Here is a 144,179-nt window from a genome sequence, read left to right on the forward strand (position 1 = left end):
CTTCATAACACTTTGTACTTTGTCCTGCTCAAGAGATTTTTTCAAAGAAAAACAGATTTTACAACTGTTCCAAGTGCACCTTGTAGGAAGCCATTTGATTCTGATCTTTTCTTGTGCCATCTCAAAGACAGTGATGCCGCAAAGGGCTGGTGAACACTTCTTTGCATACAAAACTGTGTATCTGCTACACGTTAATAATGTTGTATGTCTCTCCTGACTCTTTCAGATGTTTCAGATCAGCTGAATGGTTCTCCTTGAAAGGAGGAACAGCTTCTTAGAGTGATCAATAATTGGATTATATCAAGAGTCAAAAAGGCATTACTATTACTTGCTGTTTAACTAAGGCTCACATAGCAATTAGTAACTGATTTATGAGAGGAGACATCAAACCTATTGCTTGCTGAAATCTAAGCATGTATCAAAGACACTTTCTGAATAAATGCAAGCTACACAGGTAAAAGCTTTAGGACAAGCAATTTGAGTCAGTAAAATATGAATATGCACAGTACAGTGACTAGTGTTTGGTGTTCTAACCTGATAATAGCATTCTTTATACAGTATCTGTGTATGCGATCTGGTTCCACATGTACCTGCATTAAAGAGTTACAACATGACTCTTAGATGTCTTGGCCAAAGGATAGTGAAAATTTCAGAAGGGTGAGCTATCTGATGGGCACCTTTGTTTATAAAATGTTATGAAAGCTATTTATGTTGCAATAAAACCAGATAGCATCTTTGGCACACAAAAGACTGCATATTGATGCTCCAAAAAGTAAAATTCTTCTATTGTAACCAAAACGATGATACAAGCTCTTAATAACAGATAAAAGAAAAATCATGATTCTTTGATAGCAAGAAGGTTTAGATCCTATGTGCTCACTGTCCAATAGATGACCTTTAATAAGGGCTGACATAGAGGGTTAGATGTTGAAAGCCACAGTGGCATGGCAAAGATCAGTGAAAGCTGGGAGTGGAATCACAGTAGGTCCTGAATCCATACTGAGATGTGTCAGCTGGCAAAGGTTATGTGGGTGCAAACCCCTCCCTAGATGTAATTTGAGCTGCAGTTCTTTCTGTCATCAAGTGATCAGCTACAAATATCCCTCAACTTAAGAAGCAAGCAATTTCTGTTCTGCGAGGCTTCAGATATTTCAAATACTCTGAAATATTTACTCAGTGCTCTGTCTCAGAAAAAAAATGGTAAAACTAAAAAAAAAAAAAAAAAAACTTAAAAAAAAAAGTGGTAAAACTAGAAAAGGATCATCAGTGTTTATCTACAAATAATCGTCTGGAAACTCAAAACAGTTTTTAATGAAGAAATTAACAGAAATTGGCATGGCAGAGAATGCTGCCCAGAGTTGCTCTGGGTTCAAACTGATGTGAACCAGGATAGCTGAAGGTACAGATGGAGAAACTATTGCCAGAGATTTGGAGAAACTATTGCCAGAGATTTGAAGAGCTAAGTGATTCCTTCTTGAAATGGAGACTCTCGCTGTCCCTCTTAAAATAAATCAGAGAGTAGAGAAGAGCAAAGATTAAAGTGTTCTTTTATGGGCTTCTGTGTTGAGGTTTCTACAACTGGATAAACTACTCTTCATCTGCATAGCATGCCTGCAGAGTGAGGTGGCTAAGAAAAGCTGTAAATATGGACATACGGTTAAGTGTTGCCAGAATGAATATTAACACTTTTTTATTTCTAGTTCACTTTTGCAAGAATAACTATGTTTACTTTCTGAGCAGAAAAACACATTACTTAATCAGAGGGAGCTAACTGAACAACAGTAGGGAACTAGAAATTAGCAATCTTAACAGTAAACAATGCAGAGGCAATTTATACATCACAGATCTGAAATATACAGAAAAGTACAGATTTATTTTGAATATTAACTTTGGAGGACACAGAAACGCTGTAAACATCCATAAGGAATGTGCTACCTAAGCTGCCTGCAGTCACAGCACCATCCTGGAACAAATTTGATAGCCACTGAATAACCAGGACAGAGTCACAGGGACATATTTTTTGTCTCCAAATCTACAAAGCTCATGACAACAAATTCATTTGCTGACATACTCAGTATGAATTAATTCAAGGATTGATAGCTTATACTTCCATCTCAGTTCTTCACATTTCTTTCTGTAAAATGCAGAATTCCTGAAGCTCTATTTCAGACAATCTGGCTGAAGAGACTTTGCTCTACATAGTTACACTGCCTCCAGCTGCCACCTGGAGTTACTACTGGCTCTTCTCTGCCTGGAGCAAGAGACACATTTCTCCTTGTATAGTTAGATACTGAAAAGCACACTGCAGATGGACTGAGTTTCCACCTATTGCTCCTTTTTCAAAACAGAAAAAAAAAAAAAAAAACCAACCAAAAACAAACAAACAAACAAAAAAACAGATATTCACTCCCATCCTAATTTATTTGCTGTTAGTAAAATACCTACTTTCTGACCAATTTCCAGCTTTGATTCTGGTCTCCAAGAAAATTCAAAAGAAAACGCAACAAACCAACCATAAAAAAACCTCAGCAAAACAAACAGTAAAAAAGCAAAACCAACCAACAAACCAACGCCAGCAACAACAGATTTAAACAATAACACTTTAGGCAAAGAGCATCCTCTCACTTCTCCACTCCATTTATGCTGCAAAATACAGTTCCACAGATTTTTTATTTTTATTTTTTAAATTGGAATGTTGAGACAGGTGAAGAGTTTTGCAGAACTGTGAGTCTCAGAAAGGTCAGATCTTTAGCTCGTTTAATTTATTTCATTCATACCTAGGTCTGAACTAGGCTCAGATGAAAATATAAATGCAACTGGATATGTGATGCTGACATTAATGTAAAGAACAAATACGGCATCCACCAAAGAACTTGCTATGCCTCCTCTTCATTTGTCAGGGAGGGAAGAAGGGCAGAGTTGAAATTATAGCTACTAATTCTTAGAGAAGTGTTTTATGGCAACACAGTTTCTCCTAGTGAGGTTGGACCACCAAGAAATCAAGAATGAAAGTAGTAGCAGGCTCACTCAGTCAAGGTCACAATCCTGAGAAATGAAGCTGTGGGTTCCCTTACTGAGACTGTCTCTCCATATGAATCACTGGTGCCATCTTTTTCCTGTACCTACTACTCAGACACATTCAAGGGCACCATTTCCCCTGTACTCCTTATGAACTCTCTGTCTTAATCAGGCATGTAAGTGCAGTCAAAAGGATATGGGACACACAGCTGTATCTCTATACCATTTCACACATAATCAGAAGCAACTTATTCTTGTACAGAGTCCAACACTTAAGACTAAATGAGGTATATCAAATATGCTCCCCCTGTGATTACTCAGTAATAGACAGAAATAAGATAAGATAATCTATCAGTCCTCTTTGTGGTAAATCAGTGGAGATGATGGTTGTGGTTTGGCACTGCTTTCAATGCTCCTTCGACATACTGCTGTTTCCATTCCACTCAGAGCTTAAGAACATCTCAAATGCAACAGTTGAATAAATGAGACCATCTTGCATTTACCAGCTACACCTGACTGCTGCTGGCAGCAGTTGAACAAAGTAATTGAAATTCTAAAGTCTGTATATAGCCCCAATCAGCTTGGTCCAACTCAGTTAAATCTCTTCGATCATAACTGAAGTGTAATTAAGGAGAAATCAGCATCACTTCTTTCACTACTGACATTGTTCAGCCAAGGGTTTATAGAAGTGTTCCTTTGCATCTGTTAGTTGACATGAGCTACGTAGACCTTACACATACTATATATCTCACAGAAGAGTCCATACAGGTCTTTACAAAGGAAATCAGTTGGGAATGCTCAAATCTGTGCTGGTAGGGCTAAACACACAGTAGCCAGAGTGAACTGAAGTTCACTGATAGGTCTATATTATTTGTGTAACATTTACAGGACTAGTCCAGGAAAACTGAATAGCATAGCAGTAGAAGAATCCCACAGCAATTAACATACATTAACTAATCTTACTGGCCCCTATTTTGTCCCATTGCTTGACCCATAACACTTCTTTCCCACAGATTTAAATCAATTTTGGATTTTATCATAAGTTCATGTAAAGTAAAAACAATTAAAAATCAAATTATCTGAGAAGTTCAGTGCCTTTCAATTTTAGGTAGCCAGTTCTTATCAAATTTAACTTAAATTTGGAATATTTTATTTTAGCATTTTCATTCTAGTAACCCAGCACAACAGCTACCCCAGCACAATTCAAAAGACAGGAAGTTCTTAAAACAACACATTCTGAAATTCTGGTTTTACTATGTCAGGAGTTAATAGGATGACTCTAAAAAGGAACACAACTTGTTTTCTGTCACAGAGGTCTTGAAGCTTCCTTTCCACTGAATAATAAATTCTACCTAAGTACATTCTGTGTGAGGTTCTGAATACTCTATGGACAAGACACGTGCACGTAGATAGGCAGGATCATGCTTTTCAGTTCTATGAAGAAAAAAAGGATGAGTTCTGAAACTTACATTAATCAAGTTGAGAAATCACAGTACAATCTTTATGCAGTTTTTAAGTTCACTACAGGCTTTATCATGAGTGAATTTCAAAATAGATCAACTTCCTTCATTCAAAGCTCGGAAGTTTTTCAAGCATAACACTGAATCAACTGAATAGTTGTAGCTTCCTAGGTCAAAGGTTTTAAAATTAATTTTTTTAAAACATTTATGACAGGTTACTGGGTTACATCAGACTTCAGGCACAGGGCATCCACCACCTCTCTGAACAAACTGTTCCAGTGTTGCACTACACTTACTGTAAAAAAAAAAAAAAAGAAAAAAAAAGAAAAAAAAGAATTCTTCCTTATGTCCAGTCTAAATCTTCCTTCTTTTAGTTTGAAACCATTTCCCCTTGCCCTATTACAACAGACCCTGCTGAAGAATTTGTCCCCTTCTTTCTCATAGCCCTCCTTTAGATGTAGAAAGGCTGCTGTCATGTCCCCCTGGAACCATCTCTTCTCTAAGCTGAACAGCCTCAGCTCTTTCAGCCTTTCTTCTTGGCAGATTTGTTCAATCTCTTGAATCATTTTTGAGGCTCTTCTCTGGATATGGTCTAACAGGTCCACACCTCTCCTGTACTGAGAACTCCACATCTGGGCACAGTACTCCAAGTGAGGTCTCACCAGCACAGAGCAGAGTGGCAGCATCAGCTTGCTTCCTTCACCCTGCTGGCCACACTTCTTTTGATGTAGTTCAGGATACAGTTGGCTTTCTGGGCTGTGAGAGCACATTGCGGGCTCACGTTCAGCTGCCATCCACCAGTATCCCCAAGCCCTCTTCAACAGATCTGTGTTCTATGCTTTCATCCCCCCATTTGTACTGCTGTGGGGGTTGCCGTAACTCAGTTGCAAGAACCCTGCACTTCACCTGGGCCCACTTCTGGAGCCTGTCTAGGTCTCTCTGAATGGCATCCCACCCCTTGGGCACGTCAGCCACACCATACAGCTTGGTGCCATTCACAGAATTACTGAAGGTGCACTCAATCCCACTGTGGATGTCATTCATGACGACATTATGAGCACTGGTTAAAGCACAGCCCCTGAGAGACACCAATTGTCACCAGCATCTATCTGGTCACAGAGCCATTAGCCACCACTCTCTGGGTGCAATCTTGCAACCTATTCCACATCCAAAGAACAGTGCACCCATCAATTCCAATTTGGATTGAAGGATGTTGTGGGGGTACCATGTCCAAGGTCTTATAGATGACATCAGTAGCTCTTTCTTTGTCCAGTGATGCAGTTATGCCATTATAAAAAGCCACAAGGTCAGTCAGGCAGGACCTGCCCCTGAAGCCACGCTCGTTATCCCGTATCAGCTTCTTCTATGCCATATACCTTAGCATAACTTTCAGGAGTACCAGCTCCAAGATACTCCCTGGCACAGAGGTGACGCTAGCAGGTTGGTACTTCTCTGAGTCAACTTTCCTATGCTTCTTATCAAATACATCAAATAAGCATATTCAATTTTGCATAAAAGAAATGGCATTTCACTGAAAAATACTCTTCGATTTATTCCTAATTCTGGCCTAATAGTAACAAAATACTTTTGTTTTTGTTATAGTTGTTTTTCCAAGCTTAATTATGAATTGTATGCATGGATAAACTTCAACTCACAGAGAAGCCACTCTGCTTTGATCTGCTAAATAAATTGTTCTTAGAAACTTCCTTATTTTCTTAATTCCTGTTTAAAAAAGAATACAATTTTATATATATATATATATATATATATATATATTCATGCATATATATATATAAAACATATAGTGTAAAGTTTGTAGTTCTCCGTGAAATAATTTTGCTGTTTGCTCCAAGGTGAAGCATTACATACTATTAACTTCTATCTATGGTGTAAATTAAGTAAATAAAATACATATTGGACAAGTGCAAATTAACATAGCAAACCTAAAAAAGAGCTTGCAATTTGAAATTTAGTCTTCAAGACAAAAGCAGCTGTTTGTTTTCAAGAGAAAATGGCACTCTGTAGAGGGTGTACAGGGACATGACATCACAGCACAAATCAGTAAATCAGAGAGCATCATGCTGCTGGCTTTCCAGAACTAGACTCATTTATTTTAATTCTCTGTAATAGTTCTGCAAATGGATACTTCTAATGCCTCAGTACTACTGACATCTACTATCAAATGATGCTGAAATTAAAATCTGCACTTTTTCCAATTTCCAAAGCCTATCTCAAGCAAAGCCTCCAGGTGCAGTAGGAAATCCTCCATCTCTATTAGCTTAAGACTGTAACAGCGTCCATATGGGGCAGTTCATTCACTCCTTGATACTTCCCTTTGTGCTCTCTGGCTGTCTTACTCCTTATTGTTACAAGGTGCCCTGACAACAAAGTAAAACTACATACAATTTTACAAAAAAGCATTTGAGATACAGAAAGTTTTGATCAGATAGCATGATAAACATAAGCTAAGGTTAAGTATAAAGCAGAATTTCAGCAAACTTACACATACCTACAGAAGAGTCTGGTTTCTTGCAGGAACTAGCAGCCATAATTTAAAAAAAAAAAAAAAAACAAACACACAAACAAAACACCAAAATCAACTAACCAAGGAAGAATAGAGTGAGTCTAAACTGCCACTTTAATGCTTACTTTGGCACATCCTCCTACTTTTCTTTTTGTTTTCTTTAGCCCCACAAGTCTAATAAATGCTTAACATATTCCTCATCTGCACCACATTTTTCCTAACAGCCCTGGCTTTACAACTGTTCCTTATCACAAGCACCTTCACCACTCCTCTCTTTATATGAACATACACAGATTCTGAGACACAGGCACCCCAGAGTTGTGTAGGGTCATAGCAACGTTTTCCGTTCCTTTCCCAATAAAGCTAGCCATTCTGCTTGCTGTTTTGTTACTGCAGCAGAGTATTAAAATGATTATATTTCCAGAGAAACACCTACAATACTAAGTTATCTTTTCTGAGTGGCAATAACTAATAAGAGCTCTTCATATATGGTTAAGATTATTGCCTTTTCACATGTTTATCATTTGCATTTATCAAAGTAAAATTTCATCCGCCACTTTAAAACCCAGCCATTCACTGTACCACTTCATGGCCCATTTCATTTTTACTAACTTGAATATTCAGCAAGTTCTCATTTTCCTATTCACTTTTTTCCCAAGTCACTTATGCCTATATTGAACAGCGCAGGTGCAGATTTCTGTTTTTCTCTCCATGATAAACCTTTTCTTCTTATAATAACTACTCACTTTTGCCCAATGCTTTTTCTTTTTCCAAGTATTTAAACAGTTATTATCCCACAACAACTTAATTTCTGGAGGAACATCTGGACCTAAGTCCGGAATATCAGTTACAAGAATCTGCTTCTCAGCTTCAATTGCCATTTACTTCCAGGTGCCTGAGGAGTTCTGCATGGCAATAAACCTACAAAACTACATCTCAGCATTTTCACAGTCCGTTTGGAAATGAACTGTTGGGCGTCCCAATCACCTCCAAGTGAGAGTGCAGAAACACAGAACACTGTGGTAGGCTAAGATACTGCTGGGATTCATCTGCTGGATATTCTCCCACATGCCCCAACATGCTTTTGTGATATGGTTCCCTACACAATATAGTAGTAGTTTCAACTTTGTTATATGGCCAGAGAAGAAGAGGAAGATATCCTATCACTTCCTATTTAATGAACATATGGATTATAGGTATGTCACTGGAAGAAATATTGAGCAAAGTCCAGGACAAGAACAAGATAGTTTCAAGTAAATGTTTATGTAAACATTGGCTATAAAGCCAAGTTTGGACCTCATCCCTGGAACATAAGACTCAAAGTCCTCTGTTAAGTTTTTCCTCAGCAACTTGAAGTTTACTGCAGCTCTCTGATGCAGAAGAGTCAACTTGTCACTTTCACTTTTAGGCATTTTAGGATGATCTTCACTGTCAGTACTGTAATAGTGTTCAACAATGTTCAAGGATTATGCTATTCTGCAGATTTCCAGCAACTTAGCCTATACCTTCTACCTATATTCCATTAAGAAAGGGAAATATTTTTAGTGGAAAATGAGATATTTCCAGCCAAAAATTTGCTCTCCAGCTGGCACACACAAAAATAACAAAATAGCATCTGACAGAACCACAGAATGGCCAGAGTTGGAAAGGACCTCAAGGATCGTGAATCTCTGACCCTCCTGCCACATGCAGGGCCAACCTCCCCATTTAATACTAGACCAGGGCCACATCCAAACCTTGAACACCTCCAGAGACGGGGCATCCACAACCTCTCTCCCTGGGCAGCCTGTTCCAGCACTTCACCACTCTCACAGTAAAGAGCTTCTCCCTGATATCCAACCTAAATCTTCCCTCCCTCAACTTAAAACCATTTCCCCTTGTCCTGCCGTTATCTACCCTTGTAAAGAGTTGATTCCCCTCTTACCTATAGGCTCCCTTTAGGGACTGAAAGGCTGCAATTAGGTCATCCCACAGCCTTCTTTTCTCCAGGCTGAACAAGCCTAGTTCCCTCAGCCTGTCTTTGTAGGGGAGATGCTCCAGTCCCCTGATCATCTTTGTGACCCTCCCCAACAGCTCCCTGTCTTTTTCGTACCGGGGGCTCCACACTTGGACACAGTACTCCAGATGAGCCTCACAAGAGCAGAGTAGAGGGGGACAATCACCTCCCCGTCCCTGCTGGCCACCCCTCTTTGATAGAGTCAGGGATACCACTTGCTTTCTGAGCTACGAGAGCACACTGCTGGCTCATGTTAAGCTTTTCATCCATCAGGACCCCCAGGTCCTTCCCTGCAGGGCTGACGTATGCTGTGAACTGCATATGAAGGAAAGGTATGTCACTGAATTCCTTCATGCAGAAAACATGCACCCATGGACATTCACTGATTCTTGCTGAACATTTACTGAGACCAAACAATGGATGTGAGGTGGTGGGTGGTTTATTTCAGTAGTGGTGACAGTGACATGAAAAACAAGTCTGGCATGAAGGCATTAGTTCATCACTGGTGAAAATGCACAGCTAACAGTGATGACTACATTGGGAAATAGTATTTCATAGCAGAGAGTTTGCTTTAACAAATAGTGTTATCATGTTTTTTGCATGTTGTCATTTCCACAGAATAAATAAAAGGAGTTACTTTCAGAGCAACCTAAGTTTAAAGGAATAATTTAAAGTTACAAATTATGCACGCAAACAAAATGACTTCCTTCTGGGAAGTTTTCCATCCAGTTCTTTTTCTTGTCTCTTTTCAAAGTAAATCTAAGTGCATCAGCAGTTTAGAATTAGACTAAAATATCATGAGAACTTTGTTAGCAATTTCTCAGTGAGACCTGCAAGGCTGAGGAGACTTCTTTATAAAGATGTCATGTTTACGCTGTAGATGAAATACAGCACTCTGTGTTTCATCTTTCACCTATGATCAGACATATTACTGTAGTTTAAACATCACAGTGGATCACTTAAGTGAATTGACATTTACTTGGAAAAAAAAAAAAACAAAAACAGAAGACTTACCATTCAGTTTCTGTTTATGAATAGTGCTGCAGTACTGTCAATGTATATTCTTTGTTTCCACATGTACCCCTCTCCCATAAGCGTAATGATAAGATCAATTCAAAACATTTTCTTATTTTCCATGAAATGAATAAAAGTTACAAAATATTGCACTTAAACAGCAATATAATGTTCAAGCACTTAGATTCATTAAGATCTTATTTTATAAGAGAGTACATAAGAAAAACAGAAGCTGGTCCTTTATGGCTGACTAATCACACACAAACAATCTAATTACAGTTACAAAGGAGCACATGCTAAAGCACAAAAGAATATGCACATGAAAGAAATATCCCAGGAAAAATTATGAAGTAAACCTTCAACCATCTCCAGTGAAATCAGTTGTGTATATATCAAAAGATGAAAGAGAGCACAAGCCTCTCTCAGCCCTATATTCCTGTATGAACTCCAATGGGCTTACACACTCTGGATACATAGGAAATATTAATTTCAACACAGTTGTGTATTCTCTTTGCAGCTGCTAAATAACCAAAAGATAAAACAACTGCAAGTCCACTAGACAGTCCTCTTTTTGTAGGACCCAGAACCACTTCTCCTGGTTCACTCCTTCTCCAATCAAGTGACATCTCACTGCTTTTCAGTCTTCCCCTTCCACCATGCAAGACAGTCTCCACCTTACACAGACCTGTACCCCTGTTTTCAGTACCACGTTGATAGCCCAGCCAGCCACTTCCTATGTACTTTCACCACTGAAGCATTTTCCCCAGGTTAAAAGACTCTTGTATGCTAATAGAACTCTGCCAACAAAATCTTGAAGAAAGCATGAAGAACATAATTCTTGAAAGAATTCAGGTTTGGCATGCAGTTTCACCTCCACTTGCTTGCTTGGGTTTTAATGCTCCCAAACTTCCATGTCAGAGTTCGAGAGGTGTATGAGCAAACAACAGGATGTTCTGAAAGGAAGTCAGAAAATCTTAAAAGTAATAAAACTGAGAAGCCACACTGAGATAAGGGGTGCCAGAACTGATGTTCTCCCAAATACAAAACCATCCCCACAGACAGCTGTGAATAAATACAACTAGCAACTTCTCACTTCAAGTTTAGATAAGTCTTGTGCTACTTCTACTGTTGCTGCCAGAAGTTACCCAGCCAACAAAAGAGATTGTGACAGAAACCTAATGCTTAAAGAGATTATAGATGAGGTATTTAACACGCATAGCACCTGGGATCTAGTTGAATGAGGAGTATATACTGCAGATGCTCAAGGGGATCTATTAGCAGCAATGTCCTGCAGTGAGAGTACCCAACATGGTAAAAAAAAAAATAATCGTTTATAATAAGGATATTGCCAAGAAAAAAATAAATCATTAATGTGTTCCTGCTGTGCTAGGAGTATTCATGACTTATGGAGAGACAGCAGTGGTAACTGGGAGGGAGGTAACTGCAGGAGGGAAACAAGGGATCCTTTTTACAAGATTGATGGTGTTATTTTACACCAACCAGGTATAGAGAGGGAGTAAAACCAATACGTGTAATGACAACTCACTAGAGATGTTATTTATGCTGTGCCAAAGGATTTCAGATGCTGAATTTAAATAACCAACCACCAAGGAAGTATGTAGTAAGAACAAGTCATTAGAAGACTTGAGACTTCTTGAGACTTAATTCATTTACCAGCCATATTGCCACTAAAAAATGCTTATTTTATAGAAGCAACAAAATTGGATAGGTGTTCGGTCTTTAAGAAGTTCTCTTAACCTCTAAATGATCAAGGGTAGAGTTCAGCTGGGGCTTAGCATATGAGCCAGAAAACTCAAGATTTTGAATGGCTCCTGCCTCACTGTCATTACTTGCCTAATATCTGATTAAGGGTGAGATTCCAGTCCTAGATTCAAAAAACACCACATCTCTGATGCTTTCATTAAAATGGTCAGACTCGATTTCAGAAATCTTTTTCCTGAATTTGGGAGTCAGGTCTCACATAAGTGAAAGAATTCCTATCAACACTAGTAAGCAGAACCTGAAAGGAAACTAACTTTACACATCAGCTTTTTCTTAAGTTATACACTTCCGGCAGTAAAAGCGTGCAATATGTAACCAACTTTATTCTAACACACTCTGTACTTCATTGGCTTACACTTTGGGATGTCTTTTGATAGTAGAGAGCTAATGACTTCCCAGCACTTACAGTGAAATTTTTCAGAAGCCTATCTACTTCACAGAGAACTACTTAACTTTGTTAATGTTTACCAAATGTTTCTGAATCTACTGAAGGAAAGCTTTAGATAAGGCAACAGTTTTGTTGTTCTTCAGCTCTGATAGCTTAACTTGGGATTTGCCTTGATGCTGAACAGAGCATGCAGCATAAAAATGTAAAGCTTCCAGCCTTAGGAAAGATTCAATCTTACTCCTTAAGCAAAAAAAAAAAAAAAAAAAAAAAAAAAGAAAGATGGTATTCATTATTGTTAACCATCAGATTCTAATACATGCAGTTAAAGAGTTTCCTTTCCCAGTGCTGAGAAACTAAACATTCTGATTTGACAGCATCTCTCAATAGCATCCTTTGAAAATGGTCCTGGGAGGGGCCATTTATTTATTCTGAAGCTCAGCATTTACATTAACAGGAAATATACCCCAAGATGATCCAATGATCCATTGTAAGTGACTAGCTATTAACAGGAAATTAAAAGCATTGCTTTATGCTTGCCAGTCTAAGGTTTAGGACTTCAGAGAAAGAGTGATTCTCTTTATGGAGGAATACGAAATTTCTCATTTCCCATTCCTCTTGAGATTTGTTTCCTTTTTTTCCAGTGCTCTAGTGTTGTTTTTCCTGTTCATCCATCCTTCCATGCCAAAATACATTAGCATTCCTTTGAGAAATTATAAAAATACTAAAAAGATCAACACTTTCAGCATACTCATTAACTAGTTCAATAACTCCGTTTTATTTCTCTCTCAGATTTTTATTCCCGGAGTACAGTAGACTAGCTATTGTCTTATACTTCCCTACCTGCTGCACCTAGAAAAGACAAAATACTGAGTAAAAATGAGTAGAATAGCTTTTGCAACCAGCATAATAATATAATAACACTTTTAATGATTTATGCAGCAAAGATGATCTAAAAAACCTAAATGCTTACTGGTTTACATAAATTTCTCTTAAAGAAAACAAATATTTCATGCTTTCTAACAGCAGTTGTTTGGAGTTTTGTTTGTTTGTTTGTTTTTAAACTTCTGCAGCTCCTGAACCTACGGGACTAGTAGGTTAATTCAGGCAGTTGCACATGATAGTTTCAAAACTTGGTGCTTCTGCTATATTACCCTTCTTATCTGCCTGCTAGTTATTAATGATATACCAATGTATCTAGTGCCTACTTTTGAATGCACCAATGTAGGACAGAGATGATAACTCTGATGGAAGCCCAATGAACAGCCCCAAAGCTTACTAAGGGACTAAAGCATCTTTGGTATGATAAGTGTCTGAAAAAGATGGGGCTGTTTAGCCTGCAGAAGCAGCTTAGACAGATTTTATCCATGTGGACATGATAGATTTGTTCACCATAAAGCTTCAAAGTTTCCTGCACCAGGGCTCCAGCACTGCTTGTGGCAATTAAAAGATAAATGTTTAGTGCAGTTTCACTGCTTCCAAAGTAGCATCTCTTCAACTTTTTTTTTTTTTTTGACTGATCTTTGTTTAAAACACTCTTCTACTCCAAAAAGTCCAAGATCTAAGTTCAGCTGTCCCGAGACAACAACTTCCATATGATAATTCAGCCATCAACAAAGCAAACTTTGTCTCAATACAATGTGTTCAGGAATTCCTGAGAGTTATGTTTGCAAAGTAACATCCTACAAAACCCATGGAAAGAGGCAAAATGGAAAGAGATTCAACTGAACAATGTAGATTAAGGAAAAAAAGAACAAAAAAACCCCTAAGCTTTCATTTTCTGTTTTCATTTTAGAGAAAATGTAAACATCTTACAGACAGCTGTATCTTTACTATATCACAGGAACTTGTGATTAGATGAAAACCTGTAGGCTAAGTGTTTTCTTTCATATAACACTTTTAAGTAGCCCACCTGTTTATAGCTGTGTTGGCAATAATATTTCTACAGACCATTTTCTCCCTCCATAATCTGAATGCATATTCAGGAAAATAAACAAGATTTTTGTTCATAAGCAGCAGCAGAATTCAGTCTTTAAAGTTGGAACAAAACTGTCAAGAAAATTTATCATTATATACAGAACTTACTTTGGATTCTCATCTACCCTTACTATCTAAAGCACAAACCAGGGAGAAAAATAATAGATATCCATGCAGTCCACCATTCTGTTCTCATCTGCTCTTGTTTTCATTTCTTAATGCTTTGGACCAGAAAACTGTCTGATAATATGTCTAATAAGTAAACAATTATTTATATTGTAACAGTTATGAGGCAAATGGCAACTCCAAATGGAAGATTCTGCAAAGAATATTGCATTTTAGTTTCAGAACTGCATCACAGGTATCACTAGAGAGACAAGAATATGAATGAAATTGCAAAATAGGAATAAGGAATAAGAAAAAACAGCTGTGGAAATAAGTATCCTCTCCACATATAATATTTTTTAATGTTATCTTACAATTCTTTTATGTATAGCAGTATCTGCTTGAGGCAGTGCAGAAGGGTGCAGATGACTATACTCCCAACATACCAGCTGTTGCTCTACAGTTAGATGCACTATTTTATGCCAGGAAGTAGTTAAGAAACCTCTGCACAGTTTTTTTTAAATAGGTGGCTCAATGGGATTCCATTGCCAGAAGCAGCATGAACAAATGTACTGTCTTGGATTATAATTACCAAATTATATTGCAGAAGCAGAAATTAAACCCACAGTCAAGAACAATAGGATGCAAAGGCAAAAATCCCACCCTGTGCAACAACCCTGCTGACTCTTAACCAAAATTAAATGGGCAGACATTGATTAAGCTGTTTGGATGTGGTAACCTCCCATGTCCACTGACCACATTTGATTTGGGGGAGTGGTCATCTTGGTGGAAATCTTGGAAATCTGATTAGTAGGAGATAGCTCAAAACTCTCCATGAAGTGTTTTGTTAGAATATTGCACAGCAGGGTTGGCTTATTTATCTCAGTCACACCCTGTTGGGATTGCAAATAAAGCAAGAGCAGTTACAGCTATAAGAATTTACCATATGACTACAATGTAGCAAAAGAATTAAATTTCTTTCAGTGGCAATGCTCGATTTGAATCACACGAACATCACCACAAGGGGGGAAAAAAACTATTGTATTCCCTATAGAACCATAGTACTCATGTTTTTCAACATGGCTACCAAACATGGGAATGTGCTCAGGGAAAGCCAAGTTATTGGTCTATTTGAATGTGACTATCTGGGAGTCTATTCATTGCATATTAAGATAGCCATCCATGTGTATGGAAACATTCACTCTGCAAAAAAATAAGGACTTTTGAATATACAAACTAGCATACTGATGTAAAACCATATGTCTTACAAGCACGTGTTTATTGCCCCAAAGTTTTACTAGGTTATGGATGAACTTCAACTCATTTTCTTCCAGGTGTTTTGGCTCAGTCTCTTTGAATAACATCACCTGTGCTCTTGCACTGTCAAATCTTAGGGCTTTCAGCACTCATATTTGAAAGACATTTAGACTAAAACAATACAAAAATATCTATATGAAAGGCTATTCTAATTGCTCACATCCTTTCACGCTCTGCACCCCTCTGCTTTGCCTTGAGCTACTGATTTGGTAGCTATTTCTAAACATCACCTACACTTTCACACATAAAATAAGATTTGAACTCAACACTGGGCAACGGGTTTCTTGGGGAGAAAAACTCTGATGCTGTTTACAGGGATACAATAGATCCCATAAACAGACAGAACAGCTGAGGGATCACAGTAAAAATAATTGTTTAATATAAACAAGTATTATCACAAAAAATAAGTTAAGTCTACTCCTCACGTTGTATTTCTTGTGTCAATCTTAGTTCACATGTTACTAACTTAATTAAGAAGTATAATTAAGTTTTAAACTATGTCATCAATCAATTCTGAGAAATCTAATTTTCTGTAACAATGGCTTTAGGAAACTGGTACCATATACACACAGAATAGCCATTAGCATATGTAAATGAAAAAACATGGAAAAGAAGATGAGACCTGTCCACAGCTCTGAAATTATTAATCTCCAAGACAAGATAAAAGAACACCTTCCCTGTGGGAGACACTGACTTACTTCTTCATGACAGTTATTTAATGTCAGTGTACTTTATTTATTACCTGAATAAGAGTTCCCCCTAACCTGATTATTTGTACCATGTTCTTTCTCATGTAATTATATGAGAATGAGAAGCTGAGCTGGCGTGTGAGGAAGCAAAGCACCTTCACCACCCACCAGTTCTCCTCATAAGGTTGGCTTCTCACCTAGACAGTTGGCAACAATTCCATGGCTGATACAAAGCTTTTCACCCGCAGACTGCTCAGCAAATGCTAATTGCACAGCTGGCTACTCTTCCCAAAAGGTATATAAGAAACTGAATAATAATCACTTATATTGCAGTGAGGTATTATCTTGAATATCTTCTCAGAACCATTGATATCTACTTGTCTGCCAGATTTGCTCAAAATTTGGTTAGCAAGACCCAGGAGTAGACAGAAACTAAAAGGCAGAAATACAACCTGCATACTTTTTATTCTTTTAAGAAATGGCTGAATGAATATAATTACATATACTCGTGGATGAAGTCAAGAATACAACCAAGAGATTTCATGCACTGAGGAGCATATCGCCGTATACAAATAAATCAGGTGTCAAGAAAGTTTTTATTTTACTTTGATTCAAAAATCAGAAAAATTATCGGAAAGTGCAGAGACAAAAGAATATTTGACTATTCTAGAATAATAAGAATATTCTAGCCCTGAAGCACTTCAGTTCTGTTATTACTTATCAGAAGATTTTAGCCCTGTTTTAAGACCCACTACTCCTGTACAGAACTTCTGACAAGTCACTACCATGGTTTTCAGGGAAAAAAATGCAGTTGCCTTATTGAAACATTATTACTCGCTTTAAACTAACTAACATGGAGAAATAAGAACAGCACATGTAGTTACACACATTCCTTATGAATCTGAAATATGTATTTAGACTAAGAGGAATTTTGTGTTAGTACCTTTCACCACATTTTTAATCAGCACTAAAGCCATAATTAGCGTCGTCTCATAAGTACAACACTTAGAAACAATAAACGGGGAACAAAACATCAGCATTTGCTGGGTAGCTAAATAGTTCTAATAGTGTTTGTGAAAGTATCATCACAGTGTGGTTTCATACTAATATGTTATACTAATACTAATATGTTTCCAAACACAAAACACCTGTACTTGCTCTATTGTACCTATAAATGGCACAATAGAATAACATTCTACCTTTAACTTAGTCAAGGAAAGCTACTTTGAAATCTATCACTAGTGGCTGAAAAGTCATCATTAAAGCTATTTTGTTGTTGTTGTTGTTTTAAAGACACTAGTAATGCTAAAACACAATGGAAAGCACAGCAATGGCAGCATAGTAGCAAAGTCCTAGGCTATAGCTAGTAAGGATGTGCTCAGCGCTGCAGACACAGAAACAAAGGAAAAACTCTGCTTACCTTTGGAAAGCCTCAAGCAAACAGGGATCTCCACCAAGATAATCATGTATCTACTGCCAACCCTTAAATGAGCTCTGGGAAGGGGTAGATCCTGGCTTCAGCCCTTCCAGTCACTCAGAAGCATTGCATGCACCTGAGCTTCCCCTGGGACGGCCCTGCCTTCCCACCAGGTGCTCAATCACTGCTTCAAGCCTTGACTTAGCATTTTTGCTACAACATCCTTCACAAGAAGCTACTTGCACTCAGAAACCTCACAGCATTTGGTGCCTTCTGTATTTCTATTTAGTCCTATTTAGAAAGAGCTTTTAAGAAATTGAAAACTTTGTTAAAGAGTGTTTTTCTTCTTCAAGGATAAGGTTCTGATGTGCTTAAATACTGACATCTAAGAATGCTATCAATATTAAAGAATGGTTTTCATATTTACAAAGTATTAAGACTTCTATTAAAGTTAATTTAGACTATGGCAACTTAGCACATTTTTGCTTTCTAGGAAAATAAATTGCATGCAGTGACTTCTTTGCCCACTTTAAACTATGTCTGGCTTAGAAATTCACAAAAAAAAAAAAGAGATATTCCTGTGCAAGTGATATAAAAGATCTTGTCTGACTGCTATACAAAAAAATGTCTTTAAACTGAATTGTAACCAAAAAACCCAAAGCTCTTTCACATCTCATACATATCTGTTTAAGGGGATTCATAGTCTTCAAGATTCTTTCAAATATCTCATTCTTTAAGTGATGGTAATATTTTTCTCCATAATTGCTTATATGGAAATAATATAAATACAAGGGTGACAGTGGGGAATGAGTTCATTCAGTTTGAGATGTATGGCAGCCTGATGAATCTCTAGTAAGAAGTACTTGGAAGAGAGGAAGAATTATTTCATGGCAGGATGCTACTGTAGCTCTGTAAGCACGATTAACATGAACTGGAAAGCTTTAAGAAGAATGTTTGTTCTTACATTTTCATAGAATTTTGGCCCAAAGCATCTCTTTGCTTGAGAAAATATAACAGATTTTGGCCTTGAGATATTCTGTTTGCAAGTATTCCTGGAGGCAACTAAGCTTTCCATCTGAAAGGTTCTTTTCTAAATTGTAACACAGAAATAAACATTTTAATAAGAGAAAAACCTAATCCTATCAATGACAGAAATGTAGCTTTTATTTTGTCATTGTACTGCTATGAGAAATGGCATGCTTCTAGCTCCTTGGTTTGTATTTTTGTTTTTGTTGTTCATTTTCTGGACTGTGTATTTGAAAAGCCCACAATATTAGAGCTTTCTAAAAAAAAAAAAAAAAAAAAAAAAGATGCTTTATCTTCCAGCACAAGTGGATCTCAATGTCTTTCAGCTGTTTCATCAATATACATATATTTTTAACGGCTTTAATGTTTATTCACCAAGCTTTTGTGGCACTTTTAAAATGAAAATTATCCTTAGAGCCACCACACAAATAACCACAAATGTCCATTCACACATGCATGTGTGTGCAGCTCTGTCTCTGTAGGCTCCTAATGGGGAATGTCTTCAGTTACATCCACTGTGCCAAACAGGAATGCTACTGGGTACTGGGTGATGTAGAGCCAGGGTCAGAGAGCATCTCTACATCCTGAATTGCTGCCAAAACACCCTTTACAACACCTGAAAAATGCACCTCTAAACAGTTTTGGCAATTGCTATTAGTCAATTGACTCAAATATTTAAAAAATGCCAAGAAAAAGAAAACCACAATATTCCCTGACAGAATATTAGTGAAAATCTACAAAACCTGTCTTCCGATTTATGATGGGATTTCTTAGAAACAAACATTTTGCATACATATTCCAGTACTTTGTCTTCATTTATGGATATATGTCTAGATAGCTATTACTATTCTGCAAGGTATATGAAAAAATCAATCAAATTTATAAATACTGCTAAAACTACTGAATTTGCACTTATACATTAAGCTCAAAGGAAATTGAAAGCAGTTGCTAGCATTCATTGAAAGATGTGAATTTTGCCTTGGAACAAGGCACAAGGTCTCATGTGAAACTTAATTACTGCACTTTTGCACAGCAACATTTTTCACAATTTCAAGTCACCAATATTCCACATCAGACTTACCATATCATGTTATCTATGTTTTTGGTTTTTTTTCCTAGACATAATACACAAAATGGAGATGCAGTCTTAACATTTAATCTAAAGATAACAACTTCAAAGTGAAATCACAGCTGAAAGAAATAGCCTCTGGATCAGAAGATCTACCACTTTTATTCCCAGTGGACAACATATCTGCAATATTTGAAATTTCATATTTTTCTAGAATATTAGCCATTATATCTAGTAATAACTGATAATTTTTACTAATATACTGAAAGGTCCAGAAACAATTATAGAAAACATTAAATAAGCTAATTTTTCAAAATCTAACAAATAAAGCCAAGCAAATAGTCAATTAATTTGAAATGAACTCTGTTCCAGAGCAAGATCAGATTAGAGAAAATCTAAACAAACTGGATATACACAAATCCATTGGACATACTGAGATACAGTCTCGTGCTGAGGGAGTTGGCCAATGTCTCAATTATCTTTGAGAGGTGGTGGCCATCAGGGGAGAGTTCTGAGGTTAGGAAGAATGCAAGTGTCTCTCTTGTCATTGGGAAGTGCAAGAAGGATGAACTGGCAACTGCAGGCCATTCAGCCTTCCCTTGATTCCTGAGAAGGTGATGAAACCTGCCATTCTGGAAACCATTTCGAAACTCATCAAGGACAACATGACCGAGCATAGTCAGTGGGGATTGGTGTCTACACAGCTATCTTCAGTCAAGCAAAATGAACATCATCTCAAGTGGCATAGCAACTAATCTCTGACTTCTGCAGCTGCCTCCACTTGAGCATTTTTCACTTCAAAGATAGCAAGGAAAGAAGAATGAACTGGTTCCACATTCCTATCTCTGTTCCACATTAAGAGTGGAAACTGAAATGCTGGATTAATACTTCCAGTGCTAATGATATAACTATTTTGTGACTCACAAAAGCTACAAAAAAGCATAATTTTCCTATGGAAAGCTCTGTATTTGCAGTGAGTTGATGGTATCAGTTGGCACATGTCACCAACGAAGAAAGCTATGTATTAAAATTTGGTGCCTACAATGTGACTACACCAAACACAAAATTGCATAACATTATGCAGTAAAAATTCTACATACATGTTTTAGGCAGATTAACAGTTTAAACCACAGGACAAAAAATAAATCTCCTCTATCTACCTATATCATTATATCATATGAGTATGTATATCATTATATATGTGAAAGGCAAACATATACATGCATATATGTGTGCTTCATATATATTTGTATACATAAGTCGTAAAGAACTACGCCAGACCATAAAGCACTGAAGGGAGGCTCAAAGAAGTGGAGATGAAACATAATATCAGGAAAATAAAAGAAAAATTCCTGAGGTTTAACTGTTTTCTAGTTTGCACAATAAATGGTGGAATATTCAAAACTGCTCTGACCTCTGTTAGGCAGAGAACAGGGAAACAGTGGGCAATTTATATAGTTGGCCAGAAAATAAAACGTTTTAAAATGTGCACATGGGTGACAAATAATATCTGACAATTCCTTCTCCAGCTTCCTCCCACCCCACTCCATGCCAAGTCCATTCTCGCTATTACCATGTCTACTTATTTAAGTGGATGAGTACACACATACACGCTAAAGAGATTAGATCACTGAAACAAGATGAGAAATCCCAGAAGCAAGCCATGGATGCTCTCCATTTATACATGAAAGACAACCCCTTGGGGAATCTAACATCTTTTCAATTGCAAAACATTTAATGGTTCAGAGAGGATGAGGATCTTAATCCTGCAAACATTTAAATGTGCTGCAGTGTAAGCTGTTAAATAGTCCAAAGAAGTCAAGTGTGTAAAGCTAAGCATATAATTTAGTTGCAAATTTAAGGTCTTAAAGCACTACAGAATGTAATGCTAAAAAAAATTTTAAAAAAAATATCCAGTCTGTGTTTTCTCCTTAGCAATACCACACAAAGCAGGAAAAGATGATCACAGCTTGAAAATCTTTTAGTAGAATTCCTGTAAAATCTAAGATTACATTCAGAAGGGACAACTGTCATAACCTTTATGTCCACCTTTATGGTGAAAATATGTTGATGGTGTAATGATTATCTTCAAATACAAAATGCTAAGGCTCCAGTTGAACAGCAGGACATTCATTCTTAGCACAGCAGCAAGGCAGGGAACAGAGGTAAGGGCATCACTAACAGTCATAGATCCGCTAAAGAGGAATTCCTAGTTTTATAAACCAGCAGATACATGCAATATATGTAGCCTTAATCTGTATAATTAAAGGGAAAAATGTTAGATAAGGACCAACTGATTATATTGCCTCGCCAGTGGGCTCAGAGACCGGATGTTTTAAAATCAGTAAGCCTGCTCTTAATGGGTTGTGGAGTTTGAAATGACCCCTCATCTTCAAAATACAGAAAAACTAGCTCCTATATACGAAGGGGCACATTGAGAAGAGAAGCCAAGGATGCTATCAAGCACTGAGTAGGAAAAAAAAGCTACAGAGGACATCCCCTACTAAAAAATGTGTCTTTCGTTCTAAGACTATTACACACAAGTCAAATTATCATCTCAGTGTCATTCTTCTTAACTAAGTTTCCATGTTCCAATGAATAAGTTTAAATTACTGTGTAGACAAAAATGAAGAGATCTTAAATGATCTGCTCCTTTATCATGTGTTTCTAGATACAATAGAAAGACAGGACGTTTTAATTATATTGATCACTTTAGCTCTATGTCCAGTTTTGAGCAAGTCACTTTAGGTTAATAAATAATCACATCAGATTTGCTTTCAGATGAAGTTAAGGAACAACACTGAGCAGGACAATTGTTCTTTATTTGAATGCAGAAGGCATCAATTAGGAATAGTCTTAGTGAGACAGAGTAGTTGTCTTTGAGATATATTCTATCTGTTGATCTGTACATTAAGATATAAATTGATTTTTTATATTCTGACAAGGTATTCATTAGCATTAATTCCCATCACATTTCAGGGCAGGCTACAAAACAAAATTTTCAGAGGTGTTTGAGAACTTTTGGAAGATAGGAGAATGTTTATTATCCATGTTTTACATTAGATTCTATTTTGCTTTTATATCTGTAACTGTATTTGAAATTCATGAGTAGACTCTGTGAAAGGAAAGAATTATGTGCAGAAGAAAACTAAGAACATCCAAGCAGGGCTTCAAGAAAACCCACTTAAATGTGAAGCCTTCTCTTCCTAATTACTGCAACTGTACAAAATCCTATTATTTCTGCCCTGAGTCCAGTTTCTATCAGCACAAAGCCATGTAGTTCAGTGGGACCAAATCAGTGGGACTGCTACAACATTGAGCATTTACCATTCTCCTTGAACTTTCTTCTCAGTTTCTTTTCTCAGCTTGCCTTCAGACACTGTGGTAATGTAATAGTATAATTTTGCTCTGCTTTTTCCAATTTTTCTGATATCTTTTATGATGATTTCATCTGACAGTTTCAGCCATGGCTTTCTGAGTGCATTCTCTATGACCATGGATATTCTCTGAGCCATATATTGAAGGGGCTGAAAATTGAAATGATAGCTTAACTGGAGATTATTAGTAATAATAGAATTACATAATTTTAGTTTTTCAGGCTCATAAAGAAGTATGTTTGGATTATAAACAGAAATAGAATGTTCTATTGCTGACTGTGACACAGTATTTTTGTATCTCCTTAAAATAAAGCAGCTCAAAGTTGTTCCAGCTGATGAATTGTGCTTAATGGAAAATCTGAGATACAGCAGGAAATAGGACTTTGTTTCACAAGCAGTTAGTCTTTCTACTACTGACAGAAAAGATACAGGTTCATGGTTTTGTTCTGTTCACCTGACAAAAACTGCAGATTTCTGTCAAAACCACATTTCTTCACCAGAAAAAGCATGAGCTGCTGACAAGTCCTCTGAACACTTTCAAGTCTGGAAGAATGCTGTATGCTACTTAGCAGATGAGGACGTGAAGTTGGTGGTTATGTCAAGGACATCCATATTGTAAATAAAAATATTACTGTTCCAGCAGTGACACTCACTTTCTTCCTCTTTATCAGTTACATATGCATTTACTTAATAAATAGTTTTACTTAAGTAATATACTGTTATTCCTAAATATAATTAGTTGACATACTGTTGTAAACTATTTGGTGCACTGTAAATATATAATCTATGGTCTATAAAGATAATATTTTCTTTATTGTAGAGGAGATAAATAGCCCCAGCAGGCTGGAATAATGTGTCTGCATAAGGGAAACAAAGAAGGAGGTAATTGCTGCTTACCAAATACAAATGATATCCTACCAAATGTAACAAGTTAATCAGGATTTCCCTTTGTCTTGACCATAGGTATAAAAACAGCAGCTCTGAAACCGGAGAGCTGATTCAGAAATGGTGCATTTTTAATTTGGAAAAAAAAAAAAGATGCTACAATGATGGGTTTTGGAGAAGGATTAAGGCAGAGATGAATGCTACAGACCATATAGAAGAGGCAGTTTGAGGGAAGTCTAATTAGATAGATTACAGTCTTGCTGTACATGGAGATACAAAGTAGGTTATTTTTTTTTAAGTAATCACCCGACTTTTATTCTCAGATCTACTTATTATGTATTTCAAAAATGATTAAAAATAGTTTATTAACAGTACTAAACATCTCAATACAGTAGTTATATTTTCTTTATCCTTACTCAGATCTTCATAATTCACTTCATTATCTCATGCAGTTCATATCAAAATTCTTAACCAAAGGTAGGATGATAAAGGAACAGAAACTTTAAATTACACATTAAAAGAGAAGAAAAATTAAAAATTACATAACCTTTACCACAGTTCCTTATAGTACCAATACAATGAGAATTAATCTCCCTACCAGAATCTCTTCCTATAGCTTTTCATTCTCAAACTTCCTGTTGCTTCTTATTGCTAGCTTCACAGCTTTGGGCTCTTTTGAATGTTAAATGCACGTTGCCAATTCAGATCTACAGACTTCAGCTGGTGAAACAGGTGTACAAAAAATTAAAGACATTGCCCTGAACATACCTACCAACAAGATGATCATGGAATAGAGTTTTAGTCCAGAGAAATCCACTGAACACTTAATAAACTTTCGATCTGCAGTAAAAGTAGAATTGTGATGTTCCACAGGAAAAGAACAGTATGAGAGACACAGAGAAAACAAACCAAAACCAGCACTAGGAGTAATGGTTGTAATTCCTTCAGCAGTAGGGAACTGGTAGCGACATTTAATTCTCTACTCTTCATTGTGCGTGGGTCAGAAAACACAACACATATGAATAAGGTATAAAGATGACAAACTGACAAACATGACAGAAAAAAAAAAGGGAGACCTGATGCTAGAGGCTTTGCAGCCCAGCAGGTGAAGGGTTCTCTTATCCTCAGATACAAAATTGTGCATACATTTTGGCATGATCTGACCGCTAGCACTAATTTCATCCTTAGACAAAGTCTGTACAAAGATTACAAATGTTGATCCCAAGATGCATTGGTTTGACTGGGGATTTTGTTAGTAGCTTTACTTTGTTTTTCTCCCTTCAGATTCAGAAAAATTTAACTGATTTAGAACTCCTTCTCTTCCCTTCCCCCTGTAATACTTCCTAGTGTGCCACATACACTTCAGTTCACAAAGAATAACCTAACTAGCAACATTACCTAGCACAGCTCTGTAAAGTAGTTTTTGAACATACTGTTTACTGCTACTTTGGTATGAAGTCTATGCCTTGTTCTTCTGTCAGTATATTTCTGTCAGTTCTAGTCATCCTTTTTTTTAAAGCATTTTAAAAACAATGGTGTTAACCTAAAAGTTCAGATAGCCAAATCATCAGACGGAAGTTAACAAAGCACCAGAGATTGCGTATCCAGTTTCTTTAAAAAACAGATGAAAAAAAAACAACAAAAAACTGTGCCAAGAAAGTCCCATCTGCATTCAATATCTTACTCCTATTAATAATAATAATAATAATAATTTTATCTTACAGACAGGAAATGTTATTGTGAGGCAGGGAGAAAACGTATACACTAACTAGAACAGCTCAGATGGTTTCTCAAAACACTTTTCAGAAAGCAGAATGTACTGTTTCGTTGAAAGTGAGATTTCTATGAGATATGCATAAATGTCATTATTAACATCTCCAGTCTTACATTTCAGATTGAGCCTTTAGGAGGTATTTCTTTTCTCCACAGTACAGGAAAGGCTTGACACAAGACACAAGCTAACAGCATAGCACCAAAAGCTGAGGAAACCTTACTTTCTTTCATGATCCTCAGCTGTGCACTCCTTCCTCAAGGCAGGAATCAGACCTTTTCATAACACAAAGTGAAAAATGTGCTCTCTCTGCTTTGGAGAACGCTTCTTTTCCTTGCCAAGCTAATAATGCTTTACTTATTTGTATATTCATTGTCATTAGTTAACCACCAAGTTAGCGAGTATCACTACCAATGGTGCCATATTGGTGTTTGGCCACAGCTAGAGCTGCCTGCTCTGTGACCTTCCTGTTGTATGACCAAATAAGCCACTTGTACAGACAAGGTGGAAACTAGGACAAGAAATTATATGCTCAGAAAGAAAGAAGAGAGCTTCTAACACTGCAGCTTGAGAGGCTTAGTTTCAAATCCCCCTTCTTCTTGAGAGATTTCACTAAAACACATTTTAGGGTTTGGAGAACCAAAGCCTTTGATACTAACAAATGTAATTGGAGAATTTGAGAAAAAAATTTCATTATTTGTTCATCATCATTCATGAATAGGTTATATAGTTCAAGAATAATTTTTCTCACTTGCGTTTTAGAAAAGCACATGATTTAATCACCAGTTTTATCCACTCATTTTTTATTCAACAAACATCAAATATAGTAGTGCAAAAATAAACACAATAAGTCAGTAAGATTACAAGTATGAAGAATGCAGTTACTTAAAAAAACAGTTCTTTGGTCACATTCACACAGTGCTTATGCTATACAGGCTAAAGAACTAATTCTACATTCTCTCTTTTTTTTTAAACTACAGCTTATTAGGTTGTATGCACACAAACACATCATGTGAGATAGAAAGAGAAGAAATAGTTAAAATTGTACCACACGTATGTGATCAACATAATTACATTACTCCTACAGTTCAGAATGGGTAAAACAAAGATTAATTCATTAATACTCCACCAAGTTCTCAGACTTCAAACTACTCAGTGCATTCTGAACAAATACAGCTGATAGACCTTTGAGTTAACTTTCAAGTCATTTTGTAAAAAGCAGCATAAAAGTACTTGAGAACCATAAAAGAGTAAGGGGCTGATTCAAAGGAAATTGAAGTTAATGGAAAGCCTACCACTGATTTTATTTGGCTCCCAGTAGCCTCTCTAAATACTGGAGACAGATTTCCCCTAATTTATATTAAACCTGATACTGCTTAATACAAATCAATTTACATTAGATTTTTATATTGAAGTTCTTTACTGCAAAAGTCAAATGTAGCATATGCAGGAGGTCAAATATGAAAGAGAATTAGGAGCTAAAACATACTGAATGCGTCATTACTTCTGAAAGCTAAACAGACTGTCAACACTGAGTACATTTACAGGGCAGATTTAAAAATCTCCTCTCCAATTTTTAAATGCATTAGAAAAACAAATGCAACCCGAAAGCCATGCATTTTTTAGGAAAAAAAAAAAAGAAAAAACAAACAAACAAACAGAAAAAGAAAGGAAACCAACAACAAAACACTCCAGTAGAATAAATATGAGCAGATTTAACCTCTTGCAAGGATGTAAAGTTCACTGCAGTATGATCAAGATAAATAAACACGTTTGATCCTTACTGACTCTCTGATACTTTTTGCTTGACGTGAAATATAGAAATAGGAGACAGAATCAAACATCTTGTTCTGAACTGGAACTGTCAGTTAATGTGTCATAGTGATTTTGGGGACATTCTTTTCAGAACTATTAGACCCCACTCTTAAACCAAATGAATCTTAGCTAAGTTAAAAGTCACACAACCCTCAATTTGAAGGGAAGTGTGGAATTTGACTTTAATGACAGAATTGATTAGATTAGACTAAGAATGTTAGCAATTTATTCTTTCTGGAAGGATAAGTTCACCTACCATTCATGTATATAAACTGGCCCAACTGAAAAAGAAATTATTTTTACAAACAGATAGAACGGAAAACATGAAAGGGCAAATGCAAGAAAACTGATCATTCTCTGATGTTTTGGATCTCGCCAGAACTGTGGGGTATCTCTCGCCATCTGCTCCTTACAGGAGGGATGTTATCTGCTGAAGGCAACTCCTTCCAAACATCCAGCATTTGTATTATTACTGAGACCCTTTGAAGCTTTGCAGGGAGATGTCTCCCAGCTTCCAACTTTATTTGGAGTTACTATCCATGTTCTGCCTCTGCACAGATAACAAACATGGCAACATAGGCTTAAAGGGCTTATTCAGATTTACTTTGCCTACCATAGCAGACAAGATTAACGGTACAGCACAGAGATTCATTTAGGACAGACTTCCATTCGTGCTCACAATTTGAAAGAAAAGGTTTATATTAAATTATATGCAGTCGGCAATTTTATCTTAAACTTAATGGGATTCACTTAATGGGATTCTTCCGTAATTGTTCACCTTTATTTACAAAACACCTCAAAGAACATGTAAGTGTCAGAGCAGGGCACTCCTCTGGCAAGACAACATCCACCCACTCAACTGCTGCCCTCAGCTCTCAGCTTTTGTCCTGCTCCTGAGCACCAGCATTCCTACTAACTTCTTGTTCTTCCACCTAGCCTACCACAAGCATTGCCTTTGTTCTACATGATCCTCTTATTTACTGGGTGTTTCTAAAAATAACATTCATGGTTTAGCCTGTAGTCAAATACTTTCAAAACTCACAGATGATTTTTCATTTCCAGCTCACAACTGAACATAAATTGGCAAATAGTGCTGATTGGTATTCCTAACACGTTTACCTAAAATGCTTAAGGCTAACGTAAATGCAAGTAGAGATAATACAATCTTGTTAAATACTGTATACGATGAGTATTTTGCATATTGGTGATGTAAGGTGCACAGTTAGCTCACACTAGCATGTTGCCAATAGAAGTGGCAGATATAGTAAGAAGTTGCTGTGCTGGTTGTATGAAGAGAAAGTCCATTTTTTCTTTCATGTTTTGTGAAGGTTCAGTTACATCTAAACACACACTGGAGCTGCACAGTCACTTACTTACACAGATAACCATTAAACCAGTCCAACCTAACTGCAATACCTAAGACTTAGTATAAGCAGAGCCACCTTTCTTCTTCTAATCTGAATTTTTAAACTTCTACAATGGCTCTGTTTGCAGCACTAAGTCCCTGCTCTTTGTCACCCAATACGTCCATTTTCTCCAGTTTCTCACCATCCCATTCTCTCTTTAATAAATCAGTCCTCTACCAGTGAAAGCACTTCTGCTCCAGCTTCATTCCAAGCAAAGTAAAGCTCATTCATAGATGGAACTGACGAGTCTATCTTAAATGAAATATGTATTTAAAAGCTTCAAGGAACAGACTTACATTGCTTAAAATGAGCTCTGGCGTAATTTTCAGAGCTAGTCTTACCTCTCTCTGTAATTACTCATACAATCCATTTTTGGAAAATGTGGCTTTGTGTCACAAAGTCTAAGTGCTCCTTCGCATCAATACTATTGCTGCCAACTTTGTGTTTTTAAAAAACTGTTAACTGTCTACAGTAGCGATGTTCTGGACTACATGCACATCAGCTTAAATTCTTTCTCCATTCTACAACTTTGTTTTGTCCATCCAAACATTCTGTTACTTAATAGTATGTTGCTACACTGTAACGTGACTTCATAGCTCATCTTGAGTGAAGGGTGTTTTCCATAGCACAAATGTTTTACACTGCTTTTGATATGCTTTAATGAAACAATGTAAACGTGTTACTGTCTAAAGCTTGTTGAAATTGCAGCCTGATGGAAAGATTTATACTGCTATAAGCCTGACTTAGAATTACTTTCTTTTTTTCTTTTTTTTTTCAGAAATTCACTGTTACTGGAACAACTCTGTCCCCGTGAGAGCCGAATACTATCTGGCAAGTTATCAGCTATTCCAACCCAATATGCTCTTGCTCTGCTGTTGCTGCAAGAGTCTGCAAGACTGATAGTGGCTGAGGGATCAGGCAGAGAAAAAACAGGCAGAAAAGATGAAAGGTTTCTTTACTCCAGCAGCCATTATTGCCACCTCTTTTGTCTCCTGTATGATCCATGACTAAAGGTGTTAATCCTTCCGTAAATACCACTCCATCATGATTAGCAGCGGTCAAAGAAGCAGCTCAGTGTTTAAACTTTGTCAAAGCTTCACAGTGTCTCTATTTTTAGTTCTCTACTTTGTAACTTGTTTGGTAAAATACCTCTTGCTTTCCTTTTGTCTTTTTTATAAATACACACTTGGAAAATTTCAGACAGATGCAGCCTTCTAGAATAAAAGTATATCATATTTGGTAGCAACCCAGAAAATCATCAAGATAAATATGAAAACTAACCATTAAAATTGCCTGAATGTTTAAGAAGAACATATTTGCCTCAGAGAGCTGACAGAAATGCAAGACAGAATTCAACGTTCAGACTTCACTAGCACTGCCTTTTAACCATTGCTCATTTCATGGGGCTTCTTCCAGAGCAGAGGATGGAGATGGCCCATCCCACAGTGCTGTACCTCTGTCCTTTTCCTGTCCCGGGGCCTTCTGAAGGGACACTGTTCTACAAAGGGTACCCATGCCTGCACCTGCTGGAGGCAGCCCTTGCCCAACACTTCTTGCAGAGTTTCAGTGGCTTGCAGTATGCTGTGGGTGTGCAGGGGCTTGGGTGTACTCCCCTGTGTCAATGTCATTTCTTTGAACGAGGTCCATGCCTTCCATTAGAGAGCAGTCAATCATGGGCTACAAAGATAGGGAAGATGGGGTTTGTTCAGCCCAGAGCAGAGGAGCTGAGGGAAGGCCTGACAGTGGCTGCAGCTCCTCACATGTAGTGGAGGGCAACGCTGAGCTTTGCTCTGTGTGACAGCAACAGGGCCCTAGGGAACGGCACGGAGGTGTGTCAGGTGAGGGGCAGCTGGGGTTAGGGAAAGGGTTTGCACCAGAGGGCAGTGGGCATGGAACAGGCTGCTCAGGGCTACAGCCCCAAGTGCCGGAGTTGAAGGACAGCATTCTGAGACCCTGAGTCTGAGAATGGGTGATTTTTGGATGGTCCCGTGTGGAGCCCAGAGTCGTACTCTGTGATCCTTGTCAGTCCTTCTCAGATTGGGATATTCTGTTATGCTATGATTCAAACAAGTGAAAGATCTCTACAGCCTGCTGTGTGCAAAATACTTCAGGGCCTGCACAGCCTGGAGATTAGCAAGAAAAATACCAAAAAACTTACCAAACCTTAAAAACTGAGCTCTCTGCCAGACATTTCCAAAGAGAAGCGTCTCCCAGCAAGCCTTGCAACTTGGCTGCTTGAAGCTATGGGCTTCATTCTGAGGTAATGGTTTCCATCCCAGGAGTTTGGAATTACGAAGGACCATTATGAAGTGCTCTTGGTGACCTAAGGAAATGGTCACAGCATAAAGAGCAAATAATTTGTAACTGGCTTGTTTCCAGCGTTTAACTGCACATTAGAAGACAGAACTATGCGTTGGAGGAGATGGAGACGCTGACCACGAGGCTCACAGAGCACAGCAGACCCAGCACAGCCCGGCCAGGGCCGGCATGGAGGCGGGCTGAGGGCCGGGCCCCCCGAGGACCCCCGAGGGAGGAGCCGCGTTAAGAAGGGGATGGGAGGCCGTGGCCTTCAGAGTCGCGACGGCAGCGGAGCGGGGAGCAGTGGGCGATGCCGGGGGGCGCCCGCCTGTGGCTGTGCGCGGCCGTGCTGGGCTGCCTGGCGGCGGCGAAGCCCCTCCGGAGAGGTAAGCGGGGCCGGGGGTACATGGCCAAGGGGGAGGGCCGGGTGGGCGGATGCTCCGCTCTGCTCAGCGCAGAGAGAGCAAAGAAATAAAACAGCCCTTACACGGTCTCCCCTCAGTGGCTCAGGTCCTCCCTCGGTGCTCGAGATACGTGCAGCGCGTTTCGCTGCAGTAGGCGTAACTTCATGAACTGACAAACAGCCTTGCCAGCCGTACCGGGTACCTGCGGGAGAACCTGCGGAGTGAGGCTGCCTGGGCTTTGGCTTTAGCTCTCCCATTCCCTCTGGTCCCTGTTCGCTTTTCTAGGAGTGCTGATAGTTCCTGTATATATTTTTAAATTGTTGTGCAGCTACTTACAAACTTTACAAAGCAGCCCCTGAAGTGTAGATGTGAACGGTGAAAAGTGTTCTGACACCCTTTCTGATAATGCTGTGTCAGTGTGTGCATGCTGATTGTTTCCTTCACCATTCCTTGAGCAGGAGTGTTTCTGTTCCCCTGCACTGCAATATTCTTCGTTGCTAAAATGTCTGTAATCATGCTTTTCTTACATTTCTCATCCAAACTAAGGGTTTGCTTGTGATGGTTATATTTATTTTTATATTTCACTTTAAAAATGTTATCCTAAATAAGTATTTCAGGATAACTTCTTTCAAAAAGTCACCTCATTTCTAATTGAATATTTTGTATTAAATGCACAAATGTGTTTGTTAGAAACAGCCTAAGCTCTAAAATTGCTGTGGGATGCAGATACACTACTTCCTTTGCAATCAGTAGTTGCAAAAGAATGGACACTCAGGATCAGAATGCACACAGAGAATCATAGAATTCCCTGAAATGGAAGAGAACATGAGAATCATTGAGTCTAACTCTTACTGGTTGTGTTTATTTGTTTATATCCTGGCCTTTGGAGAGCAGAGCATACAAACTGCACCTGAAGAGCTGTGCCATCAGTCCCTGTTTGGCAGCACTCCCTGGGTGCCAATGCCCTCGCACCAAAGAGCCCCTAAGAGTTCCCTAGCTCACGCCAAGCCTGAGAGCAGGTGGAAACCATATATCAGCCTTTCCCCCAGTGCTTTGTAGGTGGTCACAGAATAATAGAAAGGCTTGGGTTGGAAGGGATCTTGAAGATCACCCCGTTCCAACCCCCCTGCCACGGCCAGGTTTGCAACCTACCAGATCAGGCTGCCCAGGGCTATGTCCAGTCTGGCCTTGAACGCTGCCAGGACATTCACAATGTCCTGACATCCACAACTTCTCCAGACGGCTTGTGCCAGAGCCTCCCCACCTTCTGAGTTAAGAATTTCATCCTAACAACTAAAGTAAATCCCCCCGCTCATTTATAAGCCTCCCTCCAGTACTGTAAGTCCACAGTGAGGTTCCCCCCAGGGCCTTCTCCAAGCTAAATAAGCCCAGCTCCCTCAACCTTTCTTTGTAGGAAAGGTGCTCCAGTCCTCTGATTGTCTTAGTGTCCCTCCTCTGGGCCCACTCCAACAGTTCTGCATCCTTCTTGTGCTGGGGGCCGCAGGTCTGAATAAAGTACTCCAGAGGGGGGAGTACCTCATGAGGGCCGTCAATGATCTCCCTCTCCTTGCTGGCCGCCGCTCTTTTGTTGCAGCTCAGGATACAGTTGGACTTCCAGGCTGCAAGAGCACACTCCTGGCTCATGTCAATCTTTTTATCTACCAAGACCCTAAAGACCTGCCAATAACACTCAGCCAAGTGTCCTGCCTAAAAATTTAAATTTTGTGTCTGGACTGTGCTTAGAAGACAGTGGTCCAGAAACATTTGGCATTGGCACTTCAGAGATTTAATCTCTGTCTCTTGAAAATACTTGCATTGTAATCTATTCAGACAGATAACTGGAAAAGTCTACCAAATATGGAAAGCAACCAGAAAAATCTCAGAATAAGTCAGTGTAACATAGTGTGAAGTTTAGGACCAAACAGCAGGGATGCATTAACTAAAACAATACATCAGAGTTGAGGTTTTATTTACTGCTCAGGTTTTCATAACTCAGGAGTGGATTTAATAATCAGGTCTCCATCTTTCAATTGAGAACCAGCTCTCCTCCTAAGTGTCTGTGATATGAGTGGGTCTGTTCTACAGGGGTTACTTTCTCACAGCAAAAATAGCATTGTTATTTTTGTATTTATATGCCCATAAATACAAAGGTTGTACTTGCATCTGCTCTTGGTAGAGTTAGGTAGCATAACAGTTATACTTCAGATAGAAATATTTTAGTCTGTATTACTGATTACTGTATTACTGATGATGGCAATTATTTTCAGTTGTTTTGCAGAAAAGGAGGAAAAAGAAAAGGAAAAGGAATGAAGCAGTGCTAGACAACATGAAATTTCAAAAGAAATAGCTATGAAAATGCTAGCTAAAAAGGGAGAAAAATATATGAAGAGCTGTGTGACATTTTAAAGTGATGTGCATAATAATAAAAAATGTATAATTTGATCTTTAGTAAGATTTATAACCCTATTACAAGTGAGTACAGTCAGCTGTTTTAGAGATCTATCAAACGATGATCTAATTAAACTGCAGAGAAAAAAAATAAAGACTTGTCTCATGTCTCACTTGATTTATTGATGGAAGACATAAGAGATACTAATTGTTTCAGGAGTGTTTCAGTTACAGGAAAGAAAACTAATGAGAGTGCTGTATGGAAAGTAGAATTCCAGTAAAAAAATAGAAGACAGGAAGAAACTTTCGCCATGGTTCGTAAACTGCTTGAGCTGAAGCTTGCTTGGAAAAACACTTCAATAACACACATGACTGACCTTTGATTCTTCAAGGGCTTTTCTTCAAATTCCAGTGAGGGATAAATTCTCAATAAGGTCAACTTGTATGGACATGAATTGCCTACAGGCTATGACAAGCAACTCAGAAGCACAGTGGTGGCACAGTCAATCACATTGACTTCCATCTGCCCTTAGAGGGTAGAAGATAAAGCTATTGTTACCTGCTTGGGTAGCCTGAAGCCATATCAGATTAAATCTTTAGTCTTTGAAAGTCTATAGGAACCTCATGCTGTGCATGAAAGAAATGAGATCTGTTGTTTAGCTAGGGCATCTTCCACATTCAGAGGGGAATATTGTTCGATTTAGAAACTATCTTAAAATTGTAGTTTTCTGAACAGTGATATGAAACAATGCTCAATAATGCATCTGGTGCAATTTGAACCAGAATATTCTTCTAATCAGTGACACATTTACACCATGCAAAACATGGGACAAATATTAAAAACCCTGGGTGTGAGAACCTGAGGAATAGAGTAATAATATTCAAAATGTAATATTACACAGCTTTAATTACAGCTGAATTTTTTAAATTCATCCCTACTTTGACTTCCCAAACATAATTCTGAGCAAGAATGACCATTACCATTACATTACTTGCAAAAGTACCATTAGCTGGAACTTCTACTGTCACTATCTTTGGAAGGAGTAATCTGATTCCAAAGACTGATCTTACAAATTGTAGGGTGCAGTTTCATTTCTGAAAGAGCCTGCATTTTTTTTAGAAAATTGCTACAACTTCTACAGATTCTGATCCTTAATTTTACCTACCAGCAATTTTGAGGTTATTTTGAGGCCTTAAGTTCACTTAGATGCCCAAAAATCTGTTTATCAGTTGCATTTAGTGCATGCCAATCATGCACATTGACTTAAAATCTATGATTAAGTATCTATCAAATTCCATACTTACACCATAATCTGCTTTTATACATGCAAACTATATGTAACTGCAGCATCCATCCATTTGAGGGCATTCTTCATTTAGTACATAGGAACATTGTGAAGTGTTACCCTATTTGCAAAAGGAAGACCCTTGGACAGACCTTTCTCATCTTGAAGTAAGATTTTGTTCCTTATGTACCAAATGTGCCATTTTTCTTCAGGTTGTTAGGTGTCATAGCCAGTAAAATGGCAAAATCCAGAGAGAAAGTGTACACTTTTCAATTACAAATTAACATGCATATTTATTTTCCATTTATTGTCCATGTAAACAGGGGAATATTACTGTGTGATGAATTTATTAAATTTTAGAGTGTTAACATAGTTATTTGTTGTTGCTATTAAGTTTTCACTATGTTGCTCTGTAATAGTGATCTCGTAGTGATCCTATCTCCTTATTGTCTGATAAAAAAAACACCCTTACTATCTAACATATCTGTTAAGCTCTTCATTTTAATGCTCTTGCTTTACAGTTCTTGAATGCCATCCTGGTGGACATCAGATCCTGCAGAGCCCTTACCGAAGTGTAGATTTTGATTCATCCCACCTCCAGCAGTCAGCTATTCAGGATTTAATATGTGACCATTCCCTAGCACCAGGATGGTATCGCTTTATGATTTTTGATAAGCCTGCTGAGATGCCAACCAAGTGTGTGGAGGTATTATTGCACCTTGTTTGTTTATGAAGAATGTACATGTTTTTCATAAGAATAATTACAATTATGGAGACTAATGTGAAAAAATGTCTCTGAATGAGACTGTATTAAAATGTGTTAATCAGGCAATGAAGTTTGTGTGTTGAAAAATGTTACACTGAATGGAGTACGGCAAAGAACTCATGTATCTTTTAAAGCACTCAGAAACTGTTGTTTTAGTTCCTTCTAAAGGTGTCTCAGTGCAACATAGGAGGGATGTCCCATTTTAAAGCTGCAGCTGTGTGATGGGCAGTCTGCTCCTGAACCTACATGTGAGCATAGAAGACATATCCCAGTAATTATCTGGGTTTTAAAGTGATCATTCTAGAAGGAGGAGATTACTCCTAAAATGACTTCAACTAAGCTAAGCTAGTAACTAAGCTAAGCTAACTGACTAGTTTCCATGTCATCTGCGAGTCCACTGAGATTCAAGAACTACTTAGAACATGTAGTACTCTAGACTTCTGATGCTTCATTTTGGAATTATTTCAACATCTTTTTAACAGTTACATTTGAAGAAGATATATCTTTGTAGCTTCCTATATGAAAACATTTCATTATTTTAAAAAAGTGTCACTGTGTCATCAGGATGTATTATCTATGATCCCGTGATTGTATACTGAATTGAAATTGCTTGGGCTCAGTCTCTTTAAAACAAACAAACAACAAACAAACAAACAAAAATCTTTTAAAAGAAATGCAAAACAGTTAAAAGTACGAAAAGTACATTGAGTGCAGGACGTTATTGAAGAGGCTGCTATTATGTGGGCTGTTACACTGAAAAACCTTGAGCAAAGTGTATTTCCTGAAGGACTTCTTCAGTTAGATTTAATAGGAACAAATTAACTTAATAGTAGTATGTCTCTCAAAACAGACATTTCTTCACAGAGAATCAGGATGATAAAGCAGGGAAAAAAAGTCTGTTTCTCAGAACACAGGGTAGTCCAGCAAGATAGCCACTCAGATAACCTAGAGGAGTTTAAAAAATCTCACCCGGTCTCTCTGTGCTTAGTAAATATGCAGTCAAAAATGGTTGCCATCCATATATAGAAGAGTCCAGGTAATTACGGTTGGCAAGAGATTGATTCAAATATTATTCAGCAAATGAAATTCATGCCCTGATATCTACTCTTCTTTAACTGTTGGGAAAAACAAGGCCATTATTTTGAAATAATCAAAATCAAAGCATTAAAATTGAACTTAAAATGGATATCTTGTTTAGGAAATTTCCTTCTTGTATGTGTTTTATAACTATACTTAATCCTTGTCAAAGGTTCTGGCTTTGCTTAAACAATGCATTATCCTTCTCATGGATTCTGTTTGCTCAGTAGAGGACTCAGAGGACTGATAGAGGACTCAGGCACACTAGATGTCCAACTTTGGCTTGCCCGAGTTGCATTTTGTGAAGAGGAGTTATCTTAGGCCACAAATAAAATATGTAATATAGTTAATGTATATAACTAATAGAACCTCGTTTTTAAAAATATGTTTTTAGCCAAATCATAAGAAAAGCAACAAAAATATAGAACAAGTAGATTGGACACAAATAGGCTCAGGAGTAAGAAAAAAGTGTACTTCTGAGGTGAATAATTGCTAAGTGAGCATGCAGTTGTATTTAGATTTCAGACCAAGAAGTGTAAAGACAACATGGTCTAAGACCAGGTTTTACTGTCTGGACTGTTTCGAGCTACATGGCAGCTTCCCTAATCTGAAGACCTCACATAGCCACAGTGATGTCAAGAGGATGGAGGGCTATTCCACAGCACTCTTCACACTTTAACAAAAAAACACTGAGCAAGACTTTTGTATGGGAGAGAGGGAGCACCAGCTCTCCTTCATCACCTGTTGTGTTGGCATCTGAATCAGATCAACAGTCCTTGTGGAGTCCTCTGCTTCATAAACATAAACGGATTTACGGTTGCAGAAGTTGTGGTGGCTCCTGGTTAAGTTCTTCAGGCACTAAATTGTATTTTGCATATAGAAAGAGATTTCATGATACTCATATGAGCACTTAAGTCTCTTTTATGTGTATTTCTGTTCAGATTTGAGGATGTAAAAAAGCAAGCTCTCAGTTACACCATCTGAACTTTGCTAGAAGCTAGTGCAGGAATATGAGGATTAAGTATAAATGTACATTAATTATTTTCTGACATTTTTTCTCTGGTGTTTCAGATGAATCACTGTGGTACTCAAGCCCCTGTCTGGTTGTCTCTGAAGGAGTCAGAATCCATGCCTCGACCTGGTGAGATCAAGCAGCTCACAGCCTGTGCAACATGGAAGTTTTTCTTCAGCATGTCCAAAGACTGCTGCCTTTTTCGAATCCCTGTCAGTGTGAGGAACTGTGGAGATTTCTTTGTTTACTTACTACAACCCACACAAGGATGCATGGGTTATTGTGCAGAAGGTGAGAAAGTATGTACTCAGACGCATTTAAGAGCATATGTTTATTAGTAAATGTGGTTTTCAACTGAATATCAGCATAACTATTTCTTTCATTCTAATCTTCTTAAACAGAAGTCTGATACGTATTCAGATGTCTAACATATCACCAGATGTTTTCTGGTGTTTTGTCATTTTATAGTTATTCAAAAATAGCTGAAAATAACATAAAAGCAAGTAAGTGATGTTTCTGTGAAAATGTGGTATTTTGTAAGATATTTTGCTGATTATGTCTGGCAATAGTTACACGTACTAAAATTTTCTGCACTCTTAATTTTGATGTGATAGAACAATGTGTGAATTCACACTACATCCGTGTAATTTTCAGTTGATGCTCAATTATAGTTCAGAGCCCCCAAAATAAGGATCTATTTTTTTTCTTTTTCCATGTAGTCAGATGGGGATGTAAGACACATCTAGAAGTCAAAATTTAGACTGCCTACATTGGCACTCACATAGTGTGTATCGTCATTACTGAATGTCTCTGGTATTATGTGTAAGCATACATTTTCTTTAATAAACTGATGAAAAAATATATATATACATCATTATACATATATACATGTTTATTTTTATTAAGAATATTTTTCTTTCTCTAATTCTTCTAAAGAAGTTATAGATATTGTTAGTGACAAGTCTGTGTAGTAAGAGATTTTTATCAGTTCCTGTAACACACTGTCAGTGAAAATACTTGCAATACCTTTATGCACAATATATTGTCCTGCTCTAAGTCATGCTCTCTATTACCAACTGCTTGCAAAATCTTAATAGCAAAACTGCTGGTGTTTTTTATGGTGCTTTATGACCCATCATTATCCCTTTGGGATCAATTGTTAAGTAATTCTCTGAGAGGTTATTGGCAGAAGAAAGAAAGAAAAAAAAGCCAGAAATAAGACATTTCAGAATGCAAGTGGCTGAAGCCATAAAGAAATCTTGCAGTATGTGACTTTGCATTTGCTTTCGGTGATGCGTTCATGAAAAGAAAGAGAATAAAAATGATAGGCACCAGGCTAGCAAATTTTTACTGCTTGAAGACAAAACAGGGAAGAAAAAAAACTGAGTTGGCTCTGGTGACTTCTCTCAACTCTGAAGCCCTTTGTTTAGGATGATATTTTTCACATTTTGTATTTTTGTGCTGCTCTTTATATCTAGGTTACCATATGTAATGTATTTCCTCTTTAATGCTGGATAGCTGTGTACACTTGATGCAGATTTTCAAGCAGTCATTCCTGTGCAATACCAAAACATGGAACACCAAAATATGCTTTAAATTCTTTTCAGTGAACAAGATTTTCAGTTTTGCTGCTTTTAACTTAAATTCCTTTTATTCCTGTTCAAAATATATTGATATTTTCATGTTTAATCAAAGTTCCACTGGTGGTTGTTGTTTTGTTTTTTTTCCTCCTAAGTAGGTCTGCAATGATTTTGACTGTCCATGGTTACAGTTAATAAATAAGTATTTAGATGTGGGTTCTAAAAGAGAAAGTATGCATTTGAAAGAATAGCTTAATTTCTTTTTATTCATTAGTAACATTTCTAGGTATCTGCTGCTTATATCTGCATTAAAGATGTAGAAGTGGTAAAACGTTCTGTACTCTTGCTCTTAGATACAGTCACTCAACTTGTATTTTCTGCCTTATGGTTTTGTAGTGACTGCTACTGTAATTGTATATGAATCAGATCACAACATTTTTTCTGCTCTGGTAGATTATACTTTCATTAGTGTCTTTTAATATTTGATGTTTATTTTTCTTACTGTTTTTTTTTTAATTTTTTTTTTTTTTTTTTTTTTTTTTTTTTTAGCATGGGGCAATATTTTAAGAGCACTGGTATAGTTAAGTGTGTAAATATGTGGGTTAGGAACAGTTTATAGTTGTTGTAGATGCAAAACCACAGGCCTGTGATCCCAAGGAGATAGAAATTCGAGGCATCTGCAGCAGTAGGTATTTTCTTTTGACTTATTTTCTTTTAAAGATTTTTGTTTGCATCCATGACCCAGAAACATCAACTTTTAGTTATATGTTGTCTTTAATAAAAAAGAAGTCCATGTTATCAACTTGGTCTAATGTAAAATGCACAATTTGGAGATAGCAGAACTGCAATTGCAAAAGTAGTTTATCAGCTGAATGTTCAGAATAATTACCCAAAATTTTAAAAATAATTTAGGTCGCTTTGATTTGCAGATAAATTTTGCAGATAAACTCCTGATGAATCACGGTGTTGTTTATTCTTTTCCTTCTTGCATAGCCCATTCTATTTTCTTCTTTGTAAGCAGAGAAAATATTTTTGTATGTCAGCCAAATTCCTTTGGTTGTTTCCTTAGCTCTCTTCTATCTGTTAAAACAATTCATTGCAATTAATTCCCTCAGTATTTTTTCCTCGTCAGCACCTTTGTATGGTCTAGAAAGTAATCCATTTTACTCATTTTAATCATGAATGTAGTATACATGTTTTCTCTGATTCACTATACGACTACTTAAGATTTCCATACATCAAGAGAGGTAAATATTATTATAAGGATTTTAATTGATAAAGTATATGTAAATGTTGCCTTATCCAATGTTTTTTCTTTTTGCATAGAATAAAAAGCACAAAAGACATTTTTGTTTGACTAGGTGAGGTGGCTCCTTCAACGTCTCCATCTGTATCACCACCACTACCAGCCATTCCTGAGGTTGCAGCAGAGTTGATCAAAGGGAGTATTTACCTAAGGTGTACCTTTGGCATTCCTTTTGCAAACAGCTCAGTTGGATTCATTGTGACTTGGTCAAGACTTTCTCCTGAAGGCATCAAAGAAGAACTGAAACATGAGAGAACAGTTCATACGTTCTCACTCTTAGAGTTAGATGGGACAAGAGTCAGACTTGGAGAAAGAGTATGTTAAAAATTACTATAATCTCTTATAGCTGCTTTGTCTAAAGACTTATGATTCATAAATGCTCAGCAGATACTAACAATTGCTAGAGATGGAGTGCCAGCATTTTGCTGTATGATTTCTCTTGGCAGAAATGTACTGCCTCTAGTTTTTATTTACATCAACACTGCCCCTACAAATGTGGAAATGTCACAGAATATATCAGTAATTATCACTACTATTAATGTTTTGAGACTGTCTCAGTACACTATACCATGCCTCCAACAGATGTTTATTCAAGTTGAATCGTTTTTACTTTCTACTAGAATTTTGCTTGATATTGTGAATTAAAAGGATTTGGAATGTAACAATCTTAAGAGAGTGGCAAAGTGAGTTGTGGGAAACTGTGCTGTTGATTCAGCGGATAGATTGCTTAGAATCAATAATGAGCCACTGCTTGATGACTTTGTGTCAAGGATCAGATATAAATATTTTGATACCCACCATCAAAAGCACCAGTATAAGTAACCGCATTAGTTAATTTCAAATTTCATGGGTAGCAGAATGAATATCTATGTTCACCTGGTAACTTTTTGAAAAGCTAAAGCATCATCACATCTCAAAAAAGGATACGGCAAAACAAACAAAACAAATAAAAACGGCATCTAAAACAGTATTTAGCAGCACAGTGCTGGGTCAGTAGAGGGAAATCACAATAAACTTATCCCATAAAAGATAATTCAGGCCCATAACACTGGGAAGAAATGGCAGTGAGAAGAGAGGAAGGGGCAATGATTGTTTTGTGTAATCTATGATCAAATGGGTATTCAACAAAATTAAAAGGCAACAAACATAGAATTGACAAAAAGAACTAAAAAAAATAAAGTGTAGAATGCATGTCCACAATATATCATGATGTGCAGAAATATTCCAGAGGCGATTAGTTAAATGTGTGGAAATTTAGATGCTTGTTAAATGTGATGATTTGTATGCCAGGAGGAGATCTTGGAATATTTTGTCTCATTCAGTCAATTAAACAGCACCATTGACAGTTGGTAACTTTGGATGCAGACAGAAGCTTAGGCTTAACAAGTTCATCAAGCTGACATCATGGCTGAGTTTCATATTCACTTCTTACCAAAAATATATTGTACTGTGTTGATTTTTTCTACAGGTCTACTGTAGCAGTTCTGCTTTCTTCATGGAGAAGCCAAGCATACATAGCAGTCCAGTTGAGAGCAAGGAATTTTTTGCTGGCATTGAGGTCATTTGAAAACAATGTTTTACTTTTTTGTAGTGGGAGTCTTTCTGAGTATCAGTTCAGCAGATATGTAGCAATTCATGCATTTTCTTTGGGTATGCTAGAAAATTTATATGAGTGGATAATTTGAACATTTATGTAATTATTGTATGTTCCGCTCTGATAATACCATGTAGGATGCTGAACAAAAGCAAGTGAATCATAATAGCCACAGTAGAAGTAGATAGAGAGTCCTCTAACTGTAAGGCACTCACAATATAATTATCAAGTTAACAAAGCATGTTGTTAGCAGTAGTGAACTCAGATTGGTCAAGTAGTGGAAGAAACAAACATGTTTCTGTGTTTCCCTTGAGGTACAGGAAGACTGAATCAGCATCTTATGCAAGCTATAACAACCCAGTAAACACTTTGATCTCCACCAGCTAAAGTAGACTCCAGTACATCCTCTGTAATTGTAAACTATCCAGGGCCATGGCTCAGACTTGAGCTCTGACTTGCTTTTGACCACTTAGCTGCTCTCTTGCACAATTTTAGACTATGCCAACTGTTTCTCCCAGAATATGGCTGACAGAGATCAGGGTCTGTTCCCATCTGGCCACGGGGATGTGGGAAGGGTCAGACCAACCTGCTTTGGGCTTAGACTAGGATGCTGGGAAAAATTTATAGCATGTAGGCATGAGCTATGCCATGCCAATTGGTTAAAGGTGAAGAAGAAGTCCAAAAGGAAACTACCATAGATTTAGTTGTAGGTACCACTTTGTTTATTGGCCAGGAATGGGACTCTGCACACACATATTGTGAAAATTTCCATTGACTTGAGTGAAGAATTACCTCTCATAAAGCTAAGTGCATGCTTATGTTTCTGCAGATTCAGGGTCCAGATTAATCTCTTGTCAGTGGAAGTCATTTTATAGCACGTAGTATAAAATATGAATGCATTATTTTCCTTTTTATGTGAAGCTCCTAGGTAGCTTTTTTTTTGCATACAATATGACAAATTACCTATATGCTGGTTTCCAGAAGCTACCCAAAGAATGCATTTTTATGGTGTTAACGTACTTGCTAATCCCTTTCTTACTAGCTTTACCTCATCCTAGCCTGTTATTGGCACTCTTTACACACTCTTTTTATAGTGTCCTCATCTTCTCCCAGTACGCAAATGCACTTCAGACCATCTAGATAACAAGTAGAGTGGGCCATGCACCACACCATTCAGTGTATTTAGTTTTTTGTACTTTACTCCTTCCTGATCAGTAGGGGTGCTGTAGTTCACAAATGATGTTTGCATTTTAAGTATATTTTTTTCTGTGCTAGATACATCCAGAAGCGTATGATATATCAGAAGATGGCAAGGAATACAGACTATCAATAGAAAGCAGAATCCCTGTTCCTTGTCCCGAATTTAACCAGGTTGAAAGTGACTGCAGAATATCACTAAGATTGAATACTATTGATGAAGGCAAGTATTATCCTGATTCTGTGTGTGTGTTGCATTTTGTATGCTTATTGTGTTTTTCTAAATATTCCCTCTGATTTGCCTCTTTGGAGAATCTGGTGTATTATAAAATACTTTCTAAATTATTAAAATACTCAAAGGCCGTATGTACTGCTGTTGAAGGTATGGAAGAATATGTCCATCATCCATTTTTTATTTTTTTTTATGTACTGTGTTTTAAGTATTGTATACAGTCACGAAGTACTCAGGTTTTAGTCTTTCTTTGTCTGTAGTGCTTTGCTATGCCCAAGTCGCATGAACATGAAGTCGTGTGAACATCAAGGGGATCCTTGCCTATTCAGGCAGGCATTTTTGTCCCATCTGCAGGACTTCCACGACTTTCATTTGGCTACCAATGTAGAAAATTAAAATAATTTTCTTGGATGTGTGTAGGGAGAGGGTTTTCCATGATCATAGTTGAGGAAAATGCTCACTTCCATTTGTGGAAAAAAAAAAAACACACTTTTTGTGTACATCACTTTGTACATAAGTTAGCATTTATATTAACAGCAATATACAAAATGTGTCTTGATTAGATGAAAACTCATTAATGATGTGTTTTCATTAAAACAGGTAAAGAACAACTAGGTTTAAACTTGGCTCTTTCTTCTTGTCATGTGGATCTTCTCCAGAAACCCTGTAGAAATGGAATCTGTAGTCAAGCAATAATTTACTTCACTGCTGTGACAGACTTTATGCAGGACGGAGACAGAATTACCAGAATTGCAGTCGAACCAATATCCAGTGAGAATTTCCTGTGGAATGGCTATGTCCCAGAAAGCACAAAGGTTGAAAATCTAAGTGTTAAGATCTGTAAAACCAACAAGCCAGGAATGTGGCTGATCTAAACTGAGTTTCTAGTTCAGTTGTGACATGCTGATTTACACCAAGATTTTGAAGTAGTCAATTTTAATTGGTTTATTTCCATTAAAACATTGCCTTTTCATTTGGATTAAGTTTCTTACATTTGAATATTAACATAACTACTTAGAAATAATATAACCTGCTTATTATGAAATAAATCAAGAACATAAATAATGTGCCTAAGTCTAACCTAATATGATTTTCTATGCATTTTTTTGTTTTGAAGATTACTGTAAAGGATCTACCAACTGCCTACTGCTACTCATTTACTGACCCTCATATAATAACGTTTGATGGAAGGTAATCACTTGATTGAAGCTTTAAATTTCAAGGGTTGCTGTTGTTTGTTTTTTTAATCTATGCTAGTGATGCAAGCTGTAGTTCTCTACAGTTCAGTTGTGCTATGTATTTCACACTCTTTCTTGGATAATAGGATAAACATGCTCCAGCTGGTTAAAGCTTGTTAGTCATATTTATAGTATTTATGTTTGAAAATACAAGTTTTAGGTGGTGACAAGTAAGTAGACTATTACCCTTTCTAGAAGAATATACCAAGAGAAAAATAACAGCTGTAGAATCTGAATGTGAAAGATGAAAATATTATTAAATATGATCAGTGATAAACGGTTGAATAGACAAAACTATTTTAATGCAGAACTATTTCCAGTCTTCAGCATAGCTCCCATATTTCTGGTGTACCTATCTGAATCCCTGTAAGGATCAAGTTGCTAAAAGCTATCTTCTGTCAGTATGACATTGTGATGAGTTCATTAATGTCACTGACAGCAATTTATTCGCTTCTGTCACTTGCAGCTCACTAAACCTTCTTTCCAAAGTGAAGACAGCTTCCTTAGCCACAGCTGGCATGGTTTTCGTATGTTTCTGTCTTTCTAATTGTTTCTAAATCATGGAAGAGTTCAAAACAAATACAAGTTCCACACATGGGACTTGTATATTCCCTGCTCACCAGAAGCACATTTCTTCAAATGACAGTGTGAGAGAAAGAGGATACGCTGCCTGCGCATAAGTGTGTTCAACACACAACACAGTTTTTCTTGTGAATTTGAAAGGAAGAACAGGTTGTAATTGATGCTCTGAGAGCACTGTTACTAACAATAGTAATAAAGTCACAGGAGTTATGCTGACTTGCGATTCTTTCTTCATTTGAAATTACAGGGATGCCTTCAATGGGTTTTTTAACCATCACCACATTGTGATCAAGCTTTCTTATGATGTAACAACCTACTGAAATATATTCCTGCTGGAATATAGTGCTGCACCTTTCTTTTTAAAGATAAATAGCATTGCTAACTTATTTTACAAAACGTGGGAAACAAACAGAAAGGGAACTGCCCCTGCAGAATCACAGGTGATCGCATGCAGGCCATCTGCAGTTTGTCTGCTAGGCTATTAAACAAAAGGCAAATGACTACTCTGCAATTAACTGTCAAATGCCATTTATAGCCAAGAGACTGTTAAACTTGCAGAAAAAGTTTCTTTTTTCTCTTTTTTTTCCCCCCCTCCCCTCCTTCTTGCCACCAAATCATTAAATTGGCTATTCTAACTTTGCTTCAGGGAACAGATGGCTAACCCATAGGGAAAAAAAAAAAAATGAAGTCACTATTTATGGTTTTCATCTTAAATCATTTTCAAATCTTTGGGAATAGGTTTTCTCCATCTTAATAAAGCAGACCTTTTTAAAAGTATCTGACTTTCTAAATCATTTCATCAAGGGTACTTGTACAGTCTTCAGCGTCTGCACCTCACATGCACACAGTTAAGCATCTTCTTGCTCCTGCTGGATATTTGCACTGCAGTAGAAACACAAAGGCTAAGGAGCATCCCCTGATTGCCCGTTAGAATAGACAAAAGCACAATTAAAATGCATCAAAAAACAGCAGTGGCTTCATGATTATCTTTCCATTCACAAACATTGTCTACATATTCCATTTGTGATCCTTCTCTTCTTCCTTCTGTTTCTGCTGTAGAACAGGTTTTAAATTTTTGTTTTAGAGCTGTACAAAAGAGATATATATGGTGTTGCTTGTTTAGAACAAAGTTACTTGCATTTGTGAACAGTACTCCTGTTTGCTTTTTTTTTTTTTCCCCTCCCCACGATGCACGAAAATGTACTGCAGTATCAAATCCTACCAAATACTAGAAATCTGTTTTAAGTTACTAACACCTGGTGATATTATGCTTTTCTTTTGACACCAGACTCTATGACAATTTTAAAACAGGAACATTCGTCCTCTATAAGAGTACAGCTCGAGATTTTGAAGTTCATGTTCGCCAGTGGGATTGTGGAAGTCTTCAATATCCAGCATCCTGTAACTGTGGCTTTGTTGCCAAAGAAGGAAGTGATATAATTGCATACGATATGTGCAACAGTCAGCTACATGAGTCACAGCCATACTTATCCATAATAAGTAGAGACACAACAGGAAGCAACGTCAGAATAACTGAATCCTACCTAGGAAGAAAAGTAACAGTAAGTTCATACTACTTTTGGATATAATAGCTATTCAGTAATTATTTCTACCAATTCGTACCAACTTCAGAACTAAAACATGCTTTATTTTGTGCAATTAAACACAACAACGTTTATTTTATAGTATTTTGGCCAGTGCTTTGCTTGCAAGTGATGTTTGAAATGACACAGAATTTTAAAATGAAACACTCCACTGCTATTTATCATTCTGTTGTCTGAAACGCAAGCACTAAAAACAGACCATTTCAGCTTGGATTTGTCTATTAGTATATTTAATACATTTTTAATACCTGATAAATATTTAGAGAACATCAAGCAACAGAGAAATGAAATTCCTCACTTTTAGAGGCAGGGATGCTAAAACAGAAAAAATAAGTGACTTATGTGAAATTGCGCACCAAGTTCATAGAAACAACATTTAAACTTAGAAGTGAAAATCTTACATTGTCACTACATCTATTCAGTCGTCCATGTATGATTAGCTTTTCTTTCTCCTTTATGTGCAAATGTGCTTATTCTTCTTTAAATATGCCTTTTTTCCCCCCCTCTCCTTTCAGTAAAAACATTGTTGAATTGTATTCTTTAATTCTTCTTATTAAGAAACTGAAAATCTTAATTCTTCTCAGTTTATTTCTAAAATGTCAGTATTTCTGCTGAGCATTGTGAAATAAAATAGTGAGTTTTTGAGAGTACTCTGGGCTATCTGGTACACTTGGGATCACATTCGCAGGTAGAAAATTCTGTATTAAGCCATAGAATTAGCACATAGCATCATAGAGCTGGTATGCTCCCAACAAGTCAGTTTATATTACTAGAATTATCCCTTTACATCTGGAGAGGGAGTGGCCCTTTTTCTTTGCTCACTTACTCTTTAATCATCTGTGGTTTTGCAGTCATTGACCTTCTGCTCTATACCTGCTAATGATGGATGAAGCTTATTGCCTGAAACGTGCCATCTAGGTGCTTTTTGGGGCACACAGGATTTGTATCTACAGTGCTACACCAAAAGAAATAACAAAATTCGTATGATTCAGAATAGTTAGAACCAGAACTTAATGGGACATCTTTATATGCCTGCCTTTGTAAATCATTCCTTATCAATGAATGTACCTGATTTTATTAGGGAAAAATAAGAATAATGGTTCTCACAATTACATTATCCATATCTTTTTAGGTTTTGTTTTCTTCTGGAGCTTTCATTCGTGCTGATGTGAGTGAATGGGGAATGAGCATAACACTTAGGGCACCCAGTTCAGATTACAGAAATACAATGGGGCTCTGTGGCACCTTCGATGGAAGTGCAGAGAATGACTATCACACTGCTAATGGCGTGGAAATTCCAAACAATTCTGATGCTCTTCTTTTGTTTATAAAGGAATGGAGGTAACAAAATACTTCTTTTTCAGTCAAATGACAGTTTTTGGTTCAATCTCTCCTTTGCGCTCTTCAAAAATTTGTTGAAATAAAAGAGACTTTTTAAGTTAATATCTGAGTAAATACAGACCAAAGAGCCAAATTTGTATTTAAGTAGGATTATGATGTAAAATGAATTTGCTTTGAACAAATCAGAAAAGATCTGCCTTCTTAACTCTTTTTTCCAGTATATCTTGTTCCTATATATATATATATATATATATATATATATTTTTTTTTTTACAATTTAACTGAGATCTGTAACCATATGTAGATTCTGTAATTTATGCTTTAGAAGTATTAAGCAAAACTGGCACAGATTATTAAAACAACAAAAATATATAGATATGTTGAGATAGAATTTCTTTTTTTCTTCTCTAGAATTCCACCAGGAGGTAGCTTGTTTGACAAGACACCTTCTTCATTACCATCTTCTAGGAAAACAAACTTCTGTGACTGCACATTTGAAGATGTTGGGTTAGATCCATCAGTACATAAACTAAAGGCAGTTTCTAAATTGGAACTTCCCCTGTCTTGTAAAGACAGTGAAAATGGTAGATTTCTTTCTTTGATACCAGGACTGGATGTCACTGCTGAGTATCTCAGCCCTATTGATCTTGTCAAAGGCTTAAACAAACATTCATCTGTACATGAAATGGGTTTCGCTGCACTTCTGGAAAAGGAGGATAATCAAACCAAACTTCACAAATCATCATTAGTAAAGCCACATGTCTCTGCAACCTCAAAAATAAATTCTGGTATGGAAAAAGAAGGAACTTCAAGTTCAGACATTAAAAGAATTTCTGATGGCTACAGTAATCAGAAAAGTCAATCTGCTAGAAATAGAAGGAAGCGCCAAAATTATTACAAATATCATCCAGTATTTCTATTCCAAAATCTAAGCCAAACGGATTTAGAGGCATATAGGTACTTTTTCCCAGAGGACCACACCACTGACAAAAACAAGAAGTTTCTTCCTTCTTGGCCCACACCTTCTGGCCTCACTGAGTCCAGTGCTCTGAGACTGTGCCAGCAGGCAATAGCCAATTCCAGTATAGGAAGAGCTTGTGGTGGCCTTCTTGGTAGGAGAATGGAAGATGCAATCAGTATCTGTGTTAAAGATTTACTGTTGAAGGATGACCTCAGATGGGCAGAAGCTTCATTAGCTCTTTTAGAGAATGAATGTGAGAAGAGAGTTTTAGAAGAAATAAACTACAGTCAACAGGAACTTCAGGGGTTTGTTGAGAACCTGCTTACTGCACTGAAGTGTCCCAGTCTGTGCAGTGGTAATGGAGAATGTACAGAATGGGGTTGTGCATGCTTTCAAGGCTATGGTTCATACGACTGCAGTATACTGTCTGGTAGGTGGGAAAAACAATGAGGTTTACTAAAATAACAGTCTCTGTGTTTGTGCAACATATGTTTTACATCACTGTTTTTCTATCCTGCTTTTATTTTTTTCTCTTTGTGCACTGACAAGGGCTCCCTATGGTGGGCCTGTTCATTATCCAGCAGTCTAGTTCCAATTTAATACAGCCATTATTGTTTTCTATTTAGCCTTCTTGTTTCCCAAGGGAAAAACATGGGCTTAGTTTACGGTATATCAGATTTTAAAAATTTACTACTCAGTTTGCAATCCAGAGTACTGCCTCAAGAGATTAGTGTGTTTCCACAGCTGTCTTCTTCAGGGAGATCTTGCCACATCCATACACTCCTGCAGTCCTGTTTATTAACTGGAAGCGGGATGTTTTTGGCAATGTTACATTTCTGTAAACTGTTAAATGTGGAAGCAGAACTGATGGTGAAGAAAAAAGTTTACCAAATAGAGTTAGGCAAGTTTTTTTCATTAAGTAAGACATTGACTCAAAATGCAGATAAGCAGATAACAGTGAGAATATGAGGTGTGGTTGAAAATTCAAAAGTCTTTCAGAACTGTTGATATTTTATAGTAGTATTTTTGTTACATTAATGTATTTAAAATAAATGGAGGAAGAAGTAAGAAAGTAATAAAACAGAAATATTTGCTTCCTCTTAAACTCAAATAGATGGACTTGTGTATAATCAATATCAACAAATATAAAGATGTAATAATTATGAAATAAACAAGAGAGCTTGGCTAAGCAGGTTATAAGAACAAAAAGAGAATAGATAGAATGCTTACCTACATCCTGAGCTTGCTGCAAAACTCCAGAGGAGGGATCTCCAGAAGCGACCCTTTCCTAGGTGGTAGACAGCTCTTAAATGGGTCTAGGAAAGGTGGAGCCAAGTTCCACCTCTTCTGGCAGCACAGGTGAATCGCCTCCCAGGGCTGACTCATTGCTCACCTTAGGTGATCAATCAGAGGTTCAGGCCGTGATCCAGCAGTTCCCATACAGCTTTGCTTTCAGAGGAAATATTTGAGTATTCTAAATTTTGTCAGTTTATTTCATGAACCACCCTCCACGTGTTTGTTTTCTTTAAACAAACAAAAAAATCCATTATAAATTATTGCAAGTAATTTTCAAGTTCCTATATCTAAAGCCTGAGCTTCATTTACATTTTACACTGCAAGTGTGATGTAAAGAGTCATAGATGAGGTAATAGACCGCATATTCACAAGAGTTTGTTATTGCATGAATGTTTTATCTGCTTTATAAATCTGAAGTTCCAAGAAAAGATATAAAGCCTCACTTTGAAGGTGAAATTCATTTTAATGACACAAAAGGTTACTGTTGTACCTTTTCCCCTTGCTCCAGATTTTGTTGTTGTCACTTTTCTTAGTTGGGCAGAGAAATAAATGTGTTGCCTAAAGTAATTGTCTATATGAATGAGATCATTATATTGACTTTTATTTTCTAATCTCTACTTCAAAGACCAAGCTCCAGAAATAATAGAGCTGGAAAATGCTGGGCTATGTGATATTCGTCAGTATGACTGCACATCAGTGAGGGCTTTTGGACATGGCTTCAGAGAGTCATCAAATCTGAAGTGTGAAATTATCAGATTGCAAGTAGGTCTCCTTGTATAGATATAATATATAATAATATATAATTATTAATATATAATAATTCTGTTTAAATTTCTCTGTGAATAAGTAAAAACTATCTAATCTTTTTATGTTGGTACAACCCAATGGTTTAGTAGAAGCTAAAAGCAGAGGCACTCAGCACTTTGCAGCAGGCACTCAAGTCTTTGCAAGATTGCACTTTCCTCACTGCTAAAAGTGCAAAACATAATGGGAATGTTCAGCAGCTAAAAGGAGATAATAGCAAACAGCAGCTATCCATTTGGAAAGGGCAAAGGTAGTCCTATTGGTGGCAACCAGTATGTTGCTTGTTCTTTCCATTCTTTTTCTTTTTTTCTTTTTAAGTGCTTATGGAGAGGAAGTGAAGTACCAGTTCTTTGAAAAAGGACTGCAAGGTTAAAGACATCACTAGATTACTGTTTCAAACTCAATACTCAAAATAGCCTTTTTATAAACATAGTAAATCTGTTACAAAAAAGAAAAAGGCATTTCTGAGATGTCCATTTCCCAGGGGCAGAATACTGTGGCTATTTAATAATATGTCAGCTTTATAGCCTAGGTTTGAACAGAAGATTAAAAATACTGTACTGTAATGTCAGAGTAGTCTGTACAGACAGAATGTTTTTAGTCAGACCTAGAATTTGCCCAAGGCAAAATTAAAAGCCATTTACAAGTGTTAGCCTGAAATGAACAATCTGTGATTACAAGTTTTTACATCGTATCATACATGAGAATAAAAAAAACCTGCCAAATGAAACTGGTTTTCACTCGTGATGACTGGGGGGAGAGAATGACAAAAGGGAAAACATTCAATAGGAATCTTCTTCTCCTGAGAAAACCAAAAAATGCTTTCCTTAGTTCTAGTAGATGCTACAATTAAGCAGTGTGGGGGGTTATAGATGTTTTTTTCTTGTGCACATTTATCCAATCATCTGCTAGTTGGCTTGAAATGGGAAAGTTAAGAGTATAGGTTAAAAGAGTTTCAGACCATCTCACACATCTCACCCACTGCTTAACTCTTCCATAACTCTCCAGATTGAAGAATTTTTCTTGGTAATGCCATGCCAAATTGCCATGCACCAGGAAAGACTTCTCTTCTTTCATTTTAACAGGCTCAGGTAGAAATCTATTTGTGGGGGGAAAAAATGACATATTTCCCACATCATTCTAATCCAGAGAAGTAGACACATTGAAACACTAAGCAAGACATGTTTTTGTTTGTTTTTTTTTTTCTCTGATAAAAATATTTTCATATTCCATTTCACTGAAAAACAAATTACTTGTCCTAAAATTTAGTACACTGATAACCAGTGGATTCCTGGAGAGCCTCTAATTATGTCAGCTGCCTTCCAAAATGTCAGGACTGTCGACTGCGAGTTACCGAATAACGGCCCACAGTCTGTTGTCATGGATCTGGTTGATGATAAACCCATTGCCTTGTGGAAAATAAAGGTACTTGCAGAAATTTCAAATATTCGCTTACAGACACTAAGATGAAACTACATTGTGTATATAACTATTATTTTTTAATGGTACAGTGGATGGAATTCAGCTTGCTTAACATGGCGTCTCATTTAATTTCTTAAGCTTAAATACAGAGTGCTTCCTGCAAGGGGACTGCCCCCTATAAGGGGCTAGCCCTAGAACTTATAGAAGGATGCATCCTTCAAAAGTTGAAGGTAAAGACCAAGTAGTTACCCTAGTGCATTTCAAATGACATTCAATATGTTGACAGAAAAAATGAGTTGAGCTCAATGTATATACATGAATGTTTGTGCGAGGTAGACGTCTAAGATATCATGCAGTTGGAGTCAATAAGGTCAATAGACCCTAAAAACTGGTCATTCTATCCTAGCATAGACACCTATATGTGGTCAGTCAAATACCTGCCTAATCTTGTTGATATAATTGATTAGAGTTTTGCTGACTATTACAAGAGTTTAAACAGCTAAATGTAGTGCCTGTCATTGAATTGAATCCCAGGATAGCAATCAGTGCTGCTGAGATGTTGATACCTATGTTGATTAAACTACTTTTACTCTATATCTTGCAGATTTCTAATGATGGATTAACTTACAGCAATTCTAAAACAGTGATAATATACGATGGAGCCTGTCAGATATGTGAACTACAGGAATCTGGATTATGTGCACTAAAGGTATATATTTCATTTTTCTGTGTATATCACTAAAGTGTGCATCTCTTCAGGTAGAAAAAACACACATCCTGTATTCATTTACAACAGGAATTTTTCATGCCCAGAAATGAAAAGCACCAGAGGAGAAGCTCGGAAGAGAAAAATTTGAAAGAAAAAAGCAATAACAACAACAACAAAAAACACTGTATGTAATTAGCAAGTAAAACCAAACATACTGTTATTTGTTTATTTCTAAAAGTACAATGTAGGGTTAGATTTGATTAGGATTAGATTGATTAGATTTGGACACTACAAATGCAAAATTCTACAAATAGACAATTCTGAAATTTGCTGTTTGACAACTGAAAATTAATGAGTCATATTGTCATTTCTCTAAAAGGAGAAAACATGCAATATAGATGGACTCTGTTACGGTGAAGGTGACACGAATCCAACCAGCCCTTGCTTACTCTGCAGACCCGACACATCAAGGTTAAGCTGGTCAGTTGTTGAAAGTAAGTTCTAAATAGTTCTGATTGTTGTTTCTTTGATTTTTTTTTTTTCAAGTAGCAAAAAGTTTAGGTTCTACTGAGTTTCAAAATTAATAGATATACCGAAGTTTTGAGCTTAGTTTAGTGTTTCAGCTAAAGCTCAGTTGGTACTACTTCAGTTTGTAATTTGATCTTGTTTTTCATCTTGCAGTTCTCCTTATTTCTGAAAAGCATGTTTTCCAGACCAGACATGTGAAAGACAGACTTGTTTTTTTTCTTCTTTTTTTTTTCCCTGTTCACAATAACTAACAAGAAACTACTGAAATTAACAACTTTTTGAGCCTTATTAGCAGTTAACAGTATTTTGATTTTTGGTACAGCCATGTCCACAAGTGTTTGTCTTCAACATTTAGGAATAAAAGGCCTTTCCCAACAATCAGGTGCATGTTCTGAGGCAAGGTTTTTCTTTCACTTTTTTGAACAGGCAGTCTATATGCAGATATTGAATAGTCTGTATACACATAATTTCATCACTGGAAAATTCAGAGTGGAAGGGGTCTCAGGATGCTTGAGTCCATCCTCCTGCTTAAAGATCATCCTTGAGCTCTGTTGTACTCAATCACTAATTAACTTAGGGTGTTACTAGTAGCACTAGTAGCATTTTGTTGATCTTCTCATCAACAAAAAGTGGATTCAGCAACCTGTGAGTCCACAACTGCAGGCAGAGCAATGAAAATCAATCCGAAATTGCAGTTGAAAATTGTATAAATTATCTAACTTACAATGTGAGCAATGTAGCTCTGCATAAGCTAGGCAACAAGAAGCTTTTCTGTATACATATATCTATAAAAATGCTCCGTAAAGAGCTTTGCATAAATGTTGTTAACACCTCATAGACCTACTAATGATGTTTAATACAAGATTTTGTTCCATAGAGTCTTTGACTTACACCAAACAAGAGGTGAACACAAGAAACTAGATTAAAAGGCAGGTCATGTTAATTAACCCCTTAATATTTGGACATAACTCACATTGATTGCATAGATGTATGGCCTGAGCAAATACTTCAGTGTATATTTATGAATCTCATACTTCAGTCCAATTAGAAACCATACCATGATAAGAGGACCGTCATCTAGAGTTTCTATTTTCTGTCTCTCCATAGTACAAAATTCTAGCCTAGTAGCTGTAGCTCTTTTGCTTCAGCTTTCCCATCAAACAGGTTTCCCCATCAACCCAGGTCCATCATATCTCAAATGCAAGAATCCCATCATGTTTCATGGGGGAAGTGCTGGCATGACTCTGCCTGGATTAGTATGGCTCTTGTATGAATGGGACTTTTGGTGACTTTCTCAATCTCTTCCTAGTTCTAACTTTTTATGATTTTCTGTACTTTCACTTTTAAACTGCTACAGTTTATAAAAACAATTTTTAATTTCAATAAATTTTGAGGCCTTTTTCTATGTAAATGCTATCAATCTTTACAAGCTCTTACATACTCTAAGTAATTTCTTGTTAATGTTACAATTATAACGAAAATATCTATTTTTTTCCTGTATTGTTGAAATGATGTTAGAATTTAAAAGAGATAGTCACATATGTCTTCCTTAACAGAAAGATATGTTCCTTTAAAATTTTTATAAGTATATTGTAACTCTGCTTAAAAGAGAAAATATCTCCTTTGTTACAGACAACCAGCCTCCTGTGCTTGAAACTTTTCAGGGTATGCTACAGACTTTTTATGGAGAAGATTTTGTATATCAGTTTTTGGCTTCAGATCCAGAGGGCTCTGCTATTCTTTTCACATTGGAGTCTGGTCCTGAAGGTGCCAGTCTTTCCCCATCAGGTCTCCTTTTGTGGAAAGCTGTGTCAAAGAATCCCCATAAATTAACATTTTCTTTGACAGATGACTGCAATGCGGAGACTAAGGTAGAAATAGAGGTAATTAATATTACAGTAAAATGACTCATACTAGTAAGATGTTTACAATATCTAATTATAATATTCATTGCTAGTTCATAAAAAGAGAAAACTATCTTATTTGTCTTGCTTTGTAGATCAGAGTAAATTCATGTGATTGCCTGAATAATGGCTCATGTGTGACAAACATTAATTTCCCACCTGGAAGTGGGAGATACCTTTGTGTATGTGTGGCTGGATTTGAAGGTGATCTCTGTCAAGTGAATACTGATGACTGCAAACTCAACCAGTGTGGTACTGGCAAATGTGTAGATGGAATAAACAGCTATTACTGCGAATGCCCACCTGAACTTCAAGGTAAACTACTACACTATATATTCACATTTAGATTTTCTGTTTTCCTCTGGTGAATACAGGAAAAACAAGAATGATAAGTAAGTTTGGTCCCAGCATGGCTCCTCCAATGCCAGCAGATAAATGTAGTCCACAGAGCCCATTCTCTTCGGATTCTGCAATAAGCAAGAAAGTTGGCACATGATAAAAAAATGTACGCAACAAACATAGTGAGCTGACTTATTAGATGTACAGAAATAATTTGATGTACTTAGTGTATGCACTGCTTTGTATTTTTGCATCTACATATATTCTACTTTTATCATTTAAAAATATATTGTCAAAGTCTGGTGACAACAGTATTATAAAAATCTGTGTTTGAATGCAGGTGAAAATTGTCAAGATGATATAGATGAATGTGCATCCAACCCTTGCTTCCCTGGAGTATTTTGCTTCAATACTTTTGGTTCTTACTATTGTGGTTCATGCCCAAAAAATCTACACGGAGATGGGAAGTCATGCTATGGTAATACGATCTGTTTTTTGGAATACTATTGTCTTACTGGGTGTGCTATGTTTCTAACAGTAAATTAGAACTCTAGAGTAGTCAGCAGAAAAGAACTCTCTGACTGTTGGCTACAGAGACAGAATCTCAGATGGTCACAATATCAGAATGTAGTGGGTCACACAGCTGTAAACTCCTCTTCCAAATGTTTAGAAAAAAAATACCTACAAATGCCCACATTCTTTCACATAATACTAGGAATCTAAGCGCAGTGTATTTTTTCTGTGTTATTTTCATAATACGAGTAACTACTGACAAAATGCTTTGCTTTTAGGCTGCTCAGCATAGAACTATTTATTGAAATAAAGATACTCGAGAAATCAGGTGTCTAACATTAATTTACTGTGTCCTCTTATGCAATTTCTGAATAACTGGTATTTTTAAAGTGGTCTGTTGCAAATCTTCAAGAAACATATTTTACTCTTCATCTGCTGTCTGAATTTTTAGTTATTTTTTCTATTGGAGTTCTGTAATCTATTTCCTGTTGAAGTAAAAGTAACTGTTAATGTGCCCTCTCATTTTTTGTTTCAGAAACCTTTGACGACATTTATGTTAAAAGAAAAGATTTCATAGGGGAAGCTGGAGAGAATAAAGGTGATTTTATTTCATGAAGATAGTGAAATTTCTGATTCACATTCTGATAAGAATATAGCTGGGAAGTTAAAGGTTTTAGACAGCTTTATGTTATTCACTTTAATTTTTCAGTTTAACTAAATGAAATTAATGACTTGGTTTGCATTCTTATTTCTGATCTTATAAATGACACTGAAATGTCAATATCAACAAATCCCTTAGGTCAGTCATTTCATTGTCAGTGTGATATATGACATTCTTACTGCTGCCTTTTGTTTTTGTGACTAACCACTGACGTGCAATAGGTAACATGGGGATAGGGACATCTGTTATATGAGATAAGCAAAAGTTTATGGCATTATGTTGAATGCCATTTTCATACTTCAATTCAAAAGAAAGGTGAAGAGTATGGCAAATGAAGGTCCTTAATTCCAAAACTCTTTAAACTCTATTGCTGGCATTTCCAGCTCTGTGTCTGCTGAGGTATTGTTCACAGAGAATTCTCCTCGGGTGTCTTTTTCTTCATCTCTGAACTGTTAGCAGGGGAAGAAAATGCACTCTCACTCAACTGCCAATGCTGGATAATTCTTTATCAGTTTCTTCTAATGCTTTGTTTTTCAGCAGTGGGAAGCATAGCACTTTGCAATAAGATTCATGGAAGTTTAACCTTTTATTTACAGTTTTCTAATACTGTTTCAAAGGACAGATCTTAAGTTGAACAATCTCCTTCAACTTCATTCCTGCTCAAACCCATAATGCTAAAAAGCCCATTGAAAGCTTTCTGCCATTCTTGTATTACAGTGCCATACTCCTTTCTACAGTCCACCAGAACACCCACTTTTTTTCAGAATATGGAGCATTTCTCATTCATTCTGCTTTGCTATCAGAGAGAAGGCTGAATCCATCTTTGTCATTGAAAACATATATGTAATATTCCACTAATAAAAAATATACAACAACTATCAAAATGAAGAAAAATGTTCAGAGAATTATCTGAGAGCTCTGAGATAACTGAAGTAATTAAGTAAACTAAAATATACTTTTGCTACAAAGTAGTGAATTATTCATACAAAGTACTTCATGTGATGTAAGTAACTGTAAGTGGGTAAGTATATATTGTTACTAAGTATCTGCTTCCAGACTCTAGGCTTATTATCTACATTTAGACGTACATGTGAACAGTAAACAGTATCTTTTGTTTTAACACCATTACAGTAATCTAGTTGTACAGCACTAGTAATTTCTTCTGCCAATAAAGTTATTTATGACCCAGTATCTGAAAATCCCTGGCTGGCTGCTCCAAAAGGCCATGGTGAGAGTGGGAAAGGATGTAGACAGAGCACCTTTGTCTGCCAGTTGAGATTTATGTCCTACTGCAAACATTTATTCTGGTGTAGCACATGTGAGGAGAGGAATGAATGGAACATATGTTTTTCTGTTCAGAAGACATTCTCCATCCTTGAAAGAAAAAAAAGTCTTATAATATTTCTCCTTTTTCTGTAACATTCTGTAGGTTTTGAACAGTCATCATTTGACAAGGTCTTGAGCTCTGTTCCCAGTTCTATAGATGTCCCCCGAAGATTTATTTCTATAGAAATGGACAATACTAGTACTCCATCACTCTCCAGATCAAAACCAATCACCACTGAAAAGTCATATAGTTCTCAGAGAAGTGCTTCTGTACAACCAGATGTATCTGAAAACATTGCTCATGCTGTTGGTAGCAGTAGTGGGCACCTTACTGACACAGAAGGGGCTTCTCCAGAAAACACAGTGATTACAGCTTCTTCAAGGAGCCATGCTGTATCAACTGAGAAGAAAACAAGGACACGAGTTGAGGCCTACAGTCATTGGGAGACTGGCAAGAAGGCTTCTCTTAGCAGTTCAATGAATACAAGCAAAGGGCTTTCTTCGTCACACAAAATATTTAAAGGTGGAAATGCTCACAGAGTTCAGCACTTGTTAGCCAAGCGTAGAATGAATCCTTTACTTTTTGCTCTTGTTGAAGTGACTATCCCACCAGAAATGCTTCCTGAAGATTCAGATGAAATAGTACTTCCTAAAGCAATAACCTGTGCTGAACTACCTTGTTTTCCTGGAGTACCTTGTGAGCCAAGTCAGGATGATGGAGTCAAGTGTGGTCGTTGTCCCTATGGTTACTATGGAGATGGCTTCAATTGTAGAGGTATGGCAAATGACTGTACTAAATGCTTCGCTGAGAATTACTTTATATATAGGTTGCTCTGAAAGTAATGCCTCCTATTTATTTCCATGGAACATGGAAATTACAACAGACACAAAGAGCACAATAACACTATTTGACAGAGCAAATTCCCAGCTACAAAACACTACTTTTTCAGTTAGTCACCACCATTAGCTATGCATTTTTGCCCACGATGAACAAGATTTTGCCCAAGATGAACAAGCATGCCACGCTCATAAAGATCTGCACAAGTGGAGGTGACCCACTGTTTCACAGCTGCTTTGTGGGCTTTGTTGCTAGGAAAATGTTGCCCATACAGTTGTCCTTCATTGGCCCAAATAGTTGGATGTTAGAAGTTGCCAAATCTAGTCTATACAGTGGGTATGCTGAGTCAGTCCTGCCAAGAATGGTGATGTGCTCCATGGATTTCAAACTGGTATGGAGGCTATAGTTATCATATTTCAAGAAAGATGGTTCTCTTCTCTCTCCTTACTCTGGAATTTTGAGCCTTCAGCCTAGTCAGTATCATGATGTAGTGGTCAGAGTTGATGATTTGTCCGGGTTCCAGGAAATCCAGAAGGACCACCTCTTTCCTATCCCAGAAGACAGTGAACCTACTGTCAGTTTACCTACTGAGAGCTGCATCTTGATTTTTTTCTTCGATGGAGAAGTCATGTGTTGCCACTCCATGAACTGCTGGTTTGACTCTGGCTTATAGTGGTGACAACATATCTTATCATCGGTAACGATGCACTGCAGGAAACTGTTATCTTCAGTCTTGTATTGGTTCAGTAGGTCCTGACAAACTTGCATACAATGGTCTTTCTTTTCTATGTGAACATTTGTGGGACCTACCCTGCACAAACTTTGCAATTCTTTAACATTGCCACCATCACTTCCAACACACAGAAGCCAATATTCAGCTTTATACGCAGTTCCCTGGTTGCAATACATCTTCACATGCATGAGCTGATCGAGACACTCTTCATTTTCTGGAGTGACAGCTCTGCATGGACATCCAGAATGGCTAGTCTCATGTCTTTGTAACACTACTGAAACTCACCACCCACTGCTTCACTATGCTCACATGCACTGTTTGGTCACCATAAGCATCTAGCAAGCAATGAATGTCAATGGGCTCCATTTTTTTCCTCCATGCAGGAATTCAGTGACACACCTTTGTTTAATATGCACTTCCATGTCAGACACCATTTTGTAAGACTGCCCCTCTGCTGCCATCTGTCACACAGCAGCAAATTTGAGGGAATACTGTTAGGAAAGTTCAGCCTTACTGCCACACCACCAAAATCTGTCTCTGACATTGTGGGCCAACATAATACAATAGAAGGCATTACTTTCAGAACAGCTCTTGTATTTTTATAACATGAGAATACATTGTTGATGTGTGATTGGTAAAATTCACATAGTACTGAATTTCCTTATTTTCTTAGTAATATTTACCTTACAGGCTTTTAGTTGGGTGGATACACTTAAAAACATTTTTTTCTCTAATGTATCTCAGGCTTCCCTCTTATGATCAGAGACCTGATTGATTCTTTGTGGTATGTTCATTGTGCTAAATAGGACATAGTTAGGCTGAAATGCCATTGTTTTTTTCTTTATTCCTTTCACTGTTTTCTTAATTGCCTTTCAGCAATATGTAGACAAACATGTGGCAAAAATATGGAGTGTGTGGAACCCAATATTTGCAAATGCAAGCCTGGTTATGCTGGTTATAACTGCCAGACAGGTGGGTATGGCATTTTGATTTAGACCATGATAGCTCATATAAATGAGTTAATCATTAAGATCACTGTTGATTTTGCACAGCACTATGCAGACCTGATTGTAAAAACCATGGAAAATGCATTAAGCCCAATGTCTGTGAATGTCTACCAGGTTACAGCGGCTCCACTTGTGAAGAAGGTAAACAGAATATTTTGTACTTTTGAATTCATAAATATCTGAAGATTGCTGTCAGTAACTCTCATAACCATTCGTTCTGACAGGAATGCAAGTTCATTTGATTTTTACTTTAACAGAGATTCTTATGTTTACTAAGTTATGACAGCAAAATATCATACTTTGATTTAACTTATTGCATCATCAGTACATTGCATGCTGATCTAAAATTAATGAAAAAAATAGTTTCATTGGTTGGTTTTTATTTATTTTTTATCACATCTGAGGAAGCAGTGCTTTTTCCACTGGGCATTTGTTTAGAGTTGCTCTTCTCCACTTCACCATTTCAGAATCTTTTAAGAAAACAAAGGTCAACAAATTGCAGTTCAATTTCATAGGTGTGCATACGCCTTTCCAACAGATCCTTGGATAGAATCCAGTCCCTCTAACCTAGGTGCCTTTGCTTAGGTATTGCCATCCCTAAATTTCTCAGTTCCTTTGAGGAAGAAGGTAAGAATACAAAAGAATGTCTCAAATAGCTGCCTGAATTCTCTATAATTCTGTTTCCAAATAATTCAATGTAAATACATTCTGCTCTCTATTGACTGTTTAGAGAATACAAGTTGTGTCCAGGTGGTGACCCAATTTGCTTACTCACGATTTATTTTTCTGTAAGTACAGGAAAGTACAGCTGTTAACTGTGTCCTCTTAGGAAGAGTTCCCAATGGCACATCATGGTGGCACCCAGCTCTCTGTCACAGTGATGGTTGGGATGTTTTCAAGTGAAAGAGAGATCTGGATTCCGGACACATCACAACAGTTTCCCAGACACCATGCATTAGGATATTCTTAGTAAGAGCACTTAGCAGTTCTGTGGAAGTGAGTGATATTCTCAAGGAAAGGCAGCAGGAAAGGAAGATTATGTGATTAGGGCTGCCAGCTGCAAAGATCCTGCTGCCATGACCCCTTCTGTGGATAGGTTTGGACTGTTTGTGTGCTCACCCAAAATGACTGACTGATTTAACTGTAGTGCCAGTCACATCTAATTTGTAGGCTTCCACAGTCTTTTCAGGTGGATTTATGGTGAGTGCTTCCTTACACCTGTATAATAATAAAGATACAGATGAGAGATAAGAACAGATTTTCCTGCAGTAATTCTGATAATGTGAAATTATGTAAAGACAGTGGCCAGGGTAACTTTCACAGCAAACAGAGTTCACTTGTAACTCCATCTGCCTCTAAGCTGAACGTTCCTGAAAAGCTGGAGGACTACAGCCCTGTCTGGAAATTGTCTCACATTTCCATTCTCTGGGGGAGGCCACCAATGGTGGAATTCTGTGTGCCCTGTTGAAATTCAGTTCTTGTTTGTTCTTGTAAAAAGGCATAACACGTTACTTCATTTTATTTCCAGTTCTTTCCCCGCTGTCAATTACTAACTGTGTCCTTTTGCTAAAGCATAACCAATACACACATCTTTTTAGATGTGCTTTCTTGAACAACTGAATTCTGTTTTCACAGCACACTGTAAACCACCCTGTAAAAATGGAGGGACATGCTTGGCCAGAAATCTCTGTACCTGCCCCTATGGTTTTGTAGGACCAAGATGTGATACAAGTAAGTAAAAAATCATAAGCAAAAAATACAGAAAATTCTTCCTGTTCTTTGGGAACAAAGCAAGTTATAATTTAAATATCTGATGTACTCCTCTAGTGAAATTGTGCCTAATTTCCAGTATTAATATCTGGGAAAGGACTGAAAAATGGATGAAGGATAAACTGTAACATATTTTTCTTCCCTCTTTGATTGATGGATGGTAGTGATTTGCAACAGGCACTGTGAAAATGGTGGTGAATGTCTCACTCCAGACATCTGCCAGTGTAGATCTGGATGGTACGGACCAACGTGCAGTGCAGGTAATAGGGGACTCCTGCAGTTCTACTACATTCCTGGGAGGCCTCTCATAATCTGAAATTTGTAACCATGTTACTCAGACAGCAGCATTGGGTGGCTGCTTAATGCTGGGGTGCCCCCACACCCCTTCTTATTTCTGCATGCTAGTTCTGATGCCAAGTAGCAGTTCTATAATATAGATCTCAAATTTTTGGATAGAGATTTTAAGTGAACGGCATAATCTGAACTCATGCGAGGCATTTAATCACAATCCTTGCAACAGAAGTAGATATTTTATGGGTTTTATTTTGTTGTCATGGTTCTCACTTTTCTTCACTGTTTGTGCAGCTATGTGTGACCCTGTGTGTCTCAATGGTGGCTCCTGTACTAAGCCAGGTGTATGCCTCTGTCCACATGGATTTTATGGAACCCAATGTCAGAATGGTAATCTTTTTTTTTTTTCTTTCTCTTCCTGTTGTTATGAGGTAATCAGTAAGAAAGCATTGTTAAGCTTCAGAGAAGTAGTGTACAAACATATATATGTAAAGCTTTTATGGCTGATTCAGTCAATGTTCAAGAAGAGATACTAAAAATTCACATTCTCTCTTGCACTCAACTCTTGAGCAGTGTTCAGCCACTTGACCAGCTGCTTTATATATTATATAGTCTGGTCACTTTTATACACATACACATATACACTGCCAACCTTGACATATTCTTATCTTATTCTGTATTTGGTACTGATGTAGTAAATCCACTAATATGACTTTTAATAGACAGGCTTGGTAGTTTATATCAATGTTTGGCACTATCAGGATTTTAGTGTTGCACTAATTTCCTGGAAGTATGTTGCAAACAAAAAGCAAACAGCAGCCATTCTCCTTTATATCTTTTAGCTATCTGCAGGCCGCCTTGCAAGAATGGTGGCCACTGTATGAGAAACAACATTTGTACTTGTCCTGATGGTTATACAGGCAGAAGATGTGAAAAAAGTAAGCTAGTGTTAAAATCCTTCCAGAATATGAAAGTAATTAATAAATTGCTCTGTAAACCATTAAAAAGTATTTAACAGCAAATGTTTCTTAATTTAAGGTGTCTGTGAGCCAAGGTGCATGAATGGAGGAAGGTGTGTAGGGCCCAATATTTGCTCTTGTCCTTCAGGGTGGAGTGGAAAAAAATGTAACACACGTAAGTATCATGCAGTTAACAGGAGAACCATGCCTTAAAAGTAATGTATGGCTAAAGGACAGCTCTGACAACAGATAATATGAAGTTATTGCCAAAGAACTCCTAAATATACACACATTGACAAATAGTGATCTGTAACTTGGCAGCAAAATGTAGAATGGGGAACTAATACTACGCAGCTCAGGCTAAATCGTGAGACCAAAATATCCTTTTAATTGTTGAATGACATATACTTCTGTTTCTTTCTCCACTCTTGTCTAAACGAGATGCATCTGTATTTTTGAATACATACAGCTGCAAAGAACTGGGAAAGTGAACAGAAAGAATTTCAGTTTGTACTATAGGACATAAAAAAAAGATATCACAGAAAAAGATCTACAGTGAAACATTGGAAAGCTGTGGAAACAGTGGGAAATGATTGGAATAGAAAATGCAATAGGCATAAATCCTCTAGGAAAGATAAAAATAGGACTGTGATGGAAGCACAGCTGTGGATTGTGCTGTATCTTGATGAAGTTATAGATGGCATGTAAATAAAATGTGGCAGCTTGGATAAAGGCACAGTTTGTGTGAAAATCAGCATGAGTATGGATGGTAAAAATACAGTAGATAAAACGTAAGTGTCTGTCATATCAGCACACCTGAGGCTCAGATACTGATACAGACAACGAGGTCTCTCATGGCATGGATGAAAAACAGTTCTCCCTATGTTATTTTCTGTAATTATTGGAAAGGCATACTGAAAAAAAAAAAAAAAACCAACAAAAAATCACCCATATTTACAAGGATTAGATATTTTTGGACTCTATGGAAAAGAGATTTCATAATCATAAAATCTGTTAACCAATGAGAAATAGTAGTGTTTTAGAGAATGATTTAATAAACAGAATGTGCAGAAAAGTGGAAATAGAAAATACTTTAAGATCAAACATTCACGAGTTGATTCTCTGTGAATTAAGCTGCATAACAGACAGAAAGATCTTTCCCTGAGGTTTGGATTTTGGAAAGGTAAACTTGGAAAAAAAACAACAAAACGGTGTAGTGGCATTGACTTAATATTTCAGGCTTTTGTAGCTGACTGTGTTGTATCAGAAATCTCAATGCATACACTGAGTGCAGGCCTTTTTGTTTCTGGTTCTGTCTAATATTCTGTTGATCTTAGGGTTTTAGTGAAGAAGATGTGACTATTTTGTGTAGAAAGCAGTCAACAATTAGTGAGCATCCTCAAATGTAAATAAAAAATAATCACTTGAGATATAACTGAACCTTGTGATGATGATTTTTGTGCAGCAGTCTGTCTTCAGGAATGTAAGAACGGTGGAGAGTGCATTGGACCCAGTACGTGTCATTGTCCTCCGCAGTGGGAAGGAATCCAGTGTCAAACACGTAAGAATGATGTGGTCTACAATGTAAACTTTTTATTTCTGCACAGTTTAGAATGCTTCAGAAATGCACAATACCTGCAAATCCTGTCCTTTGGCTTATTTTAACAGAAATCTGTGTTAAAGGCAGGACAGACTACAGATTTCTGTGCCCATTCTGAAACTCTCTAGAATAAAAAGGTAGTCACAGACCACGCATGCAAATGGATAGATGATATGCTGCTGCAGTAGCCCCGAGAGATCATTGCTATGTACTGCTTTTAAACACACCTTATTCGTGTCCCTCTCTCTATCTCATTTATTCCTTTATTATTATATATAGTCAGTATGTTCCCGTATTATGTCTGCATCTTTGTATATGGCGATGGGGTTGGCAAGAGTATTGTTGGTTCCACAGGACTGTGAAGCTTCCTTCACTGAATTGTTAAATAACTAAAGCCACATATCCCTGTCTCTTGATCTAGCTGTGTGCAATCAGAAGTGCCTGTTTGGAGGCAAGTGTGTGTCACCTAATGTGTGCTCCTGCCGCCCTGGTTATACTGGAGTCCTCTGTGGGAAGAAAGTTCAGGTAACTGCAGTGTCAAGGTGCCGTTATAGATGTGGCAATTTGGAAGCCATTATTTAGTCCACCTGTCCAGAAAAGAAACACCAAATACACCAGGAGTGTTTTGTCTTACTTCTTCATTTCAGTCTCCAGTGAGGGAAAGGTCCTAAAAATCCTGACTTATTCTATTATTTTAGTCATTCCAGTACTTTTGACAATTTTTCCCAACACCTGAAGTAAATTTCCTTTTATTTTAGTTAAGTTGTTTCTTTTCCTAGTGGAGCCATTTTGGAAATGACTTCAACCATAACTCTTTTCTAAAGTATAGCCATTTTGGGAAGGAGTATCCCACTGTTGATTTTCTCAGCCGGTGTCAGGTCAAGCCCTAATATTTTTTTATCTACCTACTGCCTACACAGTCACTCAGTGTATCCTCCTTTCATGCAAACATTTATTGTTGCCAACTGTAACTTCGGGCATAGACTTATTTTTTGCATGGTAGTGAACAACGACCATTTGTCTGCTTTGTCAGATTCCTTTGTTTGGCCACTGACTATCTTTTCCGAAAGTTATTCAATTAAGTGTTATTACAACTGTTTTGGGTCTTCTGAAGTAGAAAGCATTCCACATCTGTCTGCATCATCTATGGTTTTCCTTTTAATTCTAGCAGATTTTAATACTTTTATGATGCAGAATTCACTTTGAAGAGCTGGAACATACCTAATTTTTGCACTGCTTGCTGGTACTATTCCTCTGCATTCATCTTTAATTACATGCCACTGTTCATGCTTGCACTGTTTTTTTTTAGAAACTATTCAGCTCTTCGGTCTCCTGCAACAACCAAAACAATGCAATCTATATTTCCTATTTTTTTTCTTTTTAGTACTTTGCCAGAGTCTTTTAATGTAAAATCTATACTGTGACTTCTAGCAATGCAGGTATTTTTTAGTGAGAAGCAGTTTAAATACAGGGAAAACAGCAACAGATTTTTACTTTCATCCAAGCATTGATTTCTCCCAGCTCATATCTTTTTTTTCTTTTTTTTTTTCTTTCTTTATCATGTGCAATATACAATGCCATTAACATCTCTGGTTAGATGTCAGATAATTTGCCAAAGGAGTAAATATGTGTAAGAAATCAGAACAGTAAATGACTGCTCCTATGTGCCTTGAAAATATAAAGCTATACATCACGATCACTGTAAAGATAAAACTGTAATGTTTGTGGCATGGATTTCCAAAACACATCATAACAAATGAAATAATTTAGACTTAAGTATTTGCATAAATACATCCTTTAAAGCATCAGCATTTTTTTCTTACCCCATAAAATACCTTGCTGATCAGTCGGGCAGTGCTATACCTCTCACTGACAAAATGGGCACATTTTCTTTCTCAAAAAACGAGCGAGCTTTATGCACAACCAGAACTTTATGTTGTATTTCCCCACGTCAGGAAAGCAGAAATTCATTACAATTGTTTCTTAAAAAAGTCCATCTATTATATTTACTTATTTTTCCTTCCAAGGTACAAAGACATCGTAATTGAAGAAAGGAAGTATATCAATTAAACGCTGCATGGATCTGTGACACTTGAAAATAGCAAGAAATTTGAAGGCATTCCCAGATCTAATTTAAATGAGGAAAATATTCAGAGTATTTAAAAAAAAAATCATGTTAGTTGTGAATTTTTGAAAAGCTTCAGTACAGCAAACTTGTAGTCATTGTAACATGTATGTTTCTACAATTCTCAGCTACCTCAGAGCCTCTGAATCTTCCCCAGATGGAGAGATTTCATGCATCATGCAAACCCAGAATTCCGCAGTCTGTTAATGTAGCCAACTATACTGCGTGTGAGCAAGATTGCAATATCTGCTGAGCACCTCTATGAAAGTAGATGGCACACAATCATTTGGGAATTGTACATTCTGTTTTTAAACATTGTTCATATATGTATTATTTGGAAGCATATAGAAGGAAGAGCACAGGTTTTTTTTTTTTGTTTGTTTCTTTTTAACTTTGTTTTCTTTTGTGTAGTAGTGAGGAAGGAGGGGCAGCCTAAAACAAGACTTCAGTAGTAGTGCAGGCAGGGCCATATGGCTCATTAACAGTCAACCAGCAGCAGACTACTTCTAGTTTATCTGTGGCAGGCCTTTGTATCCAGCAGCCAGACTCTGACTCTTCTTCATTATTTACACTCACATGTGTGCATGTGATTACAGAATGACTGCTGTGTCTGTAAGACTCTTTTATGCTCCTATTTTGAAACAGCATTTGGAAAGGTGAGAAAATAATGTTTCTTAGAGAAATGTGACAGTGTTTGACCCAGAGAGATCTTGTGCTGAACCTTAAAATAAGAGCTGGTAACAGTGGGAGTTTGCTGCACATCATGACATCTGTTTACATCTTCTCAGAAAGTATTTGCAAGCATCCATATGGGTGCTTTTTCCTTTACCTATTGCTCCAACCAATTGTTATCACCAACCAGCAGCAAGACAGTTTTGGAACAAATGAAATTCCAGTTTACTCTATGCTTCTTTCTTCCTTCTGCCTCTCCTTCAGCAAATGAGTTCTAGTAATAAAACTCCCTTTAAGCTAAGCATGTGAATTTACCATTTGGGGCTGTGAGTTGTTTTTCTTACAAAAAAAATAAACCTCATTATTTTTAATCTCATGAACCATATCCCATTTATATGCACTAATTCTGAATAGAAAGAAAATCCTGTTCCTCTTGCTATTTTCTGCCACTATGGGACGCCAACTGCCACTCATGGTTGTAAGAGCTCTCTGAGCTTACATTTCTCACCTTTCCATAGCCCTCTTAATCCATTCTGCAAAGTAAATTAGCATTTTCAGAGCTCAGCACCATTTCAGAATGATAATTTCTAAGTGCCTGGTGCATATTTCAAAAATGTTTTCAGTCTTCCACTTGCACTGTAAGTTTCAGTGGCTCCATGGCTTTTATTTTTAATCCAGCATCCAGGTGGCTGGGAACTGTTCTATTATTTAAAACCTGCTTCACTTGAACTGTTTCCTTTCTCACAGCTCACAAAGATCTCTATGAACAAAACCTGACTAGCTATTGGAACTGATGCCTCAAGCTGAAGATTTGAATACACAATATTTTCTAAACGTGGGCATGCTGATATTGCATAAGCTCATTTTGTAACAGCCCCCACTCCATGCATCTTTTAACTACAGAGGTGGTGCTCTCAACGATGAGGTGCCAGGAACAGCGTTTTGGTTAATGGCTGTGCAGCCTTCTGTTCACAAAACTGAACCAATACAAATACCCTTCTAGGATTTCAGTATGAATAAAGGGTTCTAATTAGTAACTTCTAGTATTTCCCACTGACTTTCCTTGTTGCTAAAGGCAGAAATAACTTCTTTTACATCTTCCAAATGCAAGCTGAGTGAAGAAAAGCACATCCAGACTTTTGCAACATTAGTAAAAAGCTCGTTGCCAATCTATGCTGTGTTTCTTTAAGCACACAGAGCAGGAAAATTACTGGTACAGGCGTAAGGACACATACTTCAAAATTTCTCTGTTAGTACAGTCCATCATACATGAAATAGTATTTACTGAATGTAACTAGAAAGCATATTGAAACAATGCAGTAATGCTGCTCAGTTTTACAGAAACTTAGTCAGCAGAAGTTGCATAGTTTATATACAGTGGTTTAAAAAAAAAAAAAAAAGTTCTAAACTTACATAGCACAGTCACAAGGTAGGCCAAAAAGAGTTTGGGGGCTTGGAATGGGGGGATGACAGGGTCTGCTGCAGGGTAACTAGTGCCAAGCTGAAATCTCTTACGCTGATTCTTAGCACATTGGAAAGGCTGCATTAATAGGAAAAGGTTTTCATGTAAGTAAATCACTGTTATAGTGTACATACAAAGTTTTTCCATCAGTATGAACAGCATCAGATGTCAGTTGGCAGAGAAAATGTGGAGCAGCAGAAGGTAAACTGCGTCAATATGGCATACAAGAATATTGTTCACTGAATTTTGTTGCATGATTTCCTTATATACTGAAGGTAACTATGTATGTCTGCTAACTCTACCAAAATTGCTCTGCAAGCAGGAGAAGTTCCTTTCCTAAGAGCACATTAAACATTGCCCATGATCTTTAAAACGCTGTTTAATGAGTATTTTTGAAGGAAGTAGTCACTTATATCACAGAAGAAACTACAGTCCTTGCAAGGACTTACCTTCCTACATCTATGTTCATATTACCCAAGATTTCAAAATTAAAAAAATAAAATGAAGTGGGTCACATTTGAAAGTTTCACTCTTTTTACAGGCATTAATATTATTATAGCTGAGGACAGAAAGTGAGCTTGCATTTCCACCTAACAAAAGCAAACCCTTGAAGAATAACCAATGCAAATGGTAGTATATGAGTATAAAAGCTTTACCTTCTTGTCAAATAGAATATCTATTGCCCAAATGAGAAAATCCAATGTTTAAATTCTCAGTTAAGCATTAACACCAAGGTACACATACAGAATCATGTAGGTTAGAAGAGGTTTTCAACGACTGAAGAGATTTATGCTGTTTCTCTTCTAAGAAGGCAGCACGTGGCATAGTTGTGTTAATTTATTCAACTTCTCATCACAGCTCAGTTTAGAAAAAAAATATTTGATTGCAGTGAACCAAGTAACTCCATTCTTGGTACAACCACTGATTGTGGAATATAAAATTTAGATGGTAAATTATACATTACATAAGAAACAAAGCCTTCCATGTGTACCTTTAAAATGACAGAATAATAGAAATACAACCAATGCACCTTCCTTACAATTTTCTCAGTCATTTTAATAAGAATCAAAACATCCATACAAGGTGGTATGCTTAGCTCTACTAAAAAAGTAACTTTTTCTGTATGCAAAATTACCTTTTCATTGGAAGATACATCTAGCCCCCAAAACAGCATGCTGTAACTGGCAAGCATGTTCAGCCTTTCAGTGAGTGGAAGGGAATGGAGAAACAAACAAAAGAGAATAAACACTGACAGCTCTTTAAGTAGATTTATGTGCAACTCTGGAAACAATCATTTGGATCTCATTTATAATACATCATGATTATACTCGACTTTGAAATAACGAGGACATTTACTAAAAATATTGTGCAGGTTTAAGTGGATTTTCTTAAAAACAGGAAAAAAAAAAAACAACACAGCAAACTCTTCAGCCAGTAGATGGTGCTGCATCCAAGCCGTTTCTAAAATATGCTATCACTTCTGATGTGTTCATACTGTTTATCTATTTTAACTATTTCTAAAAAGGTAACTATTTAAATTAGCAGTTGTTCTCACCTGCTCAGACACACCAACTACAGGTCTGCTTCATAGGCTTTTGTGGTATATAAATACATACACCATATATGTGGTATATATATACATATACAATATAATATATATACATAGGCCTGTAATACATCTCCTAGGTTCTAATTACTACTCTCACATTTGGCTTCTCTACTGATAGTCAGGCTTTCCAAGAACAATGCTGAGATATCTTTACATTTACATATTTCTACTCGCTTTCTCTGAAATCTTGGGGCTGATGCCATTTATTTCTTTCATTCACTGCCCTGCAACTAGCATTTCATTTAAGGTATTCAGCTTCACTTCTGAATTACTAAATTTTTGCTTGATTACCATAGCAAGCTGTGATACATATACAGAATTTCACTGTCATAAAACCTCTTCAAGTAGTATTGATGAAGTCATCTTGTTCCATCTGTGAAAACCACTTTTTTTTTTTTTAACCAGCATGTCTGAAACATTCAGTGCATCACAGTAAAAGCACCAAAAAAATACATTCCTCTTGTTCTATCCCACGTTCACGGCAGCAAATCATCCATAAGAAAAGCTTCTAGCAGGTTTCAAGTGAACTAGTTACAACAGCCTCTGAAGCGAGGGTGGAGAAAGGCTTCTCAACTACACAGAGCAGCAACTACTTCATAAAAGAAAATAGCAGCCTTATAAATATAAATATACCATTTAATGTCTTCCATCTGTCTTCACTATGCTTTGTTTCTGTTCTAGACAAGTTTGGTAAACATGAATGCCCCATTTCTTTTATTTCCAGTCAATGTTTGTCAGTTTGTTATCCCTGGAAAAACGCAGCCTTCGTTTTCCCTTGGACAGGGATACCATGTTTGGCCTGGTTCAACTTGCGTGTTTTGGCAAAGCTTTCCTGTGCTGTAGCTTTCAAGAAATAGGACAGACAAAACACAGCACAGTGGTTGTTGAAGTCTCAATCAGATCTGCAATCTTCTCAGAAGGCTGCAAAAACCAAATGAGGCCAAAATGCTCAGGAGGGAAGCCTCAGCATCCTCTGTGCAGGTGATGTGCAGCAAGAAGGGCTCATCCTCACTGCAGGCCAATAGATCCCCATTATGTTGCTCCTGCAGACACAATCTTGAACATGAATCATCAATGCCTACATCTCTGTAAGGAAGATAAAGACTCCCCCTATCTTACTCGGATAAGGAAAAGAAATAAATTGGAAGCAGAAGAAATGATCAGATACTACAGTTGTAAGAGTGGTCAAGATAAGGACTCTTTTAAGGTATTAGCATGGATTAAGCTTTTAGAAGGTAACAGTGGAACTGTCTTAATGTGTACTTTTTTTTTTTTTTTTAAATAAAGCTTAACTGATGAAGATCAAATCTGACTGTGGTGACGGGCAGGAAGTATACACAAATCAATAATCAGGATTTTGATAAGATGCCTTGCAGTTTGCTTCTTTCTGAAACATCAGCAAACTTCATGCTTCTTTTTCAACTGTGTCATCTTAACAAAAGTAAGTTATACTTGCACTAACAACCCCTTCTTATAGTCTGAATTAAGGAGGTTTTGTTTCACGTGCTTTTTGAAAAAGCACATTGCTAATAAAACACCACAATTCCAGTCTGAAAAATAAATAATCAAATAGAAGAGCACACATCCGATCTGAAGTATTTTATTTGAAGAGTAAGTTTTACTTCAAGTTCAGCTCTATCAACCAAAACATAATAGCTCTGCTTATGAAGAAAAGTGAGAACAGCAGAAAAACATATACTACACATACAGTAGAGTGCATCATACACTACACACAGTTGGATATTTTTAACAGCTTTATTACTATCAGCAATACTCTTTCCATACAGAAATGAATTTACTCAGAATACTAAAGACAAAAAGCTACCTGACTTCAACTAATTACCACTTAAGTTCCTCCCTATCTCTTCCCTCAGATTTTATTTCTGCATGAAGAGTTACAAGAAATTACAGCTTATCTTTGCTGAAGCTGTTTCATTCCTTTCTTTTCTTTGTGCACTGTAGACCAGAGTAGGGCAGTCGACATCTGCACACGTTCGGAGCTATGCATTTTCCTCCATGTTGACAAGGTAGTTTACATACAGCTGAAATGAGATACCAGACACACAATACATCTTCTGCACAACACATGATCATTTTTCTTCGTCTTACTGTGCTAACACAATTGTTCCCTGGTGGACCATGTTGGGACAGCATAAATAAAAGCACAATGGAAGAACCAAAAAGCAATGCTTCTCAATTTATAGCATCATGGCCTTCACTGGAATACAGCCACAGTGCATCTAGTCTTATTTGTGCTCCATTCCCCTTTTGAAATACCATCATTTCTGTTGTTCTTTAAAGTTCAGACTGTCTTTTAGATGGATGTCTCCATGAGAGTGAGGGAATGTAAAACTATAATGTGATGGAAAGCGCAGCAATAACAGCAGAGTAGCAAAGTCCTGGGCTGCAGCAAGTGAGGACAAGCTCAAATGAAGCAGCCATGGATACAAAAACAAAGAAAAGAAGGGGAAAAAAAAAAATCTGCTTACCCTTGGAAGGCATCAGGTACACAAAGATCTCCAGTGAGAGATACTTTTGCCTCCACTGCCAACCCTTAAATGAGGTCTGGGGTGGATCCAGGCTCCACCCCACCAGTTACTTAGATGCATGCATCAGAGCCCCCAGGGATGGCCCTGCCTTCACACCAGGTGTTCAATTACTAGTTCAAGCCCTGATTTAGCATTTCCCCTACAGGGAGCAATAAAAAATTCTGCTGAAACTTCTTCAAGGCAGTTTTTGGATCCACAGATCCACATGCAAACAGTTTCTATGTACTAGGTACTGCTTACACATTGCCATCCTTCCTTAGGAGGAGTGGAGGACCAGAAAGGCAACGGTCAACTAAGCAGGCACAGCCATAAGTGCACCCTGTTGTCATACAGCAGCCAAGATAACACACAAGAGGGCTGCAATTTTCTTATAAGCACCTTTGCTAAGAGAAGTCAAATAGGAAAAAGATTTAGTTAATTCAGGCACAGTTGTTATTTTGATATTCAGAACCTGAGTACTTCTACCGTTATTGCTGGTGCAGGGAGTGGAGTCAGGCATTCTGCAATTTCTACGTCCCATACTTACCTTTTAACATCACCCTCTATCTCAATACACTGTTGAATACAAAGAATAAGCATTTTCCCAATCAAATGGGAACATTTGTTTGTTATTGCTTGTTGGACAACATACATATTGCAGAAGAGCTAATACTAGCAAATTTGGACTCCTTGAATCACACAAATATTATATATGCAGGAGGATTTAAACCAGAGACCTTGCACCTACCATATCCTGGTCAAAAGCAACATTTAAGTGAGTTATCTCTCAGCATCCCAGAAAGCAAACAAAAAGCTCTCCTTTTTTCAGCCTCAGGCCTATCACCTTTGGCATCAGGGCAGCACTGTTACAGGCACACAGGGCCATGCAGCTCCGAGCAGATTTTATAACCTTCATTTGCTTTTGTGAATCAAAATTTTCTGAAAGTACTTGCTCAGTAGGAATTTTGAGTACAGAAAACTTTCTCTTGCTTTTTTAAAAACACCTAGAGCTGATTCTCCCAATTTATCTTCAAAGTGAAAAGCAAGTTTCAGTTCTCCACATCTGTAAAATTTACTGAAGTTTCTAAACAATATCAATAGTAACAGCATTTCTATAATGGCTGTTTTTTGGTTCTTTAGACTGGAACCTCAGTTTACAGTAAATATTTCAGAAATACAGTGTATTCAAAGTAATGAATTTGGCAACAAATGAGATTTGAATTTGAAGTCACTTGAAGTGAAAAAGTTACGTTTTTCTGACCAAGCTAAAAAGCTATCTATTCCTGACACATATACATAAGATCCCCAGTATGCAGAAGAACTTCTCATTTACTGTTCTAAGACACTTCCAGCAGCTTTGTTAGGCACTGAAGATTTGAACACTGTACTGTATAAATCAAACAAGTAGAGAAGGGATACAAGAAAAATGTCAGAAGTTATTTACCTAAGTGACATGCTCCACCGACCCATCCAGCTGGACAGCTACAAATCCCAGGAGCCACACAAGCTCCATTATTCCGGCAACCTTGAGGGCAAATTGCTAGAAGAAAAGAATGGGAAAGAGAACAGGATTTATAAAACTGATATAAAAGAATCCTGACAGAATGAAATATTCAGAATGATACAAATCAAAATGGCAAAATACATTTTATTCCAGGTCAGATGCTCAACTAGTATTACTCCAAAGGCATTTCCAGGACCAGGGAAACAAACAAACAAACAAACAAACAAAAAAAAAAAAATTAAATTTAAAAAAAGGAAAAAGAAAATATACATATACTAAGTATTTAAGTTTAAATGTTAACATATGCACGCTTTAATGTGGAATAACTTGACAGTATTTTTTCTGAATACATACCAGTAATGCAGGTTCTTTGATTCTGTCATAATGTAGTGACACTTCCATAGTTATTAGCCTCTTAATCCTTTTAAAATGTTTTTGTTACTGCTGTTACATTTTTATTGATATGTCCTGAGACAAAAAAAAAAACTTCAAACTACTTCAGTGATCTATCCGGCAAATTTTGTTTTTACTACTTGAGTCTCATTAGGCTGCCATCAGGACTTACAGTGTTTAGGGACTGTCAGCACTTCAATCAGCTGTGGTAGAGATGAAGCAGTACTCACCTTCCTGGCACCTTGATCCTGTCCAGCCAGAAGCACAAAGGCACTTCACAACCCCATTGACAGAGATGCATTCCCCGCCATTTTGACAGCCTCCTTCACAGCTTACTGCAGAGAAACAGCATGCACAGTACATTCAGGAGCAGCACAGGTAACTGAGTAATTATCTGTACGTCAATTACTTATTTCATCACATCTGTAACGACTACAAGTTTGAGTATTCACTGCAAGGCACATCATCAGGAATTAGCAAGGGTGACAGAACCATGTCAGCACATGCCAACTCAAAATATAGTTAAAATTAAGCATGAGTTTGTTGGCCTCTTAAGAGTACTGAGGGTGCTAACAAACATGATTATCATGGTGCCACAACCGCCACCCCCCCCCCCAAAAAAAAAAAAAAAAACACCAAAAAAACAACTGTAAACCAATAGCTAAGCAGCTACATCACAGCAACTACTGACATGTGTTCTTATCAATCTAGCCAAATCAGAGCTGATAAGTCAGTAATATGTGGTCTAGGATTCACGTATTTAATTTTCTGCCAGTTCCTACATATAACAAGAGGAAGAAGAAGGGGATTATTACTTTGACAAATGAAACTATGACTATACTCCAGTCAAGTGGAGCTTTACTAAAGGCCAACTACGTAAGCCTCCTCATTTCAGAATTGTTCTACATATCAAAGCCCTGAAGGCTTAATTAAGCATTATTTATGCCAGACATATGATTAATATCAACTGTGGACTGCAATATTGCCTCTGAAACATGGCATAATTGCTGTTCTGTACAATCAAAAGCATCTTTTCACAAGAATGAATGTAAATATATACAACTTTTTCACTTTAAGGAAAAGAAGCAACTATCCTTCATTGTAACAATGAACAGTCTGAATGTCTGCTCAATACTTCACACTTAAGTTTAAATCTTTCTTCTACCACAAGTTATGAGCATGAATTCAGCTAACGGATTTCTGGTACAAATGCTGAACTGCAAGGGCAACAAATCAACTAGAACCAGAAAAGCTCTTCAGAGCCTGTTTCATATTCCTCTATCATACAGTATAAGTTACTGTTTTTAATAACACATTGCACTTCACAGCAAGTTTGCACAGGCTATAAGCCATCACATTTCATCACATCCTTTGCCTCACAGCGAGACCACCAGAAACTGTAGTACATTTGCTCAGGTAGAGATCCAAATCTAGCCTATAGCACGAGCACAAACTAAATCCATATTCTACTTTCTCTGTTTAAGAACCTATCATCTTCCTTCTGATTCAGATTACTCTGAAAAGGTGAAGTTCTCCCTGCTACACAGATCCCACCAACCTACACTTTCAGTTGGCTTTTAAGAAATAAAAAAGAGTATTTGAAGTCTTTTGCTAGAAAATGAACTCGACCATGTTCCAGTTTACCTCATCACTGTCGGTACTGCTAAGTCCACTCAAAACGAAAGGTTATTTCTCAGTGCATTACACAGTACTGCGTTACAAGGTAGTGTCTCCTGATGAAGATTATATTAACAATTTTTATATCAGTGCATTATCAGTGGCATTTGCATTGCCATTCAATCTCATTAATATCCCAGAGCTATAGGTTGAGGTTCTGCAAATGTAGATATTATCCTGCTAGGTATGCTCAGGTCAAACTCTCTTCATAAAATACACCAAATCCTACAGACAACCCAACAGGATTTCAGAGCTGCAAAATCTAGTCAAGTTCCTTCTCAAGTCTCCAAGAGGTTACACTCCATGTAAACTCTTGTAGCTATTTCACATTAGGAAGGAGATAAAGCAAATGCCCACAGGATAAATATCAAGAATAAACAGAGACTCCAGCAAGGTGCTTCCAGCTGCTCTGACCATGGTTGGAAGGAACGCTCATCAAGTTCTTAGCAACAGCCCAACTAATCTGGAGGATGGACTCAACGATTTTTAGAGGTCCCTTCCAACCTGTACAATTCTATGATTCCATAATTTAACAGTGCTTCTTCACCGAGAACTGATGGTAAGTTTCTAAGAGTCACAGGCTTTTTTGCTGAAAGAAAAACAATGATTTCTTCTTCACTTTCTGGAATATCTTGCTTACTACACTGGTTTCCCCTCAAACTGTTTCAAGATCACTTCCCTCTTTATCCTAGAATTCAAGAATTATCATCAATAGTCTTATAAGTTCCTAACTTAGCAACATTTCCTGGATTGCCCTTTCCAACCCATGCATATATTAGGCTTCACAAAACCATAAAAATTGGTCTTTATAACTCCTCACTATCACTTTATATCTCCCACTATCACCAAGACCTTGCTATGTGTATCTTTAGCAGCTTGCCCTCAATACTGCCATCTTACAGATGCTACACCAGTTTCAGCTACCTAACGCATTAATATCCATCTATTCAAACCACCTGATTATTCAGGAAGTCTGCTATATCACTGAACAGAATTTAAATCATTTAATATCACATAACACATCAACACTGTATTTGCAAGAGTCAAAATTATCTCAAATTCTCCCAATAAATTTCAGTACAGACACTGCATACCATTATCAAGCACACAAACCCTCTATTTCAGGCATGTCCCACTCACGTGGCCCAGCCCACCCTGCAGCCACCCCGTGCCCCACATGCCATCATGGCAGTGGCTCTTCCCTGTCGAGTGGCCCAGCCCAGGCACACACTCAGTGCTCAGCAACAGCCAAACACCGCTGTGTGATTGGCACTGTCTGGGCTGAAAGAGGAACATGGGGAGGGTGCTCTGCAGTGCCAGCTCAAGTTATGGCAAATAATTCTATGCAGTTTGATACGTTAGCTAAACACAGTCCTGTAAAGAGCAAAAAATATGCAATCATGCTTTCTGTTTTGATAAAGGAATTTGAGAATAGGGCTTAAGATTGTTGTTAAGATCATCAATTTTTTGTTATAGTTCCAACTCTATTTTCAGTGAACATAACTACATTACCTGCAATTTTTCAAATGGAGTATACTGAGATGCAATCAGATATTTGACTCAAAAATATGACCATTTTTTATTTAATCTTTTTTCATGAGACCTTTATAAGATCTCTCTTACCAGAAGGAAATATCCTTCGCTTCACAATATTCATGTCATCATTTTTTTGGCAGTATGTAGGTTTGTGAACAACTGTTTCAAGGATGAAGCACACTAAGAGTAAAATTCCATCAAAAATCTCTGACAAACGCCTTGAGAACTCACTAAGAATTGCAGCCACTGCCACTGAGCCAGACTGATGCATTAGTTTCACAAAAACAAGGTCAAATATCTCACTAGTTTTATGATTTTGTTGCTCTCTTTTTATATTTTAATTTAAAAAAATGTAAAAAAATGGAATGTTTTTTTGCTGTTACACATTAGCTATATTACATATAAAGGCTGCTCCAAAAGTAATGTCTCCTGTTTTATTATGCTGGCCTATGACACCAGAAATGTCATGTTGCTGATATAGCAGAAGAGGGTGAACCTTCCACTGTTCCCTTAAATTTGTTGCCATGTGTCAGATGGCAGCAGAGGGCCAGTCTGACAAAACGGCATCTGACATGGAAGCGTGTATGAAGCAAAGGTGCTGAATTCTATCATGTGAAAAAAAAAAAGGCATCTACTGACATTCATCAGCATTTGCTGAAGATTTATGGAGGCCAAACAGTGGATGTGAGCACAGTGAGGTGATGAGTGATGTTTCAGCAGTGGCAACAGGTGCTCATCTCCACTGGTGCAGATTTTACAAGCACTGCATGCAAGCTTTTGCTCTTCAAAATGCAAAAATGCATAGCTAATGGTGGTGACTGTGTAGCTGAGAATTTGCCCTATCAAATACTATGATTGTGCTCTTTGCACCTACTGTAGTTTTCCTGAAAATAAATAGAAGGCATTATGTTCAGAGCAACCTATGTATTTTATATGTGGCCTAAGACAATTCCTTCTCACTGAATGTGGTCCAGGCAAGCCAAAAGGCTGAACATCCATGCTTTGGCAACGCATTTTTTGACAGTAACGTCAGAGGTCTAGGGAATTAAGGTCATTATTTCAAAGTGCATTACAGTCTGAATTTGAGAAGTCCCCAATGCATTTAATCTGTTCTCAAACTTTGAGCCTTTCCATGCTAACACTTGTGTTTTACTCACCCTTATGACAGTATCTGCCCCCATAGCCAGGTGGACATCGGCATTTTCCAGGTCTCAGGCACTCCCCACCATTTTTGCATTTTGGATAACATGTTGCTATAAGAAAGATAACAAACGTAGGTGAAACTTACTGAAGCTAATGCTTAAATACATAAGAAAAGTGCATTCTTTCAGTCACCAAATGCACAGTTTGTCTTCACATTTCCTAAGATACGTTTGCTCTGCCATCCCATGTTGCACAGGGTAACCCTGCACAGAAAGCATCATTCTGAAGCTCTTAAACACTTAAAACTAAAGAAAAATTTGCACTGTAGACAGAACAGAGAGAAGATGTGGTCGTATTAAAAAGTAAAAAGAATACAGCTTGACTGTGATAGAAGTTTTTGATAATTTAAGGCAAGAAATAGCAGGGGACAAACGAGGTGATAAGAAGAAATGTGCATAAGCTCAATGTAGCAGAATTCAAGGGAAGTCCAGTCTGACTGCAAATAAATTACTCAGCACACAGCCCTCCTTTTACTAGTCCTAAATCATTCCTCAATCAGATCAGCTTTCTGAGAAAACATTTGTTTATTCACACTCAAATTCTAGGACCCTATGTGTTTCAGAGTCTCATCTGAATTAATTGCAGGTGCAAGATGAATTCTCACCATCACACTTCCTTGTCCTTTGCCTGGATAAGTGAGAAGTCTGAAACAGTGGGAAGAAAAAAAGACAAGCACTGAATAAAACCACTGCTTGGTGTCAGTGTGAGGGCAAAAATCCAGTTGAGAAGTAGAGGATTTTTCATATTAATAACTGTAGAATGAGTACTTGCATACAAATAAAGGACACAGACGTATGATAGAACCATTCAGCACTCAGCACTACATAGCTTTTTAATCAGATACTTAGTTGATTGGAAATATCACAGAAGAGCTCTCAATTTAAGGAAAATTCTATTTCTGTGTTATTTCATAGGTTTATTGTGTTTGTTTTTGTCCCCACAATTGGCAGCAGTATCAAAATATCACTGTGGAGTTGCATACAGTCAGAAAGAGTGGCTCTGTCCTGAAGATCAAACAGTTAAATTTGGTATCACTAGTATGAAGAAAGCATAGCAAGTAGGAATCACTGGTGTGAAACAGGAAAGAAACCAAGAGAATAGCAATGAGATCCTAAAAAGACAGTATTGTGTATTATGCAGTGCTGGGACTCTACGCTATGCTTATTGACTAACTGTGACTATCTGGACATCCAAGTACTTAGATATATTTATAGGATAGATCTGAAGACTCTCCATAAGGCTTCAGAAAGCATTTCAACATAGGGCTACAGCTCTGATGAAAAGATACTATGCTGAAATCCACAGTCTACAAACTGCACATCTTTTCCTTATGTTAGTTTTACCCTTTGCCAAAATATCTGCAACGGTTCTTTGCCTTCCCAGAACAAGCTTGACTCTATCTATAGGGAAGAACCTGATCTGCAGCTGCTCACCAGAATAAAAGTTATGCTAGAAGCACCTTAAGTATTCTACAATACCTGTGTCCAGAGATCCAAGGACAGCTCATAGGTGGAATCTCCACCAGAACTTCTACATACAGCCTTGCCTGTCTCTGCAATCCCACTTGGAGCAAGACAGCTAAGTACTAAAAATCTTCTCCAAGCACCTCACTCAATCAGAGAGAATGAGCCCTACAAAAAGTGTAGCTCAAAGTTTTTCCTCCGTTACACTCATGATATACAATTCCATGTCTAAAACTATTCTAAAGCCTGCACTAAGCAAAGATTCGTGTATATTAATTGGGTCCGCTCACCTTGCAATCAAAAATTTAAACAACAGTTTCAAGACCATCTATTTTAAAGATCAGACTTCTTTCGCCAAAATGTCCTTTTCTTTTTTTTTAATTTTTGTTTGTTTGTTTAAATGATGGAACAGATCTTCCCCTTTCTATCTGTATCTCAAGAGCCAGCGAATGTAAGACACATCACCCTCTTTTTTGCCCCTTTCAAGACCATGATGTTCACTTAAAAAAAAAAAAGCACAACACACACACAGTCAGTTAGATGCAATTTGCTGCACCTGTCACACATCCCATTTCAAAGCTTGAAAAAATTACATTTCAGACGAAGGCAAAGCAGCTTTTCCTGGTTACTGAGTTTTAGCCACAGAACTCTATACTTAAACTTCTCAAGACATGGATCAGAACTCAGCCGTGTTGTGCACACCCACGGGAACAAGCTTTAAAACCTAACCCAGCTCCACACCTGCCGGCACAGCAGTGGGACATGCCAGCGACTGCTGGGCATGTGACACCTGGGAAATGAGATTTTCCGAGCACAATGCAGTCTGAGTAAGCAAGGGATGCAGAGAGCAACCTGCCTTCTGCACACGTTTTTGGCTTCTCCTTAGTACGCATCTCACTAATCCCACCTAGAAACATCAGTTCACGTTCCTCACGTCTGGACGGCAGTCAAGCCTCAAAAAACACCTCTCCTTGCTCAGGAAAGTTTACACGTCCATAGAGAAAACGACAAAAAACAAGCCGATGCAGAAGCCTAGGGCATTTAGGCAACCTTCACGTGGAAAACGTGACGTACCACAGCACCGCCGCACCACCTCTCGCGCGCCCTGCCCCTCGCCCCCCGCCCCGCCGTTACCGTGCTGGCAGAGCTCGCCCTCGTAGCCCTTGGAGCAGAGGCAGGTGCCGTTGCCGAGGCACAGCCCGCCGTGCAGGCAGCGCGGGCTGCAGGCCGCCGCCGGGCCCCAGCTGAGGGGCCGGCCCGCCCCGCGGGAGTACTGCGGGTACTGGGCGCTGCCGCCCCGCATCCCGCACAGCACCAGCCACAGCCCCAGCAGCAGGCGGGGCCCCCCGCGGCCCCCGGCCCGCCGTGCCATGGCCGGGACGTTCCGCTCGGCTCCCGCTCGCTCCTCTTTCCTCCCTTCGCTCATTCACGCTCCCGTCGTTTTTCTCCTTTCGGTGTTCCTCCACTCCTCCCCCTCCTCACCCTTTCACCCCCATTTTAGCGCCTCTCGCCGTCAACCTCCCGCCTCGCTGCAGCCGCCCCCCGCCTCTCCACGTCAGGCTGAGCGCGAGGTGCGGGGCTGAGCCCTGGGTTACAAACCTCAGTTGCTCTGCTGCAGGCTTGCAGGCCTTTGTCCTGCCTACTGCTAGCTGAGATTAAACCTCCCAGTTGTTAAGCAAAGAATTTCACTCACTGCTTGTAAATCTCAGGAGTCAGTACTGGGACCAGTGCTCTTTCATATCTTCATCAGTGACATTCACAGTGGGATTGAGTGCACCCTCAGCAAGTTTGCAGATAATTCCAAGCTGTGTGGTGCGGTCAACACTCAAGGGATAGAATGACATTCTGAGAGACCAGGACAGGCTCCAGCAGTGGGCCTAGGGGAACCTTGTGAGATTCAACAAAGCCAAGAGCGAGGTGTTGCACCTGGGTTGCAGCAACCTTCACTATCACTACAACCTGGGGGATGTAAGGACAGAGCACAGCCCTGCCGATAAGGAACTGAGGGTACTGGCAGATGGCAGCTGAACATGAGCCAGCAGTGTGCCCTCACAGCCCAGAAAGCCAATCCTGGGCTGACGGAGAGTTGGACTGCATGACCTTTAAAGGTTCCCTTCCAACTTAAAAGATGCTGTGATTCTAACCTGGAAAAGCCAGTGCTACATGAAAAAAGAAAAAACAACAACAGCAAAAAACAGAATAGGAGAAAGATAAACACAATATAAAGAGTTTAATGACTGAGCAGCTACTGGGTGGTTATTTAGCTGGACTAAGTTCTATGCAGTTCTGATGAGATCATTTTACCATGAAACTTAGAAGTTATTACCAGTTATTGGCTATTGCACCTGTTTACAGGATGACATCTTTTAGCCACAACTCCTGTAACGTAACTGATCTCTCACCTCTTGTGAACTAGAAACCTTAACTTCTCCTCATTTTTATCTCAAAGGTCAGGCTCAGGTGTGAACACTGTGTCATAGTGCTTCAGAGATAGCTTGAGGAAGGGAAAGGACTGAGGTATGGAACTCAATGCCATTTTGCAGACGGGAAAAAGGGAAGGAATATGAGTTTCAAGAGGGCTCCTCACCCAGCATGAAGTCTCTGGGATATGTTGTTTGAATAACATTCTGCAACAAATAAACACCAATGTTTTAGTTCAAATGTGAAAATATCTTCAGGTACAAGAACACACACACACACACACACACACAAAAAAAAAAAAAAAAAAAAGGGAGAGAAAATGTTTTCCCCCTCATTACTGCCCATCTTTCATGAGCATTTCCTATCATTTTTAAGTATTTCCCAGAGAAAGCACATGCTTTCAATGCCGAGATTGAGCCCAAGAGAGTATTTTTAGAAGAGTTTTATTGACTAACAGCAATAAAAAGACAGTAAAAACACTTACACAAAGGATAGAGAAAACATACTTCTTCAGAAAAGTGAACCTCGTATCTCCTGTAAAACCAGGGAAAAGCAAGCCTTACTTAAGCTGTGAGATTTGGCTTTGAATTTGTTTCATGATGGCATGAAGCAGCTTGATTTGTTGACTAGATGAAGCAGTAGTACAACCTGATAACTGAATTCACTTGGATTGGAAATTAAAGTTTGTAATTGTTTGATGGAATAAAAGGAAAAAAAAAAACAACCTGTTTCTGTCAGAAAGAATTGATTTCATATCAGTGAAGTGTGGAACATACGCTTCGTAGAGAGATGAAAATACAAGGGAAATCTGTTACTAATATTACAGAGCGCTATTTTGTTGGTTTTTTTTTTTTGGTAAAGATTAAGGTACAAATGTTATAATCTTTGCAAAACCATACTTAGCCTTTCAGAGAGCAAAGAGTCATGTTAAATGATTAAACAGGAGAACCCTATATGACTAGTACTTAATTGCCAAAAACGGGCACAAATTCTCCTCTTGTTTGTACCCAGGCAAGCAGAGCAAATTTAGGCAATACCAATACACAATTACATTCATTGCTAATTTGCAAACACCCTTTCAAGTAATATTGATGCTGAATGAAAACACCAATGATATAATTACTTGTGCTCATGTTATTATAGTTGGCAAATTTACTATCTAGTATAAAAGTGTCCACATCCTTTTCCTATTGCAGTTCCAGTTGTGTATTCATATTCAGTATTCCCTTTTGTAAATGTAAGGGTAATTGGATTGTGCAGATATAGCACTCTTGGTGAAATTGCTTGTCAGATATATATTAGGGAATAAATTCTTTCCAAATGGAATAGCTTTGTTTATGCCAATCCCACAAGAACAGAAGGAGAGAAAGAATGGAGACACTGACTGTGGACTATATTGTTCTCTGGGTACATCATAATTTTACAGTTCCTCAAGTTCTGCCAGTAATTTTGACCATACTGAGTACTTCACATAATTATTTTTCTATTTTTGACTTTTCTCCTTATGATGGTTTAGCATGAAATTGTGTGTTTCTGATATTAATGCCTAGCAACAATTCATTCACACCAAGCTCTTTTCAGGTTTTAATGACTATTCTCATTATTCATGTTGAGAGTCTGATTTTTAAAGTACTATTTGTTTTCAGTCCCTTATCCCATCTTCTCTATTCCAAAAAGATGACTCGTGGTAGCTCAGATTAATTAAGACTCCCCCCTTCTGTCTTTTCTCCTTTCTTTTTTAATTGCATCTCTTCCCAGGTTTCATTTGAGGATCTTAAAGTAATTAATAAGAAAGGAAATAATCGTAATTTGAAATATGGCAGGTGCCCCTTCAATTGAGCTAATTAAATGCAAAGACTATATTAAATAAGCTTGCCCAGGTGTTTCATTGAATGAAATAGATTTGTTTAAACATTATCTTATGTAGGAAGGATTAAGTTTCTTCACCATCTTTGTGCGTCTAAATTCATCTCAGGGCTTATCAAATTTGCTGAGTGCATGTCTGCATTTTAAGGGGGCTTGTACCATATTAACAGGGGTTTTCACTGAAAACAGAAGTGCCTGCATGCATCAGACATGTTTTAGTCCTAGAAGCAGGATCTTATTTTAAAAAAAAAAAACAAAAAAAAAATTCCAATTAATGTGGTTGCTAATATAGAGTTCACTTTTCACCAAGAAAACTCACATTCAGTCATGTTATAATTGTTGTACTTGACTCTTACCTTCAAACTGAATAGCAGATAAAGCGGTTTTAGAACCAGGACATTCAGGGGCTCATCTCTTGCTTTTTTAAGCAGTTGAGGAAGGATTGTGAACATTCTTCTGTTTACTGGCTACATGCATCATAGATAGTAATATTTAACAGCCCCACTGGTGGTGTTGCTCTTCAGCCTGGAGAATAAGACAGTGATGATGTCAAACCTGCATTATAGCCCAAACTAAGGACCTCAGCTGTGATTCTGCTCCATGTAAGGCATAACAGATACATGGGGACAGAGCTCCCCATGCTGTGTTCCAGTTTGTGCATGTTGCCCCTTGTCCTGTCTCTGGGCAACACTAAGAGCCTGTCCCCATCCTCGACATCCATGCTTTAGACTTTCATAAACATTGATAAGATCCTTGCTCAGTCTTGTCTTTTCTAGGCTGAACAGTCGCAGGGCTCTCAGCTTTTCCTCTGAAAGGAGATACACCAGGACCCTCATCATCTTTGTGGCCTTCTGGTGGACTTTCCTTAAAAGTTCCCTGCCTTTCTTGAACAAGGAAGCCCAGAACTGCACACAGTACTCCAGATGTGACCTCACCAAGACAGGAGTGGGGGGGATAACCTGCTGGTCACATTCTTTTTAATGTACTCCCGTTGCCATTGGCCTTCTCAGCCACACAGACATCTCACGACTAACCTATTGTCCATCAGAACACCCAGGTCCTTCTCTGCAGAGCACTTCTTCAGCAGGTCAGCCCTTAACCTGTACTGATGCATGTGGTTATTCCTCTCCAGGTGTAGGACTCTGCATTTGCAGAACCTCATGCATTTGCATTGAACTCATGAAGTTCCTCTCCACCCAATTCCCCAGCCCGTCCAGATTTTGCTGAACAGCCTCCTGATAAACTTGCTGAGGGATAGAGTGCATCCTCAGCAAATTCAATTTATGTCTTTCATGTGCAGAAATTACTGCTAAGGACCAAAGTGCAGATGAACTGACTCCTAGATGCTTAAGTATGACTGCCTTTGGAGCCATTCAGAAACCAACTTGTCTTCAGCACTGAGGTATCGTGCTCCACATCCCAGCAAGTAAAGGGCATGATATTGCAAGGTTCCCAATACCTTGAATTTTGGCATGGTGTGGAGTTTAAAGGGCTTGGTATTTTACAAAGACAAGCTAAAGTAGTTCTTTTCTTCTTTACCCTGCTGAGGTGCTAAAGTCAGCTTGCTAGCAGATAAAAAGAATTTGATTTCCTCACTACTTGAGGGCTCCCAACCATGTCTCATAAATAAACAATTTTTTTGTTCACTGAATCTTATCTTTTGCCCTCAAAGAAATTTGGCATAATATCCAATGAAAAGAATAATTGAATAGCACTTGGTGTAACTATTGAGTATAACTCAGATACCACACCACTGAACACAGTATAAATACAGTGTATTTAATAAATACAGTGTAAATTAATTGAAGTGGAAAGTTTTATTCACAATTCATCCTGATAAAGAAAATCTCAGGAGAGTAAATAACATTCTCTCCCCTACACAGCCAGTATGAAGTAGTTAATTTTTTACTGTGCTAAAAGTTAAATCTCGGCCTCACAGGATTCTGCTTTGTATCCATCAGCTGCTCACATGAGGTATCAAATGTGGTATTAATCATTTGATACTAATATAGTTATTAATGTACTGTAATCCCTGCACTCTTTTGCTGATGTAAGCCAAAGTGACACAACTCAAGCTGCCCTGGAGCAAAAACCAGTGTCTGAGGAAGTATCCAAAGATTCATCTTTGAGACATAAAGATATCACTTTGTCTGACACAAAGATGTTGCCAACTTTATGGTGAATGTGTCTACTGTTCCACGGTGCTCAGCAACACAACCCAGCAATGTGGCACAGGAAATGGGTGAAGAAAGACCACATCTAATTGATATTTAGATATGGTAGGATGTAATTACTCATGCTGGAATCCATTCAAAGCATCAGCACTGTGAATGCTCCCTTATTAAAAAAAAAAAAAAAAAAAAAAAAGAAAAACAATTTTTTTATTGTTAACAGACAGACACAACTTTAGTTTGGCAGTGGATGGTTAATAAATTTGGCTTGATGCATATTCCTATGTTTTTCATATATTATTTCATTTTATCTCAAATCTACCTCTGAACAAAGAAAGTGGTAACTCAAACAACAAATAATACTTAGAAGCTTAGCAGCACATGATAAGTTTTAAGTTCATTATCAAATTGCCTGGTTCTGTTAATTTTCACAGCACTCCTGGGGGATAATTGAATAGCACAACCACTTGATAAATGGTGGGGCAACAGAAAGTTGTTAGGCACCTCCCGTTTAGAACTCCCATTGAAATGGACGGATGCTGTACCACATATGCAGGATTTAGATGCTGAGCAGAGGAGTGTAAAGCAGTTAAACTTGAAATCTGAAAATCTTGCTCAATTTTGCAAAGAGCTTATATGAAAGCCTCTTTTCCTATGCAGTGTCTAATACTGATGTTGACATCCTTCTTTCTTACTGTTTTCAGTGATGAAAAGTCTAGTCCAGCATTACTTAGTATCTCTTTTGCTTTAAACAAGAGGACTAAGCACTGCCAGAACATACCTTTCCCTTTTTAACATAGTATTTTTGCCAAACTCTCATTAAAGGTTAAAAAACAACAACAATAACAACAAAAAAACCACTACTGCAGGATGAAATGAAACATAAATATGACATAATTAATACTGTCAGGTTATTTATATCCAATGAAAAGAATAATTGAATAGCACAACCTGAGGCAACAGGTTCAAAAGATAAAAAGTTGCTTCTAATCAGTGACCGTATTTCACTACAGTGACTGACTGACTAACTGACAGCTGACTAACTTGCAGGTAATACTTCAAAAAATATTCTGCATAAGCAGTTCTGTAGTATTCCTTTCATCTACATAGAATCTTCTCATATTTGGAGTCAGGGGGTTCCTTTTAAGACCCTATGCATTGGTTGACTAAAGGTGTTTACAAAAATACTTCAGTTGCAGATGTCAATTGTAACATTTCATTACAAAGTTAATACTATGGACCACTTAATGTGGACTGCAGTTCTAAGAAAATTAATTGTTAGAAGATGATAGACTTGATTCTTTCAGGAGTGTTATTTTCATTTTTCTGATAGAACTTCTGAAATTGGCCAATTGCCATGATAAACTTGGCATCTTACTGTCCTGACACCTTAAAACAAGTCGGCCCTGAGGTCGCAAATCAGTACATATTTGCAACGAATAAGGTGACAAAACAGTCGTGCTCTTTTCTGTAGATCGTAGATCTTTCTTTTCACCTGCTTTGTAATGGTACTCAGAGGAGGAAATGGGTTGAAGATCACAGAAACAGGGTCATTGCTTCGTCTTCAGCCAGCTCAGGGGGAGCATTCAAATGTTCCAGACACAATTTACACTGACCTTTACACTCAGTGATCAATACAAAACACTGGTAATGTTTGACTCACCATTAGAAATGGTATTTTTATTATACAAGAATACAAGGCTGGTATCTCCAAGGACACCTTGTTACTGCCTCCTTAACACCCAGAGCCATCCAGCCCCAACATCCCTACATAAACTCAGAACTCTTTGTGCATAACATCAACCTCTTAAGAAAAGTACTTTATTCTTTAGAAAGAAGGCAGGAGGTATAAAAAGAGATTGTCAAAGCCTACATTGTTTACACTTGCATTAATTTCCTCAATGAAAAATTAAAGCAGCACAGTTGAAACTAACTAGCAATTATTTTGCATACACAAAAATCATTCCACCAAAATCCAGCATCATTACTAGGTGCTAGCCAGTAGTAGGCTCATTTCACTGTTACTGTGTATACTCCTGTATGCTATTACTGTAATTTATCTTCACTGTTGTAAAGGTAATGAGAGTAATCATAAGTAATGTAAGCAGTACATGGCCAAAACCAAGTAGGACTGATTTTGAAGATGTACCAAACAAGGAAAGTTGCGAAAACTACCACTGTAAAAGTTTGGTTTGTTGTTTTTGTTTTACTTCTCAGTAAGTTTAAAAATAGCCTAATACTGGAAGGAAGTTTTATTGACAGTTTTCTACTTCTAAGAACACCATCATGGTATAACCCAATAGTCATGGCTGTTTTTCTCTGCTGCTGTTATCTGTAAGCTGATGTGGAAGTCAGTGCACAATACAGTCTAGCAAAGTGAATGAAGCAGTTATGAGACTGTATTTTTTTGTCTACTTTGCAATCCCAGCATTCAATATTGACCATTATGGATTTGCAATGGACCGAGTTGCACAGTCAATATAGTACATCCCATTGTCTCTCTGAGGCTTGAGGAGTGCTCATATCTGGGCTGCTCACATTACATGTATACAAGAGAGCTAAACTGTAGAGTAAATACCTAAATGTCCTTCTTTGACATTATCTCTATATCTGTAGGATACTGTACAAGCTGTGACAGATATATCTATTCAAATGTGTCTTAGTTTTCTGCTGATTGTGGCTTTTTGACATGTTCCATCAAATAGCTAATAATGATGTATTTTTGGCATCCCTAAAAGTGCTTCTCATGCCTCTCAGTTACTCACCCACAGCAGAATGGCTGCCTTTATTAGCTTCTGCATTGCTATGTCATTTGTGTTATTCTAGTGCCATGTGAAGTATGACTTCCTGCCACTTATTGGCTAAAGGCAGCTAGCTGCTTTTTGCCCCCAAGTTTTTTTTATCCCCTAAAAGTACTAGATTATGTGCTGGCCAGAAACATTATTATTCTTTACTGTCAGTACATTCATTTCTTCAGGTTTCTTCAGGTACTCTTCACATTCAGTAAAATAGGTACTATAAATACTCAGCAACAATTAAGCTTAATTATAATTTTAAAGTATAATTAAGAAGTATTTTCAAAGTACCAAATTCAAGCAGCACATAATGCACTATTCAACATGGACAAAAAAATACAGCCTAGAAGCATTTATTGGGACCACTATGTTTCACATGAGGCAGTACACATGGGGCAGGCTACATCATGCTAGTTGGCGTCCATCAGCAGAGAGACATGTATGCTTTTAATATTGTGGTCTAGATGTAGCTTTGCAGTCCTAGCACTGCTCTAACACACTGTAAGGCCCCTGCCTTGTGACCAAGGAAATTCACTGACAACCCACTATCACCTTATTGAGATTTGAAAACAGAAAATTCCCAAATTCTGATTCACCTGATTTACTGACTATAAACTTGATAATATAGGAAGGAGGAAAGCAATACTGAACTGATAAATAAAATGGCTTTTTAATTCCCAATCCATTCTCATGGTAGCACGTTTCACTTAAGTTTTGCCCCTGAAATCAGATTTACAGGCTGGAGCCTAACGTATAAACAACACAGGTATAGCTGCAGTCTGTACAAAGGAAAAAATTATTATTCATAACATTAGTTATTTTTCCTACATTTTATAGGGGTAAGTCATCAATGCGTATAATAATCGTTTTAAAAAAAATAAATCTGTGCAGCAAAAGTAAACGCACAGATATGAAAAAAAAAAAAAAAAAAAAAAAAAAAAAGTATTGCGACAAGACTTTATAACCAAGATAGCTAGGAAAAAGACCAACCATTCAGACACTTTTTAGAGGCAGTAAATACCCCCCATATATTGTCTGTCTCAGAGTTCAGATGTACACCTGGTTTGCATAGAAATCAATGGGAAGCACTAATTATACTTTCTGTAACTCATCAATTAAAAGAATCTCCACACAAATCTCACAGAAAGTAGACAGACTAACACTTCAACTTTGGAGCCTACAATTTAACATAGGCTATAAACAAAATGGATATATATTTTCAAAGGTCTTTTCTTACTTTCTTTTCTACATTTTGTTGGAATTAGAGTTCTAGACCTCAGTTTGAGTTCAGTCGCACCAACTGTAAAGAAACAAATTCCAGTGCACCTCTAGCATCCTATAAAACAACCACCATCAACAAAAAACCTAACAGTACTTACTACTTCATAGGACAAAGCATCACAGCTTTTCATAAGAAAACAAACAGAACCTGATTTCAGCTTCAGTATATACATAGTGCATGCTGTAGAACCAAAACTCAGGGCTGTGAGTAGCTTGGCCTTACTTTCACCCAGATTGAGTCTAACAGCTTCAAGCATTTCCATTGAGTGGTGCCAAGGGAGTAGGAGCTGACAAGTGTTACTGAACAAGTACATCTAATTGAAGCCTGCAGGAGCTAATTACTAGCCATGCTAAATGAAGAGGCTCAGATGTTAAAGTGAGGTGAGGTTCAATCGTTTTAAAGCTGCGATGGTAATTTTTCTCATTTCCTAAAAAAATTTCCCCTTCATGATCCTTCAAAGGATGGAAAAATCTGCTTTCCTCTTGGGAAGTTATTTCATCCGTGAACTGACTTTACAGGTAGGGGTTTGTACTCTAGGTTTAGAGGTGAATTTTTTTCTTTTTTTTTTTCTTTGACTTAAATATCTTATTGCCAGACCTTTTGGAGGCACTTTGCCAGCTAAAATTAACCCAAATAAAATCTGATTTTATTACAGCCTAGAGGCTGTAGTTCTAGGCAAAGCTCTTGCTTAGTTGTGCATGTATTATACATACAAGCACTTAAATTCAGGGCACCTGAATTTCACTCAGTGAACTGAGTACAGTTGCTCCTGTTTCTGAAAGATACATCGTTAATTAAGCAAAAGGTTTAGAGCTAGCCATGAAGTAGTCCATGAACTAGAAATTTTCTGAAATGGCTCTGTTTCAAACAATCTTCAACCTTTATATGAAGGTTGGAAACACTTCTCTGCACTGTACCAGTAGAAAGAAAGAAGGACCATAGAATGGAGGCTGAGAGCTGCCTCCAAGTGACCATTAAAGCACTTCCCTGATGTCTAGGAAGCCAGCAGAAATTGAGGAGCTTACCCAAAATATTGGCAGTGTCTGAAATGGCTACAACTCCTTGGCTGTGAAGCGGAGGGCTCCTGTATCTAGTGCATGTCCTCACTGCACAGGGCTTCTGTATCTGGTGTATGTCCTTGTTCATGCTCAGTGAACATAATTTAAGGCAAGTGCCATGCAAAAGCATAAAAGCAAGATTAGGGGCTTTGACATGGCTATATGCAGTGCTCTCATCCAGAGGCAAGCAAGATGCACTTGGTATGTGGAGGCTGCCATGGAGTGAGGGCAGAACTGGTTAAAAACACCCAACAGTTACCAGGAGCAGTTACTAGGCATCTTCAGAGAAGGTGCTTTGCAGAGGGTTCATTGGGATTACGGTTTATAGGTCTGTAACTCAACTGAACCCCACATTACCAGCAGCTATAGCTTGCGAGTACTCAGCTATCTTAGGTGTATAAGAAAATTATATGCATGAAATCTGAGGAAATGGTGGGATTTTGTGCATCCAGCAGAATTTAAAAGAAGAAATAAATAAGGATTTTGATCTTTTGTTTGTGTTCTGCGGTTTGGCTTGTGTAGTTTATGGCTACCGGCGCAACTAGCAGCTCCTGATGCTGCAGAAATAGGGAGTTCTTGTAATTCTATAGCAGTGTCCCAGTGACAGCAAGTGTAGCATATTTAGAACGGTGGTTACATTCTCCTTCTCTGATTCATTCTGATTTCAGCCCCTAGCACAGAACAGATTTAGAAAAGCTCTTATTTGCCTTAAGGCCTCCTTAACCTGCTTCCCGTAGGCTACAAATGCCTCTTACAAGGTGCAGCACTGAGGCTCACCCAAATGTCCTAAGGAATCTGGAGATTCCCTCTTAACCCTAAAATTAAATGAGACCTGCTTAATCTTCTCCCTCTGGATCTTCCCCTCATTTCAGTGATTCAAAAGAGGACCAATAACTGCGGTCTGAAAAGTAAGGAGGTGCAGGCAGTATCTTCCACGTTCACAGGAGCCTGTAGGTTCATTCTTCTGAAGTAGCCGTTATTTTGGAACTTACAAATGAAACATGATGCCATGAAAAATGTGCATGCTCTGTGTTACTTGATAGCTTTTTCATCACTCTATGAGTACAAGACACAATATCAGCCCACTCACACCTTTGTGGCGTGGTAATAAAAGCCTATGTGAAGTGAAAAAAACAGAGTAGTTAAACTAGTCATTACTAGTCATTACTCTTTTTGTCAGTGGCTGCATCTCAATAACTTTATAAGTAGTTCATAATACTTTTTCTTCTTACTCCACTGTTTTCATGCTCCACTGTCCACTGAGACTGAGATTCCTTGTTGGGCTTTACAAAGAGTCAATGGTTGACCAAGAAGGGACAAAGGAGTTTTGTGAATCTGTGTTGAACTGAGGGGCTATTTCATTTTTAACTAAGTTTGAGAGGAGGAAGATGTCATCTAGGAACAAAAGGACCATGCTTAATCCATATGTCAAAGCCTAATAAATCTTGCCTTTGATTTTGTGATTTGTGAATGAATCAGTTAAATGAATGCTACATTCCTGAATGAACCCTTGTAGTTTTTATCCATTTGTGACACGAACATGCTTTCCTGAGTGGGGTTCAGGAGGCACATTCAGACAAAGACTGTTGAGGCCACTTTCATTTCCTTTCTCAAAGAGCCCAAGTTTTAAATGATCTCCAGAGAAAATCAGAAAACAAGACTCCACACTTCCACAAAGTAAGCAGTGAAGCCTCTCAGCAACTGAAATTGAAGTCACACAGCTGGAGAAATGGTAGTCAGTATAGACAGAAGGTTTTCATTTGGAGTGTTTCACTGGAGCATTTCTGTCAGGAAAAGCTCTTCAGAGGCTATGGGCTATTTCTTTTCTCCCTTGAACTTTCTATAGGGCACGTGTTTGCTCCTTCCTGCCCTCAGGGAGGCACTGGCTTTGCAGCTGGGGAGACAGGAAAAGCCAAGTGCTCCCACAGCACCTGCAGTTGTAATTCACCGTTAGAAAGCTGCTCTGAGAAGTAGAACACAGCTATGTCCTTTTTTTTTTTGAGGTGACAGGCTAGGAATGCTGCTGCCAGAAAGCCCAGAGGAGAGCAACAGTGTCAGGACCAGCATTGCTTCTGCTTCCTGCAACCTCAACAAAGGCAAGTTGATCAGGACACTGTGGAAGGAGGTTTAGTTGCATGCTGCATTTAGAATCACAGAATGGCTAGGGATCCTCTAGTTTCAACCCCTCTGCCATGGGCAGGATTGCCACCCACTAGATCTGGCTGCCTGGGGCCCCATCCAACCTGGCCTTGAACACCTCCAGGGATGGGGCATCTACATCCTCTCTGGGCAACCTGTTCCAGTGCCTCACCACATTCTTAGTAAAGATGTCCCTCCTAATATCTAACCTCAGTCTTGCCTCTTTTAGATTAAAACCATTCCCACTCATCCTATCGCTGTTAGACCATTTTAAAAGTTGGTACCCCTCCTGATTATAAGCTCTCAAGTACTGGAAGGTCTCAGTGACGTTTCCCCAGAGTCTTCTCTTCTCCAGTCTGACCATGACCAGCTCCCTCAGCCTTTCTTCAGAGAACAGGGCTTGTGGCATATGGCTTGTGGCTCGTGGCATGTGACCCATGGCACACAGCTCATGTGATGTGAGTCATGCAGCACATGCCTTGTGGGATGTGATTCATGGGCATTGCTCACTCATGGCACCTGGCTTGTTGCTTGGGGCTCACTCATGGATGGCAGGTGGCTTGCGGCTCATGGAACACAGGTGGCTTATGGTTTGTGGCTGACACGCAGCTGGCATGTGGTCAATGTATATACATGTATTCTAAGACAGAAGAAAAAGATGTCATCAAAAGGAACATGGACAGGTTTAAGAAGTGAGTCCATGTGAACCTAATGAGGCTCAACAAGGCCAAGTATAAGCTTCTGCATCTGGATCCGGAATAATTCCAGACATGAGTACAAACTGGGAAAAGAACTCATTGAAAGCAGCTGTACATAGAAAGACTTGGAGATTCTGGTGGGAAAAGTTGAACATGAGCCAGAAGTTTGCATTTGCAGCCTAAAAGGCCAACTGTATCCTGGGCTGCATCCAAAGAGGAGTGGCTAGCAGGGCAAGGGATAGGATTGTCTTCTCTACTCTGCCCTTGTGAGGCCTCACTTAGAATACTGCATCCAGGCTTGGGACCTCCAGCACGAGAAAGATGTAGATCTGTTGGAGAGAATCAAAAGGAGGCCATGAGGATGCTCAGAGGGAATATTGCTGAATGTTGCTTTAGCCACTGGTGGAGCAGGACACAGGTCTCTGGTGCTGGGGTTTATTCATGCCACCCTCCTGCACCAGCATACAAGTGACTCAGCAATCAAGCTGGTTTCAAAAGTCACATTAAAATCTGATTCATCAAACTCACAGAGACTCTCATGAAAGATGCCTGTGTATCTCAAGAATAAGATCATTCATCCATTCTCCCTTCATTACTACATCCTACATCTGTAGGGCACAGTGCAGAGAGGTTGCCAAGTTTCACTCATCCATATGACGTTCATCCACTGAATTGTGCATGATGCTCTTCTGCTTGCTTTCTCAAGTGCTTGAAACTCAGCACTACAGGTCCTTTCCTGATTTTGGGACTTTGCATGACCAATCATTTAGCTGCCATCTCACATAAAATCACAGTGGAAGAGGGGTTTTGAAGCTGTGGCTGAGATAAGGAGAGAAAGCAGAGCAGAGCCCCATTTCAAAGGAAGCCCTGAAGGAGACTTGCAAGGCTTCTCCAAATTGAAATCATGTGAAATCACATCTGTGGATGAAAAAGTGAATACAAGACAATCCTAATAAAAAAGGGACTATTGGCTTTAGCTTAGTTCTAGAGAAACAAATTTATGCGTATGCTTGGTCTAGCTGGCTGGTCTCAGCCTGCCTATTGCCCTCAAAGCCACTTACCATTCACCAAACACAGAGATGAGGGAAAGGTTGTGGAGATATCAGGTCCTTACATGCTGCAAAAATTGATGTCTGTATAAAAGAGAAAGATCCAAAAAATATCTTCATTATAGGAAAGATAGAACCAGGGCATTGCTAAATATCTGATCTATCTAAATGCTGATTTATGTTTCTGATAGACTAATTCCTGCTTTTAAGAAAGGTGGAGAAGAAAGTTTGTGACTGCTACAAAAGTTTTAAAAGAAGGAATATTAGGAGTGCCCAGATTTCCCAAACAAGCATCCTTTTAAGAAACTTTTAAATTAATAAGTACCATTAAAAAAATATATATATCATTTCTGAGACTGTGGGCTTGATTTTTTTTTTTTTTTGCCAAGAGAGAAGAGATTAAGAGGATACAGGCACAGCTGATGTCTTATCAAAACTATAGCAGCCTTTAATCTGAAGTACAAACACTCGGACCAGCCATGCAATGAGTTGCTTTGGCCAGTAATGCATACAATATTCTAAACACAATAGTGGGGAAGATAAAAGAAGTGGTATGGTCGTTAAGGCACAGAGCAACTGCAAGGTGAATGCTACCGTGTGAAAGGGTAAACGCAGCTGCCCAAACAGTTTTCCATCATGAGGAGCTTATGAGCTGGGCACAGCCCCTCCTGCTTGTTAGCACCCACTAGCATCCCAGACAGACCCAAGGGTGGGCTGATCTCCAAGGGTGGCCCTCCTCAGGCAGCAGCCATGTTGGGTAGAGCAGAGCCACGAGCTGCTGGCAGGTCAGTGGTACAGCTCCACGAAGACAGTGCCAAGAGCAGGACACTGGGTAAGCAAGCCCGTTGCACACCTATGGACTGGCACAGCAGGCTGACTTGACCTTAGCATTGGCTGAAGAAATGTGTGGCCTGAAGGAACTAAGATAAACCTAAGAAAGTGGAATACCTTAAGATCCATCAGGGCTGACACATAAACAGAAGAAACTCTTCACTTTTCATTCCATCAGTTGGCTATACTAAAGTGCTGTCAGAGGTTTGCTTACTCAAAATTAGAAATAGCAATCCTTTTTCATCCAAAAGCTGCACAGATTAAACATGTTACTCCACAGTTCAACAGCTTGGAAAAGTGCACAGTACCTGTAGAGCCAGGAATCAGCAACTCAAAGTCTGTTAATTCTCAGTTCAGTCATGGTGTTGAAAGGATAGCAACAAAAAAGGCAAGTTTTCCAGCAAAAGATTTGGGAAAAACATGGCTATATTATGTTGACACATCTATACAAACAGCTCGAAGTCTTGATTCAGTTAAGCTAGCTGCAGACAGTACACTCCATAACGTCTGGTGAAGGGTAGGACCTACATGGTAGAGCCTATAGATCTCTGTGAACTCTTAGCCTAAGGAATGTATTTGTTTCTCCCTGTAAAATAATTAAAATATGTTTAAAATATGTTGCAATTCTGTGGAAGGCTTGGATTTATCTTGGCACGTTAACTCATCCAAGCATATGTTGTTTGACTATGTAAAACAGAATGGGAATTATGTCCTCAGTATGAGCCCCCGCAAATTAGCTATTTATGAAGATGTGTGGCTATGTCACAAATAATATGTTCCCCATTGTATTTAACAGTTCAGAAACCTATTTCACTTGAGGTTCTGCAAACAAAAGAAAACGGCACTGTCTACAACTGTTGTTATTACAGGATTTTTATTTTTTAAATGCTTTCTTCTTTTCTCTGGTTTTCAAAATAGGATCTTGGTGGAAATCTCAGAATATTTAATATTCCATTAAATATTAACAGCATGTAACACATACATGTATTATTCCAATTAAATGCAAAATGACCCAAGGGTACAAGGACATGAGCATGCTTAGGAGAGTGAGTAAAAACATTCACAAAGTCACTGCCTCCAATACAGGCATAGATTATGATTAAATAAACAAATGATTTCTGTCTATGGACATCAAATACCAAAAATGACAGGAGCTGACAAGTGGAGTTTGTCACACTGAGTATAACAGTTTCCTGGGGAAGGGCTCAAGGGACATTCCTGCAGAATGTGTGCTTGTCCCTCATGTCGCCTCACAGCAGTAGAGCATCCACAGGGACACTGGTGGCACCTGCTGAGGAAAGGCAGAAGCGTGCAAGAAGTTCTGGACATTCAGGAAGGACCACATGAGATCTTGAACCCAAATAGATGCCCTGAAACCAATCAGTCCTGCCCATTCCCTCAGTCCTCACATTTCCTGTGGTGAATTTGACAAGTCCACCAGATGAGCAGGCTTGAAAGTCCTCTGAACTGTAGCTGAGGGCTATGTTCCAGTTGTCCACCAGGACTGTCACGTCACATACAGGACCAAAAGGAAGGGGTCAGAATGTCTGAGCAGTACTTCACATTACATTACTACTGCTGGCTTTTACTTGGTTCAAGCAGCATCTCCCACCTCCCTCCTCTCCAGTTACAGCTCTGCACAGCTTCTGAGCAGAATGCAAACATTGTCACAGTTCTAGAGATGCCAGCCTTTCTAGATCACATTAAAATCATTAGCAGAATTACAATGATTATTTCTCACCCCTCTCACTCCTCCACCAATATTTAAATAAGATTTATCTAGCATCTACAACATTCATTTTAGCTTCAAAACAGATGCTTTTTTTCCTATATTAATTAAAAGCTTTCCATAACTTTTGCCCAAACATCTAAAAGAAAAACACAAAGGAGCAAATCCAACCAACAATCCTAAAAAAGACTGCTGTTATTATTTTAAGCATGAAATATCTTACAGAGTATGCATTTTATTGAGTCTTAGACCTAGTCCATAACTAGTTTGCAGCAGAGCAATGCACAATTTATTCCCTATCTGCTGCTTAACCAGGCAGAACGTGACATGAAAGGATGATCCTGACTGAATGCTGTAGGTGTGCCAGAGATACAGGAATAAGTTTTGCTAACAATTTTTTCTTAATGAAGCTTATTGACTCCACACTGCTATGCACAGTTGTTGCTGAAGCTCCCTTCTCAATCTAGTGTACAGGTTCTGTATTCTGAATACCTGCACAGGTATATGCATCCACAAGAATAAATGGAAATAGACAGTGGAGGAAATGATGTTTCAAACAATTTTCTGGCAGCAAAATACATAACTATTTTCACTGGAAAGGGCAAATATTTGATTAAGGAGAACTAATTGTGAGACTGCTCTCTTGGAAGATACTCCAGCACAGAGGTGACTGGGAAGGTTAGAAACCTGCAAGATGGAACATTTCTAATCTCTTTTTTTTCCTTCAAGTCTGTAAATGCACTTTGTGGATATCAAGAATTAATTTCCAGAACTTAAACATTTCTAATATTTGTTCACCTTCAGCATATCACACTGGCTGCCTGCCTGGACAGCCATCGCTGATGGTTTTCGCTCTTTATGACTTCAGCAACAATGTCCTACCTGTGTATGACAGTGTAAAGCCTGGAAGGCTGTAAAATGCATTGCATGTATGAACACATGGAAAGATTTGAGTCTGTATATCCCAGAAAATACATAGGATATTTATATAAATGTCAACTTCACTATTCATTTCCAGTGCATCTCAAATGACAGCTAAACTAGAAAGTATGTTTCCAGTATCCTCCACCTGACACTGCCATGGTTGTGACCCCCAGGCATTGTTGTGTTTTTATTTAATACACTTTCAGGTACAGCCTACTAGCCAGACATTTCCATCACACGTGTTGCAAATGGGTACTGTATCATTTGTAGCCAGGAGTAAGGCCAGAGGAAAGCGGGAAAGGCTGCTGAATAAACTAAATCAGGAAACCGTTTGGACAGCAGCCTTCCCATCTGAGGTGATGTATACTGACATGCAGGACCTGTCTTCAGCTCAGTATATTGTCACATGGAAACTTCAGTCTGTATGTCAGTGCAGCTTGGGCCATTAGCCATTTTTTCTCCAGTCACCCCTGTTCCAGGGGGAACATTGCTCTAGAGAGTGCTGGCTGATACAGTCATTACTTATCATCATGACATCCCTCCTGGGATGGGTAACAAATGAGTCCCACATGTCTCCTGAAAAATCTGTCAAGACCATCAGTATATTACAAAGAAGGCACAGACAGCCTTTATATAATAACTCTTCTGGAAAAAAAAAAAAAAAAAAAAAAAAAGTCTAGACAATGCAATATGAAAGCCTAATAGCTTATTCATCAGCAAAAAAGAACAAAAAAAATACAACACAGAATAATTGTTAGGCTCTGATATAATCAATGCCTGTACTCCATCATGGGTCTTTCGTGCTTATTAACTGGAATGTGTGTTCATATATGCCTATGAAAACACATATACATGTCGTCATGGCACATCAGAGGTCGAGGTTACAGTGCACTTCTGATCAACTGAGAGAAAAAGATCCACAGAGAACTGTCAGGATGTCAGCAGTGTTGGCACCCTTGCCCTTCACACATACAGACTCAGTGTCTAGTCTCATTTTTAATTTAGCAGACAAACCACTCATACTGACCGATCTTGCATTGAATCTGTTACCAAATTCAAATGCCCATTGTCCTAAACCTTCCCAATGGGAACTCCGAGCTCCTGGGTCCAGCTTTGCCTGTGAAGTTGCATACAAGTACCAGCATTCCTTTGTTTGCCTGGTCTCCACACTGAGACACTGAAACTGCCTATGGAGCAGATTAAAATTTACTTTAATCTGAATTTTGCTTCCTGGAAAATTCCTACTCTCTTCATTTCAATTTCAAACATAACCTAAATATTTCTACTGATACCAACATTTAGCCAGCACTGATAATGTAATTCTAAGACTTAAGCATTGGAGAAGCCATCTGTAAATGTCTGCAGGAGGAGAAAGAAAGGATAAACAAGCCCATGTAAGAAAGATCAAGATGCTGCAATGACAAAAGCCAGATATGTCTCTAAATCTCTGGAAAACTATTTTAGACTGAGGTCTGTGACGCAAGGGCCAAGGCTGGATGTGGCTCTGGGCAGCCTGTCTAGTGTTCGCACATAGCAGAGGGGTTGAAACAAGGTGGTCATTGTGGCCCTTTTCAACCCAGGCCATCCTGTGATTCTATGATTTGTTCTATGGTGCACCAATAAGATAATACTTAAAATACATTTGAAAAAATAAAGTCAGACAAAATCTTAAGCTAGCTATAGCTGCAAGCCTTGAACTGTCTTGAAAATGCATTTTCAAGGTGTATGACACTGCTTCCTTGTTATTCTGATTATTTTATGTTACTTCTAATAAGATTAGGGATGAGGAGGGTAACTTACCTTTCTCCCCCACATCCTCTCACAGAGGTGTTGTGTCTTTCTATTCAGCTACTTACAATTCTGTTAAAATTATCTTAACTATTCTTTTTGCTGCATTTGAATGCTTTTCTTATGCATGGCACAGTTAATATTTCATTAGTGAGACCTTCAATTTTCCTAAATGACTTAAAAATCATTTGTTTTATTCTTCTATTTAAATGATTAAGTTGATGAAGGAGAACACTAGGGGATTTGCAATAGATAAAAATCCCAAACTTCTACATAATTCTCCTTTGCACAGGAAAAAAAAGATTTAAAAAAATCCACAATTGAAAGATGAGCTGAGAACTACATGAGGTGCAAAAATCAACTTCACGGCTCCATTTAGTAAAGTATCTACTTTACGATTCCTCCCTCTCACACCTACATGCTGATAATTCTGCTATGCAGGATCTCTTAAAGTTATTATTACCTCAGTTCAGTGGCAGTGATTCTTTGCACAGTTACTTTGTACATGTTGCACAGCTTTCTATCAGTCGCCAAGCAGAGAAGTACACTTAAATGCATAATAAGAAGCAACATTCTCACTCAAGATTAAAACACTGAAGCCAGAAGTTGGCTCAGATGTATTCATTTATCTTTTAAGTGAATAGCTTCATTTCCTAAAGCACTACATAAATGCAAATATCGTTAGCTTTCCGTGGGATATTTGAACACTGGCCCATCTTATCAATATACCCAACATTCATTCAGCGTTTTAGTGCAAAGATCCATCAGAGGTAACACATCTGTTCTTCCCTCCTGATAGCTTCCATTGGGATACTGGATATACCTTTACAGCTGGTACCTTGTTTTCCAAAGAGCAGCCAAAACATCTATTAAGTAACTTATCATATCAGCTCTGAGGTGAGAGCTGATTTGAAAGAAGGTTTTTCTTATATCATTTCAGTGATATTTTAGGCACAAATTCACATATTTTATAAATTACAACACTGCTTTGCTCATTTAAGATCCAATATATGACTTCTAAACATGTTATTTTCAGGGATACTCAGTGCTATTCAGTGAAAGAACTCATTGATCTCAGGTTAATGTTGCAGCACCACATGATCAGCAGTGATTAGTAGAAATAAAGGTCTTCTGTGTCTTTTTATACCATCATCAGCTGCGAAGTCAGCTCTAAAGTCACCTGATGATATCACTTTTCATATCCATACAATCTGAATCAATTTTTAAGAGAAAAATTTGTTTACTTCAGCTAATGAACAGTCAGAGATAAATGGAAAGTATTGTTCTACTTTCAAATGACAGATCCCCAAACAGCTGTTTTGGAACAGTATTATGCTAATGATCAATTTTCTGACCATTAGATTTCAGCAGAGCATTCACAGGCTCAAAGGCAAGACTGCAAATGCAATGGATCAGAAGCCCACATGGGAAAATGTGTGTATGTGTGCGCACACGCACAGGCTGAATCACCAACCATCTCATACAGCTCAGTAATAAAGTAATTGCTCTTCTTGACATTTCAGATGAGATTTGGGTCAGATTCTGCACCATCCCGCTTATGTCTCCTGGCAGCTCCTTGCACACTCCCATGCTTCACTCCACTCCTGCTATCAATCAGCCATCCTAATGGAGCGACCGCTGCTGCAAGGCAACAGCATTGTTTGCAGCTTGCTGTCCTGCAGGAACCCACACCCAGGGACCTGCACACACTTGTCTGCTGTGTCTCTTCAATAACTAGTTGAAATGAACAGATCAGGCTTGGGGGTAGGATAGAGGAAAAACTAACAATAAAAAACACCACCACAAACAAACAAAACCTAAACAACCCCCATCCAACAGCAACAAACCTTGTACAGCTGCACTGCAGCGATTCATTACAGGCTTCGTGTCTAGCGAGATGAACGTAACTGCTAGAGTCTCACAATAGCAGCTGTGAAATGTGTCAAATTTTCCTGGAGACACAATAAGAAAAACTCTGGATTGCTGAAATTAGTTCACAGACCAAATATATCAATTATCAAGAAGTATTAACATATTTGAAATTCTATCCATTACTTATGGCTCAGTAGCATAACATCAGCACCATATAAAGGCTGCCCAGATTGTTTTCCCAAAACAGAAAAAAATATATCCATGGATGTATTTTGTGAAGCCCATCATAAACACATCATGTTGTCAGATATTACCCCATAAAGTAATAGTACAGATAGTGCCTATTATTCAAATAACTCAGGAGACCAAATGGGGGTAAAAAAAAGAATCCAGCAAAACATTGCCCTCATTAACCTGAAGTTCCAGAACAGATTGTCTGTTGTATGATCACTGCAAATATATTCTGCAGTGTCAGAGATGTTCTTCCATGCCTTATGGATATCTGAGAACTATGGAGGATCTCTCACAAAACACTCAAGTATTTGCTCGTTGCATTTGTTGCTATATTAAACATTGCTTCTCTTCCAAGAGTACTTCCCTTCCACCTAGCTGTTAGGAAATAATTCCATCGCTCCAGGCTATTTTCATTGGCCAGATTTCCATTTACTACAAATTGAAGTGTCTACAGAGAAGAGATACAATTCCAGATACACCAGCACACTAACTCTCAAATATATTCTAGTTAATTTCATATAAAAATTGCTTTTAGAAAACTGATTTGCATTAAGAGCAATGCTTGACATATAATATAATGTCTCTAAGATATATAAGACTCTTTGTAGTAAAAGGGCAAGAATATCCACATTTTCAAAATATACAGAGTTTGCTTTTTGGAAGTCACAATTTGAGAGACAGAGAACGATTGAAGAAATTTTTGGTTTATAATAGTGGGTCCAAGCCAGTGAGCAACACATCTGATTTTAAAAATCACTAGACATAAGCTTCAAATCTATTATGCAATTGACTGTACTATGAGCTACACAAGGAAACATCAGAGACTGTATTTCAGATAGAGATCTCAGTGTACTATTAACAACTCACTACTGCTGTCTAAGGAGGATCATAGGGTATCAATGAAGGCCTCTAGTAGAGAACAGAGTCAAAAACTGATACCCACACAGATACATTTGCACAATGCTGAATAAGTTTTGAATACATTTCCTGAAAGCACACTGTCATCATGAATTAGAACCACATCAAATGCTATCAGTAGAAGGGCTGAATTTACAAATCTCTGCTAAGGGTGTGGGCAGGCCATGAGCTGAGCAGGTACAAGCCTGCAGTGTATCTGGGTAGCACATTGCTTTAATGGTTTCTCTTTTGAGAAAGCCCCAAATTATTGATTCACCGCTGATAACTGCAGGCAGAGTGCAAAGGCAGTACATAAACAACTAGGCAAGGGACTTAAATAAAATAAAAGCAGTTCAGCTTGAATGTCAAAGCAGGCTGTGGCTACCAGGTGGTCACTAGAAGAGTAATGGGAAGGAAAATGGACTTTGAATTGGTAAGCCTTGTATGGGTGCACTGACACAGAGTAGGTTGCTTGTCTTCCTGCTGCTGCTCAGATAAAACATACTCAAGTCCCACATGCTTTATAATCCTAAATGTGTGAACGAGAGCATTTCACACATTCAGAGTGAATGCCATATACCACTTTTTTTTTCTCCTTAAGATTAAATATCCATTCCCTGTGAACAGTTAACTGTTCTACCCCTTTCTGAAAGGTTATTTTTACTCCTGCACTTAAGCGCTGGTTGTGGAGGGGCCCGGAAGGAAGAAGGACGGCAAGCAGGAAACACTTCACCAGGTTCCTCTCCTCAGGCAGCCCTCAGCTCCTCAAACGGAACCCTAAGCATCCCATCTCGCTGACACGTCTGCGGCCGTGGGCGCTCAGCGAGGTCACGGCACCACCTATTGAGGGAAGGCAGCAGCGCAGCACGCTTACAATTTAGAAAAAGCATGAATCCCCTAGAACGGAAGATAGGTTGCCAGCCATCAATTACGTATGTTAATAAATCGGCAATAATAGTGGGGTGGGGAGGGGGGCAGGAGGCTCTGCACTTTGGCATAGGACCCTACGTACTCCTCCATCACCCCTACCTTCCAGCTCCCAATTTTGCTTCTTTCATCAATGTTACGAAGTAACCGAGTCATATTTAGCATTTCTGCTGCTCTTTTGAGACAGAAATAGAATCCCTCCTGCGTTTAAAACAAACCCAGCTTTCATTTTAAATCAGAGCAGGACAGTGTGCATGTCCATGCATCAGCTTCGTTTCCCCACAGAAATCAAAGAATGGGGAGCTTCTAAGAATTATGCCCTCCCATAGCCCACAAGGCAACACCCAGCCATGACCACCACAAACACCACCACTGAAGAACTGGATCCTGGTGCACAATGGCAGAGATGTCAAAGCCACAAAGCTCTCCTGACCATAAAATGTGCACAAATTAGTCTGGCCTGCTGGGTCAACAGAGCAGGCTAAAATAGAAATAGCAGCTCTGCCATATCTCTGGGACAGGAGAGGCAGCGAGAAGTAGCTGCAGATGGTGCAAGTTCTGGAATCTGCAACAATATTTAGACTTCTAGGATTTATTTTAACATTTCTTTGCACATTCGATGAAAAATCATAAAATCACTGTCAGTGTGGGAAGTGAAATAGTTCTTAACTCATAATAGCACTGTTTAAATACACTGAAAGAAAAATATGGTGACAAACTGAGTGAGCAAATTCAATCACTTAAATGGATACGCAGGCAGACAGCCTAAAAAACAAAATTAAAACATATTTAGCATTCAAGAAATAATACATATCCCTGTAGAACATAAACATCCAGGAATTGATATGAAAAAGTCAGTAGATTTTTAACCTATTGTTTTTCTAGACACTAACATACATCATGGTAACTCTTACGTTACTCTTCTGATCACTAGGAGAACAACAGTATTGTGGCACGGTGGTCAAAGGAAAAGTGAAATAAAGGCAAATTATGTTTATTCTTCTACCTCAACTATATGGCTGGTGCAGCTCCAAGCATTGCTTCTTCCTGAAAACCTCTCAGGTAAGATACCCATAACTGCAGTCACTGAAATGTTACACTGCAGCGATGCTGAAGCTCCTTAATCAAGTTCTAGTTTTGCTGTATTTGGTGATAGACTGCCTCAAGAAAATTGACTGCCTCAAGAAAAAGTAGCTCCATTATGGAGCTGTGTCAGCTCTGCAGAACCCATGACAGCTCATTAAACTGTGTGGCACCTGCTCCCCGTAGACAGGAAACCTGAGCAAGTCATCTCAGTTTTCAGGCTTAAGAGGCAGGGATTCCTGGAGGAAGAAAAAAGAATAACAAGCAAAATCAAAACAAAGACGTAGAGGGATCTTTACCTTATCTGACATCAAGAGACTTCCAGCAAAATTAAACATGTGATTTGGTATTCTTTACATTGCCAGATAGACATCATTTTCACACATGAAGGCAATTAGTGTCATTCATCACTGGTGTACACAATCTTCCCTCAGGTGAACACATTAGCACAATAATGTCTTCTAGGTATGTGCTCAGTTTCACGGTCATATAGAAAGCTATATGAAATTGAGAAATAAAAGGAAAAGCGAACTACAGCCAGCCAGAGAAACCTCCAAAATCATTCAGAAATTGTCACTGTCAGATCTTTGAAACTAGGCTATTTTAAGGTGTCAAATCTTTCTCTAGCTACACTGACAAACGTACGGTGCTAGGAAATTTCGGGGCATCAAACTTGTCCAAATTTGTATTTGCTTACCTATCCCCATCTAAGTGTATTCTTCACACTCCTCGGAATGTGAGGAGACAGAGTTTGAAATTCGCCTGGTAGAAACTCACCTTTGCACTCCTCTAACTGCTCTGGCTGGAAAATAAATTGAGCGGAATCCAAACTATGTAAAGTATTTGGATCAAACAAACTTTTCACTGCTAAAGGTAACACAAGGTAGGCAATACAGGTTGCACAAGAGAAAAGCAGCTCTTCACACATCTTTCAGCTCTTATTTACACATAACAAAACAGTGAAGTTTCCCATTCTCCAATTTATAGTGTTCAACAGAGAGCTTGCCCGAATAGGAAACTGGACAACTCTGTGAATGAAAAAGGAGTATAGAAAAGAAAATAAAAAGCACGATTTTTATTTCCCCTCCTTAACTTGCAGTTTAAAAAGTTAACTTTCTGCTTTTTTTAAAGACACCCACAAACTGAAACAAAACAAACCCCAAACTCCACACCTTCCATTAATTATGCATTAAAGTTAGAGTAGAAAACCAATGTAGCCTTCATAAATACACAGGAATAGGTTTCTCTAAGCACAAATTAAAAAAAAAAACACGTTCCAAAACATCTGTAACTGATTACCTGCAGCATGCTATGTAGAACATGCTATGAATGCATCAAATAAAGCCTTTGTTAAAGATTAAAACTTTTAGGCAATAATGGTTCATAAAATAACACTGTAAATGGGTGTAGTGAATCTGGATGGGATGGAGTTAATTTGCTTCACAGCAGCCCTTATGATGCTGTGTTTTAGGTTTGTGGCTAGAAGACTGTTGATAACACATTAGTGTTTTTGGCTAATGCTGGGCAGAGCTCACACAGCACTGAGGTTTCCTGTTTCAATGCCTCCACTCATTTCCTCCTTGTCTCACAGGAGATAAACTGCTGGGGAGGGAAAGAAGCTGAGAGGGACACAGCCAGGACAGCTGAACCCCTACTATGGAATATGCCATATCATATCAGAAGGTCATGCTCAGCAATAAAAGCTTGGTGAAGGTAAGAGGAAGGGGGATATTAGGAGTAATAGTGTTTGTCTTCCCATTGTGAACACCTGCCTGCTGACAGAAAATAAATTCCTGATTTACTTTTGCTTCTGCACATTGCTTTGCTTCACCTATTAAACTGGCTTTATCTCAACCCATGAATTTTCTTAGCTCTGCCTTTCTGGCTCTCTCCCTCACCCCAGAAGGGCGGAGGTGAACAAGCAACTGGGTGAGGGCTTACCTGCCTGCTGGAGTTAACCCATCACAACAGTCTCGGCTCTTGAGTCAGTTTCTTTAGTAGTCCAAAGTCAGACAACAGTAAATCATTCACATATGCTGCTTTGCTTTACTAGACTTTATTACAGGCCTAACACATTAAAACATATCAAAAAAGGTAGGCTGCAGAGTTTTTACACTATAGAATGCCAATAATTTTAAAAATGGAAATGACACCATTGAAACTAGATGAAAACTTGCAAGAAAAGTATAGGGGATGAGGAAGAAGAAAAATATGAAGTCAGTTTTAAAAAAGAAAAAAGATTCATGACCCAGACTTTTTTTTTTTAAAATAGAAAATTTAATATCATTCTTTGAGTCAAACAATTCTGTTTAGAAGCAAATATCCATAATGAAGTTAAATTCAGATTTTGAACCTCTAAATAAGATCCATCGTCTCAGTTAACTTGCATTAAGATAGCTTGTGCCTTACGTATCCCAAATATCCCTTAGAGTGTTTATTTATCATGCTGAAGTTGATAGTTTTCCACACAGTTACAAGAACAGGTTTACAATTAAGTTACAAAAATAGTTATAACTCATTAGTATTTCTATACATAGTTCAAGCTATTATATGCACACTCTGTACAGTGGATGTTAACAGTGGTTAAGTTCACTTGAAACAAAAAAAACTTCAAAACTAAATCACTCATGGTTAGGCCCAAAATATTTAGGCACCGTAATGCTTGCATGTCTGCCAGTAAACATCCCTACTTACACAAAGCAAAAGCAGTTTCACTATCCAAAAAACCCACATTCACATTGCAAGACCTTTACTACAGGGTCTCACACTGTGCCTTAGGGCTGGACACACTAGCTCTAACTGTATCGATTTCTTACAAAGAACAGCTCCTGTCTAACAGACCAACCCAAAGGCAGAAAACCAGGTTTGCATGACAAAAGCTATAGGGGTAGCAAAGCAATCTCTCCTTCATTATCAGAATCTCCATTTAAAAGTTTAAAAAAAAAAAAAAAAAAAAAAAATGGAAAATGGCTTCTCGAGTAGACAAATACCAGATGTTTTTGCCATACCCAAATAATTTTTTTTAACGTGTTTGGTTGGATTTTATTACATTGGCTGCACTCATCCTGTTCATCCTTCCCTTTCAGAAGTAATAAGCCTAGAAGCATTGCTAGAGTTTTGGTTTTTGTTAGAGGCAATAAAAAAAAAAAAAACTTAGTTCAGAAGAGAGTATTACTGCTAGTCTTAGTTGTATCTTAACTACCTGTCCAGTCTCACTGATGTGAAGGTTCATGTAGGTGCCCGACTCTGAAACAAGTCACCCATTTTGTAAGATGGTAACACACAGATAACCCGTTACAGACTGGGGAGAGAGAACAGGGGAAAAAAGCAAAACCACAACTAAATCTCCAATCAGCTCCCCACCTCCCAGAAGGAAGCCTCAAATAGCAAACAACAAATAAAGAAATAAATTATTTTTTTAAGTCTACAAATCTCTCTTATACTACTACAAGAACCATCCTTCCCATCATGCGGGCACAACGTTTCAGTCTGATGGTAAAAAACCCTCACAGTTCAATCCAAGAGCTCAGAAATTCTGTGGTTAGCCACACACTAGAAAGACTAGTCATGTTTGCAATTAATTGCTATGAAGAAATTTATTCACTTGAAGGACTTCAAGGACAAACTGGAAGTCAACTGAGGCATGTACTTAACTGCACCAGCATAAGGCTGCAAAATATACCACAACATTAACATCAAGGTCATGCACAAGCCAGAAGTGCATTAAGAACTTCAAAGCTGCACAATACAGGATAAGATACCTAATGCTTGTCTTTCACATGAAATTAAGCAGCGAGCAATTGCCCCTCAAACACCAAGATGGATAAACAAATCTTCAAGTTTTAGTGGCTTCACTCATTCATTTTTGAAGCATCATATTTAAATCTAATTCTGTTCTGTGGGTCAGAGCAGCAAATCAGCTAACATTCATACTCATTTGTTTCATAACAGTCTAACTTCAAATTTTGAAATTTTATGTCTATTGTGTATGGAATACATGAAGGTTTTTGTTTTGGACTGTGCCACTGCACTACAATACCTGAACCACTGTTTCAACAGATAACTAAAAGAGCTTTATTTTAAAGTGCAATAGGTTTTGCTACAGGAATTGCAAGAAATAGTTCAAGTGAAAAGAATACCAGAAATAAATCCCTTGAAATATTTGATCATATTCTTAGATTAAGGGATAAGTTACAAGTGAACTACTCATCATTTCAGAAAAATAAACAAGTTAACCCATCAGAAAACCTCTTACACAGATGAAAAAAAAAAATCAGTAAAGACAATGGTTCTTCAAGCTGAACTTCTGTGAAGAATTTAGAATTTGTACTACTTGGACTACAGTGGACCATAAGGCTCTCATTTGTTACAAAACAAAAATCAATAGAAATAAATGAGGTTATAAGAAGTCTTTCATTTGAATCATAGCTTGTTTGCAAAACTTTGGCTACCAACATGCTGACAGTTACTGCAAGCACAAAGTAACATGCTTTTAATGCTCCTGTAAATTACTTAATCTGAAAATTCACCAATACTACCAGATTCTACTTTCAAGTTAGTTAAAATCTTAGTTATTCAGTAATCCCACCACAAATAAATAGTGTTAAAATTCATACCCATAAGGTATCCCAGGTGAAAAGTAGTTATTAAAAAACAATATTTTATCCCACCATATCCATGGAAAGAATAATCCCACTCAGCACATTTCATTTTAAAGTAGATAACACAGCATTTTAAGCAGTGGGAGATTCACAGATTAAGTATGCATTTTGCTCAGCATGTCTGCCAAACTTCCAAATGTCAGTCTGAGTTGTGTCACAACACCACATAAGCAAGCATAAAATCCCTAAAAACACTAGTTCAAGCAGCATCTGCTACATACTGTGACCAAATAAGTACATCACCACACCATTCCAGTTATTTTAGATTACTTTTTTCCTTTGAATAAAATTTTGATTTAAACTGGTACAAAATATATATATATCTGCCTAGGGCTGTTTTTTCCTACATCAAAATCAAGCAAGAAAAAAATAAGTACAACAAACACGAGGCTTAAATACTTGAACAGAGAGGGAAAAAATACTGCTTACTGGTTGACTTCAAATACAACATGGTTTAAAACAGATTTCTTCCCATACGCTCCAACAGAAGTGAATCCTCCCATGTCACATACTAGATGTTACTTCTCTGCTTCCTTCTAGTCTGGTCTTGAGTAGTACTCAAGATTCCAGTACTGAAATTCTCCTAAACCAAAACTCAACTTTTCAGTCCTATCAGAAACTACAGGAAACTGACAGTTTACATTCCATTATAATAGTCAGATTTATGAAAAGAAATGGTATCCAGAATAAGTGCTCACTACATTCAGACAGATTTTTTTCCTATACTTTTTTTCCCCTTCCCCTTAAAAACAAAACAAAACAAACAAAGTCAGACTTGCCTAACTGATATGTTTCCCCACCACCACCTTTAGGCCCACCTGAAGAACACTGATGAAGAATAATAGACACAACTTCACCAAACTACTGCAGCATAAAGGATCATTAGTTGCAAGAAGTTATTCTGTAGCTTTTTTACATAGTGTTTATTGCTAAATCATTTTATATAGCTTATTTCCAGGAGGTGGGCAGCATAAAAACTACAGCATTTCAAAAATTTAGTATTCATTACAATGTCTCAATAGAACTTTCTTGAAGCTTCACTTAATTCAGAATTAAATCAATCCCAATCTAGTTAACTGAAGAGTTTTGCACCTTGCCCTTAGAACAGTCAGTTTTTAGAAGTCAAGCAACTTGGAACCTGAAACTTACAATTACTGCATTTGATAGAAACCCCAGAAATTCTCATTGTGCAAACGAAACCGATTAAAATATTTTATATTAGTTTTGTTCTAAGTTAACATTTATTCTTTCAGAAGGAGTTGCTTTATCCTAACCCCACAGCTGATGTGAACTATGAGCACTCAGGAGATTCACGTAACTAATGCATTGCTTTCCAAGCCTCTGCACTAAATACACACACCCCAAGGTACTAGCACTGACAAGGAGCTTAGATACAAAGTATATCACAGCAATAAAATTGCTAAAGATTTACATCCAGCTGCCCAACAGGTTTCCATTTAGTTCCTAACTACACAATTCTGATTTTAATAGTTTTACTCAAAAGTTTAATTGAAAAACAAAAGAATGGAATGACATTGTTGAAGTCTCAACTCCTTCACTTTCCAGTCTTGAATTTTTCCTTTGTCAGCAATGATTTGGCTGGGAGAATTTCTTTTTTTAAACCTAGCAACACACATTCTCCTTGTAACATCCAAGAGACGGCAGGGGGGCAATATGAACAAGAGGATGCCAGATTCTAAAAGTTGCACATTCAAGTATAGCGTGCTCCATGAGAGCTTCCCTGGCTTTCACAGACTGCATGTCACTTCTGATCAAATATAGCAGAAAGTAGAATTCCAACCAAAGAAATATTGCCACTGGTTTACTAATATTAGTTTTACACTGAGGTCCCTCAAAGCAATCTTAAGTAGTTATACTGCAAGTTTCAAGAGTCAAATATCAAGAACTGAAAATATAAACTTAGTTATGAGTATCAATTCTTCTAAAATGCTCATTAGTGACACATTTCACCTAAACAGACAAATACACACAGTAACTCTAAATTGATATACCACACTGTAAAAGCAAGGTCCCAATTCAGTTCAAGAATCTGTAATTCCCCCTCTCCCTCCAACCACACAACTTGACAGAAGTGTTTACAGTAACAGAAAGCAAACAGAAGGGGAAAAACACAACATTTAACAAGTGCATCTATATACATTTTGAAACTTTTCCCTCCTTGCAATTAAAGTGAACAGGCCACCATGTTTCCTTTGCATAACACATACATCATACATATTCTCTCCTTTACAAAGTACCAGTCCTACTCAAAGGATTTCTGCAAGCATCAAGAGCAGTCATTCCACACTAACCAACAGGTGCTTTTACTGAGGAGGCTGAAGTACATTTAAATATTCTGACTGGCCCAGCTGGTAGGTTGTGTTTCCTCCACAGTCCACATACTGGTATTTCTCTCTGGATATTTGCTCAGAGTGGCCAAAGTAAGAGGTTGTCACCGTCACCCTTAGAAACACAAAACAGAAGAGATGCTTGTTTTGTAAAGGGCTATAAAGTTCCCTAAAGTCATTAATAGGTTTTTAATGAAGTTTTAGAACAAAACATGTTAGGAACAAAGTTTCTTTAAAACTTAAAAAAATAATACCAGTTAACACAATCTACAGATTTTTCATCACAAATTTCACAAGTCACAGATTTTTTGTCACAAAAAAAAAAAAAAAACAAAACAACCAAAAGTCTCGACCAGAGTTTTTTCCTAGAGACAGTAAAGCCAGGATTTAATCATTAATACTTGGTTTTAAAAGGGGAACAAAAAGTATTACAGAAGTTTCACAAACAATGTTCTACACCCCCCCCTTCCAGCCACCCAAAACAGGCAGCTCTTGATTCAATCTGCTACAAAAAGCAGATCCTGGCAGAGTACTAAAAACCTTTGACTGACTCAAGGTCATGAGATTTTCAGCAAGTTTTGAACAGCAGCTGATAAACACAAGCTCATAACAAAATTTGTGAGACCATAGGAACTCCATATCACAGTCCAGCTGCAGAGCACATACAGTACCGTATAATCAATGAATATAAAGATGTTATAATTACAAAACAAACAAGAGAGTTTGGCTAAGCAGGTTATTAGAACAAAAAGAGAATAGATAGGATGCTTACCTGCATCCTAGGCTCACTGCAAAACTCCAGAGGAGGGATCTCCAGAAGAGATCCTTCCCCACTGGTAGTCACCTCTTAAATGGGTCTAGGAGAGGTGCAGCCAGGCTCCACCCCTTCCAGCAGCACAGCTGAATTGCCTTCACCTGTGCTCCCATGTCTGACTCATTGCTCACCTCAGGTGATCAATCAGAGGTTCAGGCTGTGATTCAGCAGTTCCTATACAAGTACTAATGGTTGCAGCTACTCAAGTACTTTTATGCTACCAGACCTTGCCAAAAGAAGTTATCTTTCCACAGTTCCATTTAAAGAACTGAAGATACTATACTAGGAAGTAAATTGATGTCATTTTATCTAAGATAGAGGAAACTGGATTAAACACTTCTGAATAACATTTCATTAAGGACCACGTGGCTTTTAAAGTTGCTTCCAACAAATAGGAAATTCCCATACTTACTGCATCATCACTACTATGTTATGCACTTTGATTGATGCTAAAGTACAGAAGTCACTGAAAAAAAGAAAAACAGCTATAGATTTACATCGACATCTTATACGCAGTTATCTAAAAAGCAAGAACTGTTGCTTCAAACAGAAATCCTACTATCTGTACACATAGAGCTTGTAGAGTCACTAGCAATGACAACTAAAACACTTGTTGAAAAAACACTGTCCATGAGCATGTACTCAGTCTAGGTCTACTTATACACAGTCTTGCTTTTACAAGAAATATTTTCACGTGTACTTGCTTACATTAAATGCTTGCCAACAAAAATGTCTTGTGAAACAACATCCACTCATCTCTATAAACACATTTCAGCTCTGAAATACATTTCATTTTACAAGATCATAACCATCATAACTTTTACCAAGGCACAGGCAATATTTAGTGGCTGGTATACTTACAACATGTAGCTCATTTCATCTTGTATGACTGTGGGCACCATATAGTCAATCTGAAAAAAAAAAAAAAAGCAACAGAAAAAAAAAAAATCAACTGAGCAGAATCAAGTATGAAGATTTACATACACCCAACTACAAAAGCCCATGCTATTTACCTGTTTCATATCCAAAGGACCAATGTTGGTGATGTTGTTTAGCCGTGCTTTGCCAATAACTGTTTTTGAAAACTGAACTTGGGCTGTGATGTTTGCTACTTCAACAGAATAATAGTTGTTGTTTGTTATATTTAGCGTGTTCTGTAAATAACAAAAGCAAAAAAGCAAACAAACAACTTTAAGAACTTTTCATGTTGAGGAGCATAAATTTTTGAATTTACATACGAAATCATGCAACTATACTTTCCTGTCATCTGAGGTCTCCTTAGGGAAGGGAAGGAAGGGAACCAACACTGCTGCGCAAGTACCCCTGAGAAGGGGCTGAAGACTGTGATTCCCAATACATTCACAACTCCACTGATGACTTCCTTCCCCTACAAATACTGACTATTTCATTCTATTTTCAGTCATCCCTTCCACGAAATTTAACTATTTCAGGACATTTCCTAACATAGCTACTTGTTTTATTCAAAGACACCGTGAAGAATTCCATCAAAAGTGTATGGAAAGAACTTCTTAAAGTTTTAAGATGAGTAGGAAATAATTTTTCTTCAAAACCCATTTTGACAGATACACAATACCAGTTGCTGAATGGCATCCCTGTATCTATATTCCACCTGTATTCCCAAAATAACCAGAACAACTTTAAAGTCACAGTTCCCATGAAATCAAAAGACTCAGTGGTAGCCTACAACTGCAGCTGTATTAGCTACAGCTACAGGAAGCAATCACAACAAGTCTAGTTGCATTTTTCAAATTGCTTATAGAATCTGCTGATATTTCTTAAGGCACTAAGTCCACCAGCTAGCCCACAATTTTATGTATATTAAACTGTCCCAGCAGCATCTCTCATTCCACATATTGCAAACATCCAAACAGATGGACAGTCTTACCGTAATATTTAAATATATTATACGTCTGCTCTGTTCATAGTTGACATAAACTGACTTCACACCAATGTATTCAACATCAACTGAACGAGGAAATAAGAAAAATACAGCCAGTCCAGAAAGTAGGAGACATACAATTACAGAAGCAGTCACGTAGAGCTTTCTGTGGAAAAAAAAAAAAAAAGAGCACATTTCAGAGTTAAAAGCATATTAAAGGAAAATAACACACCACTCCTCTTATTTAAGTGATAAGGAACAAGACTAAACAATACAACTACATTCAGCCTGTTCTGAACTGCCACTGATTTCCAAAGGGGGTGATGGGAGGGGAAAATATGCTGCACTTTATGTCAACATCACAAATAGAGATGATACTCTTGTATGTATATTAAAAAAAATAAGTTACAAAACATGTGGTTATCCCAACATTCACAAATTTGAGTTAAACAAAAGAGGAAAATGTTCATTTGCTTTAAGATAAAAGCACTTCCTTTAAAGTTTATTTATAGCAGAACCTTCCTCATTCTGCAAGAATCTTCAGCACGCTGTGCTCATACCAAAACATACCCAGAAAGGAATAACACTTATGTTTTACTTGGGATTCTTTGTCAAAAAACAAAACAAAAAAAAAAACCACAAAAACACTTTCTGGGAAAGCATCAGGAACATCTTAGAACCCTGCTATGAAACTGCAAGTCTGCAGTTAAATTAACACAAAAGCAGGAAGGGACTTCAAGCAATAAAAATACACAAATAAAAGGCTCAACATCAGCTGTAGTTTTCTCAAAGTCAGAACACTAAATGAATATTTCTCAAATTTAGACTACTGCTACATCAAATTCATTATCTGTTATCTACTATGTGAATTTACTGTCTTTTTTTCCTCATCATTATTTACTGTTTACCAGAGACACCCAAAGATTTAGAACACGTATGTGAGAAAAAGAAACCCTTAACCATTTCATTATAGTGTTGAGTAGAGCCTAGAAGAAAATACTTCTTTTTAAATTACGCTATATGAGAAAGACACGCTTGTTTATTCTACTAGCAACTCAGATCTTTAAAAATTAATTCTTGGTGACTTATTTTGTTGTAGTGGCCCGAAGTTAACACTTTCTCTGATTTGAACTTTAATAATGAAGACTAAGCATCTGCTCAGATCCATTAATATCCTACAGAGAGTGATAAATAGTTGCAAAATAACTGTTGATATTCAGATAAATACCGACATGAAGACATCGTGCAGTATTACCAACTTTACAAGACATAGTTTGATGGTTGTGTGCACACCTATTAATAAATAACTCCTGCAAGAGCTAGAGGTGAAGGTTGATAGTACAAGCAGAGTTCTTTCAATACCAAACAAGAAAAAAAAATAGTTAGCGATTTTGCTTGATTCTTCTTATCTCTTTTGAATTATTAAATTTAGCTGGATGAGAATGTGAATACTGTAGATTCATGCATCACAACTATTAACTTACGTTCTTCTTGGCCTTAGTCTCTGATCACTGTATGGAATTAATGCTACCAGCTGGTTTTCCTGCCCTAGAAATAAAAACACTGTATCAGAATTTAAACAAGAAGAGTCATTACTTTTGCTATTACTTCAAATAAAAAGTGGCCTTTACAACTTTACAGCACTGAATTAGGATGAACATTTACATTCCAGTTAATGACTCGAGTAAAACATTGCTATAGCATGTGTACCCATGCCACCTCCTCAAATTAGACTATGGATACCAACACCAAAATAAAAAAAAAAAAAACCAAACCCATACAAAGCTGGCAAACACTAAAACAGCAACAAATTCTGCCTCTGTGTTGTATTTATGCACAGGAGGCAAAACACCTCAGGTGCTTCCTTTTCTCTCTAGCAAATGGTGCCAAACAGACTTCAGCTCTCTATATTAGACTGCAGAGAGTCAGAAACCAAGAACACAAGCACAGAGGATCTATTGAAAAACACATGGATGGCACATGTCTTTATGTGCTTTGTCATAGAAAAACATATAATTGAGATTCATCTATACCAGTACATACATGCCTCAATAAGAACTCTAATCTGCATTTTCAGTCAAATACAGAATTTGACCAGCACTATCACTTAGCTAAACAATCATGCTGAAGTGATTTCAACCTGAATCACAAAGCCAAGCCCTTGCTAAGCATAAATTAGTATAAAACATCAACCTTGTAAAGAGCTCTACCAATTTAACACAGATTTTCAGCTTAGCAATTTTATACTGATAAGTTAAAGCTGTCCAAGTACCAAAATGCAATTTCATGAGAGTACTGAACAGTTTAATCATCATAGGCCATACTGTGGTGTTCCATAACAGTCATGCAAGGATCCAGAGAACCCTTAATTTCTCATCTCTCTTCTCAAAAAAATACACAGATATGATTTCTATCTTAAGAGTACTGAAGAATAATTTAAAAGACAGTCCTATTTATTTTGATAACCCACTTGAAGTTTCAGTTTTAATCAAGCTATTTAATTACAATTTATGAAAAACAAATATTTATAATATTCAGTCAGATGTTTAATAAATTAAAAGCTTTGTATCCAAAAATCTTCCAGCCAAAGAAATAAGTTCTGAGCACAGAAATCCCATCATTACAGAATTTTTCCTTGCACTAGAATAAGTAAAGAATTGCCATTGGTATTATTAAATATTTCAAGTAAGGAAGCAAACAAACTTCCTTCTCTGTAGTCTTTTAGTTAAGATATTTTTTGTCACATTACTTCACTGAATTTCCTATTTGATACATTTGGAAGTACTCAAAGAATACAGTGTTGTATAACGTTTAACAGCTACTACATAAATCCCTTCTGATATTTGCAACTGTTTAAACATCCTTGCCCCAACAATTGTCTCTAAGGGAGGCAAGTAATTTGTGAACCATACGAAAACCTAATCCAACAGAAGCACATGTATCTGCGCCACACCATCCCTGTATAGCAGTCATTTTGCCCAAGTTGCAAGTTAAAAATCAGTTTTGTGAGCTTTTACAACCAATATTATGACTAGATAGGATAAGAGTTCTAACAAAAATAAAGCCTTCCATCAGTTCCTTCCCCTGGTAAAGGCAGAAGGCCGTGCCTCAGCACACTGCATTCAACACTTTCCCCTGCCCAGTTTCACGTACCCCGCGTTTTCCCTTAAAAGGTCGATTTCTAAATAGCTATACAGGATGATTACCATACAGGAAGGAACTGTAATAAAGCAAAATGTTTTATTCAATGAGAAGTGAACAATGAAGGCAGCAAGTAAAGTAAACTGTTAATCACGAAAGCAAGGGTGCAATGTGCTCCTTCCTGCAACAGCCAGAGAATGCATGTGTTCCCATACCCAGCAATGGCAAATGGGACAAAGGGAACGTGAAGCAAAGTGCAGGGCACTGAAAACAGGGCAGAAAAACAGCTATGCATGATCCAGGAAAAATGCTGTAGGTAAAGCTTTCAATTTTTCTCTGGTACACAGCAAACCAAGATTTTAATTTTCCAGATGCTCTTAGAAAAAAATAATCCAGTACCTTGTCTATCGACATCCTACGGACACAGCCTTTCCAAATGAAAACCTGAAACTCTGGCTTCAAGTAAGTTATGACTCTGGTTGATATTTGACATGCACAGAGTTCACCTGTCAAACCAGTTGCTCAAGTGTTGAAAAACATATCTGTACTGAAAGCATCTTTCTATTGCAGAAAAAGAACAAGGGACATCCCAGGCATACCAATCATCCTGGAAAAGCATGTTATGTTTTAGAATGTATTTTTCAAACAATTCTGAGATTTGGTTTAGAGTATACAACTTTTAAAAAAGAAATTCTCCTCCAAGTTATAACAATACCAAAGCATGATCTACTAAGCAGAGCTGAGTGTTATTAACTACTGAATTTGCACCCTTACCAGCGCCCACACCCACCTGTTTTCAAAAGCACTACTTGTTCTTCTAAAACAATCAGTTGGCCTGCTGTCCTTATGCCAATTGGTAAGCAAGGGAAGAGCAAGATTGTATTGTTCCTCACAAGTTTTGCAATAAATATTTTTTTTTTTTTTTTTAAACATGAAAACATCAGATCAGCTTTAATTTATACAGGTCTACTCTTCTCCCCATGTCTAGTGATATCTCAATACTTGCAATTACTTTTGCAAAGTTGTGTATTTTTTCAAATAGTTTCAAACTGTTACTTAAAAAAAAAATACATCGAAATGTCTAAAAAATAAGATGTCAGCAAATTCAACTTGCAAAAACTAGGGATTAAAGCAGAAAAGCAAGGCATGCTGCTCTGCATAGACAAGGAAAGAGCTAGCAGGTGGCAGTCAAAGCTGATTAGATACACATTTCGTTCACACAACATAATAACACTAAAATGCTCAGTGCTAAAAAGAAAAGATGGCTACAAAATATCTTTACTAGAGAGTTATTTGCTATTGCTCATTATAGTTACTGCTGCACAGTTCTATGAGGTGAATTTATGCCTTAAAAAAAAAAATAAAGAAAGAAATGAAGGCAACTTACCTCGTGGAATTCTTCCCGTTCCCTGGCAGGTAGGACAAGTGACACTATCCCTTCCTGTGAATTCCACGTATGGAAACTGTGACACATCCCCACATCTGCCATCCTCACCGTGTGATTCTGAGTGAACTAACCCATTCCTCATATTATCCGACACTGTACCTCCATCATAGCCATCTTCCTTACACGTATGTATCGGTAGATGAGAAAGAGATTTTCCCATTTCTAAAATAAAAGGCAAAAGAAGCTTTTTCCATGGAGAATGATTCAAATATGGCTTGCAATTTACCCCTCCATATCAAGTAACTATTAGTGTATAATCATTACTCCAACTAGGCTCCTATTTACTTTTGTTGTGCTTAGACTCTATAAGACTTGCAAAGTGTTAGGGCCCAGTTAACCTGGAGTCTGCCTCAAACCAATAATCTGATCTCCAGGGAAGACCCATTCAGGTGCTCACACACATGGGTTAAACAAGGGTGGATGACAGGCTCCCAAGACAGAACAACCAACTGCTGGCAACAAGTTACAGCAGTCAAGCAGCAGTGGACAAACAGCCACAGGACACATTGATCTCAATAAAATAATTTCAGGACTTAAAACTTAACACGCTCCAGAAACCAGGCTCACAATGTTCAGCAGAACCTACACATGCAACTAAGTCAGTTCTAATCAGCTTTTTAGGGCAAACCGGATCAGCTGGCAATCTCTGGGATAGAAATACAGATCCTCAGGTGCTTAAACTGATGATTTCTTTAACACAAAAGAGAACTGTTCCACAATAAAAATAAAGGGTAAAAAAAAAAAGTTAATGCTGTCAACACGTAGCATTTTTAAAGGCCTGCTAAAATACTAATCACAAAAACAGTTTGTGTTACCCATGCGATTTCATAATTTTCTCACAAACATCCCTCTTCAGCCACACTGAAACTAACATGAGATGGTTGAAACCAAAAGCCACAACAAAGTGATAGAAGTGGCCGCCCTGCTAATTTGCAACAGGTATGAAACAACTCAATAAGAAAAACTAAATATATGTCCAGGAATGGCAGTCATCTAGTCCAGCTTTAATCCACAACCTCTTTTAATTAATTAGCCAACAGAAACACTAGGAACCCAGTTTACTGATGATGTCTTGGAGAACAGGGGGATTTAAAGCAAGTATGCAGAACTTCGTTTTTTCCATTGCAATTAGAATTTTTACGAGTAATTATCACTCTGGCACACCAAGAGAGGAAGCACAAGAAAGGTGATCAAGAGAGAAACGCAAGTCAGGCTATTTTAGACCAACCACTCCAGACAGAAATAGATCTGAAGTATGGTGATGGTAACATAAGCCCAGCATTAATGAATTGTACTGCCACAAAAGCTAGGTGAATGTAGCAAGAGAAATGTAACTCAGTTATCACCAGCAGGTTCCAGTTACTGTTTCAGCAAACATGATATTTTATTATTATTTACTATACGGGTAATAAAACCCATACAAGAAAGAAAACTATTTATCCTTTTGTTGCTACAGCAATTTTGAAACATTCTAAGTTAAGGAACCATTCAGTGTAATAGAAATTATTGAAATGAAAATTGAAACCAGCGAGCTATCGAAAAAAGTTTCCTAAAAAAAAGTTGAAGTCATTCCACGCACAGTTCTCCTTCCTACTATCTCTGTAGCTGAACTACAGCCTTCATGCTACAGAACTCAAGTCTTGCAGCTTAGGTAACAGCTGTTACACGTATAGATCAGTTCCCTGGTCTTTCTGCATTTAAACCTTATTCGATTTACCTACTCTACTGATGGGAGACTTAGGCCATATCAACATTAACAAAGACAGAACAATAAAAACAACACTAGAAGTAAAAACAGTTGTTGAGGATCCAACACCCACTATACATCATTTTGTGAGTTTTATTCCATACTATCTCTTGCTGAGACTGAACAACCACTAGCAATTGAAGCACATCATTGTTTTAGTCTCTCTCAACAGGAAGACAGCTCACAAACTTTCCAATCACACCATGATGTGAACTGAAGAGCAGCAAGCAAAGATAGCTGCAAATTCATTTCACACCCTCAATTTGAATTAAAATAGTAATGCAGATGTATCCTTCAATGCCAAGCACGCACAAACTTCAATAATTAGAATTTAATAGCCTTTTTCTACCACCAGTGATTTAGGAGATTAATATCCCAATTTGCAGATGACAACATCAGCAATTTCAAGTGAAACACATTCCTGCAAAATGCTTTCTTTACCACCCTTTAATCATATAACAAGAGCTGAACCTTACAACAGCCGACCAACACTTAAGAACACCTTGTTCTTTTACCCCTTGTATGTGAGACAACAGTTCTGAGAAAGAGTTATCTTTGTATCTGACAGTTTCTATACTGTCAACAAATTCTCACATCCTACTTTTTTTGTAACAGCTGTGCTAGGACCCAGTCTCTCCCTTTCCAGTCTCCTTAAACTTCTGTAGTTTCCTTGAATTTAGAGTTTGTCAAGAGATAGCTTTGCAAATTAAAAAACAATGTTGAAATAAGGCAGTTTCCTTTAAGTTTTCTCCCTTCAGATAGCTGATGCACACCACAGAACACAACACTGACAAAACTCAACACATGAAACAACCACATCCTGAACTATAAGCAACACTTATGAAACTCCCTTTTAGTTTCGGAGCTTGGTGAAATCTTATTGAGTTTAATTCAATTACTGTACTCTTCCAAAAAAAAGTTAGGATGCCATTCCTACTTCTTATGCACAAACTCGAGGTTAGGAAACTACTTATTTTTCATAACAAAACAAGGCTCCTAAGCATGGCAATTCTCCATTGGCCCATCAGCTGTGGCTGAATCATTGCTAACATCCAAAACACCGAGGAGAGGCGCAGCAATGACTTGGCACTCACAAACATGCTTCGCACGGGCAGGCACGCCTGGGGATGCACAGCACCAAACTGCCTCTCACCGAGTCTTCGCCATCTACCTTTCTGTCTTTTGCAAGACTGGCTCTTCCAAAAACTAACCAACAGGCCAAGACCCTTCCCGACACCCCCCACGTTTTGCACCCGGTAAGCCCCGCAGGCGGCTGCTCTCGCAAACGCGGCGAGGTCCCGCAGGGCGGCCGATCACCGCAGATCCCTGCTCCCCCTCAGCCCTGACCGTGGCTCAGCGCCGAGACGCACGGGGCAGCCGCGGGTCTGCCCGCATCGCACCGCACAGCCGCGGCTCTCCTACCGGCCCCGGCCCGGCCCCTGCAAGGCCTCAGAACCCCAGGCCGCTCTCTGCTCAGCTTCCGCCCCCAGACCCTGCCGCTCTCCAGCTCTCCCCGTCCCCACCTGCTCGGCAGGCCGGGCCGGGCTGCGCCAGGCACCGGGAATTGACAGGGCCGGAGGCTCCGAGGGCGACGCAGCTTCCCCAGCCCCTAACCCCGGATCCGGGCCGTGCGCAGGCGCGGGGGGCGGTGCCGCTGCGGGCGGGGAGAGCCTCGATGGTAGCTGCTGGCCGGCAGGATCGCGGCGCCCTGCTTTGTGCGGCATGGAGTGAGCCAGGTGGTCTTGCTTCTTGTTATAGTAGGCAGTGTCATTATTTCCTCTTCCTCCGATGGGGAATTACCCCGCTGCGCTCCTGTGAGAACCGACGGCAAAGAGAGCTGTGACAGGCCGGCATAAAGACAATAGGAAATAGGCACGCTGCCTCTGTCGGGGGCGGCCATTTGGTTTGGTAACTCATATCGCTTTTTACAAGGGTCTTGCACAACCCACGTGTACTCGGGGCAAGTGCAGTGAGATGTTTTCTCCAGACATTTTACCGGAACAAAACAAAGCATACTGGAATGGAATGAACTTGAGGTTGTTGCTCTCCTTGTGTGCCTGCAGCTGGTCCGTGAAATGGCTGCCCAGGGAGGCTGCTGGAGGGGCGTGGGGCAGCCAAGGGACATGAGGCCGTGCAGGGAGGCATGGCTGGGGATGAAGGCGTTCGGAGAGCCAGGGAGGAACTCATCCCAGCCTGGGAGCCTCAGGCCAACAGCAGAAATGGATCAGGTCTGGGGCTGTCGGAGGGAAGACCTGAATGAGGCCACGTACCAAAGTCCAAGGGCAAATGTAAGGGCAGACTTCAAGGGAGAGGATAAGGAAGTAGAAATTATGACAGCATGGGGTGAACATGAGGATGGGGCATGGCTCCAGGCTGCTCTGGATGCTGGGAATGGGCACAGGGCCTACAACATCAGTCCAGAGCTGCTGCAGGTGTGAGCCCTGCTGGCAGTATCGCTCATGTTGGGCTCTGTGTTCACAGAAGGACAGGCAAAGAAAATAACTCACCTGCAAAAATATGCACTCAGAAAAAAAATGGTCTGCACATATCATTACCTGAGCCAATGTCACCCCATTTATTTTCTTTATCCTTGGAACTTCCTGGTGCTTTCTGGAAGTTTAAAAGATCTTGTTTAGAGTCATCCTCACTCCTGGTGAGCTGGCTCATGTAAAGGAGAGGCCTGTGTGCTGCTTGCTGGTGACTCCTCCTCTGCAGTCAGACACAGTCAAGCATCTGAAAGTAGTGGCAGAGCTGCAATGTCATGCTGGTTGTCCCTCTTCAGCCAAGGCTTTTGCCAATCTTCAAGTTTCCTGAGGTCCCCATCAAAGCTCCCATGCAGCTCGGATGACCATGGTATTCTGTGGGTTCCTAAATACAAAATTATATGTATGAACCTTTGAACAGAACACTGGCTTGTTTTGAACGTATATGAACGTGACATATTCAGCAGCAAATGCCAGATGATGTGAATTTGGTAAGTCTGGCTACTTGCTTCACTGGCTATTGACTTTTGGTTCAGTCCCAAGTTTATATAGATCCACATCAAACAGTATTGGAGTTTTCAGGTATCCAAATGAAAAAAATGAGAACACAGTCTTCGCCTTTTGAATAGTATCAGATAATAATGTCAATCAAGGTTGAGGTTTAGAGTCTATTACTTTAAACAATGGACTGTTTTGTATTAATACATCTCCAAACTGCCATTAGCCTTTCCTTCTGATTCCTTCTAGATATGATATAAGCTTTTTCCCTTGCCTTGCCTTGCCATTTTCTCCTCCTCTCTCCTCCCCTCCCTCCCCTACCCTTTCTTCCTTTCTTCTCTCCCTTCTTCTCCCCTCTTCATTTTATGCTATTCCATTTAGAAAGTAAATGTTAAGGATAATTTAAGAAGAGGTTGAAATACTGGAAAAATCTCACTCACTCATTAGTCTTAAGCTCCTTAATACTTGCCTTAAATATCATTTATTTATTATAGGCTAAATTATTGTGATAAAAATTGAAAATAAGCAATAATAAGAAATCCTGTAAAGTCTCACACTCGCTATGCAAGCTTGAAAAACATGAGAAGTATGTGGTATTACTGATAAAAAGAAGTACACATTACAAACACATTAGAAGTGCTGAAATATGAGATGAGATACTTGAAAGTGTTACTGAAGTGGGCCACTGAGCCTGGACTGATAGAAACAAAATAGCTGTGGTAATAGAAGGGGTATTTTACACATTTTACACTGTACAGCATCCAGTACTACCAGCTCCTGAAACTGATTGGATTGTGCTAACCACCACTGGATTGGGACTGTATGCTTAAACAGAGATATAAAAATTAATAAAAATGATAGGCAAGTAGTGTACAGCATGAATAGTACTGTGAGCGGTATGAAATGAAAACAATCAAATGACAGGAACAGAGTATTTGAGATAATCACCTTTGAACTGAGTTATGGGGCAGCTGCAAGTGCTCTTAGTTCTCATAGATCACTAATCAGGCGCATTTTGTACTTCCAGTAGTGCATCAGTAAAGAAAGCCAAGTGATGAATCAGGTTTCAAGTTGAGTTCTGCAGCTCAGATATGACAGGTGAGTCATGTTCTTGCAAGAGCTGGAATTAGCAATATCAAGAGCGATCAACTTCACCAGTGTAGAGGCTCCCAGTGCATATCTGCATGACCTCAGATGCATGAGAGACTAATGAATTTTATTTCTTCTTCAACCCATCACATTGTTTATCTGAAGAAACTTCAGACTGACTGCATTTATTTCATCTTTAGAAATAAAAGCTACTAGTTGACTGAGCACTGAAACTAATGCAGCTTAATATCTTATAGATCTAGCTCTCAGATGACCATTTACCCAAATTATAACAAAAGAACTGCATACACCTCACATCTTTTCTTGCAGAGTATTCTGACAATAACATGCAGGCTGCCACATTCACAGATAGAATTTGTTAGAAATTTCCTTACTGGATAGAAAGTTATTACGCATTGACTTCCAAACATTCAATCCCTTGTCTCTCTTCTGCCTGGTTATCTATCTTTATGAAGTTTGTATAAACTTTCTTATCTCTCAGACTCAGCTGAAACTGGCTAACACCTTCAAAGTTACTGAGTGATTGCATAAATCTTGTTTTCACACAGTCTGCAGGCCCAAAAATTGGTGGCATGCTACCTGAGTGTTGAGGTAGATAGAACATTTTAGCTTTGTTTTTATCTCCAACATATATCCAAACTTCTCCTCAGCAATAATCAAACAAACCAGAAAGAAGAACCTAAGCTACCAAACCCCCCAAAAATAAAAAAATAAAGCAACATGAAAGCAATGATTTCTGTCTAATCTAGAATATAAAGCAGCAATGTGGGAGAGCACAGGCACTGACCACTTGCTGATAGGGAAGAAGGCCTTTAAGTAAGCTTGTAACTGCTTTAGATTGGCCATTACCACTGGTATATAAGGCAAAGTAGGCTTTGCAGATCTGTTACAGCTGCCTATGTGGACCACTTTCTTCCCTCTATATCAGTCAGCTGCAGAAATGATTTCACTCCTGTGAAGAATTCCCTGTAATTCAGAATTGCTGATTTTAATGATATTTGGTGGTAAATATTTTTAGATGCATTTAATGCTTGAGCATGGTTTGTCACTGGTACTTTAATTGCTACATATTTTCTGATGATAGGGCCTGTGATCTGAGTTATTTTGCATGAATAAAACATAAACAGCCTTTTATAACTGATGTATTTCTGATATATTGCACAGCTATCAACAACTGTCATTCTTGCAACACTATGGTCTTCTGCAGTGTGTACTTTACAGTTTCTCCTTGTTCATTACCTGTGTGCAAACCTTAAATTGTGCATTAGTTGATGATTGAGATATTATGTTCTGTAGATAGATGAAAATTGAATTAGAAATTGTGCCCAGTCTTCCACAATTTTGATGCTATGCATTAACTATGGCTTGCTTGCTGCATTGTGTGCTTCCAGGAGTTGAAGAAAAGTAGCCCATCTTTATCCTGTTTGTATATTCTCACCTTGGGAAAAAGAAAAAAACAAACAAACAGGAAATTCAAGAAACTGGATGTTGACGAGGAGATACAAGAATACCAATGACCACAGATCTAGACAAAGAATAGTAATTCTGATCAATTGGGTGGATGACCCAGTGATTATACTTTAATGCTTTTGAATAGCTTCTTTCAGAATAATATTTTTACAAATCACATTCCAAACACTTGTCTTTACATTAGAAACATGGCAGCAGGTGCAGCTGTGGCTGCATTCAGCCACACATACCAGCGTAGAATGATACCTACTGAGCAGCCTCATCGATTTTTGACTCATCTAGTTTACATCTGATCTGTGTTGCAATTTCTTGCAGAGCAAAATCTGAGGAAAGAGATTCTAGCTTTATTATTTCTAATTTAAGGCTTGACTAGCTTTAACCAAGTGAGCTGTGTGCAGTTAAAAGTCTTATTGGCAGGCTTTTTCACTTGCTCATGGCCTACAGTAGAATTAATGGAACGTTTTGCCTTCTACCATTCATATTTATTTGACTTTAAATATGTATATACATAGATATACAATTCTACTTATATTTGAGAAAAGTAATGACAGATGTATGAGATGCATAAACCTTTGAGGAGAAATAACTTCCTGCATTAGGGAAGACATGCAAGTGATGATAACCAGTTTCTCACTGGCTTTGCCAACACAGTATAATTAGTATTTCATGATGCAATAAATAATTGTTTTGTGCTATTGTTTCATTGTTATGTAAGGTTTTTTTGATAAGCACACAAATCAACTTGTACCTTAAAAGTTTCCACGTTTTTTTACTAAACTGTTTTGGGAGAAGTCTGGTATTCTCTTGTCTTTAGGACTGGTTTGAAGACTCAGAAGCCAATCTACAACTTTCTGTACAATTCATGCCACCATTTATACATAGATACTGATTTATGGTATAAACAGATAACTAAATATGCAACATCAGAAGCACAAGTATAAGCAGATAACATTGAGGAAATTATTTCACATACTTCCTGAAACCTGTTTGCCCCAGGCTTTCTAAGTTAAATGCTTTCTCTTCTAGGTATTGCAATAGTAAATGTAGTGTTCCTCAGTAGCATATGTCTATTCAGTAACCCACATGGTATAGAAAAATGATAGATTGGCTCATTGAAGATTTAAAATAACTTGAAGTTTCTTAGCCTGCCAGAAAACTCACCTGGAGATATACAAGTATTTTGGGACGAATATTCAAAACATTATCAGTATAAAGATATCCTCTTCCCAATCACAGGCATGCTCAGCCCTTAGCCTCTTCTGAAAACCTGCCAGGTAAAGGTGACAGAAGATGTGATTTTTCTTTTTTTTTTCTTCTGGGAAAATGGACTGAGGCACACAGGGGCTGCTTACTGTTTGAGAGGTTTAGCTTTCAAGTGGTTACAAGGTTTACTTATCGCTGACTAAACCAAACTGTGAAGCATTGTAAAGGAATATAAATATTCATAAGTTGTCCAAGAAATGGAACACTCTGAATTCCCTTACCTTTCAAAGGATCTTCCATGGAGTGCCTATGGTTATTTTCTTTTTTTCACCCATTCAGCTGGCTCCACTTTAAATAATTTGTTTACTAAATAAAAGCTTTCTTTTTTCTATATCCCTCTTTTGTATTTTTTTATATGATAAAATTCTGTACCATAAAAAAACAGTATAATAACACGTAAAGGCAAGTAAAAATAAAAATATGTAAGTCTTTTTTAAGGTGCTATTCAAAGATTGGTACTTTGCAACTATGTTTTCTTTCTTCAGGAAAATATTTCCATAGTCATTTTAGTTAGGATATTTGCTGTACAAAAGTGGTTCCACTGTTTATGTTTCTATTCACAACAGTAATACATTCAGCAGAATTTTAATGGATATATATAAAGATGAGATTAGAAATTAATATTTCGTCTCATCATAATCTAAAAAACAATTTATCACAGAAAATATTGTCATTTAAATGCAATGAAATTATCTTAATGAGTATAATCTGTTACATCTGCTTTTTTTGTCTACTTCTGCATTACTTTGAAATAGTATCCTATTAAAATGCTTTTCATTATCATCATGACGATGATGTCAAAATATTTTATTGAAAATTTAATCACCCTATTACTATCTAATTTCTCCTTTCAAAACTAGTTTGGTCTGAATGGCCTTTTTACAGAGTACATTGCTACAGAGTAGTGTTTCTAGTCAGTATATAACAAAAAGGTATTCATTCTTCTAATATAGAGTATAATTTTATTCTTTTTAAAAATTAGAGGATTCTATTGCAGCAAAGAGCAATGCCATCTTTAAACAGGATGGTATCACAGGAAATTATTCTTTCATTCTTTCCTCTGTGACACAGGAGATAGCTTCTGTTGTTGGTTGGCACCAACATATGATATGAAGAATACAAACTTCACTGCTTGAAGAGTGACTCCATTTTTTTTTTTTTTTTTTTTTTTTCCCCCCCGCAAAAGATCTGTTTAGAGGTGAACACATTTTAAACCTCTAGAAGTTGCTGGAATAACAAAGAAATTCTGGAAGAACAAAATTTTTTAAATGGAGATATTTACACCTTGTTTCATAAGTGACAAAATTTCTCAGTTGTAAAGAACAAGAATGTTTTACCTCTCCATTGGAGAGGTGTGGAGACTGAAGAACATTTTCCCAGACTGCCAATTTGATTTGATTTCATTTCATTTTGTGTTCTGAGAAGATCGTAGTTCTCCAGGAAGGGTATGTGCAAGGCCATATGGAAAGTGAGGATATCTGGCTAACAGCTTCTCAGCATAAAACAGAAGAAAAAGAAACAAGAAAAGTAATAAATTAAACATTCTGATACTGCAGGCTCTGAGGAAGAGGAGATAACAAAACAATAACAAATATGGGAATCCTTAGGTTGCTGATTGATAGGCCATTGAAGGACCTGCTGAAGCATAGCCAGAGCTTTGTCACTGGTAAGAACAAGCAAAATGAGATTATCATAGATACTATGGGAATGAGGAAAGTTTTGAGTCTTTGAGGGGATTTGTGAAGTTCTGTAAAATTTACTGTGGCATGTTTTAACGATTGTGGAAATGAGCCAAATTATGGCATGTTTAGAGAAGAGGTGAAATATGGGGAAAGGAAGAGGTGGAGATGTATCAGGAATGAGTGGGAAAACAGAGAGGAAAGGAGGTAACAGGGGTTGGTTGTATGTGAGCAAGCCAATAATCACTGAGCAACGTCTGACTAAGTACTGTGCTTGACTGCCTGTGTTGTCCATCTTTTAATTGCATATTGTCATTCCTGTCTATTTACCAAGTGAATGTGCCTGACTGACAGTGAGCTTCATGACAAGTTAGCTGGTGGCTGGACAGGAGTGCCAGCTCCTGAATGCAGAGACCATTTGTTGAAGTGACCTATAGGTCTGGGGGCAGATGCCACAGAGCTAGCTCCCAGAGACCCACATGCATATGTGAGATGTGCTTGCAACCTGTGAGCCCAATTAGCTGGTAGGTTAGAATATGGTCAACTACCTGAAGTGTTCAACTCAACACAAGTGTCTGTTGCAAAGTGGAAGCTGTGTGGGTGCAAGAGAGATCACTGTTCTTCTCATGTTGGCCTTTGATGCCAGATGTAAGTATTTGCATCTTTGGACTTCCTGGATGCCATTGGACATGGGAATGGGAATGGCAGGATGCACATCAACAGAAGAAAAATCTTGGGGTCTTGCATTCCACCTAGCTAAGCTTCCCTTCAGCTTGCTTTACCAGCCATCCCAATCTCCTTTCCCCCATGTTGGCTTTGTAGCCTATGGTATACCTACACTGTGTCTCTACAGTACACAAACAGAAGATGAGCTGGGTGTCAGCAACTGCAGAAAGCAGTCATCCATATGGAGAAGTCTATATATCTGCATTTTACAGCTTTGCTTCTTAGCACCTTCTCAGAGGTGGTAATAGATTTTGTAAACATACATAATGCCACAGGATTCTAAAGCTTGCCTTTTCAAAGAATAAATTAAGCTAATGTGCAAGTGCAGCGGAGATTTCAGAAATGTCTCTCTGAAATCTTGGTGTGCTTGCAGGAGCTGTATTCATATATTACAGTAGCACATTGATTTAATATCTCATTTCAAGTCCATCTCATGGATCTCTGGGAATGACATAGCTTTTGCCATCAACGTGATCAGGCTGAAAAGTCGCTTTTCTATCTTCATTTTCGTTCCTGAAAATACTCTTTTGACACTTGATTTGTGATAGCTGACACCTCACAGCTGATATATGACTCAAGAGTTAAGAGGCACAGGGCCAGACAGAATGAGCTAGCTATAATCTCTAAAACATACAACACTCTCTGACACCTAATGTGAAAATCATCAGTGTGTACTTTCTGTCATACAGAAATAATAAAATGAAATGGAAATTTACTTGAATTTTGACTCGGAGTTTTCAAACTACCTGCTATGTGTTTTTCACAGTTTTTTCCCTTTCTTTTGAAGAATATAGAAAGCAGAATTATATTTCTGTATTATATTATCTGTATTTTGCATTCACTTCTGTGTTCCTACAGCTACGAAATCCAAATTAAGGAAAATGGGAAAGTGCCACCAAAATGGCACTAAAATTTCCATGAAAAAGCCACTAGAAATATACAGGGGCATATGAGGCATAGAAGAAAAGATAAATACATGATTTCAGGTATTGGTGTGATCAAATTCCCTAAATATGTTTTGAGAGCAGCCACGCTCTTGGTTTGGAGAGTGAAATTTGAGTGTATGTCAAAGGCTATTTCAACATCTTTGAATCACAAAATTGTCATAATGTGTGAAAGAGATTCCCAGCTACACAAAGGAAAATTTGTGTCAAAAAGTCTGTAAGCATTTTGTGGAAGCCAAATTTGACTCCACTTTTGATTATTTATTTGCATCATGGATCTGAGATAAGATGAGAGACCATATGTCATTACTGCCCCCAAACCAATCAACAAGCAAGTTCCAGCAGAAAGACACAAATATATACCAGCTGGTTTGTTTCAGTTAAGCATCCTTGAACAGAGACCAAAAATGACCACAGTATCGGGAAAAGACTTCAGTCCAGTATGAGATCTATTTTTCATTTTGCCCTAACAAAGAGAAGCAGAATTGTTTGGCTCACTAGAGCCTGGATTAGGAAACTGAGATGTTTTATGATCCTCTAGGAATGGTGTCAATCCCAATGGAGCTTACTACCTAGCAGTAGGAAGAATACTGTTTTATGACCGTGTCTTAAAAACAAGGAAACTAGTGCAGGACTTTATGGAAGGCTCAGTTCTGCAGCTGAATGGCAACTGTGCCACGCTCCCACGTGTAGCTAGGTTTAAGTTATTCTGTTAAATTTCTAGGATTCACTAAGGGTTACAATTTGCATGGACATTCATTCACTCTTTGTGCCCGCTTCTAAGTCCTGATACATAATGTTTTCTTCAACTATCTAGTTGTAAGGGGTTTAAACTTGATTATATTTGCTCTTGTGTAACAAAAAGCTCCTGTAAACTAGCCTCCTTAAACACATACAAAGATAAAACTTCTCTTAGCGGCCTGGTTATAGCTTTGGAAAAGATTTTGAAGTCTATTTGCAATTGTAAATCAGTACAAGTCGATTAAATGTACATTTGGCTGCCAGTTTAAATTTGTTCTGTATTTATTTTCTCAGGTTTGGCCGCTACCAACTATTTCACCTTTTATCAACTATAAGCAGCTTGAACCTAACAATGAAGAATGATGCAAATATAACCATCCTATTGATTGAACTAGAGATTCCTCTCCTGGAGAAAGATTGAATGTACCTAGTAAAACAGAAATCACTTTGGTAATGGACTTAGACAAGGCAAATATCAGGAAAAACTCCCATTGAATGGATGGCATGTTATATGTCTCAAGGGGAAATTCTTATAATAGTCCTTGTCAAAAGGACAGAAGTTGTACTAAAGTCATGCTTCAGAGAAGCTGAAAGTGCATCCTCATGGCCTTCATAGCTCGGAACAGTTCAGATGAGTTAAGATGAAGGTTGTTTCACTTCCAGATACTGAGCATAGTTTATAGCTATGGTTTTTCTCAACCTTAAGGAAGACACAGGCTCTTCTTTCCCATCCCTGACTAGTTGCATGGCTAGGTTTACTATGGCTTGATTTCAGCCTTACCTGTTATCCTGCACAACCAGAAGACTGTGAATGTGCAGTGCTGTCAAGAACAGCAATATTTCCCTTTAGGAGCAAATGGGGAATACTGCCTGAACTCATTATCTACTGACACATCTACATTGCCTGTAGAATGTGGTATTTTTAGTAACTAACTCAGCATCCAGCTCTCTGCAACCATTTCAAGACTGAGCTTTTTCACAAACAATTCTCTAGACTGTTGCATAGGAAGTTACCACCTCTTTAACGTTATTCTGGTTTAAGTTAAAAGGTATGGCGGAATCTTTGTCTCATAAACTGGAAATAGTCTTCTGCTTTTACCATTTTCTGTTTTAAAGCAGATGTTCATCACTCATCTGATGGACATTATAGATGAAATGTCATCTTACTGATAAAGAAATTCAGTAACTTAATTGCTCAAAAGCTGAATCACTTAGCCATTTCTAATAAACTTCAACCATCTCCAAACTTAACCTTTTCCTTTTTGCTTACTGGGACAGCTCTGGCTTCACTATTTCCCATCAGTGGAGGCAACTGACCTGATCCTTTACTGCTCATTCTCTATTTTTCTCTTCCACTTGAACAGATTATTATTCTGTTCATGTGTTCAAATGAAATATTCTACCAGCCTTTCCAAAGTAATCAGAGTATCCCAAGCTGAAAGGGACCGGCAAGGATCATTGATTTCAGCACTTGTCTTCACACAGGATTACCCAAAATCTAAACCGTATTTCTGAGAGCCTTGGTCCAAATCTTTCTCGAACTCTGGCAGCTTAGGCATAAGACTAATTCCCTGGGCAGCCTGCTCCATGTCCTGATCACCATCTCATGAAGAACCTTTTCCTAACACCCATTCTGATCTTCCCATGGCACAGCTCCTTGCCATTCCCTTGTGTCCTATTGCTCTCTAGAGAAAGAAGAGATCAATGCCAGTTCTTCCATTGCCCTAACAAATGACTTAAGACAGGAAGAGATACTAAGTGGTCACCAGGATCAGCCATAGCCCTAGAGTGGCAGGACCACGTGGCCAGGGCTGGGTTGAGGCCAGGATGGAATGTCTGCCACCAAGTCAGTGGCCTCTCTGAAACCAGTTCAAGAGCTCACTGCATGGATACCAGCTGCACCAGATCTAGCCTGGCCCTGGGCCTCTGCAGTCACACTAGTAAACATAAAAAATTTTAGAGGGGAAATTCAGCTTATGTGTATATAAAGGAAGTGGTTATTTTTAGTGTCAGTTTATTTTTGCTGGCAGGTTAGATACATAGCTGCTGTTATTGTTTTCAGCTGCCTTTCTCAGCCTAGAGAAAGGATGGAAATATTATGCAATTTGTTCTGCAAAGTGCACGTGTCCTTTGGGCTGCTCTGTGCTGTGGGGAATTTTCCCCAGGTTATGTTTCACCAATGGGAGTGCACTGTGCATAACTGTGCTGGTACAGCAGCTCTGTTACCCAACACACAATGCCTTGTGTTGCACGGTACTGTAGGGAGTGCTGGATGGTGTAGTCCCATCACTCCCTCTCTTTCTTTTTTTTTGGTAGCCCTGCCTAAGTTTACTACGCCCAAGTATATCCACACAGGCAATATGTTTAAGATTCCTTCTTTCTTGTAAAACCATATTATTAAAACAATAGCACTTGGAAGAAGCAAATCTCTTCTTACTTTCTGTTTCTTCATTAGTAAATACTTGTTCTGCTATTGTTGATATTCAGTTAGAATAGAAAAGGTCAATTTAAAACAGATCGGTTTCATCACAGATCAAATTGTTTTACTGATTAAGACTGAGAGGAACATAACAGATTGGTGAAGCAGAGTGTACAAAGCTGAATTGCGCATATCTAAGGATAATATTTTACCTCCAGCAGGTGTAACTAGTATTCAGTTTTCATTAGCTGAAATAATACCCGTAGATAATGTCCAAGAGGAGGCCAAACCATAGGCACACTTCTGGTTGTAATGACTGTATTCCAAGTGCCCTCGCACAGTTTATCAGGTTCATCAGTTCTGGTGAAGACAGAGCCAGGGGGCTCTGCATTGCCCTTCCCAGTGCATTTGGCTCCAGCAAGGTCAGTGAGTGGGTGCAAAGCCAGCTCTGCTCTCCATTGACACTGAATTCATGTCTTCTTCTAAGAAGAGCTTCCCAGCTCATCTGTAGGTGGACTCCTGTATATTGCATATTCAGGTTCCCACCTGTTCTATGCATGATCCAGTGAATCCCACTGGAATTCCTCAGTATCAGCAGTACATACCTTTGCTCATGTATTTGACATAGTTAATCACAGTCAGCTATGTTACTCACAGAAATAAAGTCGATTCTGTATTCCAGGTCAGGGTGCATAGCTGGCACTTACTCACACCCTCTTCCCAGGGCGTGTGGTGCCTATCTCAAAGTTCCCTGTGCTTAGCTGTATGACTGTGACTCATATGTAGGTTAACATCATAGTAACCCACATATTATTCAGTGCTGTTACTTCACCAAAGCGCTTTGCAGAGCACTAAGACAGCCACAGCAAATCAACTTTCAATCTTTCAGGGGAAAGCCTCACTGGTGTTAGTTTGTCTCCTTGTTCCACTTTCCTGCTTGACTACTGCCACTTCTTACCATGGCTTTCTATGTGAATTACAGCCTGATTAAATCACTTGATCTGCATCAGTTTATCTCCAGATAAAAAGCATAAAGGCATCAGAAACACAATTACCTTTTAGCTACAACTTTCCTGAAAAAGAAGTACCAAGGATACAGACAACACATGGATCATGGTGTGATGTTAAAGCCTTGCTCGGTGACTCTTAAAGTGTTAACTAGATCAGACAGAACAAAGCTGGGTCTGAGCATAAGTGCATGAAATTATGGAAATGTGGTTTACAGATTGTTACAAAGGCCTTATTCTAATAAGCATGAAAATTAAAATAAATACAAAATGCTATATAGCACATCTGTTTCAATTATGCATAAATGGTTCCATTCAGAACCTGGGGAAGAGCATATACAAGCATATTTTTCAGCTCTGTATGAGGAGGATATGATGATTGGGATAGAGAGGACCAACCCTTGATGAACTTTTTAAAGGTCTATCCTGATAAAATAGCAAGTCACATTGTTCCTACTTAATCAATGTTGGCAGTTGACTGCATAAAACAGAAAATGTGGTTAACCATCAGTGAAACTGTATAGAGGCAATTTCACACTGTATTGCAAATTGTACAAAATACATATATGAGAAAAAGAGAAAATACTGATTCTTTTTTCTTTTTCTGTCTGTTTTCCTCAAGTAACAGGTGTATTATAACTACGTATGGTAAGAATATGTTTAAAGATTTTGATGAAAATATAGTTATCTGTTATAACTCTTGATAAAGTATTACGTATATGGAAGTAATTGTATCTTAAATGTTAAAGTTTGGTTTCTAATACTACTTGTAATTTCATAGGACATCTAGTTGTTTAGTTTCTCTACAATGTGCAGATTCTACTAATGATCTCCCAAATTAAAGCTTGACATCAAATATTCATTTATACTCTGATTGTTCTGCTAGCTGACAACTGAGTTGTCTACTAAAAAAAAACAACAAACAACAAAGAAACAGAAAAATGCAACTCTTTAGTAGATAAGAAACAGAGAATAGAGACATTAAGCAAGTTCCATGAGAGATCTTTTTAATTTTGGTTGATGGCAGATGAGGCAACAAAATATCAGACTGCTGAACCTAATTATGGCAGTCAGGGTAGGTAAGGCTTTGCTAAAATGTCATTCAAGTTTGCAGATATAAAGGTAGCAAATAATGAGAGACTGCTCATAGGAAGCACTTACTTTGATAGAAGTGGGTTTAAAAATCTTTGCATTGGTAAGAGGCATTATAATAATTTATTACATTTAAAGCACATGAACATTGGTTGCAGTTTCTATGGATCTTCTAAAAAGCACATGCTCTTTTTTGGGTTCAGTAAACTGAATATGGTTTATGTCAGGTAAGGCTTTGCCCCATTTCTGAGATCTATTTAGATAAAGTTGTAACTCAAAGTAAAGGCTATGAAATTTCATACTGCTGTGCTTCTAAAGGTTTCTTACAGGAATAAATCAGTCTGGTATTTTAAATGCCATCTTTGACCATTTTAACCCGTCTGTCCCTGAGGACATATTATGTGAACAGCCTAAAGGCAGGTAAACCCATCTTCCTGAAATTCCAGAGCTCTCATGAAAAGAAATGGATGCTTTACACATTTCCATATTTTTCACTCAGTGAAATTCTGAGTGAAATTTCTGACCCTGTGCAAGCCAGTGCCCAGTCTCCATTTGGCTACATAAGTATTGGAGCATCACCCACTTAAGGTAATTTTTTTCAGTAATTTCAAACATTTATGTTGCTAACACTGTTCTTGCATTGCTTTTCCAAAATGACTTATTCCACTAAAAAATGTTCATAATTTTTGAGATAATTATTACTACTACTATTTCTATTGCTCATAATATATATGGCGTTTATAAACATTATTTAAATGTATTACCATCACAAATAATAATAAAAAACAACAACAACAACAAAAAAAAACACCTCACTTGTTTCAGTAAACAGATGAGGTGTCTATATATTTGATAGATTCCTTCTGAGAGCATACCATATAAATACTATGCTCTGTACTTACATTAATGTCTTACTACACTGGGCTGTTGCATGCTACTTTAGTGGGATGCTGGACCCTGCTGGCCAGGTTCCGGAGCTCAGCATTTTAAAGAGCTAGTAATGGTGTTGAGGCTCAGCCAGACACCTGTGTCCTCAAAATAACAAATTCTTTATCTAAATTCAACCAAAAGGGAGCCTAACACAAATTACACGTTTCTTCCATTGGTGTTCCATGTTATGTGTCTGCCACACAACGCAGAACCATATTTGGTGACACAATCAGCAGAACACTGTGAAGGTACAAAGCTTAGAACGAGAAAAACAAGCTTCCATTCAAAATTGCATTATAAGTTGTCATGTGATTAAGATGTGAGATTATTTTTACATTTAGGGAAGAAGCACGTGCAACATGTGGTCTTTCACTCCAGTATGACTCATGCGATACAATTCATTTCAGTTCGTTTCTGCAAGTTCTGTTTTTCTTTTTATAAAAATAAATTATTTTTTGGTTTTTGTTTCTTTTCTTTTCCTTACCAAAATATATATATATATATATAAAATAAAATAAAATAAAAGAAATACAACATTGCTATCTCTGTTTTATGTGAGAAGAAAATATGAGGATTAAAATCACGGATTTTCTAAATCAATGTTTAAAATCAGTTAACATGTCACCAACTAAAGAATATGTTAAACATAACACAGTGAGATTAGAAAAGGTAACGAGAAGAGCAGCAAGGCTGATTAAAGACATATGAGAAGAAGAAAAACAGTGCAGGAGTAGTTCGCCTCAGAAGGAGAAAACAGGTGAGTAATAGAAGTATATAAATTGTGAATAAAATGGTAATGATATATAGGGAAGGAATAATTATTCAGTATATCTAGGAAATAAAATGAAATTATCAAGTGACAAGCTCAAAACAAATAGATTTTCCTTCGCAAAGTTAAAATTACTCAGAAGAAAGTGTTGCTATAGATTTTTAGGGATCTAGAACTTTACAAAAGCAATTCAGCACATTCATAGAAAAATCCATCAAATTTTATTTTCCAGGATTAAGTTCACACTGGAATTGAGTTTCCCACCTTTAAGCTGATCTGGTTTTATACTCTTAGGGCCAGATATGTTATGGTTGTCCCAGATGCCATTTACAACTTTGAAGTGATTTATTCCAGTAAGAAACCTTTATAGAAGTACATCAGAGTGAAATTTCATAGCCTTTAGTCTAATTACAACCTATTTACAAACACACTTTCTCGTTGAGGAAGTCCTTGGCTGCAGAGCTATGGAAAAAGAATGAATATATTGGAGAATTACCTCTGGATGCTTACACAGGAACAAAAAGAACACCGTGTGTAAGGTTGTCAGGACCTATTGAAATGATGTGAGGTTGATAGTGACAGTTTTCTATATTGCATCATTACCAGTGACGAGATGTGGTGTTACCACTAAGAGCCAGAAACAAAATGTCACTCCAAAGAGCAGTGAGTTGTGAATTCCCTGTCAGCAAAAATGTTCAAGACACAGCCCTCGGCAGGTAGGTGATCTGCTCTGTCTTTTGGGATAGGAAAAGGGTGATCCTACTGGATTTCCTGGAACTTGGACAACTGTCAGCTACACTGGTGCGTGGCTTGCAGTCTCTCTCTTGTTCATGGCGGGGGAAAATGCATCAGTAATGGTGGTGTCTATTGAAAAACAGCTGAGAATTTGCTCTATCAAAGATGTTATTGTGCTCTTTGTATCTGTTGCACTCTCCATGGAAATAAATAGGAAGCACTACTTGCGTAGATACACATGCGTAAAATATATCCCTATACTTCTAAAAGGAAGAAATTAAAATTAAGGCAATAACAATGTTGCTTTAACACTATCAAGACATTACCATCTCTGGTTTGCCTGCACAAAGTAACAGGTACGGCCTAGCTGGCTTTTTATAAATGGAAAAGCAGAGCGGTTGTGGCAGGATATGCTACAATCTCATGACAACAAATAACATGGATTTTTATCTGTTCATGTATAGATACGGTGAAAAAATGGTTCTTTTGTTCTCATGGCTTGCACAGAGCAATGCCAGCGTTCAAGTACTGATACAATGAACATTAATCAGTATTCATACATATAAGGAGTTTTCGCTTATTAGTATAAGCATCTTACTTTGATAAGAAGCATCAGTATTACAGTCTCTAAGAGTTAATGAAATGGAAAATATGTTTGTCACTTGTTTTGGAAGGAAAAGTAAGAGACTTATAAAATATATCTTTTCTAATCATAAGGCGATTTATAGTTTAAAGAGTTTTTCTTTTTTATAAAAATAGAAGTTTCCATCTTCTAGCTTTAAAATGTAAAGATATCCTCCACAGGACAACTTTTCTACAGCAAAAAAAAAATTTCCAGCACAAGGATAGCTGACTGATTTCATACTAACAGTCAGCCAGACACAGAGTTGTGTTTCTCCATTAACAATTAGAAGTCCACCACAAACAGTGAACGGATAATTCAGTTTTTATGCTCCTTCTATTTCTAACAAATCTGCTGAGGTGGTCAGCCTGTGTTCTGACACTCAAATGCTTATACATGAACTGATCTTAATGAATATGAGATGCCAGTGATGTTACCCACAAGCACAAAACTTCATGTAAGCGTCTGCAGGACAAAGACTTGGGGTAGCATTATCTGCAGATGGTTCTATGAGGCCTGTGTCTCTCTGCTAGGATCTATCCTGAGACTAACAACTCATTTTACATGATCTACATTTCATTCTTAGCTAGCACTTATTGCTGGTCTGAGAGGGACAGGAAATGATGAGATGGGATATGACTTCTTAATGGGTCCATTTCACTTTCCATAAGCTAGGCATGCCAATATTTATATTTTTTACAAATTTATTTGAAATTCAATTCAAACTCATGCTATAGCTATTTTTCCTTTCTTATACATTATCATGAAATATATAGTAATGATAATTGAAATAAATGAATATAAGAATATTTTCATGGTCTAATTAACTACAGCTCTCCTCTGGCCTGTTTTAATGTGTCTTTCTTAACACCAAAGATTTCTCACTGTACTGAGAGGGGCATTCAGATTCCCTCACATGAGATCAGTCCTTCCTACTAGCAACATGTAAGGCCATTTTTTGCATGTGTGTAGCCTCCCATTCCTGAAACCCAACATTTAGTCTCCAGTCTATTCCTTTGAATAGGTCTTTTTGAAAAGGTTTTAAAAGTATGATTTAGCTAAATTAGTAAATCTTGTTTCACCAGAACCCCCATGCTA

The 144,179-nt window shown here is 38.0% G+C and overlaps 3 protein-coding genes across 3 annotated transcripts; 1 reads left to right on the plus strand and 2 right to left on the minus strand.

Moving 5' to 3' along the window:
- The first annotated feature begins 31,641 nt into the window (after positions 1-31,641).
- Positions 31,642-70,945, plus strand: VWDE (von Willebrand factor D and EGF domains). The gene is made up of 30 exons (XM_042817027.1): positions 31,642-31,717; positions 35,931-36,115; positions 38,324-38,555; positions 41,206-41,465; positions 42,619-42,708; positions 44,020-44,164; positions 44,774-44,988; positions 45,291-45,364; positions 47,282-47,555; positions 48,730-48,938; positions 49,350-50,329; positions 51,821-51,957; positions 53,269-53,424; positions 54,026-54,130; positions 54,510-54,624; positions 56,291-56,541; positions 56,658-56,877; positions 57,242-57,379; positions 57,950-58,012; positions 59,505-60,176; positions 61,849-61,944; positions 62,025-62,120; positions 63,615-63,710; positions 63,914-64,009; positions 64,335-64,430; positions 64,883-64,978; positions 65,079-65,174; positions 66,465-66,560; positions 67,021-67,124; positions 68,627-70,945. Exons 1-30 carry the CDS (start codon positions 31,642-31,644, stop codon positions 68,645-68,647), a joined length of 5,490 nt encoding a protein of 1,829 aa, XP_042672961.1. The 3' UTR covers positions 68,648-70,945.
- A 3,160-nt stretch (positions 70,946-74,105) lies between these two features.
- LOC122159610 (von Willebrand factor D and EGF domain-containing protein-like) lies at positions 74,106-84,143 on the minus strand. The gene is made up of 5 exons (XM_042817380.1): positions 83,906-84,143; positions 81,263-81,358; positions 77,123-77,227; positions 76,440-76,535; positions 74,106-74,509 (listed from the first exon to the last, which is right to left on the minus strand). The coding sequence occupies exons 1-5, from the start codon at positions 84,141-84,143 to the stop codon at positions 74,400-74,402; spliced, it is 645 nt and encodes a 214-aa protein (XP_042673314.1). The 3' UTR covers positions 74,106-74,399.
- Positions 84,144-110,569: 26,426 nt separating this feature from the next.
- Positions 110,570-126,218, minus strand: TMEM106B (transmembrane protein 106B). Its single transcript, XM_042816866.1, has 8 exons — positions 126,117-126,218; positions 122,787-123,008; positions 119,743-119,806; positions 118,265-118,424; positions 117,372-117,512; positions 117,220-117,269; positions 116,771-116,824; positions 110,570-115,659 (listed from the first exon to the last, which is right to left on the minus strand). The coding sequence occupies exons 2-8, from the start codon at positions 123,004-123,006 to the stop codon at positions 115,521-115,523; spliced, it is 828 nt and encodes a 275-aa protein (XP_042672800.1). The 5' UTR covers positions 123,007-123,008; positions 126,117-126,218; the 3' UTR covers positions 110,570-115,520.
- Between the last annotated feature and the right edge of the window lie 17,961 nt (positions 126,219-144,179).

This window comes from Centrocercus urophasianus, unplaced genomic scaffold (assembly GCF_019232065.1).
Source record: "Centrocercus urophasianus isolate 14NV4802_14NV808 unplaced genomic scaffold, USGS_Curo_1.0 seq_16, whole genome shotgun sequence".
NCBI lineage: Eukaryota > Metazoa > Chordata > Aves > Galliformes > Phasianidae > Centrocercus > Centrocercus urophasianus.

Coding starts and splice junctions, on each gene's coding strand:
- VWDE (XM_042817027.1), top strand. CDS start 31,642: ATGCCGGGGGGCGCCCGCCTGTGGCTGTGCGCGGCCGTGCTGGGCTGC. Junction 56,542..56,657: donor AGACTAAGGTAGAAATAGAG/GTAATTAATATT, acceptor CTTGCTTTGTAG/ATCAGAGTAAATTCATGTGA. Junction 62,121..63,614: donor CGGCTCCACTTGTGAAGAAG/GTAAACAGAATA, acceptor CTGTTTTCACAG/CACACTGTAAACCACCCTGT.
- LOC122159610 (XM_042817380.1), bottom strand. CDS start 84,143: ATGGCACGGCGGGCCGGGGGCCGCGGGGGGCCCCGCCTGCTGCTGGGG. Junction 77,228..81,262: donor GGGCAGATACTGTCATAAGG/GTGAGTAAAACA, acceptor GTTTCTCTGCAG/TAAGCTGTGAAGGAGGCTGT. Junction 74,510..76,439: donor CGGTGGAGCATGTCACTTAG/GTAAATAACTTC, acceptor ATCTCATTTCAG/CTGTATGTAAACTACCTTGT.
- TMEM106B (XM_042816866.1), bottom strand. CDS start 123,006: ATGGGAAAATCTCTTTCTCATCTACCGATACATACGTGTAAGGAAGAT. Junction 119,807..122,786: donor AACGGGAAGAATTCCACGAG/GTAAGTTGCCTT, acceptor TTTTATTTCTAG/GGCAGGAAAACCAGCTGGTA. Junction 117,270..117,371: donor GTCCTTTGGATATGAAACAG/GTAAATAGCATG, acceptor TTTTTTTTTCAG/ATTGACTATATGGTGCCCAC.